The following is a 144179-nucleotide window of genomic DNA, read 5'->3' on the forward strand; positions in this document are numbered from 1 at the left end:
CAAATGGTGGAGGTTACCTCAGAGTTGTTGGTTCGTTTTCAAAACAAAAATCATATATATACTAATTCCAAAGCACTTACGTACGTACCGGCATAACAAACAAAAAATGAAGGAAAAGTAAGATGCAAAAACAAAGCAAGAATTTTTATAAATCAATATCATAACCAGGAAATAATTGGAAATAAATATTATGGCTTCCACAATAAATAAAAATAAATTTACTGATCGCATTTTTTACAAAATCAATATTCTGCCCGACCAAAACTGTCAGCACCCTCTTACCCTTACTCATTGTACCTTGTTTCAAATTAAAAAAAAATGCTTTTGCAGGAGCGGAAAGGAGTGGGGTCCAATAAAGAAACAAAGAATGGAAGTCCAGGTGGTAAAGGGAATCGGTTCTCGACAAAAAAGGGGGTGGTCGAAACCATCCATGTCCCATGTGCCTGTGACAAAATCTCTTATCCCCTTGTTATCATCTTACCTTTGTTATCACCGATCCTAATTCTTGTATAAGATATTGACCTCAGATAATATAAGGTCACTGTCTTCTAAGCATAAATTACGGTAAAAATTGATTGATTCCGTTAATCGCAATAATCACAATCATGATTAAGCATATAACGGTTGTTCACCCACATATGCCAAAAAGTAGAACATCGAGAATATTTAAATACACCTTTCAATAATGAGACGCTAAAAATGGAAGCAGATAGCTTTTGTGGCGGTGAGGATATATTGGTAAGCTTTTTAAAAAAATTTCTTACTTTTTTTCTTTGTATTCGTCTAAGTGCACTCATACAATTTTGCGTATAATATACATGCTCCAATTAACTGGTAGGTCGTTTTTAATTCTATCATTGCATAGGAAATTAAAGCAAGTCTGTTGTAATAAAGAAAATGAAGCAATATCTAGGTCGTATTTATTTATATATCGGATAAGTGGGAAGATTGTTTACATTTTCGAAGGCTTTTAATAACCGTAAAACTACTTTCTATTTATAAACCCATAGTCGACTTACTAAAGCAAAATTAAGTTAGACTGAAAAGTGGATTAATTGATCTACATGTTCACCCCGTCATTTATTTATAACATTTTATGTATAATATGTAGGTTTCTAGCTCAAACATTTAGATTACGCGAATATTTGAAAGTATGCATCTATTTTAGTATAGTTTAAAGGACAAAATACCAGAGTCGATATAGAGAAAAAAACATGACTGTCCCATTTTACTACGATTAATTCGGTTAGTTACTGTGGGATAAATGCAGATGGGTTAACTGGGGAGGGGGCATATATTAAGCTATACAAAAATAATAAAATATAGAACCATATTTAACTGCACTGAATACAATTAATCATAATGTATTGAAAACTAAGCTTCCTAAATAATGCCAAATGACAATGGAATATTCCTTGATGTAGCCGGTAGACTCTCATGCGAGTAGAAAGTCCACAGCCCAAAAAAATGTATGTTACTATACCAAGTCCAATCCCATACCATTGACAGGCTTTCTCTTATATACCCATGGTCAGATTTCCGACACCAGCACTCAGTAATATTAATGACCTGAACATATTATTATAATTTACAAAGCAGATCCAGTATTTCAGATTTGGTGGTGGGGGGGGCTTGATCGTATCAAATGCCGAAGCGAAGCAAACACAAATAGAGACAGAATTTATGAAACATCAAGATTTCATGCAAGTTTGTTTTCCCTATTTAAGGGGGCGTACGCCCGGCGCACACGTACTACCTATCACAATTTGAAAAAAACATACACCTAAAAATAAGTGCTCACGAAACCCCTATAGAGCTGCGAAATGACAAGTTCCTGGTGTTATGTATAAATAGTTTGTTTAACCTATATTATATACAGCTATAGTGGGACAGATGACTAATTTATTTGACAATATGCAAACATGCAATATGCATATTCATGATCATAAAGAGGCAGACAATTTTGGGTTAAACTTCTAGAATAGTGTCGGAGGTACGATAGCAAGGATATGAAAGTTTGAAATTTATAAATTTGGTTCAGATTGTTCGTTATTTATTGCAATTTGGGTCACTGGTTTCATCCACAATCATTTCCAAATATTCATTACTCCCATCCTACATGTATTTTAACATACGAGGTATGAAATTAATATCTTCGCCAAATCAGGGAGTGTCGATTGTGGACGGGCGGATACAGTACAGGAGATCAGCTAGGTTAGATTGCGTAAATTAAATTAAAGGCCGAACGAAGCGTGGCAAGATAATTTTTTGGGGGGTATAATTCGTGGAAAGTCATGAGTTCATGCAAAAAAAATATAGTTTTAGGAGCGACGTACGCCCAGGCCAGCTTTTCTTTCTTGGAGGCTTGCCTGGTGAAACTCATTCACAGGTTAAATGTCTCATGTATATTGTAGCATCAAAATTAAAACATATGGTTATGTTGTAGGACAAGCAGTTACTACTGAACAATACATTTCCAGAGTTTACTGAGTGTTTCCAGAACACTCTTTTGGTTTGGATACCATGTGGATTCCTGTGGATAACCGCTCCCGGTTATCTGTATCATCTCATCTCAAGTAAAGGATCTCCCAGACAACACTCATTTCTTAACATATCTAAAACGGTAAGTATGGAAAATTTGTGAATGTTAGATTAAAGATTCGCTTTGTTTCTGCTTTTGTTCATGTGGTTCGGTCGCCGTACTTGGACGAAAAGCGAAAAATTGTAATGGTTTCATCCCCCCTCATTTATTAACCCCTTTGTGAACAGTTTTGTAATACACGTACATGTACATCTTAGCTCTTCTGAATCGGGTGCAGTTTTATGGCACGAGTTGATACATTGTAGGTAAATGATATAAGCATGATGTATGTATATCTACTTATTGGTTTATTTCTTTCTAGATTTTGTCATTCTGTATTAGAAAATGAGATTGATTTTAAGTTAACATATCTTGTACATTTGTACAGTCCCTAAAAGTGATCCTCTCAAATCCTTGTAACCAGAGTCTAAACCAGAGATTCTCATAAGAGGGGCCTCTGACTGGTCTAAGAGGGGCCGGGTCTGTCATGGCTCAGTGATTTCCTGTATAGGTTTCTATTCAACTGTAGACTACATGTACTGCACTAACTACACTAGTCTGAATTTCCTGTGACCCTGCAACCCTCCTCCTTTTTATTTGGATATTGATATAAAAAAGAGGAGGGTTGAATGGTCAGAGGAAATTCGGACTATAACTACACAATGGTACTCTTCACCAATAGCATCTCCTGTAAGTTCTTGTCACTGTTGAAAAAAATGATCAGTTGATCTGTCATAAAGTTGGGTTGATCGGATCAGGCACTGAAGTACCTGTATTATCTGGCACATACATGTACATATAACAGAAACCTGAATAATCTGGCATTTTTCCAGTATTTAAAAAAATAAAAGTTATTTTGCCAATTTTTTTTTTAAAGTTGTAAATGATAAACAACATTTCAATAAGTTGACTTTAGAGATATCTGTTACTCAGTTAATAAATTATGATAGAATATCATGACATTTGCTGAGATAATTATTTTTCTTAAAATTTCCAACTTTTGATGATTAAGGAAAAGAAAATTAGCCACTCAAAATGATTTAAGTTTATTTGGACACAAAAAGATTGGGGGGGGGGGGGTGGGGTTGGCTAAACCAGGGGTCCCAAATCTTTGACCAGGAATTCTTTTTGTGACTATAAAATATTGCTAAGTAACATGCTTGTTTGATTGTTCTTGTTATTAAAGTGATTTCTTGTTATTTTTCAATGTTTTGATATGAAAAATATTTAATTTTTATATTTTAAAAATTTCATAGGGGAGCTCCCTTAGGTTTTTTTATGTTAATGCTTATTATACATGCATACATGTGAGCGAGTGTTTCTTTTGTTGAAATTCGTTGATATGAACTTGCAAACCTGTATTTATTTGGTACCAATTTGATAGTTTATGTAAATGCAGAGACTATATACATATTTTCTGTAATTTTAATTGATTTTCACACCTGATCTATGTGAGAAAAATAATTCTCTTCTCTAGAGAGATTCAAGTTCTCAGGTGCTGATTTGCCCAAATAGAAAGGGGCGAATGGTTGTTGTATAACTGTATTGCATTGTCTATAAAATCTTATTGGCCAAAAGCGACGCTGCGATGTTTCTAAAGTTGTTCTCCCATAACAACTCTTGACATCATGGACAGAAGCTATACATTTGTATGTACATGTAGCAGGAATTTCCACCATGACACAAATGCCGAATGACGCCAAATTAAGTTTTTGTTTTGAAAAATTAAAAGAAACAAAATCTACAACTTAACAGATATAATTTTCCACAGTTTCAATATCTCAACAAGCCTCGATATTTAAACTATGAAAATTTTCTCTCGATTTGAGATATTTCCATAATCAACTCCCTATTGTTGGAGATTCTATGTAAACACATACAATAGTCTTTGCAAGCATGAATATGACACTGACTGAAAAATAGGATATCCAATATTGTATTCACAATACAGTAATACAGCTTGTGTTATTAGGGATTTAAATAACCTTCTTTTTTTGAATGCCAAACAATTTTATACTTTATATGTATAATTCTTTAATATTTTTTTTCAAATGAAGTGAAGCAAATTATAATATTTGGAATATATACCTGTACATGACGTACTAGAAAATGACCTGGTTTATTTGCATTAAACATGAACCCCTTTTTTGATATGATTCAATTCAAATTAATAGAGGAGTGAAATGTTGGTAGCAAACAGTTGATTTTCATGAGTTGGGTATGAAATTTTATACCCCCTGCACACAAAATCTGAGATGAGTATACAGGAATAATGCTGGCTGTATATCTGTCTGTCTGTCCTTTCATCTGTCAGCCCATTTGTCAGTCCCTCTTTTCACTCATCTGTCCATTTATCATTTAAGCTCAGCTCCTTTAAAATGGTTCAACAGATTTAAGTAAAATTGTTATCAGAGATTAGGTATTTATATGTGTGTGTTTGGAAACCAATGGTCCACCTGAGGAGAACCAAAAGTCCTAAATAAGGTGTCAATAAACAGGGTTGAAGTTCCAGGACCTTTAGATAAATGCAATTTCAAAGGCTCTAGGTCAGATATTGAAGGCCCTGGACCTGGCACTGTTAACTGACTAGTAATGGGCCCACTCACAACACAAGTACAACAGCATATCTTTTACTGATAACACTAAACTACATCCACCAAGTGACAATGACCTGAAAGCTAATATACAAGCATAAGAAAACAACAAAACAGAAGTTAACATGGACCACCACTAATTAAAACCTCTGCAATAAATTTTGGTGCAATTTTGTAGTAGATTTGGAATCATATGTTTATATGCTTGAAGGAAGATGCTTGCAAAGGGCAATAAATACTTACAGATGAGTCTCATTTAACACAATTTCGGATCAAATGGCCACCAATCTGTCCAGCATCAAAAATGCACTTAACCTTGATCTATAAATTATAAGTGCATAATCTATGTGCATGTTGGTCAAAAGTAGTTAAAATAAAGCTGAGACTGTATAATTTAAAATCATATTCGTGATTTACTACATAAATGTATGAATATTGTTAATATGTGTGAGTAATGTGGATTTTCAGTATTATTTATTCAAGTCAATTTTGTTAAAAATGTCTAGAATCCCTTTGTACCATTAGTGTGATGATTTTGAAAGCCTTATTTTCCAAGCTTCACAATGGTAAACAACTTTAGGATGTCATTAAAATGTCCTGAGATTATAATTCATGATGAAACATTGAAAATTACTTTTTTAAGATGTGAAGTAATGGAAACATTACAAGTTGTTAGTGAGACCTAACATGATAAACACCTTGTAATCCCTTTTCCTAAACTACTCAATAGATTTTGATGAAATTGGCATCATATGTAGATGTGCATGTAGGAAGGGAATCGTTGCAGGTTAAAAAACTTAAGAGGATTAACAATATACATGTAACTTTTGTACATTTTTGTAAGTCAAACTAAGGAGGTAGACCTAGGGTAAGGGACACAACTCTTGCAAATCATTGGAATGTATTCAGCATTTTACATCAATCTCATGTAAGCATTAAAGTAACTTGGATTTATTTCATTCTGTGTCAACTGGAAGCTGGATAGGCTTCGGTGAAATTGAATATGATACAATCATACCACTCATTTCAAGAGTTCTGTCCCATATCCTATGTCTACCTCCTCCAAGTGGTTAGTGAGACCTTGGGGATATTCTTTTTGTGAGCTTGTCTACTTTCTTTCTAGTCAATCCTGAATTTTATTTTGTCATATTGTTTTGTTCCTGACCATTTATTTTTTACAGCATATTATTATAGTTATATGTTTTTGTTATGTAATAAAGTCAGGAGTTCAAATTAGTATTTGTCTGAGGTGCATGACCCTCAATTTCATGATGAAGGATCTTTAATGAAAACCTTTTACTTTCCTATAGGGGATGCAAAAAATCCAGGACCCTTAACAAATCATGTCGGAACTATCTTTTTTGTCTTGTAAGATAGGTTCCTTATATTAAATAAACGTATATGGATAGACAATCTCTTGACAGAGGATGGTGACCTTGATCTTTGACCTTGATGTCAAATTTATCATTTGTTAGCTTTTAATATTAGCAAATCTTGTCCAGATTGAAAATATTTTATCTTTCAGAAAGGGATGAAGTAGAGATGGATTCCAATTCATGACGTTGCCTTTCTTACATGAAGTTTTTGTACAATATTTTTAGTTCATGTATAATTATACGCTTACATATATTTGACTTTTCCAGTTTCTCAGTGGAGTTCTTTTTTTCCTGACCATTGTTGATGTGTTCAAAGCTGTCAGTGATCACCGAGAGACTCCAAACACAGTAGCGTTATATTTAGCTGTTGCTATCAAACTCTTATCATATGTAAGTGTATGATAGTTTTTAAAGTTAACTGGGAAGGAGTTAGTTGCTTTTTCAAATCTAGAATTTCAAAGTTGAAAACCTGTGATAATTGATGTTCTGTTCATTTTGTGTAATGCCAGCTTTTGATTATTATTATTTTAGCACGTTTCTACAGCCAGTCTGATTTTGCCCCCAAATTACCAGGATACATATTTTTTTTCTATGTTTTACTAATGTATAAATAGACTGAGAACTACATATTATTGTTCCCTACATCTGGTCTGTCATGTCTCCTACAATTTGTTTGAGACTCGCGCTTTTGGAAGCTGATTTGGCACCATTTTCCTATGATGTGTTGTTTTTTGCTGTTGGTCTTCTAAACTTTTGCCAAGTCTCAGGCATTTGCTTTTTGAAACCTTGGCATCCCTGCTAGATATAGTACCCTGTATACCCTTTGGCTGCGCCTCAGGATATACTTTGGTACTTTAGGTGTGCAAAATCTCCATATCTATCCAGATTTTAACGTAACTAATTTATAATATTTCTATTTCAGTTACTTACAGTATTTGAGATACAGCTAGAGAGACGCCGAGGGTTTGTCACTTCGGGTATCCTCTTTGTTTATTGGTTCCTTACTGTAGCAGCATCTATAATACCATTCTATAGTCTTATTATTAAAAAGGTATCACAATACTTCAATTAGAAAACCATCGTCTGTTGTATAAATAAAGAATAAAAACATGGCTGAGCTAATATCTTTTCAACAGGGTAATATTTGAATTTGGAATTATTTTGGTTTTAAGAAAATAAGTGAAAAAATTATTTATTAAACTTACCCTACCATTGGGGTAAGTCATGCTGTCACGAGTATGGGAGGTTAGTAAGTTTCCTTGACATTTATTATCCTACTTATCCTACCCCAAAGTATTACGGCACAACTAACCCCCCTGGTAAGGGTTAGTTTTACAAAATTATTTCAGGTCATTTTCTTAATTAATAAATAATTCCAAATTCAGACAATACTTTGATTTTCATAGATACATGTACAAAGTTTCATTCTGCAAATAATTATAAAACAAAAACAATAATTTGATAGTATGTTCTTTTATAAGTACAAACATCTCCTCTGCTTGTCCTATACCGGTAACTTTCAAATGATGGAATACAATTTCATTTTCAAAAGTAATCTGTGGAGCTGGTGGCTCAAGGCATTGGTACCCCGTTTTGTTAAAAAATTAAAATAAGGTAAATTTTGTGCAAAACTTCGGCAAAAATTGAGAAAATGATAGCTTAGAACCCCTTCCACCTTTTTAAAAAAATATCTAGATCAGACCCCCTTTTATATATTATGATATTTTGTCTTTACAGGTATACAATGAAGACCTATTTAGGTTCTGTTTGTTTTTCCTGTATTTTCTGGTCTTGGTTGTACAGTTTGTTCTGCATTGTATTGCTGAGGAGTTATCGGAAAGCACGTCAGGGAAATATAACATCGGTGTTGTAAGTAAAAACTTAAAATCACCTTAGAAGAAGAATTGACAAGTAGTACTGCAGTTGATTTCACAAAAGTCTGAAGAGGATGTCTGGGCAAAAACCTGTCAGGCAGATCCTATGATATGGTTGGCACATAGTAAATTTTATCCCACTGAATTTTTTGTTTTAATGTAATTGATATGTTTACATGTATGTATTTCAAATAGTAAACAGATTTTTTCAGTGCGGCAATGGATGGCTTAGAAAGTAACATCAAGTACAAAATGTAGAAGCAAGGAGACCATGATAATATAACAAGTTTACTAAGGCACAGACCATTTTCTTCCCATAGGGGGGTCTGGAATTCTATTTTGAGTTAGAAAAATTTTTTCAGCAGCAGCCATAGTTTAAGTTTTTTTTTCATTTAAAAATCTTTATTGTTAAGTAATGTGAGATATATTAAATCTTGATATATTTTTCTGTCCATGGCTGATTAAAAATATTAATTTTGCTTATATTTGGAAAAACTTCATTTTTTCTTTTTAAATCCCAGCCCCCCTCCCACACCCTCTGTATAAATATGATCATTGCCTGAAAGAATACTGGTTTACATGAAACTGAAGAATGAATGAGCAATAGAGTAATCAAGGGAACCAAGGTAATAGCGGTAATCAAAAGAATGTAATCCAGGGACAAAGACCAGACATGGAAAACAGACATTCACAACAAAGAACATAAAGTAACTAAAATCTTACATACAAAGTAACAAAAGTAAATGAGCAACTCGGACTCCACTAAAAACTGGGAGCATGGACCAGGTGCACCGGTAGGGTAAGCGTCCTCTGCTTTTCTAGAAACACCCATCGAGTTGCTCATAAAAAGTCAAGTCCGGGGTAGACAAACGAGGAAAGGAAAACTATGACCCGTTGAATACATCAGTTTACATGGTGCTGATGGATACACCATAATGATCCACGAGTTCATGATGACGACCATAAAACTTCTGTAGTTATGACTTCAATCTTGTAGCAACATAACACTGTTCCAGAAGCCAATTTGTTAGAGTTCTAGCGCGATACAAAAAGTCTGTGTAGTTTCGGCAAGCAATGTTAACCTAAACCCTCCTAATATATGGTGATATAAACCATGTGCACTTGTAGGGGAAGCATCCTCAGTATTTTCTAGAAACATCAGCTCAGTTGCTTATATGATGTAGAACAAGGTTAAAATAAAAGATGCATTTTTACAACATTATGAATAATCTGTTCTCATGGTAGAAATTGGCCTAAAAAAATCACAAAGGTCATATTGTCAGCCATAAAAACCTTTTACAGAAAGTGTCTCCAGCAATGCAATGAAACCAGTAGGGTGAGAGTACTCCTGATAATGCTTTCTGCTAAATTAAGTGCTGAAATTTGTAAAAATCAGGCAATATGGGAGAGTCTCCAACATGAACTGTTCCAAAGATTAATAGGTATGATGGTACGCAAGACTGTAAGACCATGGGGTTAAGTCATTAAAGTTTAGTGAAAAGAATAATATTGTTTAATACATGTACATTATTGTTATTCTTTTTATAGAAACCAAACCTTGAAGTCCAAGCATCTTTTCTCTCTAGAATTACATACTGGTGGATGACTGGGTAAGAAAACCCATGGTTTGCAATGGCAAAGATTTATTCACAATACAGTAACTTTCTACCTCTATGTATAAAAAGTATCTAGTACAGTGCATTTCATTTCTCTGCATCGTCTTCTGTTGTGACAGCCAATGATTCATTCGATAGCATTACCTAAAAATAATCCTTTTTGGGGATACTGTAAATATATTTTAATGATTTTTGTGGTGTACTAATTTTTGCTATTTTCGTGTTCCTATTCTACTATTGTATAACTGAATTCAGACTGATTAAGGCCTCAGTTATTAAATCATGTATTATTATACGGTCTATTTCAGACTTGTTATCACTGGATATAAGAAGGAATTAGAAGAAACTGACATCTTTGATCTACATCCTAGAGATAAGAGTGATGATATTGTGCCAAAGTTTGAAAAAGTTTGGAAAAAGGAACTCAATAAACATACTGTGACAGAGTTAGTTGACCTCAATGAACTGGAGCTTAGATAACCTGGAACCCTATTAGATTCCAGGATATTCTAACATAACTATTCATAAGATGAAAGAGATATCCTGTGGTTATTTAAATCCAAATAAAATATGGTAGAAATTACAGAAGAATCAATAAAAGTGTTTCCAGATTGTCATAATTAAAAAAAAAAGTCTACTTTGTTGGTGTCATTTAAATTAATGGATGCTGTTATATTTCAGAATTTACTGTCAATCATCAGACATGATTTGTTGGGCTTTAATTTTCAAATTTAATGTTCACAAATGATTAAATATCGTCGAATTCCGCTTCTTTGTTTGTTATGTAAGATAATGTCTAAATTATGCCAGGACTTGTTTAAACTTTCAGACCAAAAACAAGTCCTAGTGCCAAGCCATCAACATCAGAAAGGCGAGGTCTACAGCGACAAGACCAGATCCAAGAGGAGACACCATTTCTGGGAAAGGATGGAGAGACAGAAGTGATGATAAAGAAAGGATCCCCTTCCACTGATAAACCACTAAACAAAGCCTCCCTGGCAAAAACCTTATTTAAGGTTTATGGGGCTGACATGTTCAGGTCCTGGGGTTGTAAATTTGTCTATGACATGTTACAGTTTACATCTCCAATCCTGCTGAAGTAAGTTTGTTCCCTGCACCTATATGACTGGTACAAAATCTGCATGCAACATCTTTATTCTAAAGCTTCTATAGTAAAGCTGCTCTTGGTATATTGGTGTACAATACATTGCATGTCCTGATTTACAAAGGATGTTGTATGCAAATAATTAATAAATAGCTTTCAAGTAATGATTGTATGATTAGTAATGAACTTAACATTGTAATTTACTTGACAAATTGTAAAGAAATTAAAATTTGGCAAATTTGGTCAAGCAATTTATAAGGAAATGCAATTTTGTTGCGATTTTATATCCTGTCCTGTTGATTTGATAACAATCCTTTTAATTTTATCTTGTATTTGGAAGAATGTGCACTCCTTGAAACGTTCACCGTTTTATTGTTCGTTCATCCTTAAAATATTGTGTATTTACACATCGTTTTGCGTTTAAATGCACAATAAAAGCACACCGAGATCGTTGGTTTAGATGCACAATAGAAGCATTCGTTGATTTATATACATTCAATATTTCCTTTATTTAACTATTATTTTTACTTTTTGCTATTATTTTTTTGTATTTTCATTAATTCTATTCTCAACTTTTTCTTACTTCATTTATATTTGTTAATATTATTATATTTCATCGATCATCTATCATACATTTACATGCATGCGACTAGCATTTGTGTATCATGTGTTTAAATGTACACTAAGAGCGCTCACTTATCTGGTGTTAAAATGCAGGCTGAGAACATTTGTTTATCGTGCGTTTAAATGCACGATGGGCACATTTGTTTAAATGCACAATAGAAGCAATCGTTTATCGTGTGTTTAGTGAGTGTTTTGTGGGTGTTGAGGTATTATGGGTGCGGGAAACCTAAACCTCTCAAGGAGTGTACATAGGCTTAGCTTGCTAGCAAATCCTTTTGATTTTTAATCAATGAAGTTTTTTTAAATTAAAAATGTTATCAATGAAATAATACAAACTGTTTTCCCAAGAAAATTATCATAATATTATAATTATTCTTGACATTTAACCTCTTTAATTACAACTGCCCTATGGATATGGTCTGTATGATAAAGACATTAACTATTATGGCTGAGAGTGCAAGACTGAGAAATCTCAGACACTTAGGGGTAAGATTTAGACTTTTCCATAGGGTTCAAGAATATCGAATTCCCTGGAAGATGTCTGATAATTCCTAGTCTTGGATTTTCTGGCCATGCTCTGGTACTTAATTTCTCAGATTAATATCAGTTATCTTGGACCAATTCAGAAGGTCACATTTAAAACTTTTCCTTTGTTATAATAAGAAGTCATGAAGCTACAAACATGGCACATTTTATTTCACCCATGGATAAGATATAGAAATCTTGCAAGGCTAAAACTAGCAATACTGTCATCTCCAAATTGAAGAAATGTAAGCTTTGTACATTTTCTTCTTTTTAAACCATTTTCAGTGCACTGATTGGTTACACCAATGCCAGGTCATCAGGCATGCCTGTGAGAGAATGGATGGGCTATATACTTGCCTCCAGTTTTTTTGTCATTGCTATCTTCCAGTCAACTTTCTTCCATCAGAACTTTCACATCTCCATGACAACAGGAATGAGGGCAAGATCAGCTTTGATTGCAGCAGTATTTAAGAAGGTAGGTAAAGTAAAATAAAACACTAGTGGTGGTGAAATGGTGATGAGTTGGTTATGTCAGGTTATTAATTCAAATTACAGTGCATATAAAGATAATGTTCAGAGAACAGAGTTGGTCTTCTTGGTTGATTAAAGCCAAACACCTGATGAACTTCCTAAGGTGGTTAACTAGACAATTAATAGGGAGATTAACCTGTTGATTCAACTCATCTCCTGAACATCTTCATTGTATGTGCTATGATATTTTGCTGTATCCTACTTTCTCTTTGAATGCTGAACTTTGGTCTTGAGTCAGAAGTAAAAGTAGTATTATACACACTCAACTGATATTCAGATATGGTGCAAAAAGGATGAAGTGTGTCTTGGACTTTAAATTATATAGAATGCTTGACAAAAAGATCAGATCAATCAAAAAATTAAATAAATTTGGATAAAACAAAACATTTACTTGGGTACATGAGGAAATTTTTTTTTTATTTTAAAAGTTTTGTTTTCAAAGATAATAATGTTGTCAAGGACACAAACTCTTGCGTTGAACACACTATCAGAAGACCATGTTGGCAGTAAAACATTTTAGAGTTGAATCATGTAATTTTATGCTATAGTCGTTCCTAAAATTCATACCTTTATTTTTCAAACGTTGTATTCCCCAAAAAATGTTTTTATTCATGCACTGTTTTCTGGTCTTCAAGTAAATTTCAGTTTAGACAGCATTGTTGAGTGCTGTGGCATTAGGACGCTGTCCACATAAAAATCAGGAAGATTCTATGATATGGGTGGCACAAGGTATATTTTATCCCACTAATTTTTTTATTTCAGTGTAATATATATATATATATATGTGTTAATTCTATAGAAAGCTTGGAAAGTGTTAGTGTGAAATCTCTCGTGGAAATTAAATCACTGCCTGGTGGTTAAAAAGTCTTGTTCCTTTTTGATCACTGGCTTAGAATAGGCACAAAGATGTTCATTATATATTTGTGGAAGTTGATAAAATTTTGATGACAATATAGAACCAGGAGATGTGGTATGATTACTAGTGAGATAGTCGACCACCAAATACCAAGCAACGAACTCTAAACTTCTGCAAGTCACCACAACTGTCCACAAGGTCTTCAATGATGGGCAAAACCCATACCATAAAGCAATCTGTAAAAGACCCCAAAATGAATGTTGTGAAGTTATATTCATAAAAGACAAAAAATTACCTTATCTTTGCAAAAAATGTAAAAAGAATAACATTGAACATAAAAAACAAAAACAGCCACTGGATAACAGGTTCCTGGCTTGAGACAGGCATATAATGTATGTGGTGGGGTTAAACATGTTTGTGAACAATCACCCCTCCCACTTACATGGGACAGTGGTGTAAAATACAACAATATAATGAACTAAAAAATCTGTTGCATTCAGATTTAACTCTTGAGAACATTGCAGAATACATACACCTTAGCAAATTGGACAAAAGATAACAAGCTATTTCTACCTTGATAGAGTACTTGCTGTGACATCATTACCTCTATGCTTATTTTCATTCTCCAGTCTTTGACAATGAATAATGAAGCAAGAAAAACATCCACTGTTGGTGAAATTGTGAATCTGATGTCTGTTGACTGTCAGAGGTTACAGGATGTTGCCGGACAGTTGTGGATGATGTGGTCTGCTCCGTTACAGATTGTCATAGCAATAGTGTTGCTATGGCAACAACTTGGACCTTCTGTTTTAGCAGGTTAGAAATATAGATATAGAGATAAAAATTAAATATCTGTGTTTTCATGGTAATCTGGTGGATTCTGTTATAATTAGATTCAGTATACTCATTGTATAATAAACGTTTCTAATCTGTTACATTTTGCAAAGTTTTGAATTGATACTTCAGTTGTTTTGGACCTCTGTGTTCCAAAAATAAGTCATATATTCCAACCATTACCTTCTAGGTGTGTTTTTTTAAAAAAAGGAGCCGATCCTTATTTGGAAATTTTAAATTATTACTTAAGAAAGAAACCCCTTCTAAATACTGATAAAGGCACTGACATGGATGTCAATGCTAATATTGCTATGTGCATATTGTAAGCACTTTTATATTTTTTGTAATATAAATCTAGACTTAAGTGCTATTATAATTTATTTTAGGTTTGGCGGTAATGTTGTTATTGATCCCATTAAATGTTGTAATATCAATGAAACAGCGGAAACTTCAGACGGATTTGATGAGGTATAAAGACAGCCGTTTGAAACTGATGAATGAAATCCTCAATGGTATGAAGGTATGTATGTGATATATCTTGCTACAAACACTCATTTCAATCAATACACCAAGCATAATTTGCTAGAGAGGGTTTTTTTCCAACAGTTTTGAAAAATGATAAATGTTTCATATAAGTTACAGTACAAAAGCCGGAACACTGTTTAGTCTGAGTTATTTGATTTTATTCGTGTAAAAATGGAAGCTTGTAGTTTTTTTTTTGGGTAAATTTCTAAGTTCAAAGGGCATAACTCCCCCAAAAAATAGAGGATCCAAGTTTTCTGGTAATATGCACAACTACATATGGAAAACAGAACAGATATTGTGAAATGCAACAAATGCTCCAATGTATAACTTAAATTAAAATAAGTAAATACTTTTAGAGATCACCTAAAGGTCTTCAACAAGTGTAAGTTTAAACCTTCAGTAAGCTCCAAAATGCACCAAAAACAATTGTAACAGAATCCATGGCAGCAGAAAGATGACAATTTTTCAAAATCATACTGAATAGAAATATAACAACACAAAGACACTTTAATGACCATGGTGTCCTTGCTACATGTACCTGCCAAATTTCATGAGATTTTGTTCATAGTTTCTGAGGAGTTGATATGAAAAAGTAGGTGATTGACAGACAGACAGACTTAGTTGCTTAGTCTCTACTTGCCTCTGATATAATTAATTAATTGGTACATGTACCTCTCTCCTAGAAAGGTCACAGAGAAGTTTTATTCACCATGCTGCTATTGAATATTTCTGGGAGAACATTGAATGCAATTTACATGACTTAGCTTGTCAACACACTCATTTAAAGCCTACATTTCAATACTAATATGATATATAATCATTCTTATATGTGTGTGCTTTCATGTGGGATGTTTTATTTGTTTTCTTTTCTGGATTGTATAATTTAAACTTAGTTCATTACTTGGCTTGATTTAATCTTTTAAATACTGTGGTGGTCTTGTGTAATTGTGCTTCCCTGGAGTGGAGGAGGTCGTGGGCTTTGATCCCTGGGTGAGTCATTCAAGACTTCAAACATGATATTTACTGCGTTTTGATTAAGAACCTTGCTATAAATGTAGGAGATATAGTGACATCTAATTGGCTGGCAGTAAGAATAATGTGTCTTGACTAGGGTGATCTTCCTTTCTGAGGGCTGTCATTTCTGTGAACTAGCATGTGAAAAGTCTGGCTAAGGGTGTCAGAATATTACAAAAAGAATAGATCTGTTCTCATTATGAAATGTATGAAGTATCTGTTGTAGCATGTTATAAAAGCTACAAATAATCAGTTAAATTTCTTTTGCAGGTACTGAAGCTGTATGCATGGGAACCATCATTTCAGGAGAAAGTTGATGCCATCAGAAAGAATGAATTATCTGTATTGAGGAAGTTTGCTTATCTCAATGCTTTTAGTACATTCTCATTTCTTCTTGCACCATTCTTGGTAAGTAACATGAAAATTATACGATAAAATCTGTCTAACCAAACCCATATTAACTTTAGAATTGGTTTTTACAGCGAAACCTGTGTATACTGAACCCATTTTGAACTTAAAATTGGTTCAGTTTAGATAGGTGTTTGGTTTACCCAGGTTCAAAATACAGTTAAATTGATATAAGGGACTTTAAAAGTGTCTGGTTAAGACAGGTTTCACTTTTATATTCACGGGTTGGTTTAAACAGGTTACTTTGTATGTTTTATAGGACACTTGTATCAGAGAACAAGGGAGATAACTCAAAATTCACTATCTAGGTCTCACTAACCACTTCCTCATCAAATGGCTACCCCCTGTGTAGTACATGTACCAAAAACACACTGAACCTACATCTATGTATTGTAAGTGCATTATATGTGTGTATTCTGATCAAAAGTAATCAAAATAAAGCTGAGAATGTGTACTTTAAAATTACATTTGTAATTTACTACAAAAGTGTATGAATATCGTTTACATGTGTGAGTAATTTGCCTCCATGCTGTCAGTTAGCAGAAAAAGTAAAAAAATGTGGATTTTCAGTATTATTTATTTCAAGTAAATTTTGTGTACCATTAGCATAATGATTTTGAAAGCCTTATTTTCCAAGCTTCGCAATGGTATGCAATTTTAAGGCGTCATTTGTCCTGGGAATTCACAGTGAAACTTTGAAAACTACTTTTTTAACATGTAAAGTAATGGAATGGTTAGAAGTGGTTAGTGAGACCTTAACCACTTTAGCACTGAGCTGAATTTCATTTCAAAAAGATTATGAATACTATTCAAATAATGACCTCAACAAACAACTGTCCAAAGAAAAAAAATCCTGTTTTGTAAAAAGAAAATAGAGGACATTAATTGATGACGAACTATGGCAAAACATTTTATCAATGGTTAAAACAACTACTGCTACTTTGGCCTGAAATCATGAAATACGATGTTAAATCACAATCAATCAAAAATTAGAACTGACAACATAATGAAATTGTACATACAGAATGTGCTTATTATACAAGTTACGTGTATAATTTTTTCTCGGTAATATATATTACAGGTAACCTTGGCAACATTTGCTACGTACATTTTATCATCAGACGAGAACTACCTTGATGCTCAGAAGGCTTTCGTTTCCCTCTCTCTATTCAACATTCTCAGGTTCCCTATAAACCTGTTACCAATGATGATCTCATTTGTGATACAGGTAAACATAAGGGGTGATTGAAGTAAAGTAGGATATTTAGAAATATTGCTGTTGTTTATGTATTCTTTGTTTTTGAGTGTAGTATGGATGTTTTCTTTCCCATAGTGGATTTCTGCTTATTAAAATTCAAATTTTACTGTAATAATTAACTTTTCATTTTGCTAAGGGCTGTTCCACAATTAATGGTGTGTGCCATAGGGTTGGGGTGTGAGGGGGCACTTCTATGAAATATGTGATGAATGTTTAGTAATTGTGGAATATTTTTGCATTGAACATTAGAGAAAAACACCAATTTTAATTTGTGGGTGGTTGGGCAGAGTAAAAGTGCTTCGCGACCCCTCCCCCACCCTGGAATATCCCAAATTCCCCCTTCACTATTGTTCCTGAAATTGTAAATTTTTCAATTTATATGGCACCATTCTTGATATTTGTGGGTAGACATGAGAGGTGAATGAAACATAGTAGGATATAAAGCTTTTCTGTTTTGAAATTAAGTAGCTGTCTTTGTAAGAATCATGCAAAATCTGAAAAATGTGATACACCTCAAAAAAGGCTACATATTTTTATTTTTGTAATTAAGTTGTTTTATGGGTCTAAACTATGAAATGTGTAATTATTCATTCAAATCTGCCTGCTCTTAGGAGATAATCAACATTGAAAATCCAATAGATTCTATTGTATTTGAGTGTTATTTACAGAGTTATCTCCCATAATTTTGAATTCTACAGTGCATTCTATACAATTTTTATCTCCTATGAACACAGGTTATATGAAAAACCAAATGCCAATTTTTGTTTACTAAAGCATTTTAAACAAAATATCAAAAATAAAAATATGTAGGCTTTCCAACCATGTATTACATTCTGCATGATTCTTAGCTGGAGTGCTACTTTATTGTTTTTTTCTTCTTTTAGGGTTGTCTTGAACTTATTAAAGTAAGCTTTTCCTTTTGGCATATTTGTAGGAATGATTGGGATTAAGACTAATGATGATTAAATTTGTGTTTCTTGATAAAAAAATTTCCAATAGAATTTTTGTTACTATGGATAATTCAAGAAATTTTAATATGGGAAGTAATTTAATTTACTCACTTTTATTAATGTAGACATAAAGTTAGAGTCATAAGAAAAGATATCTTTAATAAATTGTGGTAACTTCAATGGTTATTTACATTTTACAGGCAAATGTGTCCATAAAACGATTATCAGCTTTTTTGAAGAATGGAGACTTAAACCCAGACAATGTTCAACATGATCATATACCAGGTATTTTTATATTTGTAAATGGTACAACAAATCAGCACTATTATTATTGTTTATAGATATTTTTAGATTTAACTCATATTGGTATTTTTTGTCATTAAGTTTTCAAGGTATTTAGAAAGTTAACAAAAATTTTAACATGTTGACTTTTCGTTAAACTGCACGATTCTTAGTCAAACCTGTACTTAAGTAGCACTCAAGATAAGAATCATGCAAAATATGATTCATGGTTGGAAAGCTTACATATTTTTGGGGAATTTTATTTAAAATGTTATAGTATACAGAAACTAGCATGTCACTTTTTATATAACCCTTGATCTTAGGAGATAAAAATTATATAGAATGTACTGTAGAATTCAAAATTAAGGGAGATAATTTTGTAAATAACACTAAAATACAATAGAAACTGTTGTATTGTCAATGTGGGTTATCTCCTAAGAGCAGACAAATTGGAATGAATAATTATATATTTCATCATATAGACCATGAAGAAACTTAATAACAAAAAAAAAATGTGTAACCTTTTTTAGGGTGTATCACATAATACAGAATTTACTTGATTATATTACAAAGACTAAAATGAAATAATGAGAACAGATCTATTCTTTTTGTAATATTCTGACACCCTTAGCCAGACTTTTTACTTAAATGTCAGTCACTATAATTAAATTTACATTGTATTTGACTGTAAACACCCAAATAAAGCTGAATTTTAAGAGATTTAATGACTGTAAATTTTTTTTATCTTTATTCAATCTGAAATTTTGATGGATCAAATTATAGATGTTTTAAAATTCCTTGAAAAGGTATTCTGTGTCAATAGAACTCTATACTTGGATTGAAAAAAATCTCTTAGTGTTAGGTTTATAAATAGTTTTATATCCCACCACAAGAAGTGGCAAGGTATTATATGATACCCTCCAAAAAGTTGCTTGTCTGTCTCAGTCTGTCCATCTGTTTGTCCCCTAACGGTTTCCAGGTAATAATTTTGGAACCATTTAATAATTTTTTTTATACCTTTTGACAGTTGTTTAGTACCATAAAATACAGGTTTTGCATAATTTACAGCAAAATTCAAAAAGTAGTTTAAATATTTTGCCATCCCCCTTTTTTCACCATGATGTGGCACAGTATCACTTTATGTTCCATTAATACAATTTTGCATTATTAAATTAATTTGTTTGGTTTAAAAAAATGTTTGCTTAAAATTGCCTTGATTGTATCAAATCAAGATTGTTTTCCACTTCAGGTATTTCAATTAAGATAGAAAATGGAACATTTACCTGGGACAGTGACACTCCTCCCGCACTTAAAAGGTATGTTAAAATCAAATGCATAACCAAATATTAAGTTGATTTTGAAAAGTTTTCTCATTCACAATTTCACCAGAATAGTACTGCTTATTTTTACGTTGTATCTCTGTTTGAAGTACTTGTAAATATGTGATTTCCGAGACCAATTGCTCTTTGTGATAGACAGGAAAAGATGTTTCTGGGAATGTTTTATTAGGCTTAGTTACAACAAAAAATGGTATATCTTTTTATGTTGGCTTTCTTCCTGCCATCTGCAGTGCAATCTGACACAGCACACCAAAACATTGAAGGGATATCAACATCTGTTTTTATTCATTTTAAAGATGCCATTTATAACATTTTTTTACGTTGACAAAATATTACTGGCATTAGCTGGGACATGCCATTTATATGCCTAACAAAAGTCAGAAGTCACATGATCGATAAATTAATTCCTTTCCGGATATGGTAATTCCAGACAATCTCAGAAATCTCGTAATTTTTTAGTATTGACATCGTTGCTTAAATATGTTAATATTTGTACCTGCCAGTTATGGTGTACCATTGTCTGTCTTTCTGTCCGTCTGTCCATTCATTTGTCAAACTGAAAATGACACAATAGTTCTTTTTGATATTTACGGAATGCAAGCCATTTTAGCAAGTTTTTAAAAGGAACATTTTTACCCACCAACACACAACAACCAGGTCTCATTGGGGAAAAGAATGACAGTAAAAATTTTCCTTTGAAACTTTAATTATTTTCTCATTAAGTACCTAAATGGTTTGAAATAAGTTACTTTAAGTATTCAAATACTCATGACAGCTTCAAAAAATCAAAATTTGGATTTGAAGTCTACTGCTGTCCATTGCTCCAATTGTTTACTGAAGCAATCTGTGGGTTGGAGAGTTACTTACCTTTACGTAAAATTAAAAAAAACAAAAAAACAAAAAAACTAAGTCGGTATTTGGAATTAATGAAAAAGTTAAGTGCATTGTTTTCATCCTTTTATTTATTCATAATTTTGTTTAATTTCTAATTTTGAATAGTTTCCGTCTACCAGTATTGATGTGAGCTATTTTTGAGTTTTATAAATTTCCAATTTCATGTTTTTGAGTTACAGGACTTTGAAATGTACGCAAAAAACTTTTGTGATTTTCTTATTGGTCTATTATCTTCCATCTATATTTTTCATATTATGAATTTGAATCATTACATAATTTGGAGGCATGTTTTTTGGTGAGGGGGTTCTTATGAACAGTGCTCCCAATCACCATTAGTCATTTATAATATTCATTTTTAAGTATAAAGACAAGTTTAAAGTGAATTGGCCTATCATGATACGATATATTGGTTGGTATGTTTGTATTTAATAATTACTGAGTAAATGCCACTGCTGAGGAACCAAATGTCCCTGAGGGTATTCACCAACCCACTAATCAGACTTTTTTTACTCTGAATCATGTCATCTATATTTATCATATTGTTGTACAAATTTCAAAATACCTAAAATGCTGAGGCTTCATTCCTTGTTTTGTACATGGTAGAACCTGTTGGTGATAGATTTGGTTTCTTATTTCAGTAGTTTTGGTTTTGAGTACTTCTTATATACAATTAATGTTTTGGATTTAGATCTTCCTGTATATTTGATTTTAGTGCTATTGATAAGAGGTTACTTCTTGAAAGACATGTACAGCATATCAAAATTTTCAATACAAAGTACCTGAACTGATCTGTGCAACAAAAATTGCAATCGGTGATCGATCTCCAATCAGTTTCGGATCAATGTTCCGTCAAACCGATCCATTTAACTGGTGATTGCGTCACATGACCACAGAGCGATCCATATATTTTACGGTTTCCGGTGTTTTCTTTGTCAATTTTACACATATTTACATTTACATAATGCAATAAATTTAAACATCAATTTATACTTTTATTTTACATTTTTTTTCATTTTTAACATATCATCTATCATTTTACATAGCAAAACTGTAATCAGATCATTCACAGGACATTGGTTTTTTGGATCCTTCAGCAATAAAATCAGTCAACGGTCATTGATCCGTCAAATTATTGCACAGATCGGTTCAAGGACTGTATATATGATTTGTATTTATGTATTTATTCTCCTGAACTTTCCATTACAGTATTGACATTGAGATAAAAGAGGGAGAACTTATTGCTGTAGTGGGCACTGTAGGGACAGGAAAGTCTTCATTAATTTCAGCCATACTTGGTGAGATGGACAAGTTGCAGGGAAAGGTCAATGTCAAGGTTAGTCAAATTATTGATCTGTGTGAATTTAGGTAATGGGTCATTGTTATGGGGACGTCTAGTGAAGGTCAAAGTTGTGGATCCAAAGTAATTTAAAACTTTCTGGCTATTACTGAACTTTTTTATCTGTATGTCTGTATGTCTGCTAAGTACGCATTTGTCCTAAATCTGAAATTGATGTGATGTCACTTAGTCAACCTTATACATGAATAATTGTAGCAGAAGTGGGTAACTTGCAATTCAAAAGATAAATAACTAAGTCCAGATTTTGTAGATTTATTTTTAAGTAGCAGTCTCTGTAAAATCAAATATGGGATGTTTCATGCGTATCGAAAACCCACCGATTTCATTTTTATTTCTAATTCAGAAACAGTTACACACCACATATTCAGTCTAACTTTTTCATTTTCAGATAAAAATTATATAGAAACTTTTTTGAAACTTTGAAACTTTTTTATTTCACTAAGAGGCTCCACATGGAGCATAGTAAAACAAGATTGTGTATGAAATTGGCACTTTGCAGGAGTTATTGTTCTTGATTTGGTTGGGTTTGATTTTAGTGGGATGTTAAAGTGTGATTTTCTCCAAAGTACAGATCTAAGTACAGAAAAGACTATTATCTTATATAAATATAGTATATATAGACCAAAAAACATTGTTTCGTGGATTTTTCTTCACCATTTATCAAGATGACATCCCCTATATGTTGTACAAGGGTACAGTACCAGTCCTGTCAGAAAAGCATTCTCATAGTCAAATATGTCTCAGTAAAGTTGATCATGAATTCCTGTTTGTATGAACTATGAAATATCCAATGTATGCACTTTTTTCTATGAATAGTGAAGTCAATGAGTGTCCTATCCTAATCATCAAAACAAATCGAATACCCAATTTAGGGCAAAAAATCTGGAAAGAAAAACTAGAGGAAAGACAGTGTAATAAAAATAACCACAAAGAACTGTAATGAATAAAAGATAGATTAACATAATACTCAAAAATATTTCTACACATGATGAAGGTGTGCAGGGCCAAAGGATTTTGATTTTTGTGAAATATTACTGAAATTGGTGATAGTTACACTTAGTCATTTTACTCGGAAATATACAGATCATGGCTTATCTGGCTATCTCCTAGTACAGTTTTTGAACTGCATCTAAAATGTTTTACAGGATATTTTTATGCATGATGAAGGTGTGCAGAGCCAAAGGATTTTGAATTTTTGTGAAGTGTTACGGAACTTGATGATAGTGACACTTAGTCATTTTACTCAGAAATAGGGCTATATGGCTTGTAGAAATAGGGCTATATGGCTTGTCTGGCTATTTCCTCCTGTAGTTTTTGAACTATACCTAAAATATTTTTTACAGGATGTTTCTACACATAATGATGGTGTGCAAGGTCAAAGGATCTTTATTTTTTTGAAATATTACAGAACTTGGTGATAGTTGGACTTTGGAATATTATGGAACTGGGTGATAGTTGGACTTTGTAATTTTTATCAGAGATATACCCCAAGCAACAAAGTTAGGGATTTGTTAGTTTGTCATTTTGTAGTTGCACTTGTTAGATAAAAATTATATAGATTGTGTATAAAATTAACACTTTCCAAGAGTTATGGTTCTTGATTTGCTTTGATTTGGTTGATTTAAGTGGAAGATGAATGTATGATTTTCTAAAAAATACAGATCAGAATACAGAATACAGAAATAACAATTGTGTTGTAAAAAGTATAGCATATGTAGACTATAAAAGCATTGTTTGCTTGGTGGGGCTTTCTATACCATGAATCACCTCTACCATAGGCACTGTCTGAACTTAATATGGATTGGTACTTAAGACAGAGGCAGTCTATAATAGGAAGCCTTGGATATTCTTGTTGATTAAGACATCACCCATAACAAAGTCATTATTTGAACACAGATACCTCTATCCTTCATTGGCAAAGCTTAAAATCATATTACATTGTATACGTAATTTTTTTCTTTAAGGGTAAGATAGCTTATGTCCCACAGCAGGCCTGGATGCAGAATGCGACAGTTAAGGACAATATACTGTTTGGACGAGAGATGAATCCTGGGAAATATGATCAGGTCATCGAGGGCTGTTCTCTTAAGAGGGATTTTGAGATTTTGACTGGAGGGGATATGACTGAGATTGGGGAGAAGGTATGTGTTTGGTCATTTGGTTGACAAATTATTTTTATATTTTAGAAGTTAGAAAGTTTCCTCTTAGTATTCAGATTTTATAACAGTATCAAATGCATTACTTAAAGTTTTGGAAGAACCAGAGAATGTGAAGAAAATCTATCACCAACTGAACTGCGATGCCCTGGAAAAGTTCCCTGCAGTCTAATAGCAACAGTTTAAAAACAATATTTGCTACATGGTGTATTGTAGATTAGATAAAGAGTTGCTCCAAAAATTTAACTCAGCGTTTAAGTTTTTTTTTTGTAACTGCAATATTTTTGTTATTACTGTGAAACCAAACCCTCTTTGGACATAGGGAGTTGTTTGGTTAAGGCAGATGTACCTGTTACTCTGGACCTAAATATAGTGAATCTGACTTGAATCAACACCAGGCCCCTAGCATCACCAAAATGTAAAAAATACTGAAGTTGGAGAATATTCTTGATTTCCATGGTAACTCCAATGAAAGTCTTTGAAAGTGACGATGTCACAAACACTAAAGAATTTTCTCAGATTTAAGTAATTTTTCAAGTTTTATGGCACTAGGGCCAGAATGTGTTTTAACAAGTTTCACAGGATTACTTCTAAGAGTAATCTCAGTCCATGCCAATTACATATCCATACAACAACATATTTACATCACATGTACAGTACCTGAACCGATCCGTGCAGCAAAAATTGTGATCGGTCATCGATCACCGATCAGTTTCCGGTCAGTCATCGATCCATCAAACCGATCCATTATACCGGTGATCGCATCATGTGACCAAAAACGGTCACTGTATTTTACGGTTTTGTTGTTTTCTTTGTCAATTTTACTCATATTTACATAATGTAATAGATTTAAACATCAATTTATACTTTTATTTAACAATTCTTTTATTTCAAATAGATCTTACGTCATTTTACATAACAAAACTGCAATCAGATCGGTCATTGGTCATCGATCCGTCAGCTATCAGTCAGTCAACGGTCATTGATCCGTCAGCTATCAATCAGTCAATGATCATCGATCTGTCAAATCCTTGTGTGGATCGGTTCAAGGACTGTAGAAAGTAGCAGTCTTCTTAAGAATCATGCAAATTCTGTAATATGTGATACACCCCAAAAAAGGCTTAGCATTTAGTTTTTGTTATCAAGTTGCTTTATAGGACTTTATGATGAAACATATAATTATTCATTCCAATCCAATCTTTCTGGTCTGAGAGCATAATTCACATCTAAAATCCAATAGTTTCTATTGTATTTTAGTGTCTTTTACACAATCATTTCCCTTAAATTTGAACTATGCAATACATTCTATATAATTTCCTAAGATGAAGGGTTATATGAAAAGTCAATTTCAGTTTACCATAACACTTTCAACAAAATATCAGAAATAAAAATATGTAGGCTTTCCAACCATGTGTTATATTTTGCATGATTCTTAGCTGGGGTGTTTCTTTAAATAGCTACAGAGCTAGGTATTTTATTTCTGTTGTAGAGATTCGGGAAAACGTCACACTTCTGTATGTTCACTGGCAAATTCTTGTTTTGTTTTGTAGGGTATTAATCTTAGTGGAGGTCAGAAACAGAGGATCAGCTTAGCGAGAGCTGTATATAACAATGCTGACATCTACCTCCTTGATGACCCTCTAAGTGCCGTAGATGCGCATGTTGGCAAACACATGTTTAAGAATGTCATTGGCAATAAAGGATTACTGCAAAATAAGGTAAAATAATATCATTCAAAAGAATGATTTCTAAATATTGTATGTACAAGTATATAGCTTAGTAATGACTTGTTGAATTGTATACATGTACATGTTTTTTTTTTCTGAGACTTACACAATGTAACAAGAATTCTTATTGCAATTTTCGAGAATTACGGAATAAATCTTTCATATCAAAGAGTTACAGAAACTTTGCAGGTCTGAATGACTCATAAAGATGGGGAAAACTACTAAATTGTATCAAACTGTATTTCTCTAATCTGCGACAATCCTTGTTTTCTGTTTAATACTGTAAACTGTTAGGATTACTGTAAATATATAAATTCTTTCATGGTTGCTAATATTTATGGATTCTGTTAAGTAAAGTTATTGACCATATCAATTTAAAAAAGTTAGTGTTTTATAGAGTGTGTAAATCAGTGTCACATGTACTATTTGTTGCACTTTTCTTTACCATGAAAATAGTGAAATTTGGTATACCACGAAAAATGAACATGGTTACAGTATTCAGGATAGTCAAGTTAGCGTTTATATTTTGTTTTTCTGCTTTGTTGTTAAAAGAAAAATTTGCATGGAAGTTCAGCATGATGCTCAATCATTGCCAGAAATTGACTAAGTTCAGGTGGTCCTGCTTGAAACTTTGGCTGGAATTGATGTCTTCTTGAAAAATGGTTTGTACAATGTCTGGGAAGGGCAAAATTTTTCCTCAAAATCAAAGTGTACCTGAAGAAAGTTGTATGATGCTTCTCAAAATCTTTAATGTATATTTCAGTCTTATTTTGGTTACTTTATGTTCTTTGTTGTGTTTGTCTGTTTCCCCTGTCTGGTCTTTGTCCCAGGATTAGATTTTTTCTATTTCTGTTAGAATCTTTGTTCTCTTGATTTTTCTTTCTAACCATGTAAATGTATTTAGATTTTGGAATGTGGACCCAATTGAGGTCCAAGGTTAAAAAATTAAACTTCATTCTATTTCAACTTTTGCCTTATTTCAGACAAGAATTTTGGTAACACATGGTGTCCAATGGTTACCGCAGGTAGATAGAGTAGTAGTATTAGTGGATGGTAAGATATCAGAGTGTGGGACTTACGAAGAGTTATTGAGTCATGAGGGAGCATTTGCTCAGTTTCTCAGCACTTATTTCACAGAGGAAGTCAAGGATGAGGAAGAGGAAGAGGAAAAAGAGAACGATCCTGAAGGTAAGATGCTTTTTATGCCCCGTCTCAAATAGTCTGGACATAAATCAAAGATTTTTGTCTGTGTGTTTGTATTGTTATATCTGTGAAGTACATTTGCTTTAGTTTTTATCTTATGATAAAAAATTGTTGTAGATATACCCACTGACTGACTAACAGTGATATGTACTATCAATAATAGTATTAACTATTACAGCAAGTCAAATTGTTAACTTGGTGGGATAGGGTATTTATTTATTTGAATGATCAACATTTGATAAACTCAAAAGTTTAGAAGGAAATTCAAACTTTCTGTCAGACATAGATTTAAGTACAATTCTGTGTAAGAATCAGGCAATGGGTGGCACATCTTTTTGCCTTAAATATATTCAGCACATCTAGAAAAAGCTATTTAAGTTTATTCTGAAGCATCTGTGACAGATATTTTTTTACTACTTATAAGAGTGTGGGAAAATTTTCCTGCCATTTTTCCGTAGTGCATTTCAACTAAATTTGACTTATTAATATCTTAAAAAGGCAAATTGTACAAACACTTCGATGGTTATCTCTGGTGGTTATCAGGTATAATTAATTGGTTAATGCAATAAAATCTCTGCGTTTTTTCCTTCATGTGCCACACCGTATATACATTTTGCCCAATTCTTAGACGGAGAAGTACTTAAATACCTTGTGAAATGTAGAAAATTTAAACTTTTTTCTCAATTGATCATTTAACTACCTATTGAGGTTTGTCAGGTGATTGTCTTTCAGTCAAGGTAAGATCAACTTTATTCCCTGAAGTTAACTATTTCACTTGCTATAAATGCCCATGTTTTAATTGCTGTACAAAGATAATGAAATGTATTACTGTATAAGTAGAAATTTTTCGCAATGTTTTAATATTTGCTATATTCGTTGTCGAAGTTGGAACATGAAAACTAAGTGATGCGAAATATTTATGAAGATAAACCAGAGATTTTCATCTTTGTCTTATTAATTGAACTGTTTGTCTGCTGTGAAAATTACTATACACAAAAAAACATACAAGTTTTTGAAGAAAAATGTGAAATTTTCCACACACAAAAAAAACTAGGAAGTTCTAGAAGAAGAAAGATTGAAATGATAATGTGATATATTAATTTGGCAATACACAAATTTTTGCTATTTTCCCAAACTTTTACAAAAAGAAGTACCTGTGAAAAAGTTTTTTTTACACTATAAAATGGTTATTATTTTTCAATACCTTAAAAATTGATACCAGTGAATATGTTCATTGGAAAACATTCACAAAAATTAATATGTTTACAATAGTCTCCTCAAACTATTTTTCACAGCTATTTGGCATGTTCTTAGACTTCAAGCTTTTGACAATTTGCATTTTTTTTTATTTCAGTAATCGAAGAGCAATGTAAAATCCTTGAACATCTCCAGTCAGTGTCTCATGAGAAATGTTTGCTAGACAAAGGAAAAAGCAGGTATAATGCTGTTTCATATGCACTTTTTTTACTCCTTCTAACAAAGACCTAATACCTGTTAATCTGTCAAACAGTTCACTTGGGAGATTCTCCCCCATTGACACTATCTCATGTGTGAGATTCTCCCCCTTTGACACTGTGTCATGTGTGTGATTCTCCCCATCAACACCATCTCATGTGTGATATCTCCCCCATTGACACTATCTCACTATCCCTCATCTTCCTTTAAAGGGAGATTACTCTTATTTTACCTACATATTTCAGTATAATTCCATCTCGAATATCTTTGACCTGATGGTTTCATATGGAAAAAAAGTTATAGGCAATTTCATCAATGAAATGTCTGAAGCTGATCGACTTAAAATAAAAACTGAAAAATGTATGACCAAACTATTCTGATTTCTACAATAATGAATTTTTACTTTGTGATTTTGGGTCGGATTTTTTTCATTTTTAGAAATCAGTTCTATTTGATAGAAAGAGGATTCTAACATAAATATTATTAAATATTAGAATGTCAATGTCACTTTTTCTACGACAGTGAGAAACATTGCTATAATTTTCTGAATTTACAGCATTTTAAGTTAATATATTTTGTAATTTCAGAAGGGCAGACAAAATTCAGAAGAAAGCCAAGCTAATTAGGTCAATATCTGTAATAGATAAGGATGCATTACCTCCGCCGGCAACAGCTAAACCTAAAACTGAGAAACAAGTCCAGAGACTTATTGAAAAGGAAAAACAAGGTCATGGCAAGGTAGAGTTGTTTTTATCATTGATGCTTAAAAATAATCAGCCAATTCAAAACTTAACTTGATAAATGGATGAAGGAGAAGCATCAGTAAGACCTGTTTCAGGCCTAATTGATAAATGGGTGAAGAAGAAGCATCAGTAAGACCTGTTTCAGGCCTAATTGATAAATGGATGAAGAAGAAGCATCAGTAAGACCTGTTTCAGGCCTAATTGATAAATGGATGAAGAAGAAGCATCAGTAAGACCTGTTTCAGGCCTAATTGATAAATGAATGAAGGAGAAGCATCAGTAAGACCTGTTTCAGGCCTAATTGATAAATGGATGAAGGAGAAGCATCATTAAGACCTGTTTCAGGCCTAATATTTTAGAAGAGTTTCAGAAATGATTATTCAAATTTTATTTCACACTGAAGTATTTTAGAATAGGTTATTTAATGGATCAAATCAAATTTTGTATTCTTATGACATCATACACTTTTATGTGCTTGTGTACTTGGGAGTGTATGGCGGACTTTTGGTATTGTTCAGGGTTGGTACATTTTTTCAGATTTATGGGGTTTTGTTTAGACAGCTTTCACTGTAACTTTCAAGAACATTCAAAATATTTACACAAACAGTGTAGAATAATCAAATACTACGATGTGCTATTTTTTTGCACTTTTAAAAAAGAAAAGGAACAGATATATTGAAATGCAAAAAAAAATGCACCATTGTATGACCTTTATAAAAATAGGAAATATTTACAGTATCCACCAAAAGTCCACAATAAGTGTAAAAATATCTTTAACTCTAGAAGGCTCTGACAACAAATATAATGAAGACCGTGGTAACAGAATGATGACACTTCTTCAAAATAAACTAAACAGTCAAATAGCAACACGATGACATATTAATGAACGAAGATTGGACAGAAAAGTAGTCCTGACTGTGGATGTTGAATTAGTCCTTGGTCGTCCCTTTTTTACAAACAGTCTTTAGTCTAAAATAATTTTGAAATTTTAGGATGTTTTCATCCTCTTATTGATGCTACGTCTTTTGCTAAACCAAAGAACTTTGTACCCAGTATTGCGATTACAATATGTTCCCTGTTTGAATGAAATATTTGAAATTTTAAATACTTTGTAAAGGTGGAGGAAGAATACAGATTGGATCTGTAAAAAAGCTATTGAACCTCCTTAAACAATGACAATGATAGTTTAAAATTTGTAGTATGGAATAATTACCTGTTAAATACTCTTAGAATTATAATGATATTACTTTCTTATATGTTTAGGTTGAATGGAGCGTCTTTATGTCATACTTTAGAGCAGTAGGTATCCCAGCAATGGTGCTGATTTTCGTCCTATTTATGGTTTTCCAAGGAACCAGTATAGCCTCTAATATATGGCTCAGCATGTGGAGTGATGACAAGTTCTTGGCCAACAGGTCTATTGCCAATACTACTGAGTATAAAGAAAAGAATTACTTGTACCTGGGAGTGTATGGGGCACTTGGTGTTGTTCAAGGTAGGTACAGGAAAAACCAACTTACATCCTACTTGTAGAATGGAGGTATCTTGTGATGGGGGTGTCCATCATTCAGCCTATACTTTGGTCTGCACTTACATCCATACTTCCTTCCCTCCATTACACAGTGGGATATTCTTAACCTGCTTATTTTTGTGGTTATTTATTATGTCATTTTATGGTGTCAGTTCAGTTTTGTGGCAAAATTTATTTTTGTGACTCACACACTGTCAAACATACATTCCATTGTAATGAGACTTTTTCACAGCAATTTATTTTCTGGCTTCTGTTTTTGCTCTCAAGATTAGGGAAAATAAAATGCTCACAGAAATAATTTGATTTATAAATACCCTCTTTTATTGATTACTTCTGATACAACTTGACTGTCCGTCAGTCTGTCATTTGGTCCATCTGAATTCCATCATAATTATCTCAGCTCCCAATATATGAATTCATTTCAAACTTGGACAATGTCCAATATCAGCTTTTTATTTCCTTTAACATAACAATTTTTCACTAACAGAATGACTGAGAATTTTTTGTCACTTAAATATTGGCTCCTAAAAATGGATGTAATGTTAAATTGGTGTGTGGGTTTATATAGATTGGCCATACATTGGGCAACTGTTTTGCTGTACCTGTGTATAATGTTGTTTTGGGGCCAGCTGCAGCCTGCCCTGTGGTGTGAGGGTTTCCTCACGTTTTTGGGCCAGCTGCAGCCTGCTCTGTGGTGTGAGGTTTCCTTGTCAAGCATTGAGGACTCATAGGTGGCCTTGACCTGACTTTTGTCATCCTGGTGGGTTGTTGTCTGACATATTCACAACATCGATTCTCATTTATTGTAAACCATTTTAGTTGCTGTTCAATATCAACTTCCTTTACAAGTGGGGGCATGCAACTTTATGTTTTTTTGCTCTTTTATTTTGTTGCTTAGAGTGAGTATACATGTAAAGTACTCTTTCATCTGTTACGCCAATACTACTTTGATAGGACGGGTGTCGCTGGAATTCTGTAACCCCACCCTATTCATATACTTTGCTTTTGAAAAAAATATAGACCTTTTCATATTTTTGGCAGAAAAAAAGAGACCTATTGCATTGGTGCCCCATCTACACAAATTATTACCCTGCTCTACAAGTGGGAGGTACATATTGGAACAATTTTGTTCAAATTTCTTTGCAATGGTTTAATCTATCGGTATTTCATTTCTTACGGGTGGATTGATTTCAAATTTTATGTGTGACTTTATATAGATTAAGATGGGGCATACGTTGTAAGCAGTTTTGGGTGTAGTGTGATGTCAACTTCCTATACAAGAATGGATATACCTAGTATACTGAAGCATGGAAATTCATGTATTCAATTTAATTTTTTTAACCACCTCTCTCGTTTCATGGTAGAGTACTGGCTTGGAGTATTGTTACTAGGTCATTTGAGTTTTATCCTGGGCTGAGTTGAAGCAAAGATGTTAAAGTTGGTAGTCACTGCTTGTCAGAAAAACACATTGCATATAGAAGATAGAGTAAAAACTGGTTGGCTGGGAATCAGAATAATGGGGGGGGGATTCAGTTATGCATATTTACAAAGAGTTGTTTCTGTAAGTTGGTACATTATAAAGTGTCTCAGTGTGTTGTACTAGTACAAAACAGGGTCTGTTCAAGTGTTCAAAAATATTCTAGTCATGAAATACAGGAAATGTCTGGTATGGGTCTAAAAACCATGATCAATCAATCAATTTAATCTGTTTACCTACAGGTATAATCATTCTCATTTATTCCCTGATTGGAACACTCCAGTATGTCAAGGCAGCAGCCAAACTCCACAAGAACATGCTCGACAATATAATGCGAGCTCCTATGGCATTCTTCGATACAACGCCATCCGGACGTATCGTAAACAGATTCTCAGGAGATGTCCAAATGATTGATGTGCTTCTGCCAATGACATTTAGGATGTGGATTAACATTTTCTTCAGTACGCTGAGCACCGTGATTGTTATATCTTACAGTACACCTATTTTTCTCAGTGTTATTGTTCCATTAGGCATTTTCTACTATTTCATTCAGGTATAGTATGTAAAAAAATTGTTTTTAAATGAAAACTCAGATACTTAGCGTGTTATGTAGAGAACTTGCAACTTCCTATAAGCACAACCTTTATAGGGGGTTAGCAGTCAGATATTTTATTAATGGCCATGAATACTTAGCAAGCAGTCACATTTTTACTTATGTCCATGATGATTATGTACGATAATAAAATACAAATACTGTGAAAGTACTATTGTTCATGGGGTACCAATTTTGTGGTTTTCATGGGTAGACCAAACCACAAAATTTGGTTCCCAATGAAAAGGAGATTTCCATTGATGTGTATACTAAAAACCTCAAAACCAAGAATTCAAGAATCCACAAACTTGTGTTTCTTCCCTAATTAACGAAAATTCGTATCCTTGAATTAAACTACTTTTACAGTAGACTAAAACAAGCCATTCTCAATTAAAAGATTGATTACAGAAATATTTTACTAATCTATTTTGAATTGGCTTTTTACTATTTAGTGTTTTGCTTTTGTTTCTGGTTGTTAGGCATATACATATATATTATTTTATAAGTTGTTTTTTTTTTTTATCGTCTAGAAGAGCAACCTCTTAATTATCTTTAACTTCTTCAGAACTCCTCATGTACAATTTTGCCAACCCCCAATTTTTCTCCATGGCACTAGCTTTAACTAACTGATATTATATGCAAGGGCACTAATTTAATCTATGAAATAATATACAAAAAAATGTCAGTTTTAAAGTTGAGTCAGTGCAAAATATGTATTTTAGTTACCTCTGTTTAACAGCGATGTCACAGATGAATTGATATGTCATTGGAAATTGCCGATATTTTTTTGTATCATACGAGAAGCTGAGATAGAAAATACCAAACTGTTAGAACAATAGAAAAAACAAAAAGTTACAGATAAACATATGTGATGAAATTTGTCTTTTACAGAGATTTTACATACCATCATCTCGTCAGCTTCAGAGAATGGAATCTACTTCAAAATCACCCATCTTTAACCACTTTAGCGAAACATTGAATGGAGCTACAAGTCTTAGAGCTTATAAAGCACAGAGCAGATTTATACAGGAGTCTCTCTACAGAGTAGACAAAAATACAAGTTTTTATTTCACCAAAATTGCTTCTCAGAGGTAACACATAATTATGAATAACATCATTTCAGAAGTAATTGGTATCCTCAAATTACTGGTAAAGTACTTTTACAGTATATATTTTCTTAATGTATTCTTTTGAAGTAATAGAAATACATGAATTGTGAATAATGTATGCTGTTGGTATCACTTGTAGTTGGATAGCATATTTTCATATAGGAAATTCATTAAAGTTCCATATCATGAGAGGCCTTCATGTAAAAAAAAACAAAATTTGTTTTCTTTCTGGACTAACAGTCATATTCAATTATAATAATGATGAAAAAGAAACTGTCCTTAAGGGCTATTCCATAAGATTTTCCATATCATGCTGGACCATTTAGTTATTATTTCAGTGAAATGCATTGAAAATGAACATTTCAAGGGCAGATAACTCTGTCAAAAACCTTATTTTTCTAAGATTTTATTGAAAAATTTTTGAGCAAATCAAATCAAAGTCAAATAATGGTCTTTTCAAATAGAGAAAGCATCCTTGAGTGATATTTTATTGTCAGATCAGTGAGGTTTTGACATGAATGTTTCTGATTTTTCCCGTTTTGCCGCATTCTTACAAACACTTACACTTAATTGTAGATGGCTAGGATGGCGGCTGGAGTTAGTAGGGAATCTGATTGTATTTGCTGCAGCACTTTTTGCTGTCTTAACACCTGATTTGGAAGGTGGAGTTGTTGGATTGTCAATTTCATATGCACTGCAGGTATTTTTTGATTAATTTTTTTTAATGATGAAGAAAAAGTGAGATATTTTGTAAGTATGTACAGTGAAACCCTTTGGACTGTGATATTTCTTTGGTTTAGACAGGTGTTTAGTTTACCATGGTTCAAAATACATTTGATTTGATGAAAATGGACATAACTGTTGAAGTCAGCAATATGTTTGCATCATATTCAATTTCTTTAAAGCCTATTAAGCATTCATTTGTAATAGAATGAAATAAATCCAAGTTATTTTGATGCTTAGATAGTATTGATGTAAAATGCTTTACACAAACGTTCCAATGATTTGTAAGTTATGTCCCTTACCCTAGGTTAACCTCCTTAAAGTTTCTGGTTTTGACATGTTTTTGGATTATTCAGGGTTTGGTTTTAGACAGATTTCACTGTGTGAAGTTACCTTTTTTGTTGATATCAATTTCCAGGTTTCCACAATTTTATTTTGGTCATGGAGTTTTAATGTCTTTATTTCAGTACATGTTCCAAATTTTTTTTATCAATTTTCACATTTGGTTTGAGAATTGATATGAATTTATGGTTTGTTCAAATTAACAAAATATATAAAGTACGGTTTCCCATGAAACATACATGTAGTTTTACAATGGGAATGCATCAGTAATGATACCCTAAACTGTTTTTTTTTTCATGGGTATTTATCTTTATGTTGCTTGGTTTAAATTCTTTGTTTCTAGATTCTAAAATTAACATCAAGATGTGTAGAATAATAAAAAATGATGCAAATGTGCACTTCCATATTTTTGTCATTGCAAGTGCAGCTAAAATTAACCACTGTAAAGATAGTCTTTCTTGGGTAATGGGATATATTACAGCTCATACAATGATGATTTTCAGGGGATAGAGTTGGTCTTTCATTGATAAAAATAACATTCACTGGAGGAAATGCCTATGGTAGTAGACTGAGCAGTTGAAAAGTAGATTTAAATCTGATGTAAAACAGTTCCATAAAAAATGATTGACAGTTTAAATCTTTTCAATTGTCCAGACAAATACCTTAAGAAATTCATGACATTATTGTTATATTATCAAAGAAGAACCAACTCTATCCCCTGAATGTTGTCATTTAATGTGCTGTAAATTTATAAAATGATATACATGTATTTACAATTTAGATCACAGGTGTTCTGAATATGTTGGTGAGGACTACAAGTGATTTAGAGACTAATGTTGTATCTGTAGAGAGAGTGAAGGAATATGCTGAGGTGGAAAGGGAGGTAACTAACAAATTTTAATGATAATTGTCTCCCTTGTCTAATGTGACTGTAGGTCTCAGTATCGTATTAATTTTCCCATAGACTTCTATAGTGAAGTGCATATTTTTAGGATTTTAAAAAAAATATGTAAATTGTTCAATAAAACTTTCACTTATGTAGTATTTCTAAGGACATGTGAAAAAATAATTTCCCGCAAAGAAAATAGGGTGAGTCCACGAAGATTGGACAGAAAAGTAGTCTTGAACTATAAATAGCCATTTTCCCTACTTTCACTTTCGTTTTGCGCTCACCAAACCAACCTTTTCAGTGGAACATTTTTATGATATTATGTTAGATTTTCTTTTAAAAAAGTTCTTCACCTTACAGTGTGATGTTTGCTCTATTTTTTAAGTCATTGTTCATATCTTTTGACAAAACATTAGTTTGTAGAGAGGCAAAACGAAAATGCACTATATTTTTATAGCATCCATGTTTTGACGTACACCCGCTCAGGGATATGCAATACGATACTGGGAATAGCCCGGTTATTTGCATAATTTTTACTGGCAAATAGGCTATGCAATTAAGCGGAATCCACTGTACCTGTAACTAAGTCCAATCTCTTATATACTGGCGGTTAATCAACTTTTAAATCTGTCCATCTGTTCCTACACTTTACAGCTTCTTTTGAAGCCGATAATTAGATACACATGTATTTGGTATTATGTTTTTGAATGATGACTCGTACTGTGTTCAATAATTGATTCCTGATAATCTTTTACAGGTATAGAAATTACACTTTATCTGGTGATAAATGACATTGCTACTCTCGAGATTTGGAGAATTTTAGATTAAAATGCAATATCTAAATATAAAAAAAGAGGTTTGGAGGCACAATATTTATGTACTAATTTCAGGCAGAATGGATAAATCCAAACAAGAGGCCCCCTGGTGACTGGCCATCTGTGGGAGAGTGTAGTTTTGAGAATTATATGACACGGTACAGAGCTGGCCTTGACTTGGTCTTGAAGGGAATTAATTGTAATATAGCTGGTGGAGAAAAGGTAATGGTTAATGTTTACAAAGCTGATAGTAAAGTTAAACTGTAGATTAATCTACTACAAGGAGTATCTTTTGTTGTGGGTATCTTACCTATTTGTACAGAAATAAATATTTCAATGGGCTATCAGTGTTTGATATACATATATACTGTAAGCAATTTATTTTGCTAATTTCATGAGCAGGAAAAAATCCTGAAAGAAAATTGCCATGTAATAAGTTCCTTCATTATAGAATACAACTAACATTGTGTGTTAGTCTCATAATAGTTACTGTAAAACCTATCCAAGCTGAACCCTGAATAAACCTAAACCTAATCCTATCTCAACCAGAGACTTCTGTAGATCCACTCTGAATAAACCTAAACTTAATCCTGTCTCAACCAGTGACTTCCGTAGATCCACCCTGAATAAACCTAAACCTAATCCTGTCTCAACCAGAGACTTCCGTAGATCCACCCTGAATAAACCTAACCCAAATCCTGTTTCAACCAGTGACTTCCGTAGATTCACCCTGAATAAACCTTATCCTAATCCTGTCTCAACCAGAGACTTCCGTACATCCACTCTGAATAAACCTAAACCTAATCCTGTCTCAACCAGATACTTTTGTAGATCCTTTCATATTGGTTTGAATGTATTATGAACCTGAGAAATCCAAACATCTGTCTAAACTGAACAAATTCTATAGGTGTTTGTATTTGACAGGTTTAAGTGTTCAAATTGATATAATGAAACACAAAAAATATCAATTACATGTATCTGCAAAAGTATTAGAAAATTTAATCCTTAGAACACTTAAAAAGTTTCACATGTAAGTGAAATTGGCAAAAGGGCTTTCAAGGGGGAATATGATGAGCACAAAGGGACTCTATTGATATACAGTATGTAAGGAGAATTGTAGTTCATGAAAGTAACATGAAAATATAAGTTTCAGGTGACCCCATATTTTCATTTAAGAATCTGATTGTATTCTAGATGAGTGTTCTTTTTAGCAATCTATAAAAGTATCTTCTTTAAATTGTTATTAATTTGTCAGGTTGGAATTGTGGGAAGGACAGGAGCAGGTAAATCATCACTGACAATGGCATTGTTCCGCTTGATTGAATCAGCTGGTGGTAAAATCTCTATTGATGGTCAGTGTATTGCTGATATGGGGCTTCATGATCTGAGACAGAAATTGACCATATTACCTCAGGTGAGTGTTGATTCTAAACTATGTGTCAGTCTTTCTGCTGTCTGTCTGTCTGTCTGTTGGTGCATTTGCAGATATGGAAGTTCATGATTTAAGGTTAAGACTGACAATATTTCTTCAGTCTGGTAAGTTATCATTTTAATTTTTAACCTTCCTTCTGAAAAGGGGGAATAGTATGGGGCAGATAGAAATCATTGTGCCATGCAGTTAATCTGTCAGTCCAAAACTACACAACATGTCTTTAACTGTTCAATAAAATTGTTACATCTTCTATAATGATTGAATATCAATTAGCATGTGTATGAAACCAAATTATTTTTTAGCTTTATATAGATCTTGCAAAAAATGCTATACCTCTTAAACTATATACAATGGATTTGAATTTTTAATCTTTCGGTGAATGTATGGAGTTGTGTATTGATAAAAGTTTGTTGTTGTTTGGTGTTTGTTAGGGGAGATAATCAAGGGTTTGGAAGTGGATGCAGGGTATATCTATTTTATAAGCAACCTTACAGTTCTTCCAGTTACACTGTCAACAAGTTTTGAGTATATATGATTTTCATGTAATGTCCAAATGTTTGTCATTCTTCAAGTTTTGTTTGACCCTGAATGTTTTTTACTTTGAAGATGGAATGATTAATAATTTCCTATAAATAACAAAATAATGTACCATATAGTCTGAAATTTTCACCAGGTTCATCTATGGATATGAAAATAAAAAGCAGCAAAAATTTAATTCCTGTATTCACACAGTCCCTGAACCAATCCTCGCAACTATTTGACGGATCAATGACCACTGACTGATAGATTGGTGATGGATCAATAACCGATGACCAGTGACCAATCTGACGGCTGTTTTGTTATGTAAAATGATCGGTTCATGTAAATTTAAGAATTTCCATTGGAACAAATCCAATGTAATACCATATTGAATTTACCTTAAATTTAAGATAGTAAATCCACATATTGTATTTTGTTAAACAATAAACCAAATGTAGAATAATAATGAAAATAATTAAATAATGTTTAAATCTATTGAATTATGTAAATATGTGTAAAAATGTACACACAAAGCAATGGATCTATTAAATACATTGACTGCTCTGTAGTCACATGATGTAATCACCTGTTTAATGGATCGGTTCGATGGATCGATGACTGATTGGAAGCTGATTAGTGATCAATGACCTATCACAATTTTAGTTGCTTGGATCATTTCAGGTGCTGTAGAGCAAATCACAAAATTTTGCCCCCACTAAAACTACCCACTATACTGCATATGTATTATAAAGAAAGATGTCAAATTTATAAAGAAAATGAATCTCTCTTTCAGGATCCTGTTTTATTTTCTGGGTCATTAAGGATGAACCTTGACCCCATTGATCAGTACAATGATGACCAAATATGGAAGGCATTGGAGCATGCTCATTTAAAAACATATGTGAATGGGTTGGCTGAAAAATTAAGTTACGAATGTGGAGAAGGTGGTCAAAACTTGAGGTGAGAAAATTTATCAACTGTATAAACTTGGGATCTTCAAAGGGATAATAAGACAATGCCCTCTTCAAATTGTTTTAGTGTTGTTTTTAAGTATTTCATTTCTGCTAAAGCTCACATCATCAAATATGCACATCATTTGTGACATTACACATCTGGCAAACATTATGTAATAAAATATTATTTTTCTTGAATATTTATCACATTCTCATTTGAAAAGTGGTTGACTTCCAACATAATTATGATTCATACTTTTTTAGCTCACCTGGCCTTAGGCCATGTGAGGTATTCCCATTTCTTGGTGTCTGTAATTGTCATCATCATCGTTAACAATTTCTTCAAACATCTTCTTCTCTTTTTGCATGAAACTTATAGCAACTGTTCCTTAGAGTATCCTGCACAAAATGAACATTTAGATTTTTGATCGGTTGAAAAACAAGGCCGCCATTTCTAAAAATAGAACATAGGTGTCAGACAGCAGATTTTGCATATATTTCCAAAACCATTAGGTTTAGCCAAATTCTGATGTAGGGTTAAAGTATTCAGCATGATGAAATATATTTGTGGTCAAATTTTAGTGAAAATCTGTTGATCCATGTCGGAGTTATGACTTTTTTTGGATGTTTTTTGCTGTTTTTGATGTTATTACTTTCCAAAATTTCCTCTTCAGAAACTACTCTAGAGAATTCAATGAAAGTTGGTATTTTCGGTTTTTAGGGTATCCATAACAAAATGACCGTTTGGATTTTTGATGGGTTATACAACATTGCTGCCATTAATAAATATAGAACATAGGGGTTGTACAGTAGTTTTTTGCATATATCTCCAAAACCGTTAGGTTTGGCCAATATCTTTCAATTGCTGAAATATCCTTATTATAAGGCCTACAAAGTCTCCCAGAGATCAAAGTTGTCAGACGACTCCATGTAAGGGTTATTGCCCTTGAGAGGTGAAAAATGACTTTTTTTTTTTTTTTTTTTTTTTTTTTTTATAGTTTTCAGCCAATATCTGTGATAGATAGAATGAAATTTTCAATTGCTGAAATGATTCTTATTATAAAGCCTACAAAAGTCTCTAGGGATCAAAGTTGTCAGAAGACTCCATGTGAGAGTTATTGTCCTTGAAAGGTAAAAAAAATATGTTTTTTGCAGTTTTCAGTCAGTATCTTGAAAACTATAATAGAAAGAATGAAACTTTCAATTGATGAATTCATCCTTGCGATAAGTCCTACCAAAGTCTTCATGGATTCAAAATTGTCGGACAACTTCTTGTTAGCGTTATTGCCCTTGAAAGGCAAAAATTTAACCAGGTGAGCAGTTCAGGCTCCTGGGAACCTCTTGTTTGTACTACACTTTAATGAAAAATAACCAATACATTTCCTGATCTGCTTTCATATTCCCAAGTCTACTACTGGGATATGGTCTCATATCACCTATTAAGCTGACCAGTCAGGTTGCAGGATTATTTTGCATATTTCACTCCATTAGAGAATATGTATATTGTTACACATTTATGCTTGGGTTGTCATGCTATAATACGGAAAACCTGACCACAAACCATAGTGGTGCACCTTGTTGGAAAAGATGTCATGCTCCTTGCAGGTTAAAGAACCTTGCTGTAGTATTCGATAGGAGTAGGAACCTTTGCACTCTGCCACAGGAGGCTAAGTTGCTCGACCTTACCCATCCCTCCCATTTTCTAGTGGCAATCAAAATTTTTCTACCCTATTATCCTTGTATCCCATCCCTTTTTTTTCATTTCATCGTCTGAATATAGCTGAAATATTGCTGCTCGGACATTAAACCTCAACAATCAATCAACAATCAATAGAACCATGCGAAAGCAGGAAGTAGGTAATTGGTGCATACATGTACCTTTTAGAATGCCTAATAAACTACATTTTCAACGATGGCTTGTGATAGTTGGGTTTAGTACACATACTTGCCAAGTGACCTTGATCCTGCGTGTTGCACCGGCATCACTCTAATGACCCACTGGGTTACTGAAATAAAATACAATGACCGACAACGATCTGCATATGAAAAATCATAAAAACTTTGGTGAATTGTTTATAAATACATATTTTAATTTAAGCTCCCTTTTAATTTTTTGAAAACTTCTGATTACATTGCAGTGTTGGTCAGAGACAGCTGGTGTGTCTTGGAAGATCCCTATTACACAAAACTAAGATTCTGATTCTGGATGAAGCTACAGCAGCTGTAGACATGGAGACAGATGAACTGATCCAGAAAACGATCCGATCTGAGTTCAATGATTGTACAATACTTACCATTGCTCACAGACTTAACACTATCATGGATTATGACAAGTAAGCTTTTAATGTACTGTGAAACATTTCTATGAATCCCTTTGTTTGTAAATTAAGTTTGTTTTAATGCTTATATTAGGAAAAGGGTCTAAATGGATATAATCACATTTTTACAATGCAGTAGAGTTGCCGTAATGATTACTTATTGTATTCAGATTGAAATAACACCTCAAACAAATGTAATATTTCACTTCTAATTTTTTTTTGTAGAATAATGGTACTTGATGCTGGGACAGTTGCAGAATTTGACTCCCCAACCAAATTGTTGGAAGATAAATCGTCCATCTTTCATGGAATGGCAAAGGCTGCAAATCTTGTTTCCTGATTCGTAGATTATGTAAAGCTTGTGTTTTGACTCTTTTCCTTATGAAGCTGGTATCAGGGTCTATGGTCTGTGGTCTATGGCAGAGATTTTTGTACCCTCATTTATTTTTATAGAAGCATAATGGTTCACGATTACAAACAATTTTCAATTTGTTGAAGGAATTAGAGACATAGGGTTCTTATTTTTTGTCTCACCTAAGGCAATTTTTAATTTTGGTTTGGAAAAGTTATTTATTATGTTCATCTTTCCCTTTAGTAGTTAGAAAACTGAATTATCCATGGTTAATTTTTGAAAGCTGGCTTTGATTATGGGAAAGTTATTTTTTGTTTGGAACTTTACCAAAGAAAAAAAATCCTAGAATATTGTGTAGTTGTTTTTATAGCAAATGCAATAGTTTTCTTCAGGAAAAAGTAAATCTTTCCTTGAAAGAGTGATCATGACCTAATAAATTGTCTTATGTAATTAATTGGGCATAGACATGCAGATTTAGACTTACTATCTTGAAAAATTTCAAATACCCATGAAATGATGAAAAAAAGTTAAAAGTCCTTGTTAATTTATCTGACATTTTCTCAGGTCATTCAATCAAGGTAACACCAAATCAATTTCCAGAAGTTAACTATTTTACTGCCTTACTCTTAAAAGGAATGCAAAGCTGCTTTAAAACTTAAAGTATAACCAGCATTTTATCACAAAGTATTCCATTACAAAGGGGAATGCCCTGCTAGTTTATGACAAAACCAGCATTTACTTCTTCTTAGATCTTCTAGGATCTGACAAAATAAAAGGGGAGTCTCTAACTGTCTAATCAAACAATTCAGAAATAGCATTCCACATGAGAGTCATGCAAAATGTGATGCATGGTTGGATTTTATTTTTGATATTTTGTTAAAAATTTCATTGTAAACAGAAAGTAATATGTCATTTTTCATTTAATTCTTGTTCATAGAAGATGAAAATCGCATAAAATGTACTTTAGAATTCAAAATTAAGGGAGGTAACTCTGTATATGATACCAAAATACAATAGAAACTGTTAGATTTTCAATGCGGATTATGTCCTTAAAGCAGACAGATTGGAATGAATAATTATACATTTCATCATACAGATCTATAAAGCAACTTAATAACAAAAATAAAAATATGTTGCCTTTTTTGAGGTGTATCACATTTTACAGAATTTGCATGATTCTTACAAAGACTACTACTTAAACATTATGAACAGTTCAGTGAAACTGGTCTTAGCTGCACCATGGATACCCTGAAACATCTCATTATACAGACTCTTTTAAATGTCATTTCATATCAGTTTTTGTTTATTTTGATTTTTGATAAACAAAACACCTGTCTAAACCAAACCAATCCTTAAGGAGGTAGACCTAGGATAAGGGATACAACGCTTAAACAATCATTTAAACGTTTGTATTCAGACTTTTTTTTATCAATCTCATGTAAGCATCAAAGCAACTTGGATTGATTTCACTCTGTTTCAAATGAAAGCTTGAAAGGTTTTGGTGAAATTGAATATGTCCCTTACCCTAGGTCTACCCTCTTTAGTCCATTAGGAGTTTGGTTTAGGTAGATTTCACTGTATATTTTATGTATGATTATGAGATAAATATAATTATATTAATTACCTGTCATTGCATTAGTGTTCCTCAGCATTTCTACCTCTAGTATTATATATGCAGCTATTTTGACATAAACTTTTTTTTCTAATTTTTCTATCTTTTTCTGCCCTTTCAACAGTATAGATTTTTATTATGTTTTGTGTGTCTTGCTTCAGTTTCATTTAAAAATCTCAAGTTGAAAATTTCCTCAAGTCCTGTGTTTTTCCTCAAACCTTCAATTTCAAGTGATCTGATTGGTTGAAATTTGAGTAGAGGAAAGATTTGAGGAAAATCTCAATTTGATATGTTTTTGAAACTGGACCATGTTTGTATACCACTTTTAACTTTTAAGTCTGTGTTGTTAAGTTACGGAGGTATATAGAATCATCATTGTTAGCTTGATTAGGAGCACAGGAATCAAATTATATTGGCAGCTTTACATACATTACACTCCATGTAAGTTTTGCTTTTCGTTGTCCATGATCAGTTGTACCTGTACGATTGTAATTCGCTAAAGATGGTCTTGCTTTGTCTTTTAAGGAAGTTTAAATTAAAGAATTAATCTATTTATTTAAATAACATATGTTGATCATCAGAGACCATTGAAGATGCTTGTCTTAATGTGCCAACAGCGATTTTTTTTTGATAGTGAAAATATATTATCATTTTCGATTGTTCTTACTGCCTGATTTTTGTTACTGCCATGTTACACACACTAAACAAATCAGCTATTTTCAATGACATCACATCAATGGATCGTGACATCAACAATAAACAGAATATGCCAGTTTTGAATGTCTTTACAGATCATCACACCTCGGCCTAATGGGGCTCACTGTGATATTTTCTGTCTCCACTTCAAATATCTGTATAGAATGTCATGAAATACAGTGAAACCTGTCTAAACTCAACCCTGAATTAACCAAAAACCTGTCTAAACTCAACCCTGAATTAACCAAAAACCTGTCTAAACCAAATCCTGAATTAACCAAAAACTTGTCTACACTGAACCCTGAATTAACCAAAAATCTGTTTAAACCAAACCCTGAATTAACCAAAAACCTGTCTAAACCAGACAAGTTTTGAAGTCCCATTGTGTCAGTTTAAATGAATTTTGAACCTGGATAAATTGCACATCTGTCCAAACCAACCAAATTCTACAGTCCGAAAGGGGTTCAGTATAGAGAGGTTCTACTGTATGTCATGAAATGAGCCTTAAGCTTTGGTGCAGTGCAGAAAAAGGGTAGTACAGATTAGCTTATTTATTATTATATGGTGTTGGTATATCAGTAATAGATTGAAAGGTAAGGGGTACCTGTTCTAGACTTAGGCATACCAATCTCACACTACTGCTTAACAGCCTGATGCATCACTGGGGGGCGGGGGTGCTCCAGCGATTTCCATTTGTGTTCTCTCTCTTATCAACTAAACTTTTCTAGCATAAATGGGGCCCAGGGCCCTCCTTTAATTGAACCAGCCCTATGAGCACAGTAAAACTTATAAACAAATAAACTTTGTTTTCATCCTTTCTGAAAGTTTTTTTTTTAATTTTATCTAAAGGTGCTATATAAATGGTATACTGAAGAAAAAAGAACTGTTTGAAAGGTACCAATTTTTGTGGTATTTGTTGATCAGTTTGATTTATCATTTTGATAAAATAATTCAGTCCACAAAATACAAAAACCATGAAAAATTGATACCAAAAGACAAAAAATGTGTATGCAATAAGAATGTAAACAAGCAATATATTTCTTACTATATTTTATCTGTTATCTATATCAGCATGGCTACAAAAAGAATTACCTCTTCTGAAAAACTACAGGTGCCTAGTATGATAAACGTTTTATATTTTTTATTAAATATGTACGGCTTATATTTGTTGTTATTTTTTTATTAGTTGAGTTATGATACAAGATTTCAATTGTGCTGTAAATTTTTAATGGATATTGACTTTTTGTAGTGTGGCATATATACATGTACTAGTAGTTGTATTTTATTATAATTTTTTTTTTTTCATAGTAATAAAAAATTTGAGATAAATATTATTTGCTTTTTATTATATGTAGTGTACTGTATGTTATTTTAGAACAGTTATTTTGTTTAAGAAGCCGTTTTTATGAAAATCAGACAAGAGTTGATTCATATAACAAAAAATGGATACAGGGAAAGATGTCAAAGAGATGACACTCTCACTGGGATGAAAAATGTCAGCATGCAAGTCAAAAACCCATCCGATTCACTTCTTTTTCCAACTCAGTAGCAGTAACCAGTCTTAATTTGTCATTTGGCTGTTGCACTTTTGAGTACAAATGGATTGTGTATGAAACAGGCACTTTGCAAGAGTAATTATTCTTGATTTGCACTTTGCAAGCGTTACTGTTCTTGATCTGGTAGATTTAAGTAAGAAATAAATGTTTAGTTTTTATTATGGTGTCAAACTCTGTTTTAAAAAAATTGTTCATCTATTTTACATCGCAAATGCATTCTTTCTCAAAATTGAATGTTAAACCAACAGTTAAAGAGAAATAAATTGTGCAAAATTTTGTTGCTTTTATGGAAACTGTAAAATCATTTTCTGAGCCATCCATTGCCATTTTTAGAAAAAAAACTTTGTACTATTGGACATATATATATGATGTAAACATTACAATGGAACAAAAAAATAAGTGGGATAAAAATTTACCTTGTGCCACCTATATCATAGAATCTGCCCGAGTTTTTCATGGTCATCCTCTTAAAAAGATAAAGATCTGTATACTTTCTTTTAATCATGGATGCTGACCAAAATTCAGCGTTTGTTAAGTGGGTTTTTCTGCACCTTGAATCACATCTACATAGCACTGGCAGTGTCTGAATATTATGTGGATCAAGTGACACTTAACTCTAAGTGATGGGGAGAAAAAGAGCTTTCAATGGATTAATGCTAGTCCTATAAATATATTATGGTTATCAACCTGGTCTATCTTGAGAATTTCATCAGCACCTGACCAACATACGAGAGGTCACAGAAATAAATTGGTTTCTAAGTAAAAATCTTTTCACCACCGAGTCAAAATACAAAATAGCAATATCATCATACTGTATTGAAAAAAAAAAAAACAGCATCATATATACATTTTGTCTTGAGGAAATATGTTTCTTCCATTGAAAAGTACAGGTTCATTAGAGGATGTCTCATTTTAACCTTTGACACCTGACCCAAAGACAAATTTCTGGCTTAAGATCGGAGACTTTGGAATGGATTCAAAGAGAACAAAAATTTGAAATGTTTGTAAGAAATTAGAATGAGAGATTGATACATTTTATTGCAGCATTTAAGGTGTCTTTCATTTTTGAATGTACTTGAAGGTCTCACATTTCATGAATTCTGCAGTCCTATATTGGTCTGGTATACTCCAGCAATGCTAAAGGTTGTCTGGCAAGCTATTTTCTGACTTGGTTGGGGTATGGAAGAACGGAATTCCAACCTCTTAAGTTGTAGGAGTAGGTCTGGTACAGAGCCAGTCAGTAAAATTGTGATACAGGGCTGCCAAGCTATGCATAAAATTTGGCAAAAATTGGAAAGAACAATGACAAAAAACAATAGATCGAAGAAATATGCTGCTTTAAAACGTGCATGGTAATAAATGGTGAATGTGCAAATTCCGATGACTATCCAGTATAAATTAGAATTAGGACCAATGTAAAGGCATATCCCCATTCAGACAGATTTCAGAGAGCACCCAAAACTGCTTCTGTTTGCCCTAACTATATAAAGCCACACACTATATTTAAAATAAACCCATCTGTTGGGAGCAGAGATTTTTGTGACAAAAATTACACACCAAATTTAAAATTAATCCATCTATTGTGAGCCAAGATAGTTTCGATGTAATTCAGATGGAGATACAAGGTGCTTCTATTATACCACCCAATTCCCTAATCCTTGAGTTAAAATATATTATGTTTAAGAACAAAAGAAATGAGTAATATAGTTAACTTCAAGGGATAAAATTGGTCTTGATTAAGTGATAAAATTTCTTAGACAGTAAAATGGAACATTTAATACAGAAATTTAAACTTTCTAACATTTTGATAGCTATTTAAACCTTTGATAGAAAGATAATAAATCTTCTTAATTTTCCAGTTCACTACCTAAGAAAGTTCATCTGGTAATGGTAATCAAATCAAGGGGATATCACCTTAATTCCTGAAATTGCTGCACATGGTTTGTAGGCATGAGAGTTTGTAAAATTAATGTGAATCAGAAACATTTAAAAATTTATTTCAACAAACTGTGTGATGTGGATGTATGTGAAAATAAATATTCTGACATACACAGCTAAATTTAACCAACAAAACTGATTTCTGCAAAGGTGTTGGTATTACAAGTACTATATTTCTTGCTTCATAGCTATCATTAATATTAAAAAGCACATAAGCAAGTAACGTTACGAAATTTTAGTATTAGGTATGTCACAAAAGATAAATGACTCAAACGAAACTATCATTACCATACAAAAACAGCACAAAATCAAACAAAAAAAATTAAATACAGACAAGTATTTTCACCTCCATTTTGGTAGGATTTCATTTTGACTCATTGAAAAATTAGCAAGCAACAGCCTGGAACCCTATAAAATTCTGAATCAAATCCCCACTTTTAAAATTGTTTACATGATCTGCCCCATTTTTTGTATTTCAATGTTTGGACCTCTTAGACAACCCTCATACACAATACCAAAATATAATTGTAATTTGAACAACAAACATTTTCCAAAAAACATATTTACCAAGAAACCATATATCTATGCAAAAAAAGAGACTTGAATGGAAAAAAATCTAATTCAACCATAAATTAAAACATAATTTATTTTCAAATCTATAGAGTCTGAGATTTTACATCAATATTTAGATGATTCTGCTTCGGTAGCAGCCTGTACACATTTAGCCATAGTTTGTGAGGCTCGACTAATTGAATCGGTCATATAAAAGTCTTTTAACGATGTCTGGTTTACTGTTATAGGTGAAGCATCAAAGGATGATTTCACAAGCTGAAAAAAAAAAGAAAACCAGCTTATTATACAGATAGCAGTGTTTTATCCAATGATCCCAGTTTTGTTAATTCACACTGTGAAATAAATTTGGTAATTGACTCTTGCACTTTCACCAGCCAAAAATTCATGTTGAAAATATTGATCAATTTTGAAAAAAAATCTATATAATAACTAGGATAATCAATTGGTTACCATGAATAACCAAAATATAATCACTCGTGCCAAGAACACTTCAGAATTTAACTCATGTGTGGAACAAGTTCCGCACACTCGTTAAATCTAAGCGTTCTTCGTCACTTGTGATAATATTTTGGTTCTTAACTCTTTCCATTTAATTATCCTATTAATATTAGTATACCTAAATCTTCAACTTTCCATAATTCACCTAAGCCCATGATGATCTTGAACTTCGTAATTCTCAAGACTTCATACGTGGAGGATCAAAATCCCTATTGAAGAATTTGCAATGTACATGTATTTGTAAGATACATGTATAAAACTCACAGTTTAGTGTGAGTAACCATCTGTCTTGTTATTACAGATTATAGACAAACAGTGTAATACAAATGTAGTCACTATCAATTTTGATACTGACAATATTGTGGAAAATCTCAATGAGTGTGTTAAGTCAAGATATCCCACATGATATTGTCAGTATCAATATTAAAAGAAGCTATTATTCTACATATATGTCTCTTATTTAAAACATGACATCCTACAAAGATTTTGAGACCACTGCCATATTTGAAAAAACGATTAGGACTTGTTGATCAAGTTATGAAATATAACTCTCCCATAAAATCAATAAAAAATTTAGAATCTCCCATACAGAAATTAATGTAAGATCTGTTTAAGGTTTTGTTTTAAAATAATTATCTTTCCATGAAAAATACTAAATAATTGAATGTTTACACAAAAAATTTGTTTTATGTTAAAAACTACCACATAAGATAGTGACAATGAGGGGAGAATCACCCACATGAGCTGTTCCAAAGGTTAAAAGGCATGCTTAATGAACCATGAAGCAGTTTATAAACAAGGATTTTGTTATGCAAGCATACGTTGTAACTTGGCCAAAAATTAAAAACAATCCATCTAGTAAACAAGAGGCTCCTAGGAGCCTGAATCACTCACCTGGTTAAATTTTGTCTTTCAATGGCAAGAAATTTAACAAGAAGTTGTTTAACAATTTCGACTCAAAAAGACTTTGGTAGGACTTATCATTAGGCCCATTACATGGCTTAACAGATCAAAATGAAAATATGATAGATAGATCTCACCATACTGAACACTTTAACCCCGTCAGAATTTGGCTAAACCTAATGGTTTTGGAGATATATGCGATAAACTGCAGTCTGACCCCTATGTTCTATTTTTAGTAACAACGGCCATATTTTTTGAAGGATAAAAAAAATAAACAAAAGTTTGAAGCAAGATACCCCAAGGAACATTCCTATCAAGTTTGGTTCAAATTGAACAAGTAGTGTCAGAGTAGAAGATTTTTGAAAGAAATAACATTAAAAGTAGCAAAAAAATGCTGAAAAAGGACAATAACTCCTAAATGGCTTGACAGATTAAAATGAAAATTTGACCACAGATAGATCTCATCATGCTGAACACTTTTACCTAGTCAGAATATGGCTAAACCTTATGATTTTGGATATATGTGAAAAACTGCAGTCTGCCCCTATGTTCCATTTTTATTAATGGCAGCCATGTTTTTTGACAGATCAAATATCTAAACACAATTTTTGTGCAAGATACTTTAGGAACATATGTTCAAAGTTTCATATAATTCCACTCAGTAGTTTCAGAGGAGAAGATTTTTGAAAAATTGTTAACAGACGAAGACGACAACGACGGACGCCAAGTGATGGCAATGGCTCACATGGCCTTGGGCCAGGTGAGCTAAAAATTTGATCCTTCATCAAACTGTCATTTAGTTTGGGATTGTTTGAATCCTGGAATGTAGACAAATTGACATTCATGAAGTCACAATACCAAGTTAGTTAATAAAATAACCAGAGCCTGGTTGTTCAAAAGATTTATCCCTTGACAAAAGTCATCTACTGGATAAGTCTGGTCCAATCTAAACAAGTTATCCACTGTATAGGTTGAGTGCAATCTATACAAGTTATCCACTGTACAGGTCTAGTGCAATCTAAACAAGTTATCCACTGGATAAGTCTAATACAAGCTATACAAGTTATCTACTGGATAAGTCTAGTGGAATCTACACGAGTTATCCACTGGATAAGTCTAGTTCTATCTATATAAGTTTTGAACAACTTGGCCCTATCGTCCAAAGAAAATCAACCAATCAGAATGCTTTTAACAATTCATATTAAATAATAAAAGACCAATGTCATAAAACTCCAGACTATCAAAAAACATCTTATATAGGTTTTTATCATGATTCAAAGATGTAGAAGAGATATTTTGCAATGTAGTTATGACTTTAATGAACAGTATATAGCTTGAAAATTTTCGAAAACTTCAAATAGTAGTCATTTGAAACTGAAACAATTCACATGAACTTCATCTCATAATTTGGTTAACCACAAGCTGGCAGTTTACGTGTATTTAATTACTTTAGCCTTTACTGTATTCCTTTGCGATGCATGAATTGTGGATGCAAACAGAATATGAATCTTCCACACACAAAAAAAAAAAAAAAAAAATTAATCGACTAATTGTAATTTAGAGCCATTACAAATCAACCATCTATATACTTTACCTTTGAGAGTTCTTGAGCCTGTGTGAAGTAATTAGCATCCTCTACCTCGTCATATTGTGTAAGATTTGGAGCTATTTCTGTCATTCTATTTCTGATATCCTCTACTTTGTCGTAGGGAAGAGTTACACCAATAACCTGTAGCAGACAAATACAATAATTAAACAATAGATGAAAAGAAACTGCTTTGGAATTTGTCAAAAATGATCCCAGGATCAATTTAAAATTCAAAATACCAGTCCATATAACTTTTAACTCCTGGAGTTTCCATGGTCAATAAATCACTTGGTCAAAATGTTGTATGACACCAGGCCTGGGTTTATGTTTTCCTAAAATCTTTTGTTTTCTTCCCAAATTTCAAATTTCAAGCTACCTGATTGGTTGAAATTTGAGTCATAGAAGGATATCAAACTGCCACTTTTTATGAAACAGGGCTCAGATGCTTTAACAATTGAATGATTACTAAAATCTAAAGAATTGATTAGTTTATCATGATGTTCAATTTTGTTCTAAAAGTTCTGTGGCATTGGAGTCTCTTTTCTAAACCTTATAAGAAACTCAGCACAAAAAGGATGGCCATTAAGTAGTAATACATTCTAACTTCATTTAATCTATGCAAGAAAATAGGGTCTAGATTTTATCCAAATCTGTATGCATGAAAGGGCTTCCAATTTTTTTAAAGAACTTCAGTTCCAAAGGGAGATAATTCAAATCAATTAAGAGAGTAGGAATCAGATTGCTTACAAGGTGCCACTGACACTAGCCTTAATATGTCCCTCAAGTTCATGCAGGGGACAAAAATATTGCAATTGGCCAATAACATGAGAAGAGATATAATAATGTTAATTCTTGAAGTTAAATTAAATATTTTTGTTATGTACTCTTTTTAAATAAAACAACCTCCATTCAGGAGTTATTGTACTGAATCATTACCTCTGATAAAGCCCTGATGATTTTCCAGTCTGTCCTAGCCAGTCCAGGGGGAGTTACTGCTACACGAGTTTGTTGTGCCCGTCCCTCAGTGTTTACATATGTTCCATCTTTTTCTGTGAATGCCGCACCAGGAAGTATAACATCCGCAAATTGTGCTCCCTTATCACCATGGTGACCTGAAAACAGTTAACAAATTTAAAATATCAGCTGGATTCAACAATATGCTATGCCTGTTTCCACTCTTCATGGAGTTCCATGCTCATAGCTTTAGTGGAACATATTATCTTGGTTTATTTCATGTCATTAATTGTGTGTGTGTTTTCCCAGGTAGTCGTTATCTGTGAATAACATTTTTTTATAACTGTTCAAATCTTGGTACCACTGAATTCCCTTTCAGATAACACTGCAACTAGAATTCTGGAAAAAAATGAAAAACAAAAAGTCAGACAAACATTCTATAAGAAATTTCACCATGATGTTCGTTATCAAGTAGCTCAATGTATTACTTCAGGTAACAAATGAGCTCTTTAAACTAGGTAATATGTGTTGCTCCAGTGACATTCTAAAGAGTCTAATTGTTAGATCAGCCTGCAAGAAAAGTAAAGGGTTCTAAGGTATCTTGAATATTTAGAAAAATTTTCACAGGTATGTAGTCCATCTATAATAAAGTAACCTTGCCATTCTGTGTTTTTATACAACAATTTCACCTCTAACAGATTGTAACTGGAGCAATAATGGGATAAATAATTCGAAAGAGTTAAGAACCAAAATATGATAATGAGTACCAAAGAATGCCTAAATCTAGCGAGCATACAGAACTTGTTCATCACACAAGTTTAACCTTAATGCGTTCTTAGCACAAGTGCATTAAAACTTGTTCTACACTCTCTTAAATCTATGTATTCTTCCATACTTTTGATCATATTTTGATTATTCACTCTTTCCAATTAATTATCATATTTATTTTCAACAAAAATTTCAAATTTTGGAGGATTAGTATTTGTGATGTGACAAGACAGTCCAAGAGTGAAATCACAGAATTTATTTCATAGTGTGAATTATTGTCATTTTTTACACATGGAACATTTGATAACTGACATCTATAAGATAATACTTATTTGCCAATCAAAATGACTCAAATGTATAAAAGCTACTGGTAGACCAAAAACTGCCATGGTAAACTCTGAGTAAAATCTCTCAACACATTTTGGAGTCATTCTACACCATGTTGAAAGACATATAGATGAACAAAATTTACTTACAGTGTTTTCCGGACTATAAGTCAATGTGGAGTATAAGTCAAATAGCCTAATTTTGACCAAAATTGACAAAAAAAACATAGATAAGTCAAATTCAACAGATAAGTCGAGGGTCAGATGTGTGCATTTTTATTGTACATGTCAGTGCAGTTCCGAGTTGAGCGGTTTGTTTTCAACAGCATATTATTCCTGCAATGTTGCTTAGTGTAAGATTTCTGAATTAAATTAATATCTGTGTTTTTGTTAAAGTGTACTTTGTCCGTGAGTTCAATTATTTTTATTGAATGGCATGTCAATGGCTCTCTGAAGCCATAGATCATCAGTAGTACAAAATCGTAAACATGTCTAACGTGGGCAGCCATGTGTGAAACAAACAGGAAATTTGTTTGATTAATTGGTCATAATTACGAACGGTAATTAGTAAACAATACTACCTGGTATTATGAAATACAATTAAAAATAATCATTACCTGCAAATTTGGTTGCAATTAGCCATTTAGATAACACCTTAACTAATTATAATTTTAGCCACGTGCGAATTTGTTACGACATACTGTAAATGGGTATAAATTTGCCTACAAAACACTCAATAATGTTTTCCAAGTTAAAAAAAAAAGAGTTTTGTTAATGTACCTTCTAGAGTTTATATATATATTTTAATGGTTTCGAAGTTTCAGAGTTTTTATAAACATCATCGCTATCAGGATAGAGGCAATGATCAATAATATTTGAATTCAAACACCGATTTGTGACTGTTTGAGTGACGGCTTTCGTTGATTGCAGTTTACCAAAAATTTTAAATCAAAGCAATCAAAAGTGAACTAAACAAATCTAATGAAATGCATTGTTGATGATCATTTTTCTTGAAAAATCCTTAGATAAGTCCAAGTGGACGATAAGTCAAGGCTGACACTTTGCTGAAAAAAAAATATCAACTTATAGTCCGGAAAATACGGTATAAATGATTTACCTTGATAAATTACAAAGCAGTCAGATGGAATATCATTCTTAGTGATAGCTCCTGCATCAGCTCCCAGTAAGAACAGAACTTTAGGAGGATTCTCTCTGATGTATTCCACACCTGCTTTATAACCAAGGTCTAATGCAGCTACCTGGCTGGCAACCTAAAAATAAATAAATTGACACTTTAATATGACATGTAACACAAGTACATGTATCTGATTTCAAACATGATTTAACTAAGCCAACAAAAAATCGGAAAATTCAGAAATTGGATGTAAATATACAGTAAGCTTAGTACCAAAAAATGGGTTATTTCAAATAAATTAATGGGCCAATAAAATGAAAAAAAAAAACATTAATTTTACACACATACACAACAAATGGGCCATTGACCCATGCCCTCCTATCTTTTAGGACCATTTTTGCATTTTAAGGCCAATGGACTAGTCCATGACCCCCTCCCAAGTGTTAAATAAATAAAAAATATCAATATATGTCTTTGATAGCTTACCCTATGTAAAACATTAAGGACTTTCCAGTCATCACCACATCCACTGTTAATTCTGGCATTCTGGGAAATTTCAGCGACAGCACTGTGTATGGCGGGACCATCTTTTCTCTGCAGGACGGAACTGCCTACTACAACCATGGGGTTCTTAGCACTATTTAGTTTCTGTTAAAAAAAATTACCAATAAATTATTATTATAGTTCTCATTTGTTCTCAGATGCAAGTTAAACTAGAAAAACTCTTATAAATGCATACCATTGCTGTTATTCTCACAGCTTTGTATGGTTGTTGTCTCTTTGACACATACATCATTTCCACTTTTGTTTCCCATATGTTCAGTTTTTTATTTGGTTCGCTACATTGTGTATGTCAATCTTCTCTGTTTCATGTGTTCATGTTTAGGCCATGTTTTAATAATTTTAACATATTTGAATCATCCCACTGCTGATGCTTTGATATTTTTTTGCCCATATTCTATTTATGATACAAGCAAGCATACTGAAGAGGCTTTATAGAATTGAATTTTATAATTGCCATGAAAACATATTTTAAGCAGTTTCAAAGAAAGTGGGGATGGACAAACAGATGGACTGACTCCATGATAACTATAAATACATGTACCAACTGCTTTTAAAACGTGGGTCATAACAAAATAAATGCAAAGTCATACCTTACTGAAGGGATGTTTACCACTGGCTATTTCTTGTAGAACTTGTGTACTGTCACCTAAATGCTGAAAAATATCACACAGAGATTATACAACTACACTGTACATGTATCAAATGGGCTAAACAATCCAATTTTATTAAATTTCAAATTCTGGACAGAAAAGACAAGAAATCTGGAAGTGATGGCTCACTAGTGATACCCCCAATTTCATTCACTATATAAGGAACTAGAACGAAGTTTTCCGTAAAACAGGAAAATGTTGTCAAATTTTTCCAAAAATTTATTCTACCATATGGCATACCTACAGGAAAACTGTGATGGAAAAAGTGTTATAGAAACACAGAACCACAGACACACAGACCAGGGTTAAACAGTATACCCCTACCCTTCAGAGCAGGGATATAGTTAGATCAAAGAAGTTAGAATCATGATAAAACCTGCTTTTTTAGTCATGTTTTATCGAAGAGACAAGATGAGAAAATTGTTTATATTAACACTTAGATTACTGTTGTAGTAATATACATTTTCTACATGTACTTGAAAGACTATAGGATAGTAAAACTGTTAAGTTCATGGGAATAGACAATTTTTAATGAACATCCTTGTGTAGTTTCATGTAACCCTATAATTGGCACATCTTTTTTCTTAATTTATTCTTTTTTGCCTCAAATATATTCAATATATCTAGAAAACAACTGAAAAGCTATTTAATTTTATCCTGAAGCATCTGTGACCTAGATATCTTTTGACTGTTTATACTGAGAAAAACTGAGAGAAAATTTTCCCACCATTTTTCAGTAGTATATTTTAAGTAAATTTGACCCATCAGTATTGTGAAAAGGCAAACCTTACAAACACTTTGATGGATATTTCTGGAGGATATGAGGTATATTTACATGGATAACGCAAAAAAAAAATGTTTTCTCTCTTCGTGTGCCACATCTTGCACACATTTTGCCTGATTTTTAGACAAAGTAGTAATAACTTCTGTCAGACATACATGTAAATCAGGGAAGATTTTGACGAAGTCATAAAAAAGCAGAAATTGGTATAAACAGAAATAAATAAACAGAAAGAAAAAAAGGATCGTAACGGTAAAATCTGGATTTCAATCAGCGGAATTCCACTAAAAAGTGGAAAAAAATTCATCCCTGATCAATTCAAATACCTATAGAATATTTGAAAGTTTAAATCTTCTTGTCAACTGTCCATTCAACTACTTGTTAAAGAGAACTGTCCATCATTGAATGATGAAATTATGAAAAAGAAATTGCACTTAGACAGAAAACATAGATGCAAACCCCTTTTTGATACAACCAGTAAAACAGAATTGAGAAGTCTATAATTTGGCACTTTCGTCAGTAATCATTATAAAAATTTACACTGACATCTCAAATTTCTCTTGAATGAAAGCATGTTGTGTTTACTATACAGAAACAATAAGATTTATCTGAACCAAGATGGATTACATTCGTGAAGCCTGATTATACTTCATGATCCGAATCCCTATAGGGCTTAATTCAAGTCTATACAAAGCATCTCAATGATCAGAATATGTTTTCTAAACCAGGAAATGATTGGAAATCTGTAAATAATATACTGTTGACAGTAAAACTGTATATTCTATCTGATTTTTTTTTTAAAAATTATGGACAAATTGTAAAAGGGTGTATCTATGCATAAAATAATAACAAACCTCATAGTCAAAGGTAATGTCAATTTGAGGTCCAACCACGGCAACTTCTAGGTCATTGTGAATCCAGCTATAATATATTAAAATGCATATGTGAAGGACTAGGTCTGTCTAGGTCTTTTTTATGCCCCAATATATCAGCAAAGAAATACAGAACATCAAACAGGACAATTCAGAGTCAATAAGTGTATGTTTTTTTTTTAAATCAGAAACATGTCAAAAACCTAGTGATCTGACAATATAATTTCACCAAGAGACCACTTATTATGCATCCCTGAATTTGCTCAGAAATTTTCAAAAGAATGTTAAAAATTATGTTTTTGACAGATATCTACCCTTGAAATGTTCATTTTCACAGTATTTCAATGAAATTGTATCTCATTTTACCAAAATGATATAGAAAATCTTATCTTTTTTCCTTAATTCTGACGGTGCAAATAGTCAAATTAAATTTTCAAACTGGTGGGTCTTTTTCATGTCATGTTTCAACCACTGCCTGATTCTTACAAAGAGTGACACTTAAAATCCAAGTATCTGGCCAAAACAAGAATCGGGAAACAGAGACCATCCACATACACAATGTAGACAACAGAATAAAATACAATTACACAAAAAAACTAATTAAGAAAACAAAACTACATACATAAAACTAAAGCATTTAAAATAGTGCAAAATATCTTCAAATGTAGTCTCTATTTACTAAGGATACCATTAAACATTTAATTCCATAAAATGTGGTTTAAGTTGACTTTCTAAAAAGAGTATCATGGCTAAACATTGTATAAAAAAATGAAGAAAAAAAAACATCCACTGCCCTTAAAAATTACAGAATATTTCAATATCACATAATCAGACTTCCTATCAACCCATACAAGGAACACCCTAAATTTTGTCTTGACATACCTCTTCCTCATTCTGGCATTAAATAAAGGAGCCTCAAATCTGGGATTGGAACCAATTATCAAAATAAGATCAGCTTCTTCTACTCCTGTGATCCTATTGTTTAGCAAATAGTTTGATCGTAAATCAGTTCTGTAAAAGAAAACAAAAAACCTTAATGTTTTATTTGGTATTTTAAGTATGACCAATTCTTGAATAATGTCAAAGTTCATCTGAAGGTGCTTATAAAGTGCAAGTATGAAGTCATTTAAAAAGTATTATTGTATTTCATGCCAACCCACTCTCCATGCTTTGTCAATTGTATAGATGAGATATCAGGATCAACAAGGAAGTAAAAATTTGCAAAATCAGAAATAAATTCATGCATTACAAGGTCTGTTTAGGGTCTTTTTTTTTGCCCCCAAAAACATCAGCAAACATGTCTGGATTTGTAAAAGTGAAAATCCATGAATCTACAGAAAATCAAATTCCTGCTATTGTGGAAAACCATGAGACATGTGAATCCTGAAATGCTTCTCTTGGTTCTAAATTGCATCTACATACGCAAGTATACGCAAATGAACCTGCCATGATGCTATTTTTTTAAGCTCTTGAATATCTGAATATGAAGACACAAACTGGATATTGATGCCCTTTCTGGCCTGGAGTCTACAGAATCCAGTTGATAATATAACCATTAAAGCTCCCTTCAGGAGCGTATAAGAGCTCAGATAATGATATTGTGCTTCAACATATTTTTGGGAGGTTTCATTATCACTGAAAAGATGTTAAACAGAGAAAGTCATGGAAATACTTGTAAATAGCACAGATTCAAAAAATTTAAAACATTGTCCTGCAATGTGAAATAATTATCTGTGAAAAGTAGTTGAATTACAGAATATGTAATGGTCCTTTTTATTTTTTTTTTGGCAACCTAGCCCTGTGCTTTTAATTTCCCCAAAGTGATGAAATGCTTTTTGTATAGTGCGTAACCTAAAACTTTAAGAGTGTCATTCTATTTTCTATTACATCCTAAAGGGGTAATGAGGTACCATATAAAGATGAGGGAAGATCTGTACATGAAGAAATCTGTTTTATATGGCCTAATACATACCCTGCTCCATCCATTGGGAAAATTTCTTCTGTACACAGACCTTCACTGCCAAGTTTGTTCAGGAAATCTTTGAGAACAACTAATGCCTCAGCATCAGCAAAACCCCCAACTACTGCAGCGATTTTATCTCCTGAGGTCGTTCCAAGCTACAACAATATCAAATCATATTTACATGTATTTAACTTGTTGTACCAAAAAAATAGACAACAATGGTAAATCATATTTCTAACTCTACAGGTGTTTCTAGAAAAGCAGAAGATGCTTACCCTACCGATGCACCTGGTCCATGCTCCCAGTTTTCAGTGGAGTCTGAGTTGCTCATTTACTTCTGTTATTTTGTAAGTGTTATTTTAGTTACTTTACATTCTTTGTTGTGTATGTTTTCCATGTCTGGTCTTTGTCGCTGGATTACATTCTTTTGATTTCCCCTAGAATCTGGGTTACTTTGATCACTGTTTCTATTGAACTTTGGTAAATGATGATCCATTGTAGTATTATAGTGCAACTTTGAATTCCCTTTTTAGGATATACACAACTTCCATAAACCATAATAAAAAATTCCTAGATCCTCATCCAATTTTTCTGAATAATTGAAGAGGGGGGCTAATTTTATTATTTATATTTCTAACAGTAACTGTCACTTGTGCCAGAAACCTAGCATTGCTGTTATCATCATCCATGTGTGTTTGGTGATTGATGTTACCAGTGCAGCTAGATTAAAACAGCTTTAACGAAGTATGTGTGTCTTGACTGCTACACCTATTCAGGTTTTCTTCAATATGGAATTATTTTTGAAAGAAAGAGCAGCAAAAACTAACCGGAACTTACTAAAATATGACAATTATTGTAAATCAGGTCTGGAGAAGATGCAAAAATTTCTCAAAATACATGTATGAATCTGGGATTATTTTTTTAAAACACATAAAATTAAAACATCGGGTCGGGCATGAAAAATCCAGTCGGGCAGGGATGAGAATCAGAAATTTTTTTATTTTGGCCTAAGTTAATAGTAGACAAGGTCTTATAGGTCTGATTAGTTTTACATAAAACTTGATATGAATGTAAAAAATAACACCAAAGTCAAATAGATCTAAAGTAATAGAGAATGAAGTAATCGTCATCAATACAAATTTAACCTTTTGACCCTACAAGCACTAAGAGGCCGTAATATCTTTACTGGTTTTGTAACTTTAACATAAACAAAGTGTTTATCTGTTTAAAGCTCACATCTTAAGGTTTTGTTAAATTTTGAAGAAAAATAAATTCTAGCTGATGTTAAACTGTCAATGGAATTATTATTTTCAAATATATCAATATTTGAATTCATCCTCTTATGTAGATTACATCTGACTAATATTAAGAATGCAGGTAAAAAAGATAATAATTGTAACATAAGGTTGCACAACAACATACATAACCCCACTTCTACAGGGAGTTCATATCGGAAAGCACCAAAATTGCTTACAATATAAGCCTCATCTATATGAAGCTACGCACCAAATTTGAAATTGGGAGCAGATATAATTTACAAAAAAAATTTGGAACAACAGATGGCCAGACAAGGTGATTCAAATATAATACCCACACATTTAGTGGGTATAAGATATTACTACTTTTATTTATTTTAAATAGTGGTTCAAGTTTAACAAAAACTACATATAGTTATTCCAAATTTGTTCTGTTCTTTCTGTCATTCTTCTGTCGGTTCTGATGACTGGAGCAACAATGTCATACATCTATTTTGCATTTTTTTCTTCTCAGATTCTCTGACATCAAAGTTCATATGTTGTCAGGGTTTATCTTTTTAAAATCCGATAAAAAGTGTTCAGAAAACAATCAACAATTATTGTGGCTATGTGATTTGCTTACCACTAAAAAAAGGATCATTCATGAAGACTTCATAATTGTTCAGAATATCAAATATTTGTTGACTGTTCATTTGGGGAACAGTAAATTTATTACCCCAGGAGATACAAACTACTTCCTTTGACGTTGCCTCAGGAAATGGTCAATACCATAGGGTAATAAACATCTCTCATTCAACAAATGTGTACTCAATGAACATGTATTTAACTTAGTAACCTTTTCAGCAGCTGATACAAAAGCTGACTCCCAATCAGCCTGTTTAAGCTCGCCATTATTGTTTCTAACAAATGGTGTTGTCAATCTCTGTCGTTTTAGTCCATCGTAGGCAAACCTGGTCTTGTCAGAGATCCACTCTTCATTGATGTCCTGTGAAAAAATAAAACATGAAATTTACTTATTTACAATCATGTATTTTTTCTTTATTTTGACTATATAAAGTTATTCATTGGTTTACATTCATTTCAGAAATTAAAATGTAACGTATCTTTATATACAATTCATGCTTCTTTTTTATATTTCCTCAAATGTGGATTTTCTTTTTTTCCCCCTCTTTCATTTACCGCAGACTTGTCTTTTTATGAGCAGCTCGGCAGGTGTTTCTCCAAAAGAAGAGGACACTTTTGTTACTTTGTACGTATTATTTTAGTTATTCAATGTTCTTTGTTGTGTTTGTCTGTTTTCCATGTCTGGTCTTTGTTCCTTCTTTTGGTTTCTGCTAGAATCTTGGAAACCTTCATTACTCTTTAATCAAACCGGAACATTTTACTTATCTACAGTCATGTACATATGTTTGTTAAATTCGATCATTTAACTGATTTACAAATTCATTCCCTTACTGTAAATCACAGATCTAGCAGATTAACCATTATGCCACAAAGTCATCCCCAAAAAAAGATAAAAGATAGCTCAGTGAATCAGTGACAGTATGGCAGACAATGCAGGAAAATGAGATGAACAGTGCTAGATACTTGTTATACAAGGAATTCTCGCTATAAATTAGCAATGCATGACATTTATTCAAATTTACAGTAAATATAATGATGCGTAAAGTTATTAGGTTGGAACTCATTCTTTATGGCACCACCTGCATCTCTGCCAAAAATAAATTGCTAATTTATAGTAAAATATAAAACTCCACTAATAACAACCATCATTTAAAAATATTTTCAGGTTTCTTATAAATTTCATATGCATGTGTGTTAGGGTATATTATTATATGTGAAATTTTTTCAATTGTGTCTTTTTCACCTACTCACAACACTATGTCAGAATGATTTTAGGAAACCCTCAAAAAGTGGAATTTAGGGAAAGCAGAAGTATACATGTGGTAAACAAATACCATCTTTAATAAAAAGATAGCCAACGCTGTAAAATTTTGTTCTTTTTACTTAAAATTTTTTACATTTCCTTCAAGAAAATATTACATGGTTCGCAATTGAGATACAGTTTTCACTAAGTTATCAGTTTTTGGCCAATCAGGAAACAGAACTGCAATCAGGTGACTTGCATTTCCATAAAGGAGCATTTATAAGGTCAGAAGATAAAAAGCGAGAAACTATACCAACTGTGTCGAAAAAAATAAAAAAAACAAATGCTACATTCTGGATTTGATAAAAGCTATAGAAAATCATGTCAGCTATATGGACTAGAAATATGCTGAATTTAGTTTAAAGTCAGTGTTCTAGGATTCCTATATCCCATTACCCGGGGCAAGTGAAATTTGGGTCAGGGAAAGTTAGGTGCTTAGTTACACTTTCCCGTGGCAAGTTGAAAACTTCCTATGCTGTAAGGATTTGTTTTGTTAGGAAAGGAGTCATTGACTGTGGGAAAGTTGATTTTACATGGATTTTTCCCAAGGAAACCTCAATTTCTGAAAAATCCTAGAACACTGACAGTAATTTTACAAGCTTTATATCTGTACAAAGTTTTAATAGCAGGAATGGATTTTATCATTAGTTTGTATAAAAGCCTCTTTCTTTATACATGGCAGCAGCTATAAATATCTTCTTGCAAGATTTAAGCATTGATTGATTGTACTTTAACATCCTATAGCAGATATTTCATGCATTTCAGGACGAGAAATTTTACTAATCCAAGAGGTCCACTTTTTACTAGCTTGATAAGTATAGCAGATTCTTTATTGTGCTAGCTCACTCCACCTGGACACCTTATTCTGACTACTAGCCTACCCGTTGTTACTTCATCCCCTAAATACTGTGTGCTGGTGGAGAAGCAGTGACTACCTCTTTTTAAGTCTTTGGAGTGACTTGGCCAGGGAAGAAGCCTATGCCTTTCAACACACAGGTAAACATGCTACCCAGAGACTACATAAAAGGTTATTTTTAAAAGCATTCATAATTTATCATTTGAGTAAAGAATGTCTAAGAGAGGGTCCTAGACTTCAAATTTCTTTTTTTTTTTTTTTTATAAAACTTGACCTTTGCACAAATTCTTTTGAGGTTGAAATGAACCATCTTATACACAGATGTACAGACATACCTCATTCATTCTAGGAAGAATTCTCATGACTTCATTAGTCCTGGTGCTGACAACAATGTTACTTCCAAGAGCATCCATAACATCTACGCTTTCTGTTTTCCTGTTGTACAAAGAAAATGAAAAGGTGCTGTTATGGTTCATGAATTTCATCTGGTGATTGTCTTTTAACCAAGAAATGACAAGACTCTATCATTGTATTTGCTATAAATCATCTGAGTAAATATACACATATATGATATACTCATTTTATTATACCAATGTACATTTGCAAATAGTGTTAATTATTTCCTGATGATTTTTTGTAAAATTTGAATTAGTTCCTGTTTTATTAAATTATTAAACATCTATACTTTCATCAACATAAGTTTTAATTTCACCACTGTACAAAGGGGAGGTGGAGTGTGGGTTATAGTGTCTCCATCCAACACAGTGGAGTCATCATTTAAAAATAAATCTTTCCATATCTTCTATTGCAAACATAACATTTTAATTTAGTAATTCAGATAGTTAAACAAGATGTCCAGATGAAATAATTAAATTTTATCCAGCTTTATTTTTGGTTGGTACAAAAGAAAAGAGTCTCAGTGAAGCCACAATTTTCCTCACCTTGTCACATGGATAAATTATGATTCATGCTGACGGAAGTATATGTAATCTAATTGTAGTCATGCAAATGAAATAAATAAGAAACAATATTTTCATATAATGCAGCAAAATACCTAGTCTCCCAAGGTCTTGCAGTAAAGGCATATGGCTTTGAAGTTAAAGCTCCTACAGGACAAAGATCAATAACATTTCCAGACAATTCAGATTTAAACAGTTTTTCTACATAGGTTCCCACTTGCATGTCGCCACCTCTTCCTGTTGTGCCAAGGTCATCTACACCAGCTACCTCACTGGCAAATCTGTGTTAAAATACAAGACAGGTTAATATACAAAATTACTACAATATACGACCTGTAGGTGTATCTAAAATTGCTTCTGAAGAATAGAAGTTTCCAATAATACCAAAATCAGAAATGGTTGGGGTCAGTCTTTGGCATAATCAATCTTTACTTTTACTTATAGCCTACTGAAATTTATCTTTTGTACAACAACAGGTTTTGTGAATGGCAGGTTCCAATCTTTTTTATATGTTTATCCATATTTTTTTTTAAATGTATTCATATTTTATATTCAGGTGTGTTATACTACAAAAATTACAATGTTTGCTTTTAAAGAACATTTTGAAGAGGAATATGCTCAATTATGAATATCAGAAAGCCAGACTTAAATGAGATTAAATGTGATACCACAGTATGGTCGTTAGAAAAAGCATATTTCCTTCCACTAACACACAGATTCTTAAAATATTTTAAATCTCTCATTAACAATGAAAGAGGAATTATAGGGTCCTTAGGTCACACCCCAAGGACCACAACAACAAGCATGGCATTTCATATTAAATCATTTAAAAATGGTCTACCTGATACATCTAGTACAGTGAATACATCTAGTCATTATTGTCTTTACCAATGGACCAACATTCTTGTCTTCTACAGCTCTGTAAAATATACATTTCAAATAGGATTTTTGAACAAATACTTCTTAGTATATCACCATGCATAATTGGCAAGCTTGAAAAATTATAAGCCACAAATTAACAAGTTGATGAACTGGGAATTTGGAAAGGGAAGATATCTGAAAGAGGAGGTATTATTTTTCTTCAAAGAATTAGATAGCTTCCACAATGTCTATAGTATTGATTTGAGCAATAACAATTATTTGAGTTGATGATTCAATACTTATTCTACACTTGGCAAAATTGTTCATCTTTATTCAAATTCTTTTTTTCAAATTTCAGAGTTTTTAATGTCAAAGCAAAAATTGGCTCTAACAAAATATTAAAGTACTTTTCTGTATAAGGTGTTGCAGATTAAGAAAAAGAACATAGAAATTTAATTGCATTATCCAAGCTTCAGAAATAACAATACAAATGTTAGCAAAGTTTGCCTTTTTAATATAATGACAAGTGAAATTTAATTGAAACTCACAATGGAAAAATTGCTGGAAAATTTTCATTCACTTTTACCCTATGTAAGCAGTCATAAAATATCTACATAACATATGTTTCAGGATAAATTTAAATAGTTTTTTCTTGATGTATTGAATATATTTGAGGCATAAAGACCAAATTGGGATTAATAATGTGCCCCTCAATGCCTGATTCTTACACAGAATGGTACTTAATAACTAAATGCTCATGATTAAGAATTTCTCTTCACATTTTTTTCAAACTTCTTTAGATATTGTATCTGATATATTTTAGAAGACAACAATCCAATCTTGATCACATTAGTTTGCCAGAAAGCTCTATTTGCCAAGTATTGCCTACCTCTTGCCAGAAAACTCTATATCTGTGAATCTACTTCTATCACTACCAAAATTCATTGACTGATCCTGAAACACACACAAAAAACCTATCAAACACATTCTGTTGTTTATCTTTGTGGTGGAATTAATATTTTTTATATCCTTTAAGATCTAAATGAAGCTCATGTGCATTTCATGATAATCTGTGTATTAAGAAAAATCCCAAAACTATTTGTCGTATCATTTTTATGAAATAAAAGTCTGGTAAAAGGTACTATGGTCTAAAGAAAACAAGAAATAAACTTTCAGCAAGAGTTAGCTATAAGGAACATTTGTACATGGACGGACAGAAAGGCGAGTCCGACGTGACAATACCCTACAAATATTGTATGCTAGGTGTTACTATGGTTACCTGGAGATCACATTCTCCTCCTTGATCACAGATAGGACAATCTAATGGATGGTTCATCAGTAAAAATTCCATCACACCTTCCCTGAAAAAAAAAAATCAATTTTTTTTATTGCATAAATTTTTTTAAAGATTTACTCGAAAATGTACCTAAATGGATAAAACAACAATACATCATTAGTGAAATACCTAAGTTCTCTTCAGATCTTCGTTTTCACAACAATATTTTCTCTTTTTTTGACTAATTAAAAATGATAAAAGAATATGTCCCACTTCAACATTCAAAATATTAGGTATTTCCACTTGACATGGTAAGTTCTGTTACTTGCATTATTTCGTCTGACAAATAGGCTATGCATTTAACAAGAATCCACTGTATATTCCTCCATGCACATCTGCATATGTTGCCAAAACTTCCCACAAATTTCATTAAAATCCCTTGAGCAGTTTAAGAGGAGTTTCAATCAGGGTTTTTAACATGTAAAATGTTTTACTTAGATTATCTCCCTTTAGAGTCCTATTACAGTAATCATATTTCTTCATGCACATCTAAATATGATGCAAAACCTTCCTATAAAAATCATCAAAATCCTGTAGGGTGTACTATACAGATACATTTAGCCGCACTGTGTCACACACCAAGTTGACCCTATCTAATTTTGTAAAACTTAAAATTATAAGTTGAAATTTGGAAGATATATTGTTTAAATGTAAATAAGCGTTTATACATAGATAGATGTAATATATGTATAGTCAACGGGTGTAATTTGATTAAAGAATGGTAACTGAAATGCCTCAGTCCCCTACTGTATAAGGTTCTCTCCTCAGCATCAGCTAGCTGATTTTCAAAATACCTTATTTTGAAAAACTTTAGGAACTAAAATTGAGAAAATGAATCGAAAAAGGTGTTATATTTTTACCCTTTTTCCACCTCCTCCATGCATGTTTTCATCCTGTGTTAGTGTCTAAGTGGCTGATATTTAATAAAACATAGTATTTGGCTATAATTTTTGGAAAGGCACCCTGATTTGTACTAAAACTCATTAATTTTTTTTTTCAGTATGTTACCATGGCTACTTGATTTATAACAATAATCAACAAATTACATATAAATTACTTGAACCTCCACACAACAAGGATTAGAAAACTGTGTACTTCTTTTTGACAAAACACTTGAAATTTCTGTGTGGACTGCCTCAAAACAGGTTCATTTCCACAAAATGAGACCAAGTTTTCAGAATTGACCTAACTGTATAGAGTAATCAAGGGAACCAAGGTTATAGCGGTATAGTACTACATGTGTTAGCAGTATAGGGGGAGTTGCGCTTACAAAGAATGCAGAAAGACTGACAAACGGAGGGTTTAAAAAAATCGTCTGTTAAATGAACTTATACCTGGCTTTCCTTGTGGCTGGTGAATCAGTCTTTACCCTCATTCCTTTCATTACAGGCATAGCACAGGAGGCCACAGGCTGGAAAAGAACAAGACATTTTATACACATGGTCTATAAAGGTTCATTATTCATTGAGGATGTCTGGTGAAGACATGTTTCTAGTTGATTTGCGGTTTCGTTTAGATAGTTTTCGCTGAAGAAAATGCACTTTGAAACTGAGTTTTATAAACAATTCAACAAAAGGAGGCAAATACAATATCATTTTTTATATTTTGAATTCACAAAAATAAGTAGCTACCCGGGAATGAGTGTGGCAACACTTGCCTACCATGGTTTGGTAACATCATCTAATCTTACCTTAGCTGATTTCTCCACCTCTACCAGACACATTCTACAGTTTCCAGCTATAGACAGCCGATCATGGTAACAGAACCTTGGGATCTCTACACCAGCTTCTGCACAAGCCTGCAAGTATACATAATGCATTGTTTTTTGTGTTTAAAGTGTCTCCAAGGCTTTAGAAGCTCATTAAAATATGAAGTTACTCAAAAGTAGAAATTGGAGTTCTTAATTGAACATTTTAGTGCATTTTGAAAAAAAAAATGGGTAAGCCAGATGGATATAAGCATACATGTTCACCATCCCACATTAGGGGGGAAGACTCCCACAAAATCAATACAAAAATAAGAATCTTCCATGTAAAAAAATTATGATTTGTGGGAGGTTTTTGGTTGAAATTACTATATATTCTATGAAAAATACTAAAATATTGGATCTTTACATGATAAAAAATGCTTTTATGTAAAAAATCTCCCACATTAACTGTTCCAAAGAGATGACTTGGCAGGACATAATGATTTTCTAATGCATATTGATCGTGCACTATTATATAGACTCATGTGCAATGTGTTCATGTACATTATCAACTGGTGGTATCTTAACATGCTTAATTTTACAGCCAAAGTTCTTCACAAGTTGTCTAAGAAGTATTATGGCGGTATGATGTTTTCCACACTAAGGGTTGGACATTTAAGGCTCAAAAACTTGCCAAAAAGACAACCAAATTTTATATATAATGTATTTTTTTCAATATGCATTAACTTTCATCAACTTGCCTCATAAGACAAGATTTACCACATGTTAAGGTCCAACACTGACATTTACAAATGGGTTCATAGGTTAGGTATTAATCTGGTGATTTTATTACTTGAGTTAGCAAAGCAAGGTATGTAAATGAATATAACAGCATACCATACAATGTACATACATGTACATAACTAAAATTACATATTGCATGTAATTCTATTTTAATGTGACATTTAAAAGACTATTTCTGAATTGCTCAGTGGTAAAAATACACTGGGTAATTTGATGTTTATATGACGTCATTCTAGAATATAAGTTGTAATGTATTTCTCCCACTCATAAGCTTCATTCATATCGCACAAGCGAGTGATTAAAATTTTGTAATTTCCCACCACATGCCATGAAATTAAAATGTTGTGTGAAGACTCCCATGCTTACCATGTTTACAATTGTTCATCATGTTATTGATCAATTAAATACTTGTTGATTTACTAATGTTATTCATAGTTTAAAAGATTGGATGGTAGTCAGAGTTAGAAATAGTAGCCTGCCTGCCAGCCCTAGACAGGCTATTTTTTGGCAGGACTGGCTAATTTTAGCAAAAATCTATGTAGCCATATAGTAAATATATTGAAAAATTGTATTCAGGACTGACTAGAATTTGAGTGCGCTTCCTACCCTGATAAGAACAGTAAGTTTCCTAAACATAAGGCAGAGAGCAATTTGACAGAAAAACAATACATGTATATCTACCAACCTACATGTAAATGAGGGCATAAATTTACCTGTAAAACCGTTGTTCCTGGTGGTACATAGACAGCTTTATCATCAACAAAAACTTCTACTTTGTCTTGTGCTGATGCATTGCCACGAGCTTCAATATACATAATAAATATTTTATCAAAGGGTCAACTGTCCATCTTTACAATAAAATCATAAAAATACTACTTTCAAGGTAATATATTCAACGTACCTTTGTAAAATGTTGTTTTGGGACCAGCTGCAGCCTGCCTTGTGGTGGAAGGGTTTTCTCATCGTTCAATAAAGACTTGAGTTGTCATTTTTTATCCCAGTGGGGTTGTAGTCTCTTTGACATATTCACCACATCCATTCTCATTGTATAGTGTTTCAAAAAATATCCCAGATTTTAAAATTTGAAGTTAAGTGTCAGTATCTGTAAGAATCAGGCAGTGGGTGAAACATGGTAAGAAAAAAAACACCATTTTGATTTAATTTGACTATTTTCAAATCAAGGAAAACAGACAAGATTTTCCATATCATGCTGGACCATTGAGTTACAATTTCATTGAAAAGCACTGAAAATGAACACTTCAAGAGCACATAATTCTTGTCAAACACCTAATTTTTCTAAGATTCTATTGAAAAATTTCTGAGCAAACCCAATGATGCAGAGATCAAATAATAGTCTTTTCAAATAGAGAAAGCATCCTTGAGTGATATTTTATTGTCAGATCAGGGGGATTTTGACATGCATGGTTCTGATTCTTCCCATTTTGCCTGATTCTTTCAAACACTTACACTAAAAATACTCTAATTTTTTTTTCCTTTCTCAGACTTAAAAAAGTATAATTAACTGCTTTTAATCTTTTTTTGAGATGAGCAGTAAATAGATCAACACATGCTAAAACTAGTCATACTTTAAACTACGAAATTTTCATGGCACAGTTATTTTTTTTATTTTGACAGTAAGACCCATGACTCTACAAACAGTCGTGAGTATTAAATGACATTTTGATATAACTTGCTAGAATAATTGCAAATTCAAAAGTGCATGATCCAAGAAATCTATTAAAACAATATTTGCACAAAAAATTCATAGTTAAAAATGATAGAAACTAACAATTAAATATATATAATATACAAATAGCTAGTGTCCAGGTTTTAAAAATATTAAACAAACTGCAGTATGAAATACTTGATGAAGAACACTATTTCTAGCACTTATTAGAAATAGAACAAAAATGGGTTTTCCCATTCTTAAATTATCTATCGAAAGGCCACTTAAATATAACTTCTTAGTTCTTAAAGTCTTCCTTCTCTCTTTTCAAGGTGCTTCATTTCACACATTAAAATACATGTACATGTATAATAAAAAAAGTAACAAAGCAACTCCTCATCCCTTTTTTGTGGCTGTTAACAATGTGAACAGCAGCAACTTTATTTTGAAGGCGAATAAATTTTAATGTAAAAAGAAATTTAAATGTGTCATTCCTTGAAATTTGTTTTCATTCAAAATGGCCAATGATCTAAATCAAAAGCCTTACAAATTTTTAGTTGGAGTACATGTAGATGGAATTTATTGTTTAAGTACAATCTATCATTGTACAATGTACAAAATTATATTTTACAATGAAACTTACCAAAGAGGGTCCCAGTTGTTCTGGGTGCTAAGACCCTACTCAGGGGCCAGAGCCTCAACATGTTTGCCTAAAAAATAAATTGCGGTTATATTTACTTGTAGTTTTTCACTTACATTTTTAAATCAGTTATGGATCTGAAAATATTGTTTAAAATTAGTAATATATCAGTTACAATGTACATTTGTATATTGTGTGAATATTTCTATCATACATAAACCAATCTGTGCCACAGTACAGGAGTCTAATAAACCTTCACAAATGCATAAATGCTACAGAACTTAGTTGCATTTTAAATATTTCTTATGACTCAAGCTACTACTTAAAAAGTTATTGAGAACCTATATAAAATGTCATTGGACTTAAGCCAGGAGTAAATATACAATGTATATACATGTACATGTACATGTATATATTTTATTGAACAAATTAATTGAATAATGAAAAATTACATGTATTATTCCACAAAAACAATCCTCCCCTGATATAGTGAACATGTATAAAAAGTTAATTTTTGCAGAAATATTGTTTTAGAATTAATTAATTTACATAAGCATGTATATATTGATTATCTGGAGAAAACATTTGTTGTTTATATCATAAGCATGAAAACTCAATTGTTCAATTGCAAGGGTTCAAATTCACTTTCAAGGGTGAAAGTTCCTGAACTTTTCTTAATCATAAATGAAAGGTGAGGATAAAAAAGTGGAAGGTCCCCAAAAAGAGTTAACATAAATATGGAAGGTCCAGGACCTAGGCATATATTTCAAAGCCAAAGGTCATGCATAAAAAACTGAGGGCCCTGGACCTCAGACCAGTGCCAATTGGATTCTTGGAACTCCTGACTAACTTGATTTAGAAATTGATCTCATTCTGCTACTCAATTTACTCTTATTCCTGATTGGTTGCCATTCTGTATCATTGCAATGACTGTTCTCTGCAGCTTTTGAAACAAGCAGAATAGTTCATGTCAAAAAGGGAAATCTACACTTGTAGCGTGTTTGAGGGACAATTAAGGCAAAACATATTTTTTTATTACATGTACATCTATTTGAGGAAAACTGACAAAAAAAGAGCAGGGCACCAGTGGCCTAATTTCAATGACATCACTGGCATGTTAAACATCAGATTCATTTAATCTGATTTGATATGACCAAGCAGCTCCATGTTGAATATGGGGTACAAACTTATTATGAAGCCTGAGGAGAGCATTCCACAAAATGTACATGTATTGATACTGCGTCATATTAAAATCCAAAAAATTAGATAAAATTTGAAAAAAAAAGATCTAAAAGATCAAAGAAAGTTTGTTGAAGTTTGGCAAATATGCCACTGTCTCATGTACATGAGGTGTAGGGATGAGACACTCCATAGGTGCCTTTAGTTAACATACATGTATGTAGGACCCTGAGAGCTATTTCAATCTATAGCAGCAGGGCTCTCCTTAAGGCACGTACATGTGTCCTGGACACAAGAAAAACTTGCTGGACGCGCAAAGTTGAAATATAATGCGTCCACAGGATGTGTCTTCACAATATCAGCTGCATCCTAACATAATTTATTTAAAAATCATTAAAACTATCCTAAAATCGTTAAAAAACTCTGGTTTTTTCTATAACCCGTACAACAGGACGTTTACAAAGTATATAATAAAAAATTGTGACAAATAATTTCAATCTCATTTCTTCAACTGAAGTCATAAATCTGACAAAATGTGTTAACTGCGGTCTAAACAGGTAATGGTATGCTTTATGACAGGTAAATTATCTCAGAGGAGCAATCAGCTGACTAGGGTTTGAAAATTAGAAAATAAATCCAGATTGGATATATCACTGCAAACATCCAATCATTTACTAAAGATTAATTTCTATAGCAGCTTTCTATAGCATGCCAACCCTCTTTAACACCTTATTCTGATTCTGAGCCAACTAGTCGTTACTCTATCTCCTAATATACCCCATGCTTAGCAGAAGCAGTGACTACCAATTTTCAAGTCTTTGGTATAACTGGGTAGGGGATCAAACCCATGACCTCGTACACTATTGGCGAGCATGCTACCCTGAGACCGCCAAGGTGGCGGTGCAGAAAATGAGACTTTACATGCCTGATATATTACTCAGACCATTTAAACCATCTTTACCATGTATTCTAAGACGGGGTCTATGCATTTGGCAACAGTTAGCACTGTGTTGTGATGTTAGTCTGTTTCAAAAAGGGGATGCAAAACGACATCAGCCGTGCTCTGTATTACTGTAAGTGTAATGGCTGTATGTGTTGTTTCGTAACATCAAACGAGAACCAAAAGGATATTAAAGAGAGAGAAATACAATGCATGTCGCATATGGTTATCAAAGATTTATAACGGATACGTTCAACAGTCAAAGTAAAGGCATTACTTCTAAGGTAAGATTTATCAAATAAAACTATCTGAATTTTGTCACCTTGAGTTTTTCTTTTTCCGGAAGTTGGCAACAAATTTGTGTAATGTGATGACCTAGGGTAAAATAACTATATTGATCGTGTAGAAATTAATACATAATTTTTATCATAGTAAAAACAATGAACAACTACATTTTCTTTATAGTACATTTAATAAAGACCTAAAAACTGTTTATTTTAATTTCTCTTAATTAATTTTTACGTGTATTTTCTAACTTCCGGTCTTTTTTCAACTGACAGGCACCGGCGACCACGTTGTGACAAAAGCTCCGATATAAAATGGGTTTTGGAGACTTAAAAGCTAAAGCTGGACAACAGGCCCTGAATGACTACCTTGCAGACAAAAGTTACATTGAAGGGTACACTTTTAAGATGACTCTTGGGATGTCTAAGTTATTTATAGAACTATACAGGACCCCCCTTCGACGTCACTTGCATTGAACTGTTGAACTTCAAAATGTTAAGTTTCATCATAATCTTTCGACAAATATGGCCTCAATTTCACCACTAATTTCCCTTTGACTACAGATATAATCACTAAGTTATAAAAAGTGATGAGGATAGCCTTGAAGTTGAAATGAGAACAGAACTCTTGTAGTCTTGAGAAATTTACTGGTTTTGACAGACCTTTTTTTTATTATTTTGTTTTGTTTTTGATCTATGTCTTCTTTTTACACAAATATATGTAATATTGAACGTTTTAATTTAATGTACCCTATTGGTACATATATGATTTCGATACAAGTCGTCTCGGCCACAGTATATTTTGTCAACACGTTTAAAAATATTGTCCTCTGTTTTAAATATTACACCAATTTGCATATATTAACTCATATACGTAAAATAAAGATGGATATAAAATAGAAAATGATTAAATAATTTTATGTTAAAATAAAAACAGTTATAGTAATAGATATTGAGGAGATTGATTATCACTAATTATCATTTATGTCTTTGATGAACATTAATAATTAATGAATTTTTATAAACTAATGAGGAAACACCAATTATATTAATGAAACAACACAGAAAACTTATGGAACAATAAATACCCAAGCTGATATCTAGATAAAAAAAAGGAGGCAAGATGAGAAGCTCTTTTCCTGTACCACAAGGATTTGCAATTGGTACTAGAGAATGGTACATGGTAAAAGAATACTCCTTTTGGAATTCACGAACAATTCCAAAATGTAGTGGAGGCTAAAAGAAAAAGACTACCCTGCTCTAAAAAATGCTAAAAAGAAGGGTAACAAGGCATACTTGGTAAGGGATTGACTCTTCATAAATGGATCAATCCACTCTAAGAACCCAATGATTTCAGCAATTAAAGAAAATGGAAATGGATACCGTGATGCACTACTATTGACTTTGCTGAAGGAACAAGATAGACCATACAAAAGACAAAGCAACAAAAGCAATGTATAAAGTACTTAAAATGGGAAGGAAATATGAAATAAATATAAAGCTACAAATAGATTTATTTAATAAAATGGTGAAACCAATTTTATTATATGGTTGCGAGATCTGGGGCTTTCGAAAAACCAATATTTTGGAAAAGGTTCGTCTAAACTTTTGTAAAATACTTTTAAACTTAAAAATGTCTACTCCAAATTATATGATATATGGTGAACCCAGTAGACTTCCGATTTAAATTGCATTAAAGTACGACTCATATCATATTGGACAAAACTTGTGGTCGGTAAGCATTCCTAAATTGTGAGAAGTCTTATCTAAATCATTGCAATACTTTCAAGTTTTCGAACTTGATGTCAACTAAAAAGTCACATCTACTTCTTAAACTTTGTAGTTAAATAAAAGATATCTAAGTTGGGACCAAGCATCATAAAAAGGAGCCCAACATGCTAATCCCTTTCATTATTCACCATAGCATTTCCTTGTGTGCTATACAACCAACATGTCTGACCACTGCAACATGCTCCACATAACATTACTTACAAAGATTTGCCTTTTGTATATCAGCGATTCCGTGTCAGACACTTTTTAACTCTTATAAAACTACTTTTTCATAAAAAAAAATGACAATGATAAATATATTACCAGGGTTTTAGCTGGGATTTTGGAGGCTTTAGTCACTTTTGCATTAAGCACGAATGATATATTATATAAGAAAACTTGTGTGTTACGTAATAAAATAAAATAGTTACTATTAGAAAAATAGATTTTTACATCATGACAAAGCTTAGATGCATTCAGTCTATTTAACTAAAGCTACTATTATGGTATGACCGTACACTCAACTAATAAGAGAAAATCCTCCTGTCTTTTGTGTAATAATTAAACAATTCAACCAATTAAATGTTGATTATTTAATTGAATACATATTGAAAACCATGGCCAAGATGGACTATGGCCAAAAAGTACTGTGGCCGAAACGTTCTACACGTATGGTGGAGATGACTACGAAGCATTTCAATTGATATGTTTCTTCTTTCGTTGGGGTCCTTAATTGGTTATAAAGCATTTTTGTACTTCGTGGGTCACTGTCAATCTATTAGCTAGAAATTCATTGTACATTGTATGAACTTTCCATGTAAATTTTTAAGCTGACTGCTACTGCAGTGTTAACTAACTTATTAACTGCCTAATTGCTTTATTTTAAGGACTGTATTATATTGCATGTTTCAATGTGATAATACAGTCAACTCCACTTAATCGCATATCGCTTTATTGCATATTTCGGTTATTAGCATAATTTTCTACTGCACAAAATCATTTCCTATTATTCTGTTAGGGAAAAAATTGCTTATTTGCATAGGCTTTCCAGGTGCATTTCGGTTTATTGCATAGAGAATTTTGCCTCATCCAGGTAAAGACAGGTTTTCCCAAATTCTATTTTAAGCCTTTGGGTCATAAATATGTCAGTCATATTTATTGTTGTAAAAACTAGACTAGCATCAGTCAGGTGTTAATGATGGATTAAAAACATAATGGACATAAAAGACAATTTAAATTATTTCTAATTACATTAAAATAAACAAGCACCTAGGTGAACAATGACTTCTGACGACATGCCAACCATCACCTTATGATGCGGCTTGGGGTATTTTTTGTTCCTATTTAAATTCTTCTGACTACAAATGATTATCAATGTAAATTTAATTTTCTTTCATGAGCTGAACAGTTTTTAGTCAGCTTGGGTTACTAGGCATAAATATCAACCGAAAATTAAAAGTCATTATTCATTCAGTACAATGTCTAATGAAATTCAACTACCCTAAGTGCCCCATACTATTCACACTTCATAGGAATATATCGAGGTCAATAACATGTATAATACACAACTATCAGTGTACAATGGTGATTGAACAGAGGAATAAAAACACACAGACCATTTCAAAAGCCCACAAACTGCAAACATTGATGAATATTACACTGAATTCTGGTTGAAATATGAAATAATTGATTTTCTTTCATAGAAAGGTCAGGAAATTACTTGACTATTTATAGATGAGAAACATTTGGTTTTACTTATAAATACACACAACGTAAAGAAGGTCAATAAACAAGACAAACACAATATATTTTATTATTTATTGATAAAAGAACAATACAATGAAAAGGTCTATAACAAATAAATACCAGATCAGAAATGTTGAACAGTGATATCCCTGGTTGATTCACAGTATCATCATCTTACCTGAACTCTCACTTCCGGTAAAATCGTAATTTCGGTTATAAGAATAGCCTGGTTGTTTGCATAATTTTTATTGGCAAATAGGCTATGCAATTAAGCGGAATCCACTGTATCTGAAACTTTTTGCCTTCTTTTTCAGATATGTACCATCACAAGCTGATGCTGTAGTCTTTGCAGCTCTTACAGGTGCCCCATCCAAAGATTTAGTCAATGCCCTCCGCTGGTACAACCAGATCAACTCATACAACCCGGGAGATAGATCAAAGTATGAAAATGTGTTGTTTTGTGTTTTTAAAAAAAGGAATGTAAAAATTGACGGTACATTTTTTAATTTTGGTTAACTGATGAAAATATCCTTACTCGGCAAAAATGAATGGCATGAACATGATGTACCTGTATTGTGCCCCTCATGTTGGTTTTTTATTAAAAGAAATACGGTTTTCATATAATTTTTATAGAAATGCTCGACCAAATTTGTCCATCTTGAACATAATGCTATGGACTATAAATAGTAGCTCAAGTGTGTATTTTACTAGATCAGACCTGGCAAAATCATTTTTCAACGTGCCAGACATTTGGTCGGGCAACCTTACAAAATTCTGCTGGATCAAACAATTATCTGCCGGACTGAAAAAAATCCAATTTAAATTTGCCTTGATTCAGATGCCATCTTTAAAGCGGAAGTTCCGGTTGAGGCATATCTAATAAAGAAAAACATACCAGACATCTGGTCCGGAAACCAAGCAAATTTTAACTGGACCGGCAGCTAAAAGTACCGGTCATGTCTGACGAATTTCGCCATGACTGCTAGATAATTTGCTTTTAAGTACAGTTTCAGGCCAAACTATTAAATGCTAATGGCCCATTCTTCGAAATTCTGACCTCTTTTGAATTGGAATTCATATGGATTAAGATAGATACCTCAGTTCCTTCAGTGTATTGCTTAGGTGAAAATGTAAATTTTAATGACCTCAGAAGTACAGTTCCATTGCTACAAATAGATGACTTTACCCAGTAGCACTAAAATAAGTGGAATTTTCTATTGTCCCCGACTATTCTTTTGGATCTGTCGTAGATGGGATCTGCAGCATTTTGGATATTCCAGTTTATACTGTAAATACTAAGATTAAAAGAAAGGGTAATGGATTTATTAAAGGTTTCCAGGCCAGAAGAAAGATGTCAACTCCTACGGTGGTAGTGCTCCCACTGCTGCATCCAATGGAGGAGACGATGATGATGATTTTGACCTTTTTGGTGATGATGATGATGATGAAGAGGCAGCAAAAATCAAAGAACAAAGATTAAAGGATTATGCTGAAAGGAAAGCTAAAAGTATGATATTATGCAGTTATCATCCTTATTTTAGAGTATTCTGAGGGTTGTCTACCATATAAAGTGAAGTTACACAGGGGCTTTCCCATGTGAAACGAAAAATTTAGAGAAGTCAGTTGGTTTCACTTCCAGTAAGGGTTGTAAATAGTATATTACAAGTATTTAAAATATTTTGTTTGAAAGGATACATTTCTTTTTGTAATTAACTAATCAGATTTCAGCTGTAGTTACTTAATTATATAAGAAATGAGAAGTTCACAAGGGATTTCCTCACAATTTGCAGACCTTACCATGGTACCTTCCAATTAGTGGTTGAATATGCTAACGTAACCTGAGTTTTTTTTTATCTTCAAATAAGTGATATTGATATGTATTATTCATTTACATACTTACGATTTTGCTCATATCAGTTGAAAAGTGTTCGTTGACCTTTGAATTAATGCCAACCAGCTGATGAACTTCTCTGGTTAACTGGACAATTGATTGACATAAAAACTTTCTGTCGGACACATTTTAAATTCATGGAATGATTTTGAAATTTACATACATTCTTCCTGTAGGTATGTTGTATGTTGTGATCCATTTTTTGGACAATTTGACAACAGCTTCTATTTACTGAGGACTTTGTTTTTTTTCCTTATGTCGTGACTGAAAGCGTGGGTATCACAATACAGCCATCACTCTGTAAATGCAATCAACAGATGGTTGTCAGTTTAATCAGCTTAGTCAATCTAAGGCAGTTAATATAGAAAGTATCATTTAATCAAAGGAAGACACAACTCTGAACCCTGAAGGCTGACCATTATCGTTTGCACTATAAGATTTTTTACCACCACTTTACAGGAATGATAATTAACTATACTGTAGACTGGAAGAAACATTTCATCTGAAGTATTGAAAATGTCTTGCTTATTTTAATATGTTATTGTTTATTTAACTTTCAGAACCAGCCCTTATTGCAAAAAGTAATATCATCTTAGATGTAAAACCTTGGGATGATGAAACAGACATGAAAGAAATGGAAAGATTAGTGAGAACAATTGCCACAGATGGTTTACTTTGGGGCTCATGTAAGTACTCAGACGATATACATGTATATTAAGATGATATTTCCCCAAACACAGCATGTAAGTGATAGAGTTACAACTAATAGGCTTCTAGTCTGAATAAAGTGTAGGTGGCATGCTTACCTTGTGTATCCGCAAGCTGCCACTTCTGGGAGCTACTCGGCTAGTACATTAAAAATTTGACTTGCCATGTCAAACTAGTAAAAAGTAGGTTTTTTTTGTTTGATTAAACATTCTTGTCCGGAAATGAATGAAACTACTCAGGGGTCAAGATTAACTTTTTGAGGCCGGTAGCCACCCGGGCTACTAAACTATAAAATCAATTAGCCCAGAAAAAAAGTTGGTGATTTGTTGTCACACACACATTCACTCTTTCACTCCATAGCCTTCCTATTTATATGCATCGTGGAACACCCTAAAATGTGCAGGTGAAGTTAAAAATGTGCTTCGAGAAATATATCTCTTTCAATGGTAAAAAATTATGCAACCAGTTCATATAATTTCAAAACTTTAATACATGAAACAGTAGACTGTTTGAATAGTCTAGAGATCAATTTTGTTCAGATTATGAACGAATTAATCTCTAGACTATTCAAACAGTCCTACAAAAAAACAGAAATAAAATTCCACATTTTACGGAATACCGGATGCGGAAATTAATAAGCATTTCTAGATAAGAAACCAACATCAGTTATGAAGGATTTCCGTATTACTAGAACTGGTTACCGATTAAATTTAACTAGGGACGCTGTATTTCTGATTAAATGGTAACCTGTTAAAACTCTGACCACAACTTTTGTTCACAATAATTATTTTTTTGCAATTCGCCAGTTGGGCTACTAAAGTAGGACCTCAGCTACGCTTCAACCAGATGACCCTTAACATCATGAATTATTTGCTAATTAAATTGTTGACGTTCTGCATGTTTTTATCTGGTTCTATTTGTGTAGTTAAATAACAGATTTATTTTCTTTGCAGCTAAATTAGTGCCTGTTGGATACGGAATTAAAAAATTACAGATTGCATGCGTTGTAGAAGACGACAAAGTAAGAATTAATTGTTCAAACATGCCAAATACCTAGAACTATCTTTAAATGAAAAAAAAATGTGACATTTTCATAGGATGGATCTGAAAAGGATGATCTCATGTTAAAAGTACAGTCATTGTATGTCATACTATTCAATAGCATTACCTATTGTATCGGTATAATCAGAAGTTTAGGGTAATATCTGTCAGTAATGTTATAAAGATTTGTTGGGTTGGTGGTAGGGGTGTAACGATTCCACTCCGCCACGATTCAATACATATGAGGATTCTTGGCTGATGATATGATCTGCCGTGATTCAATACATATCACGATTCTTATCACGATTTTAGCAGACATATCTTGTTAGTGTTGTTTCATTTACATTTCAACAAATTATGAAAAAAATTATACATTGTCACATCCATAATGACTAGCCTTATCCCATACACTTTAAGCAAATCTTAAGTGCTCAAAACAACAGATAAATCTTTTTGTAATTGAGAAACAAAGCTGTCAATACTCTGTTTTTGACCTCTGGTTAAGCCAAATGAGGAATCTGATTGGATTTGTTAAAACGGTCCTGGGATTGATTTCCACAACTTAAAAGATTTGTAATGCTCCAGTAGATCTTCACCCCTTTAGTTGATGGACTAGAGCAAGAACTTCAAGGAGTGGATTTTACTCATTTTCCATGCTCCCTGTTTTTAGTATAGTCCGAGTTGCTCATTCATTTTTGTGACATTGTATGTACTATTTTGGTTGTGTTCTTTGTTGTGTTTGTTTTCCATGTCTTGTCTTTGTCCCTGGATTACATTCTTTTGACTTCAACTAGAATCTTGGTTCGCTTTCACAGACACACTGTAACTTGAAAACAGGAGTCGCTGTATTGTAAGGGTAAACTTCAGCATAACATATGATATGTGCAATCTAATTAAATTGTTCCATTCAGTCACTGCATTCAGGATCTAACAACACTCCATTGTACTTTCTGTTCAGATGACCTTTCTGATCAGCCAATCAGATTTCATCTTTCATGATTTTAAAAGCATTATTCAAAGGGAAAATCACAATAACTCTGGAAAGGTCATCTGAACAAAAAGTAGAATGGAATGTTGTTAGATCTTGCTTGCAAAAACTGAAGTGACTGGATGGAACAATTGATAGTTCCAAAATTAATTGAATTGATGATATGTGATATAAAGTACGTCCGTCATGGGGACAGTTGTATCATGTGCTCATGGCACAGCTATTTATTATGAAATGTTATGGGAATATTAGGCTTCATATGTAGATTAGCATGAAGAAAGAAAATTATTATCTGATGCTGGCAAATAAAAATAATCCAACTAAAGGATTTTTTCATGTAAGAACTTGGGTTTTCTGCTACCTACCTAACTCTTCTTAATACACTGCTCTTTTAATTTTGATGGAAATTTATAGGAAGAGTAGGTATCATATGAAGATGTGGATGAATGAAAAGGAAGTATCAATCCAATACAAGGGGAGATAATCAATCTTTAATGTTTAACATGAATTAAATCCAATTTAAATTTTTTATGCGTGCTTTCACAGTATTTTAGTTAATCATGGATACTGTACAACAAAACAAAAACCTACTCAAGACCAAACATACATAAATCACTCCAATAAGTGCAAAAATAAAGATCAAAGTTGTTCTTTCAGAGAAAATGTAGCAATATTGACACTTGCATGTTAAAAAATGGTATGTCATTTCTTTCTTTTTTTTTTGTTTTTTTGTTTTGTTTTTTTTTTTTTTTTAAATTTTCACATATTTTTCTCTTATTTTAGGTTGGAACAGATTTCTTGGAAGAAGAAATCACAGCTTTTGAAGACTTTGTACAATCTGTTGACGTTGCTGCCTTCCAAAAGATCTAACTGTTTGAATGACTATAAATAAAAAAATAGAAAATATAAAAAAAATGTTCGCATTCTTCCAAGAGGTTTACCTACTAACCAAGGTAGTTTCTTGGAAATAGGATGCTTCATGTGGGGGAGGTTGTTGGTTCTATCACCAGCTGAGTCGCATTGAACACTTTAAAATTGGTAATCACTACTTTTACACCAAATGTAGTATATAGGAGAATTGAGTAACAACTGGTTGACTTTTAGTTTATAGAATAATGTGTCTACAGTGGGATGACATGATTATTTGGGCTAGCACAATGAAATCTGGCTCAGCATGTCAAACTTGAACAAAGCAAGGTATTTGTGTTTGAACATATGTTCTCAGCGTGATATACAAGAAATATTTACCATAGGACGTGAAACCATAATTAAATGGTCAATCATTGGAGACTACACGGTATTTACATGTTCAGCAAACACACAGAAAAAAGGTTTTACACTACAATCAAGCAAAATATAACTTCTCTTTTCTTCACAGTTCAGTCGTTCATGTCCTCCACTGATTCCACGAATGTAGAAACAAGAATAAAATTATTCCATTTCTTTACTGTTCAATAATTTTTTTCTGTCCATAACTGAAATGTTATTAAACTGCTAGAACCATTAAATATACCTTGGTATAAAGACAGGATTAGTAAAACTAGAACAACTTTTGAAATGGTGACTCCACTGCAGAGAGTGGAGATATTAAAATTTGTGTTGACATCACTGTACATATAGTTCTATCTAAAGGGAGAAATGAGCAAAAGCTTCTCTTTGTAGTCACTTCTAAGGGAGGTTTTGGAATTGCTAGAATAGACAAATATGTCAATATTGTTATTTTTTCAAACAGAATTTACTAAAACTTATAGTCAGCGATGTTTTAGCTAGGCCCTTTATTTACCCAGCTCCTACTAACAAGGTTGATGTAGTCCAGTTTCATTTTAATATGCACTTTTTAATTGTTTCCACGGACCATTTTTTTTTCTGCTTTAAATCCAGATTTAACCATAGATAATACTTTTCATATGATTGCGCTGGTATAATTGAATGATGCTGTCATCGTCTTCATCCGTAGACACTTGGGTTTCATCTTTATGAAGGGTCTAAAAAAGGAAGGTGGCATTGAATTTGGGTATTATGGCCCCAACCATTTTAGAATTAGAGGCCAAAAACAGACGTTGATATATGAGATCCTTGAAATAGACCGTTAAAGGACTGCAGCAGTTAAGAAGAAGCTTTTGCTCTCTACCACAATACTGCATACCATTACGCCTTACTTGAAGAAAAAGAAGCAATCAAGACCCCGTCATCTTGTCAGGGTCGATTTCAGAATACAGATGTCTTTCAAACCCAAGTATGACAACAGGTATTGATAGAAGAAAATTGAAAAATTCCCTTAATTGTCAAGAGAAAGGCAAAGGTAATGACAGCACATATAAAACCGATGTTGAGAAGTTCATTGAAAGGTCAGAAAATAGCACAGTATTGCCAGGAAAAAAAGATACAAAAACAGTTCAAAAAGAAGTGAGATAGAAACATAATTATTTAGAATGATTACATGTTAAACCACTATCAAAAGTACACGCTTGAAAATCCCAAAATCAAAATGTCAAGAACCTGTTTTTACAAGTAAAGACCATCCCATATAATTTTGGCAGATTTTGCCAATAGACGCACTTGGGTGTGCAGTAGACACCAGAATATTTTTTTCAAAGATATAAAGGACTTAACAACTAAGGACTGATAATTTCAAACAACCCGGGTGTTATGATAAAGGCTTATGATACAAATGATCATATACTGAAAATGATAGATCTAGAAGTTACGGCGATCAATTTTTTAAACTGGAAAAGTGTACAAGATGGACACAAGTTACGCTATAACGAAATAAGGAAAATGTAGAGAAAGAAGCTTTTTGCCCAATCTTATTTAAGTAGTGCATATGAATTTAGAAAATGTATTAAATGGGGTAACAATATTTCCAGACAATGTATTAGTTAATTAATTCTATACATATCTGTCCTTCAGAATATAAAATATCTCGATCAAATCTAAACTACTTTTTGAGATACAGACCTTCAAAGACAGGGACTCTTTCTCCTTTTTTTTGGTCCCCTGATTCCTTCATAACAAACATCCACTCTAATTGGAGGCTTAATATATTAGCCATTGTAACTATAAAGTGCTAAAAATGTTTCAATACCTAATCTCAAATATATTGTCAAGAAGGAAAAGGGTTTAAATGTATGTTTACAGTGAAAATGTAGGTGTATTTCACATCTCAAAGTACCTCACATTCGCATTAACCTGTCCTAATATGAATTTTTAAATCAGAGTTATGTGAAATTAACTCCAATTAACCATTCTAGCAAGTTAAAATGAAGCCAAAGTCATTTTTCAGCACTTTCATAAATGTTGATCGTACACAAATTTACATTACCTGTGTAACACTTGAAGTTTACTTAAAAATTCAGCAGGAATTGAGAGTAAGAATTGTTACGGAGGAATCAAGAAATACCAAAAATAAAAAAAGATAGAAAAATGAACAATTACTGTTTAATTTTGTTATGATATTTTGAAAATGCAATAAAACAATGTAAACTCTAGTTTTGAACACATAATTCTAAAAAAAAAAAATAAACGTTTTCATGTAGTCTCGTTTTTTAAGGGAGGAATCGTCTTGTTCACATCAAACGTTTTTATCACTTAAATGCATTGGATTCTCCAAAAAACGACAGCAAGAGTTCCAGTAAATATCAGTTTGTAAGGAGCAAAACGTTTATAGTCCTCACTATCAACAACATAATTGGTTCTCCAAATCTTGATTAGGCACTGTTACGGAGGAATTTTCGACGTGGAGCCTTTCAATATCCTTGATCATTTCCTTCCGAAGGGAATACGATCGCCTACTCTTTCTTTTTTTTCCTTTGTGACGTACTAAGCTCGTTTGATGGAACTTTCTTCTTCCTGTCTCTTTCCTTCTGAAGATATTCCTTTAATTATTAGCTTTTTGTCTATCTCTGTATTGTTTTTGCCTTATAACATTTGTAAGTGCCATCGTTTCCTGAAAGAAGACAAGAATAATTATATTATCTTTCTACACTTCAGTGTCGATGACTCATCTAATTTAGATACGTGTATATCGTATTATTTTAATAGAAATATGATTCTAATTACAAAGACAACGCAAGAAAATAACAGCCATTTCGAAGTACAAAGTATTCGAGTCTCAAGAGTCTTAAACGAACAACAAAACAAAAATGTAGAGGCATCACAGATATCGAGGTTAATATAATTACATAAACAAAAATACCACATGATGCACATCTCTAACATGCCCCAACCAACCAACCAACATGGCTTTTATGAATTCATAACTTTTTAAATTCATCAACATGATTGGTTAGACCTTAGATTAACGTGTCGTCTTAACAACATTTTTTTCAGGAATTTCAAAAAAAAAAATATGAAAAAAAGGTTTATATTTATCCTTCTAATTCAATTTCTGAAACAAAAACAAAACATCGATAATAGATGTTTTCTTAATGTGAAATTATGTAACGGAGGAATCACGATTCCTCCGTTACAATGTAGGCTCTTTTTCATTTGCATTTTTTCCATATACACCGATACATTGTGATTCCCAATTTTTCTATGCCTGTGAGTGTGTCAAAATGAAAATAGCCACCAAAAAGTTATTTTTTCTCAGTATTAGTAATTAATGTACTTTGTACCAGCTTTTGTTGTGATACAACATCAAATGTTTTTCTTCAATTCACTCCATTTTTCATGATGGAAGGCATGTAATTTTCAAAACAATCCCGCCTGTAAACTTTTGAGATCACGTGATAAATGTGTCAACTGTGTAATAGAGAAAATATGCTCGTTATAAAAATTTCACGTAACGGAGGAATCGTTACGGAGGAATTCCCATTTAAAAAAATAAAATTTATTCAAAAGAATGTATACAATAAAAATTGTTTATATAGTTTGATTTTATAAGCAAACATAGTGTTATTGTTGTAAAAGCAATATTTTTATTTTCTATCATTAATAACAAAATTTGTTTACTGTAACGGAGGAATCAATTGATCAGCGGTATTTTTAAAAATAAATAATTTTTGATAAATTATTTTACTCTGGCATATATTCCTAACATATTTTTTAAATATTTATTTTAAGATACCTTCTCCAAAGTATCGTAACTTGTGTTAAAGGTTTTTAACACCGTTATATGCTATTTTTCAATGCACTCAAATCTTCGTAACGGAGGAATCAGGAAATCGACGACACTCCAACATTTCTAAATTTATTTCCTATTTATGTTGTTTGGTTTCTTTTAATCATATTATTTTATAGTTCGGATACTATTTGGTGCAAATTGACCAGAAAAGTCCATATATAAGAAACGATTTACGGCATTCGTGACCTTAAATTGTGAAATTTTAGTATTGCGACATCCGGTTTTAGCATATTCCGGAGGCTTGAGTATGATTTTTTTATTCAAAAGGTAATGGACAATTGCTTTGTTAGACTTATTACTAGTTTAAGCTGTTCAGACCATGATGTGAAACATACAAACATACTTTATTCGGAAGTTTTCCGACAGTAGATGTTTTCAAAGACCTTAGACCCTATTTGCACGACTTAATTGAGATTGGGCGTTTTGTCAGATAGTTTGACAAAGAGCTACGTAGATAGAGTAACCATTCAATACAATGAATTACGTCGACTAAAAGAAAACCTTCCCGAGAATGAGATAGTGTGTCTGGATGGACTTTGCCGAAAATTACGAATGTGTGTCATTGGAGGAAATACGAAGTGCGTATTGGAACGCAACCACTATATCACTTCACACAAACTCCTACCGCGACAGGAACAGCACCATTGCTCATTGAAAGTTTCGTTGCTTTTTCCGATGTTATTTTAAAAATAGTGTCAATGCAGTCTACACTATCTTGAAAAAGTTGATACATATATTGCTAACCAAAAAAAACGAACATGCGTGTTATCTTGTACCTCCTCAACTCAATAACCAGTAAGTACAGAAATAAGACAATGTTTCAATTTGTCTTAATACGCGGGGAAGCGTTTGGTATCAGTAGTAGTGCACGTTGGAATTTTCTTGAAAGTGGTCACGACAATGGGTCCTGTGACGGCCTCGGGGCTAGCGTCAAAATATCGGCGGATAACGCAGTCAAACAAGAAGATGTTTCGATCCAATCTGTTACAGATTTCTTGAAATGGGCTGAAACTGCAATGACGCCTGGGAGAAAGGTAAGATTTTTTGGTTACACACAAGAGAAATACATTGTAGCATCCGAAACAACATTGAAGGAAAAGCCAACTCCATCTTCCATAAAAGGAACCATTAAAATCTACTATAATAGGTGCGGGTACAAACAAAATTTGCAGTAGAAAAATCACCTGCTATTGCTAAAATTGCAAATTGAATATAACAAACACAACACGTGCATGAAGAATATGTATTTCACTCTTTGGTTAAAAACATCAACAGTGATTCAGTCGTAGAGGAGATTCATCAAGATGTTCTTGAATGGGTTGCCGTAAATTAATCACGAAAATGGTATGTCGGAAAGATCAAAGAACGCAATGAAACTGAAATGGAAGCTTGAAGGTAAATAATCAACAACACATTGCAACATGTGATAAATAAGACTTGCTCGCCGAACACTCTAAAAGGGTCTGGCTATATGACCATGTAGATATAGCTTACACATATCAAACTTATCTTAAATCTGTATATATACTGATTGATATTGGTCATATTTTTGGTGAAAAAGACGTTTCAATGTTCTTTTCAACAAAAGTTGTGGAATCCAAGATGGCGGCAGGCTACAAAAATGCGGTCCTGGAATTATGTTTAATTTTCACATTACTAGCGGTTAACCTTAGCCTTCTTGGAGTTAGGTTTGCCCGGAGGGATCTATATCCAGCCCTTATAGAGTCCCACAACATCTTGAGAGAACGGGGACCACGAACGAACGATAAACAGAGGTTTGATAATTCGCCGCATACAACATCGAAAAAAACCACATTGAAAGCGTCAGCCATCTCGACCACCAAATACTATGAATTAGAACTTTCACGAACATTCATGCAATTAACCATCATGAGATGCGGGGATATTCACCCACAACCCGGACCAGAGACAAGTAAAAACATCAGAAGGCCCAGATACCCCTGCACAGTATATCAGAGGGGCTTAATCAAGTCCAGCAAAGCAGTGTCATGCGACCTATGCAATGAATGGACGCATGTGATAACAAGAACAATTGATATAAAACAGTATGATCAATGGGTCAAGGACAACACTCAGTTTAATTTCATATGCAACCCATGTACTCTCCGAAATCTGCCATTCAATGACTGTCATACTGCAGAATTTGACCGTGATGTAGAAGGCTAGAAACCACTAATTACACTTCCCATAGGCTTCTATGCAAATTTCACAATATTCAATGGCTTCTATGGACTTTACCTTAACTTTAACCTGCAGAGGACTATATATCAGCATTATTCTACATATGTCAGCTCACAATCCTTAGAATGGCATGTGGGGTTAGCAGACTTGCAGTGTAGTACTGGTCACCGGAAGTGAATTGTCTATAAATAGCATGGGAAATCAGTTTTTTTCACAAGATAGGGGTATATTTAGAAATCATTATGGAGATTAGGCTTCATTTTTCTAAGATTCCATTGAAAATTTTCTGAGCAAATACAATGATGCAGAGATCAAATAATGGTCTTTTCAAATAGAGAAAGCATCCTTGAGTGATATTCTATTTTTAGAACGGTGGGGTTTTGACATGCACATTTCTGATTTTTCCCATTTTGCCTGATTCTTACGAACACTTACACTTAAAAGAAAAAAAATCGGGCAGTAATTGAATGTTCCATCACCAGAAACCTTGACTACAGTCCCACAAAAGTAGTCCACGCTTCTCTTTTGAGTATCATTCAGAAAAAATAATGGTCTAATGGTCTAATAACCAGATACCTACGGGGTAAATGTGATCTTTTATTCAAGATCTATACAATTATTGTGTATTAAAAAAAAACCAATATCAATTGAAATACTTATATATTTCATAATTTCTATTTGATTTAATTTATTAATTTTCATTTTTTTTTCATCCATCGACACCAGAAATTTAATTCAATTTTATCAATTATTTCATTGATAATCGATGTCGCTGAATTTATATGCGATATTTACTACATGCAGTTGAATAGGATAGACGTTGAAGGATATACCTAGCTAATTGCTCAAAAAAGGTCGATGAAATGATAGTCGCTGAATCGATGATGTCACTAAATTTATTCGCCCTTTAATTGACTATAAAATTCTAATTCAGCCTAAAAACATCGTAAGAAATGCACGAAAAATATTTGTACAATTTTATGGAAATTCATAATCTCCGTTACAAATAAGTTCTTTCGAGTCTTGCCGAAAATTTCTTACAACAGGTTTCGAGAAACCTTACTAAAAAGTAAGAATATCAAAGAGCAGATTCTTTGAGGAGAAAAGTGACCTGTGTTCGAAAATTACATTACACAATTATAAAAAAATTGTTTTTAAAAAAAATATTTTAAGCCACATTCCTGTCGTAATGTGTAAATTGGTGCAGATTTTAAAATCGGGTTTCAAGCAAAATCTAGTCCACGTTTATTAGTTGTCTGAAGATATTTGTCCTGAAAATATCACTGACATTGTTTTGTTAGATAGAAACATATTTTGTGACAGACGTATACTGACAAAAGATAATTTCCGTAACGACGTTGTGACCATTTGAATTTCAAATCGTAATAAAATGGCCATCTTTGTTTTTTTTACGTTTGAAAATTTGAAATTATAGTGGTAACAAATAGGTGTGTGTCATGGTATTATTTCATGGGTTAAATTCGTGAAAAATCAAGATTTCGTGCAACAAAATTTTGTTCTCACAATTATAAGCGGGAGGAATACGCCCGCACGCCTGTCCTAAAGAAATAATCCCTACCCTGCACTAAAGAAGGTTTGTGTTACAATTTCATAGCAAACTGACATAATTGCAGGTCTCCGCTCCAAGTATGACCTTGGAGTCTTCCTTTACCCATATTTTTACCCAGGACTAAATATTAAAATCAAACACTGAATTCATTTTTGTACGAAGAGTAAGTTTTGTAAATAAAAAAACCTAATATGATCAATAAGTTTGAACAATTATATCAAGCCAAATGAAACAATATAAATAACGTGAAACGAATGAACATCAAGACCAATCGCATCTTCTGCTGCAGTGGTCAGCCGTAAACATTTACTGTAACGTGTCTGCAGTATACGTGCATGAATATCGAAGAAGTTAAACTATAAATTTTCATGCAAAAAGTATTGGATTGGGTATAACTGTTTGTAATTGTTTAAGAACAAACATTTTCTGGTGTCTGCAAAAGAACGAGTGAATGAGTTAAAGTTTGTAGATCTAGATACTACAATGTCATAAAGATATAAAGTTCCATAAAATAGTCAAAACCAGGATCGATTTCTGTGGTTATGATCTTTCCCGTTTTTTTTTTTAAAATAAGATATCATAACGGCTAAATACAAATATAGTTCTGGTTTCTGCAAAATGAATTAAGTTCGAAATGGCTTTAACAAATTGGCTTCCTTCCAAAATATATGCTTGCAAAAAATTTGTAAGATATGTTGACCGAACAAGATCTCAAAAATAGACTTGTATGAAATTACATCTCATAGAGATATCAGAGTGGAAATAAAAACCAGGAAGCGGAAGTGGATAGGGCATGTCTTAAGAAAGGAGCTAAACAACACTCACTAGAGTGTCACTTAGATGGACTCCAACTGGCAAAAAGGAAACAAAGGAGACATAAAGAAACATGGCGACGAACAGTGTGGGAGGGTGAAATGAAAGAATTGTGGATGTCATGGCCAGAATAAGAGAAGAAGACAAAACAGGAAGTTATGGTGACAGCTGGTGGTGGCCTTACGTGCATCTATAGGCACGAATAGGACTAAATAAGTGCAAAAATGCAAAAATTTCTATGAAATTGCAAAAGGTTCCGCACCGCAGAAATCAGAGTGGGCTGTATTTTATGGGTCGTGTCCTTTTTCTGAAATAAAGGGTTTAAACAAATTAAAGCAATCTAGCTAAAAATACCATCCCGCATGGAAGCTAGCCGTCAAAAACTCAGCCGTCAATTATATTCATGAGCGATGCGTTCAAAATTTAAATTAAGTTATTCAAATAATAAAAACGTTAAATAGGAATAAAAATAAGTAGATTTTTCTATATATTGTTATATTTTATAACATCAATATTACTATCAAGGGCTGGACCGGGTCCAGAAATTTTGAAAAAATGGATTCTAGATGGTTTCTCAAAAAAGGAGGGTTTCGGGCTATTTGGTAATTTTTTGGCCAAATTTTGCACAAGAAGAATGAACAAATTTGTTCTGTTTTTTACACAATGACTTGAGTCAAACTGTATTGATCTATGAGGTGTTACCATAAGGTGCCATACCAAAATATCGAGATTTGGATTTATTTTGGGGGTTACGACCGTAAGGATTTTAAACCAGACCTTTTATGGTTTCTGCTCAATGAATTTGAAACACACTGTTCCATACCATAAGGGAAGATTTATTAAACGTTAAGTGTATTTGTAAGAATCAAGCAAAATGGGAAAAATCAGAAACACGCATCTTAAAAACCCACCAACCTGACAATAATATGTCACTTGAGGGTAATTTCCCCATTCGAAAAGACCATTAATTGACCTCTGCGTCAATGGCTTTGCTAAAAAATTTTTCAATAGAACGTTAGAAAAATTAGGTTTTTGACAGAGTTATCTGCCCATGAAATATTCATTTTTCAGTGCATTTCAACGAAATAATAATTAGATGGCCCAGCATGATATAAGACTCAACAAAAATCAAATAGCACGTACATATATAGATGTCTGAGGTGCCTAATTGCTTTGGCCACTATCGTTACGGTCAGAATGTTATGCGGTGTCAATCCAAATATAGAGCTGTATCAAGCTTGAATGTAGTGCCCATATTTAACTCTTCTAGGTTCGACTTCTATATATATAGGTTCTTCGATATGTGCACGGCAGGACATTTAATAGTGTAACAGAAATGACCGAATATTTCCGATGAGACTATAGTTGTAGATCGGAACAAAAGCGTTCATTGTATCCACAAATCGGTGTAAGAAAATAAACCAAAAATTTCCATGGACAAAGAATTAGGGGAGGGGTCAAACAAGAGCAATCGCGGAACAGCACACAGAACAAAATGAAAACCCTACAGAAAATTAAATAGAAATGTGAAGTAAACGGATATAGCGAAACGCAACAAATACACCAACGTAATTTAACCTAAAAATAAAGATATTACCAAACGGTCTTCAACAAGCGTACACACCTTTAAGTAATTATCTCTGAAAGGCCCGACAAAAAGTAATAAAATCCATGGTAACGGAACGACTTCAAAATAAAACTAAAAGTTAAAATAACCACAAAAAAGACATTTTAACCACAAACATCTCCGAACTGTGCACTAGCTTTATAGAGCATTAACCACCCCCTTTATTGTCAGGTAAAAAATGAACTGAAACAACATATTTCTACATACACACCATAAAATTCACTCTATTGTACATCCAATTCTCTCGATGGATTACCTAAACATAATATATATAGACACAAAATGGCATATTCACTTAAAGAACGTTAACAGTTACTGAAATCTGTCTCAGAACAAATCAAAGAGAACGGTTGGATATTCTTTCAAAGCATATAACAAAAAAAAAAACAAAAACAAAAAAACAAAACAAAACAAAACAAAAAACAAAAACAAAAAAAATACAAAAAAGAAGCAAAAAACAACAATAAAAATATTAATAAACAAAAAACAAAAACAAACATTTAGCTGATCCGAACAAAAAATGGACGATAGCCTCAGCAAAAAGGTCAATTTAAATAATAGTATGATCGTTCATACACGTCCAGCCAGTCATGAACGAATTTACTTAATGACACCTATAGCGTTTTATTTACTAACTGACGTAGTTCCCAGGTATTGTTTTCTCACCTGAAACTTACTAATATGTATCTATTAATCTGAGACATCATCTATCATATAGTGTCTTCAAATAGCTTAGATCTGCGACACTCCAATAAGCATCAGTTTCCCGAGTATCCATCTGCTTATGTTAAAACTTTCCTTAGATGAGTGTAGAGCTGTTGAAAGGCATTAAGGCATTTGGTAAGATGATTTTTATTAATTTGTATTTTGTCTTTTTATATTTGTCATTGTTTCATTTATTGATTGATCTAGATATCATCTACTGTGTCATTATTTAGCATATTGTTTGTGTTGAATATCACAGAATTTGTGTAAATTCTATCTTAGCCCTACTCATAATTGCATTTCTAAATTACTAACTTAATATGGTTGTGGAGATCTGACTGGCCTAAGAAAAGAACGCTCCGGTAACCAACAGTGATGTTCTATAAATGAACCAAAATGTTCGTGCATATAAAGGAGGCTTTAATCCGCTTATGTATTGTTATATTATTGAAAAAAATACCCAGACAGCATGCCTCCGTTGAGCTTACATTGGCCTATGATTTGTTAACATCAGCGGACAAACGTAGCAGTGGAATGGTTCATGTCCTCTAAGTCATATTTATACGAATGGCTTTTATATGATTAACACCGACTCCAAACAGAGGCTCTTGTGTACAGAGACAATTAGAAGATCATTGGAAATTGCAAATCCCGCTGTACTTTTTCTGGCAATTGCCATTGCCCGACGACCTTTCAATTGTCTCTCTACACCAGAGCCTGACCACGTGTTTGAAACATGAAATCATTACTTGATGCTCACCAAAAACTATATACAGTAGTCTTCCATAACATTTCCTTGGTGAATAGTCCCAGAATAACACAACATTATTTTTTAAAATACTGCAATGCCTTAAAAACATGTCTTTCACTTTTTTTAATAGATTTCTGAAAACAATGTTTCCAGAAGAAACAAACGAGACCTCAACAACGCTTCAGATGACAACAAATCACACACGGGATTTGTATAGCAATCTTACAGAAAATCCTGAAAAAAGCGTGACCTTTGAACTTGTGATATTTCTACTATTACAGCAAATAATATTTGTTATAGCTACTTCCGGTAATCTTTTCGTAATTTTTATCATTTTAAGAGCGCTCGGGTTAAAGGACAACTCGAATATATTTATTCTAAATTTAGCAATAGCAGATCTTTTCACTGGTCTGGCTACGGGAAGTCAAATATTATATATTTTCATTCCAGACATAGGATCAAATGTGACAGCATGTCTGTTCCGGTTTCAAATCATATCCGCAATGACAATGTCGTCACAAATTACGGTTTTCCTGTTATCATTCGATCGATATTTTTCAATTTGCCACTCTGCAGTCTACGAGAAAATGGTGATGACGAAACCGTTTTCTGTTCTATTTGCTTTATTGCCATGGTTAATTTCGTCGATTCTACTCGTCCCGCCGTTTTTCGGATGGAACAAATGGAACGATGGTATTCCATGTAGTTTCAGCCTTATTTTACCGTCTGAATATTTTTGGACAACGGCCGTATTAGTTTGTGCATTTAGCCTAGGCTCGTTTGCAATTTACGTCAGGATATTTGTTTCAGTTCGCAAGTTCTACAATAGGCTGTGTGCCATGAATGAGATCACGAATGCAGACTACACCCTTAAGAAGAGAATAAAAGGTGCAAATTTAACGCTTTTGATAACTATGGTTTATACAATTTGTTGGCTACCTTATGTGATCTTCCCATTCGCATATGCAACTGGGTACAAGAAAAACACAACCTTCAAAGAAGCTTCGCACTGGTTAGTTTTCCTTGGTGTATCCAATAGCCTTATCAACCCCTTCATATACGCATGGTATAAAAACGATTTCAGGAGGGCAAGTAAAAAGTTCTGTGTTTGTTGTAGAAGGGCAGAAATGTACAGTATCTAAGCCACTTGTTTGTTGTGTTTGAAATTATAAATATCATTAGCTCATTTTTAGCCCACCTGGCCACTTGGCGTCCGTCGTCGTCGTCTAGATCTGTTGTCGTTCACAATTATTTCAAACATCTTTTTCTCTGAAACTACTGAATGGATTTGGATGAAACTTAAGATGGTTGTTCCATAGAGTATCCTGCTCAAAATGACTATTTGGATTTTTGATCTGTTAAAAAACGTGACCGCCGTTACTAATAGAACATATTTTTTTCTTGTTCATATATCTCCAAAAGTGTTAGGTTTAACCAAATTCTCACTGGGATAAAAGTGTTCACCATTATGTAATTTTGGTGAATATCTGTTGACCCATATTGGAGTTATTGCCCTTTTTTGACGTTTTTTTTGCTGTTTTTGGTGTTATTACTTTAAAAAAATCTTCTCAAAAAAATTGGTATTACTGTTTTTAGGGTATCCAGAACAAAACGACAGTTTGGATTTTTGATTGATGAAAAAACGCCATCAGAACTTGGACCTTTGCCAGAATTTTCAAAATGATTTGTAGCCTGTTGTAGGATTTATGGCCCCTGAAACATATTTTTTTTTCGTTTTAATATGTACAACTCTCTTTAACCAATTGAACAAAATTTAATGAAAGTTGGCGTAATTCTTTTCAGATTTTCATCCACAAACTAATCATTTATAATTTTTCATCATTCAAAAATACATTGCCGTTCTTACTAAAATAATAGAACATAGAGGTCAAAATGCTTTGTTTGCTAATTTTTCATCAACTATAGAAGAATAATGAAAATGAAAGCTACCTTTAAGATTTACTTAATATTTTGAGTTGACGGGCAGTATTAAAATTATTTTTTAGGCTGCCATTTTACAACCATTTTCACCAGTTGCTCAGAATCCATCTTAAGGGAACTAGGTGTTTTAGGTTGAATGGACGAAAGATTGTCCTGGGCGGCCCATTTCGCGCTAATTTTTAAACTTGTTTTGATTTCAACGGTAAATGGTTGATATAGTAAGTGTGGTTTCCTGATATGAATGATGATGATGAAACTTTTTGATAGCCATGGTTCAACTTCATTTTATGTTCGTTTTCAGCAAATCTATACTAGGCAAATGCTCCCTTAAACCTGGTGGAACAAGAGGGCACGGGGGACCCCGGCAAAAAAATTTTCCAGAGTTTCTAAAAACACTTTGAAGGCATTACCAACATTTTACAGTGCCTTAGGTGCTCTTTTGAACTTACAGCATTCATCAATTTATGCTCTTTTTCAGCAATTTTTATGTCAAACATTGTAACAAAGCATGATACCTTTAGTTAATGGGGTATGGTTTGTCAGGTGAACTATTCATGCTTTTCGAGAGCCTCTTGTATATTTTGATATAGAATAGAAATCGAAGTCGTAAAAATATATTTTTTTTAAATGTTGTGCCAATACTGAATGCCTGTTACATAGTTTTGCAAATTGAAAATTTCGTTGGTCAGTCATTTGCTCTTACTAAGCTTGGACAGGAAACAGGATAAATTACGAAGCAGGTACAAGACTTACCTTTGCAGTGTTGATTTGAATTGTATTTTTGTGAAATAACCAAACTGCTTTCTTTATGTTCGAGTTCTAATAAAGTTAGATTGGTTCAAGTATATCTATAAAAAAGCAATCTTTATGTTTGTTGTTGTTCAAGTATATTTATCAATAAAAAAAACACTGTATGTTTGTTGTTAAAAAAAAACGTAGAAAGTTCATACTTAATTGAAAATAGGTACCTTTATGTGCTATCGACTGGCCATAATTCCAGATAAAAAAGAAATAAAAAAATAGAAATAAGATCACGGGGGCGTACCAACTGAATTTTAATGCTCTTGTGATAATGGGGAAAACTCTAATCTTATAATACTCAATGATTAATTTTCAGCTGTATAATTTAAGGAGCTAAGTAGACCTAGGGTAAGAGATATAACTCTTACAAATCAGTGGAACGTTTGTGTAAAGCATTTTTACATCAATCCCATCTAAGCATCAAAGTAGTTCGGATTGATTTCATTCTATTTCAAATGAAAGCTTGAAGGGCTTTGGTGAAATTAAATATGATGCAAACATATCACTGATTTCAAGAGTTATGTCCCCTAACCTATGGCTACCTCCTTAAGGCCAGTATTTCAAAGAGCTCGTAACGTCCCCTTGCTTTAGATATCAAAGGTCCAAGGAGTGCATTTTGTTTTGTCGAAGTAAATATGTACTTGCGATTAACATCGAATGAGAGACTTATATTTAACCCTTACTATGCCAAAGAGCCTATAAATAGGCTTTTCATACTCCCGTATTTTGAAAAGAGCCTATATATAGGCTTAGCAACTGTTGTCTACACATTCAGCAAGTCGATTGTTCAGCAATAATGTCATTGACGTCACAATTCTCAATGTGATGATGCGTGGGGTGCTCCACAGGGTAGACTGTACATATTAAAACAACGCAAAAAAAAAATGCTTGCAAATTTTGTTCTTATTTCTACTCGTCGTTATCTATTGATCAAATATTGACATTTCATTTGCTCATATAAAGCTATATTTATATATAGCCTAGCTGGCCTAGTGGTCTAGGGCGCTGGACTTTGTGCAGGCGGTGTTGCCATAGATGTCACAGCGGTACAAGTTCGAATCCCGCGGGAACGACCAAAAATTTGCATCGCAAATTTGACAGTTCTAACATCGTTGGGAATTTTTCAGACCTTTCTATATATATATATATATATCGCAAATTTGACAGTTGTAACATCGTTTGGAATATATATATAGAAAGGTCTGAAAAATTCCCAACGATGTTAGAACTGTCAAATCTGCTTCTTAACTACACCCTGGTATGATGCCCTTTTGAAAAAATTATGATATTTAGTAACCTTTTCTTCTTTAGAAATTAGATTCAAATAAAATAAACCTACTCAGAATTTTTTCATACGCTCCCGAAGGGAGCGGTTATGGTTGTATGATCAACTTGGTTCTGTATACTCATGGCAAGAAAAAGCATCAATATTCGGTTTGTACATTCATTTTCAGGAGCTGAAAAACAGTATAATGGCGGCTTCATTTGCATGTACTTTTATATATGCGATTGAGAGCCAAACCAGTCTCGGAAAATATTCGCTAGTTTCGATAATTAAATACAAAATGAATCATAGCTTTTCCAAGATAGGGTTGGTCATAATAGTCTGCAGTATGGCGCCCAGATGTTTTCGAAAATTACGTAATCAATATTACCCATAATTATCGGGGCATAAAAATTGCGAAACAAAAACGAAATGAAAATCTTCGATAAAGGAAAGAATCGAAACTAAACAATTCGATGAAATGAATCAAATCGCAATCAAAAACATAATTAAACGATGCAAATCGAAAAAGAATGAATCGAAAGTAAACTGAATAAAAGAAATCTTTTAAGGCGTTTCGCAAATTATAAGAACCATAATGTTTACCAGTGCCGCACAATTCGGACCATGACACCCAGTAATTCTTTATGAATGCCAGACATTTCAGCCAATAAACATATCAGACCTTGACAACTAGTATAATGCTTTAGAACATATATCATTAAAAAATTTACCATATTTGAAGGTTGTAAGTATAATATATCAAATCAAAGCTGACAAAAATATCAAAGTTGTTTTTAAGTAATGTTTCTTCGGGAGCGTTAAAAGGTTTCACCTTCATCAAATTAGACAAATACATCCACAAAGCGTACGTGTTGGTAAGCCTAAAACACGAAATATATATGAATCCGATAACAAAGATTGAGGAATGTAGAAAATCAAGTATCTTGTTAACTGTAAATATCTTACTTTACAGTGGATGGCGATGAAGTGCTAAATAAATCCCTACTGGTGTTGTTTGCTGCTACGTCAATTTTGGATGAAGGGCGTAAATTTAACGCTTCTATTATAAGACAAAATTAACTTTTATTGTTCAGAAACAGTTACAGACCACATAACAAGTTTTAGTTTTTCATTTGGTTGTTGCACTTTTGAGATAAAATTATATAGATTGTACATGAAATTTGCACTTTGCGAGAGTCATCGTTCATGTTTATGTTTGATTTGGTTGATTTTAGTGGACGATAAATGTATGGTTCTCTCAAATTGTAGATCTGCATGCAGAATAGATTATCTTTATGTGATAGTATCGCATATGTAGACTGAATAAGCATTGTTTGTGTGGTGGGTTTTTCTGCACCATGAATCACTTTACCATTGGCAGAGTCTGAATTTTATGTGGACTGGTACTTAACTATAATTTCAGACATAAGCAAAAGAACAAAACACACACATACAAGCAAAGAAAGAAACAAAAATATTATAATTTACCGAAAAATTACACACATTGTTGAACACACCAATCTGTCAAGGAATAGAATTGAGTATTCAATTTGACTGAAACAATGCAAGGCTTAGCGATCATTTATTATGACATCATATATTTATAAGGTCTTTGTCTTTCAAACCATTTTGCTACTTACCAATTTGAAAGTGTAAATAGTTCAAGTGTCAAAGAAAAGTATATGTTTACCGTCCCCTCCCATTGAGACCGCCAACAGGGTTGTCGTGTGTTGGTGGGTTACGTCCATTAAAGAAGTTTGAAAAAAATGCTACAATGGTTGGCATGCCTTAAACATGAAAAAAAGGACTATCAACGTTTTAAATGCAGTTCGGAACTTTGGGTGTACTGTACGGGTATATGTCCATGGATATTGTCACGTATTTTATAACACTGTATAAGAATGCTAATAGTTTTATAAAGTAGAAGCAAAGTTCATATACACAATATAAAGAAAATTCCCGTGGAGGGATATTATACTCGTTATTTTCCAGTACAGATCGAGGGTAAATTCACTAGTTCAAAGCCTTGACAGCATGAACAGTACTATTTCATATCAGACATGACGGGGTCAATGCTTCTAGAAAAACAAGAAAATCTTACCCGTTTTTATTTTTGTTTTCTTTGTCCTTTGATAATTTGATTTTTGTCCGTGATAAAAAGTAGATCATAATACTGTAGTATCTACGTTTTAATCAGTTCCCTATAAATTTAATCAACACACACACATACACACACACACACACGTTTACTGTAAGGATTTTGCTCTGTTGAAACTTGCAATTTTTTTATTGGTTATAAGGAAAATATTTCCCGTACTATTAACTGTAGAATTCAATTAAAATAAAAATATAGTCTGTTGCTGGTATATACATAATGATTCTACAGGAGTGAATATATCACGGACGTCACCAGACACACAATAATTACCATGACAACAAGCCTCAGATTTCATTTATATATCTCTTTATTTGTCAGGAAAAAGTGCATTGGTTACGTAGTATTAAATTACAAGACAAGTTTTTTTTACACGTTTCAATACACGAGAGCTGTATTAATGACAAGCTTGATCATGCAGACGATATCATGAAGTTAATTAAAAAATCACTATGTTGTTTACTCTATTCTTTCCTTCCTCACTTCCTGTCTTCCTTCCTCCGTCATTCATTAGTCAGAAAAATATTTCAAAGAAATTTTAAGTTTTGTGTAGCTTTTTTTTAAATTAATGAAGCATACTAGATTTAATTTTGATTGATTAATTGCTGGGGTTTAACGCCCGAGCAGCAATATTTCAGATAAGTTGAATATATAGATGTATTCAAAAACCTTAATGTCACCATTTTTCACTTCTTAAGGGAATACGATACAATAGTAAGGCAGACAATAATTTTATCAAGTAATGCCCGTTGTTTTCATAGGCGACAATTTACTCATATATTGTGCATATCTATCGTTGGTGACCTGAGTCTATATTTTTGCCATCATAAGATCGCTTATGATATTGGCCAGGGAACCAGATTACGAGATACCTGAATATGTCATTACTGCTTGTCTCGCTTTTTAAGCACATTTTCAATTGATTTCTACGCCTAATAACTTTCTTTTCCTTCTTTTTGACATAAAATATTTGAAGTGTTAAATAGTGTTGTATTACCATGAACCGTCTGATCGCCAGAACATTATTTACTTGATAGGCGAGTAACTTTAAAAAAAAAGACACTTAGTTTTCGACTTTACTTTACCAACATAACATAGCTGATTTTTTTAATATGTAACCTTCAATTTGTGGTCGGAGGTAAAAAAATCGTATGGTAACTGTTTTGTAAAATCGACGTGTTATGAGGATCGTGAGTGTGTTCGAAAATTACAGTACAGGCGAATAAGCTTTTGTTAATATGAACTCAATTATTTTTTCAAGACATTTAAGTGGTTCCTGTCATTTACTTCCTGTCGCTAATTAGAGAACTGGTATTATTCAGTGTTACTGGCAAAATCCAGAAAGGCCCACGCTTATGACATGTCGGTAACGAAAAGGTATCTGAAGTGTAGGAAGCAAAACTTGTCATATATTTCAGTGAGTTTAGTGAATAGCACATGATAATTATTAACAATGTTTCTTTCTAATATGCGCAGATGTTATTAAGTCCTATATAATATGTCCCGGTATTTCGGGTCAATGTTTGTTTCTTCATGTTAAGTGAAACTTTTAACTAGTTATAAGACACATCTGAACACATGAAATACGCAAATATCATTGGTCGATATCAGTTTCCGGTCAAGAAGTCAAAGAGTAATCAAGGGAACTAAGATTCTAGCGGAAATCAAAAGAATGTAATCCAGGGACGAAGACCAGACATGAAAAACAGACATACACAACAAAGAACATAAAGTAACTAAAATCATACATACAAAGTCACAAAAGCGAATGAGCAACTAGGACTCTAAAAACTGGGAGCATGGACCAGGTTCACCGGTAGGGTAAGCATCCTCTGCTTTCCTAGAAACACCGGACGAGTTGCTCATAAAAAGTAAAGTCCGTGGTAGACGAAAGAGGAAAGGACAACTATGACACGTTGAACAAATCAATTTTCATGGCGCAGATGGATCCATCGTAACGATCCACGAGTTCATGATGACGATCATAAAACTTCTGTAGTGATGACTTCAATCTTGTAGCAACATAACCCTATTCCAGAAGCCTATTCGTTAGAATTCTAGCGCGCTACAAAAAGACTGCGTCGTTTCGGCAAGCTCTGGCATAACTTATGAGTTGTGATATGAACACTCCATACGCAGGTACTGAAGGGATGTTGCCACAGATGAAAGGAAAGTTGACAATTCTGAATGAAAAGTCATGACGTTTGTCGTAAAGTTTGGTCAATAGTTTTCCTTTACCATCGATTTCTAAGTGTAGTGCAAGATATGATGCTGACCTCACAGTGTCTGAAGTATCCTTTATCTCAAGTTCTTTGGGGTAGATGCGATGTATCAAATCCCCAAAATTAGGATTGTTTAAAGATAATACATCATCTATACAGCGGAAACTGAGATTAAAGGATCTAGATAAACAATATTCTTTCTTCAGATCTCCTATAAAGTCAGCCTAATAAGAGTGAAGGAAACGGTCAGCAAGTAGAGTAGCACAATTTGTTCCCATCGGAATGCCTACCGTTTGTTGAAAACCGCGTCCACCACATTGAACAAATATGTTGTCCCGACCTAAAAACTTAATACATCGTTGGATTTTGAATTATTTCTTACAAAGTATGAGGAATCTCTTCCAGGAACTATATATTTGTATCTAGGTGTACCATCTTTTTTGGAAAAAATAACGATGTATAATGTTTTGGAGTCAGGATTTTAACTGAGTATGGGGAATAGAAGTATACCGTGTTGAAAAATCATAGGTTTTAATGCTATTATATTCTGATAATAGTCTTGAACTGATTGTCTCCAAAAGATCTTTCGAATTTTTAGGGATCCACATTGAATTAATACCACTACGGTAGTAACAAGTGTTGTGGTAGGACTGCAGACCCTCTATGACAGCTGTGAGTATAGAAGTTAAAAGTTTTGAAAGATAATCTGACAGTAATCTTAGAATACCAGCGGAATTGGAGATTACAACTTTTTGGATGTGGAGATTGGATATTGCCAAACCATGCAAATTTTAAAAAAAATCTGTTCACCCTTTTTAGAGTTATGACCCTTTAAAGTGTCGTTTTTGACGTTTTTATCAGTTTTTGCCTAATATTCAGAATCATAAGCAGGTTGATGATATTATAACGGTAGAAAAAGGAACAAATATGGTGATACAAACGCACCATCGAATAACCCCATTAAAATAGTAAATACTTACAGAGATCACCAAAAGGTATTCCTCTAATGCAAACAAACTTTCAAGTTATCTCTGAATGGCCCTGACAACAAAAGTAATAAAATCCATGGTAACAGAATGATGACACTTCGTCAAAATAAACTTAATTGTCAAAAAACAACACAAAGACACTTAATTAGGGCGTAATCATTCATTTCTAACGAAGTATCATGGTGCAAGCGCAGCACATAACTTCGAAATAGTGGACGAACATTCGAAATCGACAAAATTAAATTGAGGCAACGAAAAATCAGCAAAAACGTGCTTCATTCATTAATAATTACAGCTACACTGCCTAGTTCATTAAAACATGCAAACCTTTGACTGACTTTTAAAGTTTGACTGATGTGAAAATACGAAAGATATTACATGTACATGTATAACCTATATCAATATAAACAAGACATATATATGACAAAATATGTATACATATGAGTATAGCAAACACAATAACATTGGCGGGCAACATAAAATTTTGAAATATCCGACACAGGTATCCCAACAATTGTGGGAGAGGAAAATTTAATGAACAGATGAATGAAAACAACTAAATATTGATAAACAGTTGATTTATTCCCGGGGTTGGGTGGTTGGGGGGTTTGGGAGATGGTAGGGAAATTAAAAATCTTATCGAACTACTAGTATGATATGTCAACCGCCAGTGGAAATAAGTTATGTTGTAAGACAATTAACTTCACACAGAAATATCAAAGAAGCAATTTAAGTCTATAAATGGATTTCAGTACACATGATATGTCCCTGTATTTTCAGACAACGAATTACATTACTCCGTCAAAATGAACCCTGTGTCTGCACCAGCGGTACAAATACACCATACATGCACGGGCCATGACCATTGGGTAACCTCAATTCTAACTAACCAAGCTGTGTTTTTATTGATAGCAGAAACCCGCATCGCACTATTTCGATATCCACACAAATTCCACTAAAACAATCTATCTTCCAGGTCAACGCAATATAGACGTCAACTTTCCAACTGTTCAAGAGCAAACTAATAATACCGACTGTGGATTTTTCGCGATTGCGTTTAGGCTAAAAACCACTAATTCCACTTTCCATAGGCTTCTATGCTAATTTCACAATATTCAATTCAGTGAAAACACTGGGATTTCCCATGCTATTTATAGACCCTTCACTTCCGGTGACCAGTACTGCACTGCAAGTCTGCTAACCCCACATGACATTCTGAGGATTGTGAGCTGACATATGTAGAATCATGCTGATATATAGTCCTCTGCAGGTTAAGGTAAAGTCCAGAGAAGCCACAGAATATTGTTTTAACTACTATACTGGAGGACATTCTGTAGTATTTGATATAGACAAGATGAGAAAACAACTTTACGACTGTTTTATGAATAAACAAATGATGCCATTTCCGAAGTTAGAAGTTGCTAGAAAACGTTTAGAACTTATAAAAATCAAAGCTTTACAATTGAAATAGAAAAAGACTGTGTCTCTGGCTGTAACTTGCCAAACATATATGAGGATTTAGTCTCTTGTGACCTTTGTGAAAACTGGTACCACTTCAGATGTGTTGAAGAGAGTCTTCGAAACAGCTTTTCTGCAGCACATTCACCCGTTCAAAGTGCAGATAAGTGGTTTAAATTACAAAAGGGGAACATACTATTTCATAAACTTTAAAACAAAAGAAAAAAAAACCCACAAAATTATAATGAAGACAAAAAATCAATCTTAAATCAAATAGTAGAAGTTCAATGCCTTCCCGTACACAGCAGTTAAAGAATTTATTTATCTCTGTTGTTAATATTATTTATCTTTATATTTTATTATTATTATTGGCACTGAGAATGAAATGAGGGGGTCTTCCTTCTGATGTTTCGATAACAAGCTAATTCAAAACGGAAAATATTCTGCCTTAGGATACAACACGGTGAATTTTCCGTTAATGTCAAGAAGATGTAATTGGATTACTGATCACTGTGCAAACAAATTATCTGGTACGGGTTACACAAAATACCGAGTTAGAAATTTTGTTCACAAATATCTTATGTTTTTCTGTATCAATTTTGTTGGTTATATTTATAAAAAACGACTCTCTCTTTAGTTATATTTTAATTTTAGTACGCCAAACACTTTAGACAATCAGTTTATTCAACTCGTGGTAAATTCCGGTTCGGGTTCGGACTAAACAAAATACCCACACCCCATTTTTCCTTTGAAGTACTATATTCTTTAAATCAAATATTTTGTGCCTTAGCATATAAGAAATATGGGTATGAGGTTAAGAAACGGGGGATTCGAGAGGCTTTGACGAGCGATTTACCCCCGTTTCGCGCCGATTAATCCGTACTTATAAATAATTATAAATATTTATTGAATTATGAACATTTATAATTCATTTATAAATATTTTTAAGGATTACTTTATTTTTAAATATTTATAATTCATTTATTAATATTTATAATTATTTATAAATATTTATAAATAGGAATTTTTGTTCACTTTGGCTTGCCATACAGAACATCAGCAATGGCCTATATATGTAGAATGTACAGAACTTTGAATGGCTAAAAAAGATGCATTCTTGTGATTTTAATTAGTTTTGGAGGAATTGATCTATAAATTTTAAAAGGATAAATAATTCATTTGTCAGATTGGTGGAAGTTGTTTTAAAATGTGAAGGTAAACACAATTTTTTTTTAAACTAATGGAAAAAGTAAATCTGTTATATTTAGAAATTGATGATATTCGTGTGTTGGAATTAAGTAATATGGCGATAATGTCATACGGAATGCGTATTAGATTTTATTAGTGTATTATATATATAAATATAATATGTAGATTTTTTGCATATTATTTTTTTGTTTTACTCTTTTTAATTCGAAAAACTATATTCTACCTCAGAGTATGATGCTCATGTGCTCCTCGTAATCCAAAGTGGACGGTGTTGTTAAACCCCAGGTTTTTTTAGGGACTCTGGAGTAGATTCTCCAAGGAGATTCTTGCTGTATAGCGATTCAATTTCCTGGTCTGTCAATGGCTGTGAGCGTTTAGGCTTGTTGCCTTTTCCCTGTTCTTAAAGTATTTCTGTTTCGCAACAATGGCATCACGGGCCAATTGAAATGCATCATTGTGTTTTACTACCCTCTACGAGAATTACGTAACCATATTTTATACGTTTCAGTTTCCTCTCTACACTGCTGATTATTGATCCCTGCGAATACGGTTCATATTCACCCCCATCCTTTTTTCGAAAATACAAAATTGGCTAAACTTTATCAGATCTGATGGTGTGCAGCTCACGATGTTCATTTTTAACTTTTAGGGATTAAGTAATAGTCTTTGTAAGAATCATGCAAAATCTGAAATATGTGATACACCTAAAAAAGGCTACATATTTTTATTTTTGTAATTAAGTTGTTTTATGGGTCTATACTATGAAATGTGTAATTATTCATTCCAATCTGCCTGCTCTTAGGAGATAATCAACATTGAAAATCCAATTCCCTACTTGCGGAGCTCGGGATACAGCCATATTTTGTCCTGTTTTTGCAGAGTTTCCTCCCGTAAGAGCAGGTATAATTTCGAAGTCTCTCTAATCGATGTTCGGATTCTGGTGCAGAAAAAAGAGGTTACTCGAATGAAAATGGAATCCCCAGCAGACAAACACAACGGTGTTGCTAAAATTTACAGGGTGTTTCATTTTGTTGGTAGGTTACATAAGGATGATTTTCATTTGTATCCCGGGTAAAGAAAATTGATGGCAGGGTTAGTAGAACGAGAAATTCCCTTTTGACTTTCGAGATTTTCTAAACTATCGTCGATATCGGATGGAAAACCTTACGTGTTCCGAATAGACACCTGCTTCAAAGGGAGATAAATGTTGACAAAATGTTGGTCCGCAAGTCGGGAATAGATTCTATTGTATTTGAGTGTTATTTACAGAGTTATCTCCCTTAATTTTGAAATATACAGTGCATTCTATATAATTTTTATCTCCAAAGAGCACGGGTTACATGAAAAACCACATGTTAATTTCTGTTTACTATGACATTTCAAACGAAATATCAAAAACAAAAATATGTAGGCTTTTCACATATGAATCACACTTTGCATGATCCTTAGCTGGAGTACTACTTTAGTTGCCATAGCAATACCCCGAACAGTTTTTTTGCAAAGTGTTTTTATTTTGCTGGACATTTATGTAATCTTTCATCTCTTCTTCGGTCATATTAAGAAATTCGTTGTTGAATTCTAGGGGGATAGGTTCATTTTCATTGTTTTCAGATACAATGACGTCTTGATTGTCTTCATTTTGAATATTAATATCTGTAGAATGGGGAACAAGAGGGATAGACCAGCATAGGTTTACAAAATAACACAAAAAGTACTCAGACACCATTTATTTATATACATCACATAAAAAACAATTAACGATTTCAGTATTCAAATAATTTATATCCAATGAGGAAACATATTACATGCAGAAAACGTACAAAATGATGACTGATTTTCTCAGCGACATCGACACGGAGGCCGCCTTATTATTTACGGTTTCCAAGGCAAAAAGTAGTTCCTACATGGGCGGAGCTTAATGCGTCATTTGCAGGATAAATATTCAATAATTTAAGGGGCGGAACACTTATGTGTGAACAGTTGTGGCGTCATTAAAAATCCATTTCAGAATGCTTCATAGTTCAAAGGAGTAATGAACTAACAATTCCACACATTATTATATAGATAGCAGTGATTAACCGATTGTTCCCAGTTTTTTTCATAATTCACACTGTGAAATAGTAATCAAGGGAACCAAGTTTATAGCGGTAATCAAAAGAATGTAATCCAGGGACAAAGACCATAAAGTAACTAAAATCATACAAAGTAACAAAAGCAAATGAGCAACTCGGACTCCACTAATAAATAAATTTGGCAATTTCACTCTCGTGCTTTCTCCCGCCAATACGACAACACGAATATCAATCCGCCGTTCACAAAATTTTAAATTTGTGTTGAAAATAACAAAGTAGCCGAAGTCCAATATTTTTTGCCGAGGACCAATAACTGAGCCAATATGGAAAATTACGCTATTATACCTTTATTGGCTAACTAGTCTAATACACTAGGCCAATATGGATTTTAACCAGTCCAATATGACGTATTGGACGGCTATATATCCTGTATTGGCGCACTTTTGTATTTTGTATTGTATTGGCAGATTTGATCATATTTAGGTCAATATTCGAACGTTAGTCAATAGTGCAGTTTATTAGCCGATCAATCATACACTCTGTATATACATGTATATGTGCCTAACCCTGAAGATGCTGGAAATTGTTTTTGCCAATGATTGTTCTCAGCGGAAGTTTACGTGATCGACTAATATTCCTGTATCTTCTGTCTATGAGGTGTTTATATATCGAACTGCTAATGACACTTTAAAAAGGTACGTATACATATAAAAAATGAAAACGCACCTGTTGATATAAGAGACTATTATTTCACTAATAATATAAAACTGTGAGGCTCTCCATTATATGGTTCGTACCATTTGAGCACAACAATCCGGCATTGATCTGTTTGAACAAATTGCTTAATAATCAAGACAGTATATCCTGCAGTCTGCAGGATTACATTGTAACACTTTCATAGATTTAATGAAATAGTTGTCTTAAGGAGGTAGACCTATGGTAAGGAACACAACTCTAAAAAAATCATTGGAACGTTAATATTCAGAATTTCACATAAATCCCATGTAAGCATCATAGTAACTTAGATTGATTTCATTCCGTTTCAAATGAAAGCTTGATAACCTTTGTTAAATTTGAATGTGATACAAACATATCACTGATTAAAGAGGTATGTCCTTTACCCTATGTCTAACTCCTCGAATTAGATAAATCTCGTCTTATTTATCTATATATACAAATATAATGTGTGAAAATAAAATACCGCTTCGATTGAAATTTGAGAAATGTTTACGAAGTTGTTAGATTCTATTTTTCAGTCATAAGGATTTCATATTGGGCCTGTTATAGGCTTGAGGTCATATATTGATCGAAGCAGTCGTATTGGTCCCGAGGCATCGCCGAGGGCCAATACGGCTGTCGAAGTCAATATGATTGACTGAAACCAATAACAGGGCTAATATAATACATATATTGACATAAATAATCCGGCAGGATAATGAAGTGAGAATGCATGTGATAAAGCTCCTGTTACTTGGAATAGGAACAACACGCTACTGACAGATACATGTATTCATCAAAATATTCTACAGACAATTTCAAAAAGCTTTAACAACAGTCAATATACAAGATACCTTTTGTTGTTTGTTGTGGTTTAACGTCCGAGCAGCAATATTTCAGCTATATGCAGACGATGCAAGATACCTAAAGATGAAATTCACAATGTATTCCATGGTACCACCATACTTAGAAAATACATAGAAAATTTGATACTGAAAACTGTTTAAGATGATGAGCGGGAAAACTCATATTCCGTGATACTGGAAACGGAATTCTATTAATATGTCAACTGTGGTCTTGACACAAACGTATATCAATATACTAAAATTCTACATACTAAATTTAAAGGGGATGTAATGTATTGTGGGTAAAAATCGTGTAATTACTAATATGTTATGAATACTCAGGCAAGGGTAAATCATAATAATCATTAAAATAACGGTGTCAAACGACCGGAAGTTGTTATATCGTATTGGCCCTGGTTTGACCCATGTTGGCCCCGTATTGATGCCCGGTTTGAATTCATATCAATTGGTCAGTTTTTGGCATATTTTAACGTATTTTGGGTAGTTGGTTAATAATGCAGGTTAATTAATACCACCTGTAAAGTTCATCCTATTGAAATTACTGATTTTTTTACTGATAAGAAATAATCCTAATTACTATATTTGTGTCGAGATTCAGTAAATATATATTCAGAACTTATTGCCGGCATTTGTTACTTTGATATTTTTGTCACATGTCAGTCACTTTGTCACTGTTTGTTCACCGTTTCATTATTTTCATTCCAACTTTCGTTTGCTCCGGACTTTTTATGAGCCAGCACTCCACAGTTTAGTTTAGTTTCGCACTTTTGGCTAGGGATGAAAAATGACATAAATGGAAACCGGTAGTTGCTATAGTGATTAAAAATGAAGAATCTATTGTTGATAAAACATTTTCTGAAAAAAGGGGACTTTTAAAAGTATTTTGCAATGTTTTATATATTTTCAATGTTGAAGGGGCTTTTTTTCAATGACAATTTGACTTCATTGTGAAAGTGAAAGTAAGTCAATTTTTTACCATGCTAAATTTAATAAGTGGATTACAAAGTGAAATAGCTCAAAATCTAACCGGCGATGCCCATATGAGGAAGGGGTTTTTGAAGGGAAAAGTTTGAACAGTTCCAGGGATTGAAATAAAAATTTCAGATATTTTGCGGGAAATTTGATATTTTTAAACCTGATTTTATGAACTTTTTTGCAAATTTTCGCATATTTTTGCATGGTTTCTATGGTAACCCTATATGCTGTGGGTAATTTTTTTCCAGAAAATTTTTACTGCACCCTGATGGCCTTGGCTTGAGCTATTTCTAGATATATAGATTTACAGATGCTTGACAATTTTTTAAAGTGTTAAATGTTGCAAAGCATCAGATTACAAGACCAAAATTAGGCAGTTCTACAATACTGTGGAGTGCTGGCTGAGAAATTCGGCGGATGTTTCTAAAAAAAAGCAGAAGATGCCTACTCTACCGGCGCAGTTAGTCGGTGCCCCCAATTTTTAGTGAAGTGCGATTTGCTAATTGACTTTCGTTGAACGTGTTAGGTTGGATACATTATGTACTTTCATTGTTGTGTGTGTGTGTTTTCCTGTCTAGTCTTTATCTCTGGATTGCATGCTTTTGATTTCCGTTAGAAACTTAGTTTTTTATTACTATTTCAGATATGAACTTTTTAGCACGAAAATAGACTGGTTAATAGATCTGCGAAAAATAAAGATGACACGATAATTTACGATTTGTATACCGTATTTTTCACTAGTACTTGTGCACTTTCAGCATGGAACAGATTTGGAATTATTTAGTATAATATTACCGTATTGCTGCACAAACAGTTTCGTTTGAAGCATAATGGTTAAACAGACCACTAGACAAACTTGGATGTATTGTAGACTATTAATGCTTTTAGGTTTATTTACATTACGTTTGATGTAGGTTGCTTTATCATCGTAAATTACATTTCTACTGTCGACAGCTTTCAATTTTACATTTAGCAGATATACTTTATAAAAAACAAATGTCTCAATGGAAACAAGAGTTGAAATTGTCATATTGTAATTATCAAATTATTATTTTTCTTAAAAATAATTTAACGGAATGACACACTAGAATTTTGTTTTCGTGTTATTAAGGGTCAAAAGTAATGGTACCTTACCGCTTCTCATAATGATATTTCCGACACTTTATAACATATACTTAGTTAAAATGAATGATTTCGCCATAATGTTAATAGTGTTTGGCACATGTTGTGGAACTGCATTATTGTTTCTAGATTATTACAGGAATATACTCACTTGCAATATGGCGGTCGCCGCTGGAGGAGCAAGACATACTTACCCTTCTGGAGCATCTGATGTCACTCCTGTTTTTTTTGTCGGATTTCATATTGTTTTGTATCCTTGTCTTCAGTTTTATATGTAATCTTTTAATTCGGTTCACTACATTGTGTAAGTAGATCGTCTATTTCTTGTGTTCGCGTTCAGGCCTTGATATTAAATGTTGACTTATTTTGATCATCCCACACCTGTCGTTTCGGTATCTTTTGTCAATATTTTGTATCTAAATTCTAGATAGAATAGTAAACTAATTGGGCAGTGTTCAACGAATGTCATCAAGGCAATTATTAGAACAGGTATTCGTGTCTTTATTTGTGACATATAAAATATAATACGTTTTATATCATTATCGTTTACTTACTTAAAGCACATTATTAAATGAATAACACACCAAAACAATTAAATTTGTAACTGACAAGGATTTTGGTAACAAGGTCGGTTGAGCTTTTTCAAAACCATATCATATCATTATCTTTAGCCCAACAACTCAAATTTCTTCCTGTGGAGATGATTTTTTCTATATACAGTATATGATCAGACATTTATTCATCGATATCTTGACAATTAATTGGTTAGGAATGTTTTTTTTTGCCAAGAATGCGTCTGTCTAGATCAGACACTTTGTAAAATTTCATTATTTTCAATTTACCTGTATGTTGATCCTTGCTAAACCAAACACATTCCTAAAGGGGTTCGGTTTAAACAAGTAGTTTACTGTAGTTCAATTAAAATATCGAAGTTAAATATGTCATAAGAGCAAGTTACGATTCAACAATATTTTCCCTATTTTGACAGCACCACATATAAAAAAAACCCATATGTACGAGAAAGATTTCTTCATTTTTCATCTTGAGGGTAATTAACGAAGATATAACCTCACCTGTAGGAAAAAAAATGTTTTGCTAATTGTCGAGTTGAAAGAAAATTCCATCAAAGTCAAATGCAGCGGATTTTTATTCTCATATCTTTTGCAAACATACAGATTGAAAGAGTAGAGTTAAGAAACAATAAAGTTGAAAGAGTAATCAATTGAACCAAGATTCTAGCGGAAATCAAAAGAATGTAATCTAGGGACAAAGACTAGACATGGAAAACAGACATACACAACAAAGAACATTAAATAATGAAAATAATACATACGAAGTAACAAAAGTAAATGAGCAACTGAAATAGAAAGTGGTAATACTGTTTTATCCATTGAGTCAAAATTATTTAATTCTAGGTGGATGATTTATTGGTTGAAATTTATCTTATATTGATAAAACAATTGTGAATTTCAGAATATTTAATCTATTGAACTATACCTTCTTTAAACCAAACGCTCAATTGAGTTTAATTTAAATATTGTATCGACTCAGGAAAGCCAGTTTCGTGCGTTATAACCACACTACCGATTTGATAATTGGAGTCCTCTTCGCAGCCTTTGTGGAAGGAAGCCTCGGTAAATTCTGTTCGCGTAGGGTGTTTTCAGATATTTGGAGGTTAAACTATAAAAGTCTTTCCCTTTTCTATTTCATTCATATTCGGCGACAAAGCAGGTTAATTAAATGATGTGGCAAAACCGGTGTGGATATTATTTTTCAATAAATACTAATTGGAACTCGTTAAAAGTGCCTCACAATAATTTTTTATTTCTGTTTATAAAATTGTTGCACATTATTTTCACTTAAAATGTGTAAATAAGACAATTGTCAGTAACAAGAAATACAAGTTTATTTGATAAATTTTAAGTAACAAATAGGATTAAAAGTGTTCCCTCAGCTAAAATATTATGGGTATTTAATTGCATGCCAATGCGTACTGCTTATTTCCGCGAATACATATTGTAAGTTTAAGTGACAATCCGATTTTACCACTATTTAATTACACAGGAAAAATTGCAACATATGTTTTCATATGTTTAAAACATACAGAAACATATGTTTAGGACCAATATGGAAATTTGTGTTTTTTTCTGAATTATATGAAAACCGTACATTTCTCTTCCATTAAATCCCAATGAAGGCATATAATTACCATTTATTTTCATCTACCTTTTTTCTTGAATTAATTTGTTAGTCCGTAACGTATTTTTAGTTCACTTGGCTTCCGTCGTCGTCGTCGACAAATTTTCAAAAATCTTCTCCTCTGAAACTACTAAACCGACACGTTTTAAACTTGGCATCATTGTTCCTTAGTGTGTCCCAAACAATATGACCGTTGGGATTTTTGATTCATGAAAAACATGGCCGCGGTTACTAAAAATAGAACATAGGGGTCAGAAGGCAGTGTTTTCCAAATAACTCAAAAAACCATTGCCTTTAGCAAATTTCTGGCATGATATTGTTTACCATCATGAGACAGTTTGTTTGTTTGTTTGTTGGGGTTTAACGTCCGAGCAGCAATATTTCAGCTATATTCAGACAATGAACATGAAATGGATGATAAAATGAACATGAAATGAAAAAAAAAAGGATGGGTCACAAGGATAATAGGGTCGACAAATTTTGATTGCCACTGGAAAAAGGGGGGATGGGTAAGGTAGGGAAATTTAGCCTCCTGTGGCGGAGCGCAAAGGTTCCTACTCCTATCGAATACCACAGCAGGGTTCTTTAACGTGCGAGGAACGTGGCATCTTTCCCAACACGGTGCACCACTATGGTTTGCGGTCAGGTTTTCCGTATTATAGCCTGACAACCCCAGCATGTAACACGCCAGGGGTACCCCATTACACCACCTGGGGCACACATCCCAGTTGCTCTGTGGGCAGAGCGCCCTAGCCCCCGGCTAGGGTTCTGATTACTAGCCTTTTTATTATCGCCTTTTACGACAAGCTTAGCGCTGCTGCAGGCCTATTCTTTTAACACCTGGACCTGCACGGGGCTGTACAAATTTGAAAATCTTCCCTAAAAGTATTTAAGATAATTTAATTAAAATAAGCATATTAGTTCTTCTGTGAATAGATATGACTGCCTATACTAAAAATGGAGCATAGGGGTCAGAAGACAGTTTTTTGAAAATAATTAAAAAAATTGTCGCCTTAAGCAAAATTCTGCTTTAGGTCATGAAAATGCGATTAGAAACCATTTCCTGCATTTGACACACGTGACGACACAACGATTTCTTTTTCACGTGATAAACGTTATATCTTGATGCCTCCTCAGCCTTAAGCTTCAGTGCTTAATGTATGCGCAGACATTGACGCTGCATAAAACATTTCTCTCGCTGTTTCTAGAATGCAAGACCATAAACCATCAACATTATAATATGGTCATATACATCCTATCACCTGTATAATGATTTGTTTTCAGGTGTCCACTCATTTTAATTATAAAACACGACAAATCCACAGTAAACAGAAGAGACAAAATATACTTAGCTCGCGTCTCTGACCAGGTTCTTTAAACAATCTTGTTGAGTAGGAACCTTTGCGCTCCTCCACAGAAGGCTAAATTGCCCGACCCTACCCATCCCTCCCCTTTTCTAGTGGCAATCAAAATTTGTCGAGCCTATTATCCTTCTCTCCCATCCTTTTTTTCATTTCATCATCATTTCATGTTCATTTTATCATCCATTTCATGTTCATCGTCTGAATATAGCTGAAATATTGCTGCTCGGACGTTAAACCCCTTCAATCAATCAGTCAATCAATCAATCAATCTTGTTTACTGTTTTTTTTCTTATTCTATTCATACTAATTGAATTACTTTGTTTATTTCTTTTGTAAACGCAAATTAATTTCATTCTCTGTTTTCGTTAAATATAATGATGAAAAAAGATGTTTTAATAAAAAAGAAATACAAATGTTTAAGTTAATTAATGAATAAAATTTCATTTCTCAAATGGGCGCTACAGAGCCCCTTTAATAAAAAACGAAAGGAGTCAAGAGGGAACAAATCGAAGCCTTGAATGAATAGATAGAAACCCCAAAATACCATGCAATTAAAAACAAACCAAAAGGAATTGGCAAAACAAAGGATGAATAGGTAAAAATAAATCCATTATGTTTCCACAGAGAGCGTATACATCGCATTTACATGTATCCTTCGTCAATAGGTCGATGTTTGGAAATCGAGAGTGGACCCCAAAGTTAAATGGATCAACATGTGAAACTTCGGCAACCATAAGAGAAGGGGTGATAAAGGATCTTACTGGCCTAAAATACAACTGAAATTTCACCATAAAGTGCTGAAGGATTTAATTTGGATTTAGAGACTAGAATCCATCACAAATGAAAAAAAAAACAAAAAAAAAACACAAAGATTTCTGATAATTCATGCATTACAGGACAGACATTTGGCTTGAAGATTACATATTCTGTCAATTTTTTTTTTTAACATTTATGGTCATTTTCATAGGTTTTCTTATGTATTTAGTTGTTCTTGGATGTGTGCATATAGATTTCTGGGTATAAATATGCAAAACAAAATTAAAAACAAAAACAAAAACAAACAAACAAAACCAAAAAAAAAAAAAAAACAACAAAAAAAACAAAAAAAACAAAAAAAAACTCTAGGTCTACCTTCTCAATTATACAATACAAAATATCATATAATCTACTGATTTCATATATTTTATGTCCTAAACAGATTGACGCTTTACATTACATTTCACCCATGAAAGGGATGAAATTGAAGTTATCGCATTCATAAAAATTGCATGTTATATAAGTAACTTGATGAAGCACATAATTAAAAAAAAACAAATAGTTAATTGTTTGTTGGGGTTTAACGTCCGAGCAGCAATATTTCAGCTATATTCAGACAATGAACATGAAATGAATAATAAAATGAACATGCAATGAAAAAAAAAAGGAAGGGTCACAAGGATAATAGGGTCGACAAATTTTGATTGCCACTTGAAAAAGGGGGGTGGGTAAGGTCGGGCAACTTAGCCTCCTGTGGCGGAGCGCAAAGGTTCCTACTCCTATCGAATACCACAGCAGGGTTCTTTAACGTGCGAGGAACGTGGCATCTTTCCCAACACGGTGCACCACTATGGTTTGCGGTCAGGTTTTCCGTATTATAGCCTGACAACCCCAGCATGTAACACGCCAGGGGTACCCCATTCCACCACCTGGGGCACACATCCCAGTTGTTCTGTGGGCAGAGCGCCTAGCCCCCGGCTAGGTTTCTGAGCACTATTTAGTCGCCTTATACGACAAGCTTAGCGCTGCTGCAGGCCTATTCTTTTAACACCCGGACCTGCACGGGGCACAAATAGTTAAAAAAGATATCCCAATATTGTAGTACAACTTGTTAATCATTCATTTTATTGTAGTTTAGCGTGTAAAGTGTCACATTGAAAGATAATGAAAAGATAATGATAGATTTGCGAGAGAGAAAAAAGAAACCAACATCGAACAAATTGATTCTAACAAAAAGTACTCTGAGTCGGATGTTTGTTTGTTTGTTGGGGTTTAACGTCCGAGCAGCAATATTTCAGCTATATTCAGACGATGAACATGAAATTGATGATAAAATGAACATGACATGATGATGAAAAGAAAAAGGGATGGGACAAAAGGACAATGGGTTTGACAAATTTTGACTGCCATTGGAAATAGAGAGAGGTGGGTAGGGTCGGGCAATTTAGCTTCCTGTGGCGGAGCCCTATGGATCCTACACCGGGAGAATACCACAGCAGGGTTCTTTAACGTGCGAGGAACGTAGCATCTTTCCCAACACGGTGCATCCCTATGGTTTGCGGTCAGGTTTTTCGTATTATAGCCTGACAACCCCAGCATGTAAGACGCCAGGGGTACCCCATTCAACCACCTGGGGCACACATCCCAGTTGCTCTGTGGGCAAAGCGCCCTAGCCCCCGGCTAGGGTTCTGAGCACTATTTAGTCGCCTTTTACGACAAACTTAGCGCTGCTGCAGGCCTATTCTTTTAACACCCGGACATGCACGGGGCTCGTAATGAGTGAAAGTTGTTATCAGATATATACTTTATCTTATTAGAGAGATACGAGGGATTCTCATTGCTAATACTGTTAAAAATTAGAACACATCTGTGTTATATCATGGTTTCATGGTGAGGATGCTTAATTAATCAACTTTACAGTCACCTCCATTCATTTAAAGTTTGCTATTAATTTTTTTATTTAAAGTTCAGTTTTTTGGCCGGTGTTGACAGTAGCATTAGCACATTAGCATTAGTATCAAGAAGTTTATACAATTGAACAAGTTCTATATTTTGACCTTCTCGAGGACTACATTGTGTTTTCCTTTGAGAAATAAAGTGTTCACTACCATTCTGTGTAAGAATCAGGGAATGGGTGGCATCATTTCCCCCCAAATTAGTCACTTATGCCTAAAATACATTCAGTACATCTGGAAAACAACTAAAAAACTATTAACTTTATCCTGAAACATCTATGGCGTAATTATTTTTGACTGCTCGTATAGGGAAGGAGTGCAGGAAAATTTTTCCGCCATTTCCCATCATGCATTCCAACTGAATTTGACCTATCAATATCTTAAAACGACAAACACTTTAATGGCTATTTCTGGTGGTTATCAAGTATAATTGATTGGTTAATGCAATACAAATTTTTGCATTTTTTTTCCTTCATGTGCCACACCTTATGCTGATTCGATTCATAAACGGAGAAGTAGTTAATAGCTCATGTGTCAGCCTCTTAAAATATGTTTTTTTATTTTTTTTATAATATCTTTTTCGTGAATTTTGAGAATGAAGCCACAATGTACACGTATCACAGAGTTTAAGTTTAATTAACCAGTTTATAACCCATATAAATTCGAAACTATAATCATTTACCATCAATCCGAAACTTTGAAAGAGTCAAAACACTTATTTTCCCATGAAACGAACGACAAAAGACGGAGACGAATGTGCTATACAGAGTGCGTGCATGTCCGGGTGTTAAAAGAATAGGCATGCAGCAGCGCTAAGCTTGTCGTAAAAGGCGACTAAATAGTGCTCAGAACCTTAGCCGGGGCTTGGGCGCTCTGCCCACAGAGCAACTGGGATGTGTGCCCCAGGTGGTGGAATGGGGTACCCCTGGTGTGCTACATGCTAGGGTTGTCAGGCTATAATACGGAAAACCTGACCGCAAACCATAGTGGTGCACCGTGTTGGGAAAGATGCCACGTTCCTCGCACGTTCAAAAACCCTACTGTGGTATTCTCACGGAGTAGGAACCATAGGACTCCGCCACAGGAGGCTAAATTGCCCGACCCTACCCAACTCTCTCTATTTCCAGTGGCAATCAAAATTTGTCGATCCCATTGCCCTTGTGTCCCATTCCTTTTTCATTTCATCATCATTTCATGTTCATTTTGTCATAAATTTCACGTTCATCGTCTGAATATAGCTGAAATATTGCTGCTCGGACGTTAAACCCCAACAAACAAACAAACAAACAAGCTATACAGAGTTATAAATTATTTTGACTTGAGAGAAAATAAACGGAATTCTAATAAAACCTTGGTTAACTGATTCTGAGTAAAGTTTGTCGTCTCTACCATGCTGAAAAAATATTCAAAGGTATGAAAAGGACTGTAAAAAATGCATTGAAACCTTTCTACATACACGGAAGTCATTATCAAGTACGTTTTTAGAAGAAAATGAATGCCTATAGCAATTAATAAACTAGTAGCCTAAGCCAACAACGTTTAATCGGAAATATAGAGATGAATGTCGCCATTTATCATGCTTTTATAAACGACCAATCAGAATGACAATAGCATATATGTAATCTGCGATAAAAGGGTAAATATATCAAATTGTCACAGGACTCGGCATAAGTAGAAAATATTTCTAACATCATCTTAGGTAAGTATCTATTAAATTCTAATTAATAATTTTATCAATGATCGAATAAAATCAACAATGAAATGATTTAATAGCAGGAATACTTGCATGATAATACTATTCTACCGTTACCTTAATTGTGAACGGTAATATTTTACTTTTAACATTATTTGCTTTTTTGGAGATATTGTTTCAAGGATCCTCACAAGGGATATGGGTTATTTTTTTTTGCGTCAGTATCATATATTGCCTCAATCGAAGATAGCATAAACCAATTTCAGATATTATAACACATTACCATCTAAAGTGTCTAGAAATGAGCAATGGATACTTTGTTTTGTATTTAAGTAGCATTCCAGGTACGAATCATGCAGAATGTGATACATATTTTATTTTTTTTTAATATTTTGATTAAAATGCTGATGCTAACAGAAAATATTATGTGGCTTTTCATAGACCCCTTGTTCATAAGAGATGAAAAATATATAGAATGAACTGTAGAATTCTGTAAATAACAAAACTGTTTAAATGATGATTTAATTATCAGCCTGTCAAAAATGTTTTAGTTCGATGTAAAAATACTTCTTTGTATGTTTTTTTACAATTAAAAAATAATGATTTAATTATAAGCCTAAAAAAACAAGAACATTTTAGGCGTCAATACCAGGTGTAACCCGTAAGGAAAATGTATTGCTGAAGTAATTCAGAGCTCATCTTGCCTCTTTCTACCATGCTGGAAAACCGTTCAAAGATATGAAAAGGACAAAATTTACACCACGCTGAGAACAGTGTCTGACATTTGACATTCACTGTAGACGCTACCGCCAGTCCTCCTCTCAGAAAATGCAAGAATCTTAGAAAGTCGGGAAATAGTGAATGATTTTACGCGACGTTTTCCGATTGTCAAACAATGTATGATTTGAACAACGCCCGAGAAACGAACGTCTGTCGCTAAGTGGAACATGAATCTACACGTATTGAAACCTTTGTACATAATTTGTAATAAGACGTCATTATCAAATACGAATTTATCAGAAAATGAATGCACCTATGTAAATTAATGAAAAGTCTCACCCAACGACGAATAATCTGTAGTATCGGCTTTGAAGTTGGCAATTATAATGCTTTGATAAATGACCAATCATAGCATTAAATACCAGGTGTAGCGCTAACGAAAATTGTATTCACACGAAAGTATGTAACATTCAAAGCTAAAAATTACCATTAAGAGAAACCTGGAATCAAATTGCAAGTAGGAACGCAAGAATACCAACAAGCCATATTCGGTATTAAACGCAGACACAAATTTGAAAAGGTTAATGGAAGTTTAACAAAATTGCAATATGTAAACACAAGAAAATCCAACAAATACAGCAGCACATATTTAAAAAAAAAATAATAATAAAAAAATAATAATAATAATAACCGGGGTGAGGGGCAGGGAACTTTAAAAGGTTATACATGTTTTGAACTATTCTGACTACTTTTTTTGTGTTTTTCTTCATGTCAAAGTCTAAGGGTACCTTATTTGTATGGATTCCAAACTTCATAAATGTCCATACAAGCAATAATCAAGATCATCTACTTGTTCAACTGATTAACTACTGGTTTACCAGTTTTGACTGGTGACAATTTAAGGAGGTAAACCTAGGGTAAGGAACACAACTGTACAACTCATTGGAAAGTTTGTTTCCAGCATTTTACATCAATCTCATTTAAGCATCAAAGTAACTTGGACTGATTTCATACTTTTTTTTAAAATGAAAGCTGCATAAGCTTTGGTGAAATTGAATATGAAACAAACATATCACTGATTTCAAGAGTAATGTCACCCACCTTAGGTCTATCTCATTAATGCTGCCTTTTGTGCTGAAATATACCGAATATTATCAACTGTAATGAGAGCAGGAGGCGGGGGTTTAACGTGCTTGTTTTGTTTGCACTTTCAGTTTTGTTTTGTTTTCGGAGTCTATAGGAGCAACTATTTCGCTGTATCTGTATATAATGTTGATTTAGGGACAGTTGCAGCAGCTACCCTGGGGTATTAGGGTTTCTTTGTAGTTCATTGTAGACAAATTTGTGGCTGACATTTTCATCCCATGGGGCTTGTTGTCTTTTTTACATACTCACCATATTCATTTTCTGTTGTAATTATCCTCGTTTACCAAATTTGCCCTATACAAACTTTATGCTGCCCTGTGGTATTGCAGTGTACCTGACACAGCGTGACGTAAAACCTGATTTAACCCAAAATTTTTTTTGAAATGTCTGAACCAGTAAAGACCATTGTGGTTATTTTGCAATTTTCGAGTTTTTGTCTTGATTACCGTTTTGTAAAAGAATTTTCCTTTTGTATTATTCCTTTTGACTCTAGTCAAAAGTTCATCAGTTTGGTAATATTATTAATACCCTTCATTTCAATTTTCCTGCATTACAGAAGTTCATATTCATGCAAGATCATTTATTTTGTATTTCTTTGAATTACTATTTGTAGTAGATTTATCATACGGTCGAATGATTTGTTTTTTTTCTTAATTTCGTTTCGTGTTATGGTGAGAGGAAACTTTACCAATGCTCTTGGTCATGCTCACGGTTTTTAGTCTAGTCCGAGTTGCTCATTTACTTCTATTTCTATTTTGATTTTTTCATATTGTCGTTTTATAAAACGGCAATAAAAAACTAACATGTCCTTTGTTTTGTGTTTCTGTTTTCCATGTCTAGTCTTTATCCTAGGAAAATGTTTGTTTGATTTCTGCTCGAATCTTGGTTCCCTTGATAATACTTGACCAAAATTAACGTGCATTTCAGTGCAGTTAGCTTGAATGATATTTTTCGATATCTAAGAACTTCGAAACCAACATTTCTATTACAAGAGAGCAGAGTTATCCAATTCTATATCGCGTGTGCGACTGCGACAGATAACGCATTCAATAAACAATGATGTCGAAGACATCTTTGGACGTCATTATGAAGTTTGTATCAATAAATGTGAAGTTTTCATCTCCACCCTTGGGGCACATTTATTCAATTCTTCTCAATTGTGACTGGAAACACAGTGAAATAAACATCGTTTTTCTTTATTTCATTTGAGCTGATCAGCTGATTTTATTTCGATCATTTTACGCATGAGATAATTAAAATGTAAATTGTTTTACACGATAACAAAGTTCAATATAACGAATGATTTTGAAAAAAAAACATATTATTGTCTTCTGTTTTTTTTTTTTAATGTTATTTATAGTTTGTTTTGGCCTCCGTTATGAACCCAAAACAGTTTTCATAAAAGGTTTACGAGTAAAAAAAAACAAAAAAAAACTTCAATTTTAAAACATAACCTGGACATGATATCGTTGAAGTACATGTTTGCAACATTAGAAAGAAATCTGAGGCTGAAAATCAACCCATTCACGGTCACCACAAAATTTATCAACTGTTAACTTAAATATTTATAATGTAATGGAAACAATAATATTTAACGGTATCAATGGAGGATTAAACCAGAAACCGTCAACTGCCTTGTCGCGAATTTTGATATTGCGATAGGTTGTTAAATACAAGAAAAAATGATCCACAAGATGTTGTCTTGGTTACGGAAAGAAAAAGTATATAGAGATATATTTTGTCCAAAATGCCGTTACCATTTAAGTACTTCTCTGTTTAAGAATCATGCAAAATATAGTCCATCATGCATACAAACCGGTACTGTAGGAAAAAAATAACTATACATTTATATCGCACTTAAATCAAACATGATTGATTAATTGTTTGGGTTTAACGCCCGAGCAACAATATTTCAGCTATATCCAGGCAATGAACATGAACTGATGATGAAATGAAAAATGGGAAGGGACACAGGGATAATGGCGTCCACAAATTTTGATTGACACTGGAAATAGGGAGAGGTGGGTAGGATCGGGAAATTTAGCCTCCTGTAGCGGAGCCCAAAGGTCCCTACTCCGAAAGAATACTACAGAAGGGTTCTTTAACGTGCGGAGAATGTTGCATCTTTCCCAACCGTTCAACCACTATGGTTTGTGGTCAGATTTTCTGTATAATAGCCTGACGACCCAAGCATGTAACATAGATATTCCACCACCTGGTGTACATAACCCAGTTGCTCTGTGGGTAGAGCGCCTTAGCCCCCGGCCAGGATTCTAATCACCGTTTAATTGCCTTTTTTTTTCGAGAAGCTTAGTGCTGATGCAGGTCTATTCTTTTGACACCCGGACCCAATAAAGAACGTGCAAAGTGTTTTATGCACTAACTATACAAATGTTATCTCGCAGGTACATCAACCGAATGAAAACCTAAGGTTTGAAACTCTTCCTGGATAAGAAATGCAAATTAATTTGATGTTTTTTTTACATGCATGAATCACCTACTGACCGATTTGTATAAAAAAAACCTAGACCGCTACATAATTTTTGACAGTATAAACCTTCTTTCCATTGTTTTGATAAAGAAAGTAAAGCAATAAAGGAATAGTTGAAACACAAGACTGAAACATTTAATATACCAATGCTGACATTGTTGACGCTTTATCAATGGGTAAGCTAATTTGGTTAGGAGTTTCTCGCGTACGTATGAAAAACATTGTTCAATCAAAATTGTAACCAAATTCGCTTACCCATTGATAAAGCGTCATTAAAAAACAAAACAAAACAGAACACACATACACCAAATCAAAACACACACACAACAAAAACAAACACAAAAAAACAAACTAAAAAAACACAACAAACAATACCACAAATGTCCATACCATTTATATTTTCAAGGAAAATGTCAAGCCTTCTTTATGCAAAATCGTCTTACGAAGGAAATGAATCATATGTGAACCCTTAATTAAAAAGTCATTCAAAGATATTTTGTTCTAAGTTAAAAATAATTTTCTTAAACATTATATTCTTTTTACAAACGTATCGTCAAATATTAAAAAAATTATCCAATAGTATCAATATTGCATTTTCGGTATGCTGTATCTGTATCTTTAGGAAGACCATCTTGGATCGTCAAATCGGGCACCGTAAAGTTCTACCAAGAGAAATAGTCCTATTCCATATTTACGGAATTCAAACCAATTCAGCAAGTTTTTTTTCAAAGGGACGTAACTCACCAACATACGGAATTCTGATTGACAGTCTCATTCGGATGAACAGTAAACACGTTTCTTTGAACCTAAAACAATTTTCACTTCACTTTGTCGACCCCATTGTCCTTGTGTCCCATCCCTTTTTCATTTCATCATTGTTTCATGTTCATTTTATTATCAATTTCATGTTCATCGTCTGAATATAGCTGAAATATTGCTGCTCGGACGTTAAACCCCAACAAACAAACATCGATAATATATTTTATTTTATAAGTCAATTTTATAGTTAATAGACTGAATTTGGTCACGTAGAAATGATCTTCAAACTAGAATATCCACGGATACAAAATTTGATACATATCTAGGGTATATCTACTTTTAATAGCTTTGTCCCTTCTTTTCATATTAATCAAGAACCAAGTAGCGGATATTGGGGGTATTATTAGTAAAACGCGGAGATTTGTGCATATTTTATAGCCTACATACTCATGTCGCCTTTAAAGCACACTAACGGAAAAAGAAAAAGAATGAAGTAAAAAGTAACGAAAAAAGAATTAGTAACGAATAAGGAATTAGTATCAAGTAAGTAACGAAAAAAGAATACGAAATGAATAAAGAAATAGTAACAAATACGTAAATAACGAATGTGCACCACACAAGTAAAAATAACTAGGCGAATCCAATGCTCAACTAAAATTAACTCCCAATCAATCAGCGATTTTCTTATGTTCACCATACTCCATGGCTAAGATATACGTATGGACTTCAGAATTCAAAATATCACAAAATAGATTTTTGGTCGATTTAAGGACGATTATGCATGGATGATGATTGATAATATGCATTCATGTTCATTTAATTTCTATTTCCTATCTTTTGACATCGTATATTTGCACATTACTAGCAAAATAAGTGTATTCCTTTTTCGTAAATGTACTTGAAATTTTAGAATGTAACGCAACAGTTCGTCAATCGGCTAAGATAGGTAAACTTCGAGTGAGTCCGAAATTGTACGAACTTAAAATCGGATGACTTCCTAACCGTGATTGTCCGAATACAGCTGGTAATCGAATACTATGCATTTCTCATCTATATAACAAAGTTCAATGGTAACCAATCATTTTATCTTTTAACGTAAACATCCAGCTCTCATACAAGTAAAAACACGTAGAACACATGTGAATGGTAATTAAGGGGTACTTTTGATCTCGTATTAAGCAAGAAATGACCGTTCTATGGCACATATCAGCAATATAAGGTGATGTAGTAATATATATAAATATGCAAATCATATACGAATGTACAGTTCTGAAATTACGAGTGCAAGAAATCACTAATAATATTAGCAACTTACAAAGAAATAAGTAACCAATAAGGAATGAGTTACAAATTAGCAACGAATGAGGCCATAAGTAATGAAAAAAGGAGGGAGAGTAAGTAACAAAAAGGGAATGAAAAACCAACATAAAATTGTAGATATCAATTTTAGTTAGGGTTAGCGTTAGGTTTTTTTTTGTGGGTTCTAAATTTCGCTACATAAAATTAAGGCTTTGCGAGGGACATTTGAACGGCAAAATGGGCGTTTTAGCAGTAAATAAAGGATATGCCAAAATGCCAATCACATATATATTTAAAATTGCGATATACTGTACACATGTTTTCAGGAGAATTCTCTCATGAGCATCAAATAGTAAGAAAAAACTGAAAAAAGAACCTAAACTGTCGAAATGGGAAGCCGAATCCACCAATCAGTGATTTTATAATACAAAACAATACAAGGAATGCAGTTCTATTGTTTCTATTTATAGTGTTGACAATAATTTGATTTTTTTCAGTCATTAGGTAATTTTTTTAAGGAGGTAGACCTAGGGTAAGGGAAATAACTTTCACTAAAGCCTATCAAGCTTTCATTTGAAAAAGAATATAATAAATCCAAGTTACTTTGATGCTTACATGAGATTGATGTAAAATGCTGAATACAAACTTTTCAACGATTTATAAGAGTTGTGTCCCTTACCCTAGTTCTACCTCCTTAAATGAATATTGAAATTATATTTTTTTCTTTTCAGGAACCCACACATGCATACCACAGAATCTACAGAAATGAATACAACAATATGGAATGATTCTATTTTTAGAATAGATCTCACAAATTTGATTGTCAACAAAAATGAGTACAGTGACAACTCGGACAACTCAACGGCAATGGCTCCAAGATCCCTCCCAGAAATACTACTGGCATTCTTGTCTCTCCAGCAGTTTATTTTTGCCACGGCATGTACAGAAAATGCCTTTGTTATATATGTCTTTCTGAGATTCATTAACCTCAAACGAATTTCGAATGCTTTAGTTTTCAACTTGGCAATAACGGATTTTTTTACCGGAATTGGTTCTGGGATTCAGATCTTTTATGTGTTTTATCCAAAGCTCAACAACATGATGACAACATGTATGATGCGTTCCCAGATTATCAGTGCCATGACCCTTGTGTCTCAGGTTACAGTTTTCCTCTTATCTTTTGATCGATACCTATCTATTTGTCACCAGGAAGTATGGGTACGAATAACCGGAAGTTCGTTGACGTCAGCGATTACAATTTTGCCGTGGTTGATATGCATATCTATCACCATTCCTCTTTTTGTTGGATGGAATAATTGGAATGAGAATGCGATTGGGTGTAGCTATACCAGAATATTTCCAGGTGAATATTTTTGGATAACGTCGATTGTCATAGTTATTCTTAGTTTTCTCTCATGCCTTGCACATTTCCGCATATTCTTTGCCATACGAAAATTTTATACTCGAGTAAAACCACTGACCGAGTTGAAAAAAGAAGATGTTCAGCTTCAGAAGAACATAAAAGGTGCTAAAGTTATGCTTTCAATCACGATTGCTTTCACGGTCTGCTGGTTACCATACACCTCTTTTATGTTGGCTTTTGCAAGCGGCTACAAGGAAAGCTGGAGTTTGAATAGTGTATCCCCATGGCTAGTTTTTCTTGGCATTATGAATTCTGTCTTAAATCCTGTAATATATGCATGGTACAAAGGCGATTTTCGAAAGGCGAGTCGTAAGGCATGTTCATGTTGTTATGTTCAATTCATTCCATCGGACTGATTTAATGTGAAAATACTCTGCGATTTGTTTGAAAATAAAATCGCACATCTGCACTGTTAAATGTTCGACAATGTGAGTTTATATTGTAGCAATTTACCGTCGGTCACATTTTTTCGAAATAATAAAAAATCGCTTATGGGCAAAAATTGTGCACCACCCTTGTATAATCGTATAAGACTATAGCCCATCCCTTTAGTTGAAGATTCCGTTTTGTAGAAATATGTCTGAATGGGCCTTATTGCAAGGATAACTTAAATTTGAGCTACCAAAATAAACATGAAATCTAAGATTCAAACGATATACCTTCTACTGTATACCTACACATTAATGTATGCATAGATGATACAGGGCGTGTGGAATCGAAATTTTATGGAAAGCGTCATGGTTTTAACTCTCAAATTCGATTCTTACAGACAAAATATCTCCAGCCTATGATGTATACTTTTCACAATAATCCTCGTGCATGTGATTCCCATAGTCACTTTTTCTACAAAACGGATAGAATCTGCTTATGGAGCAGGATATACTCACCCTTCAATGCACAGGACGACACCTCTTGTTTTTGTTGGAAATCATATTGCTGGTGATACAGTTTTTCATTAACTGTCTTGTATTCTTTATCTTCAGTTTATATTTGTTATCGTTATTTATTCTTTCAAATACCTTGTGTGTGTAGATCACCTGTTTCCTGTTTTTATGTTTTAATCATGCATTCGGATTTTGATGTGTCTGGACTCTCCCTATTAATGCATTTTGATGCTTCGGTATTTTGCCGATAAAACGTGAATGTTATGTTATTATTTAGTGTACGTTTTTGAAAGAATCAGACAAAATGGAAAAAATAAATCGCAAACATGTATGCCAAAACTCCACCAATCTGACGACATAATGTCACTCAATGATGGTTTTTCTATTTGAAATGACCCTTATTTTATCTTTGCATCACTCGATGTGCTCAATAGAATGTTGGAAGCATGAGGTTTTAGTTATATGTCCTTGAAATATTCATTTTAAGTGAAATGCAATGAAATAATAACTCAAATTATATAGTGATACATGTATGGGAAATCTTGTCCTTTTCCTTGATCCTTTAGTGTAAATATTTTAACTAAACTTTTAAAATGGTGAGTTTATACCATGTTCCCCCCACTGCTTGATTCTTACTTATGTCGTAACCGCATATTAATGTACAGTTGTTGTCATATACCGGTTTACCTGCAGGATTAATTTGGTTTTGGAAGCCATTAATAAATTTTGAAGAACTGATTTATCTTAGTCAGTTATTGTAAATTAATTAGAGTAACAAAACATTTAATGAAGTGAACAAACAGGGTTTCCTCGTCTTTCATTGAAGACCAATTCAAGCCGACATTTTCCATCCTGTTAAAGTTGTTTTGTCTTTGACATATTTCCATTGGCGTTATATTGAAATACTTTACGGGTTTAATGGAGTTTCCTATTAATATTTGTTAAATCAAAAGAATGTAATCAAGGGACAAACAGACACACACAACAAAGAACATAAAGTACCTAAATTCATACATACAAAGTAACAAAAGCAAATGAGCAATTCGGACTCCACCAAAATGGGAGCATGGACCAGGTGCACCGGTAGGGTGAGCGTCCTCTGCTTTTCTAGAAACACCCGCCGAGTTGCATCGGTAACGTAAAAAAAATATGCACACAGCTAAAACTTTATATATAGAAGTCTACTTTTTCTTCATGAAACACTGACAGTATAAATACGGGATAGTGAACGTAGAACCGGGACATTTCCTGAAAATTATAGTCGCTAAAAATTATAGGCTGGTTCATTTGAAAGTGTAACTTACCAAAATATTAATACGAGTGCCGAAGAAAACCAAGAATTAACGAGCAAGTTCCGTGTACAAGTGATCATGTCTTGGTTACTTCAAAAAGATTTTCTCAATAATTTATTATTATTTTCAAATAAAGTGTTTCTTTTATGATGGATGGAATGATATTCCGAATCATCGGTAACGTAAAAAATTGTCATTACATGAAAATAATGCTTTGACGTTTTGGCGTGGAATAATCTGACAGTGAATTACCAAATTTACTCTACATGTTGTTTATCGTATTTATCTAATTGTCTTTAACAGAGAACATTCTATGATTTATCCTCTGTCTATATAGTTAAACAAAAGAGAATAAAATCAATTACTATTTTTATGCATCTTTATAGCATTACTAACTCGAAGTGTGATTTTTTTCTGAAATTGATTAGATATTTGCTGGATATAAAAATAGAAACAAAGACATAAATAAATAATTTAAATTGAAATATTAAGTAAATGAAGTCATCTTCAGTATGATTTCGATCATATTTATACGTTTTGTGATACAACAAAACCTTCTAAACCGAATTCTCAAAATCCCGAAAACTATCTTAACAAAATAAAGTCCGTTTATATCGATTATGGCGTATTCTAAACCTTGGAAAACCAAACACCTGTCTACACCGAACTAAAACGAGTGCAAAAAGAGTATGGTTAAGTCACTATTTACATTACATATACAACTACGATTATTTTACGCTAAATCCTTGGTAAACCGGAACCTGAATAAACCAAAAATCTGTCAATACCAGTCCCCTCGTATTAGGTTTAATGTATTATGCACCACCATAGTAAACACTCCAGCTTCATGCAAAATGTGATATATGATAGAAAAGCCTACATACTTTATTTTTTGATATTTTGTTTAAAATGCTTAAATAAACAGAAAATTACCTGTTGTTTTGCATAGAACCCATGTTCATAAGATAGATCCCCGTGCAGGTCCGGGTGTAAAAGAATAGGCCTGTAGCAGCGCTAAGCTTGTCGTAAAAGGCGACTAAATAGTGCTCAGAACCCTAGCCGGGGGCTAGGCGCTCTGCCCACAGAGCAACTGGGATGTGTGCCCCAGGTGGTGGAATGGAGTACCCCTGGCGTGTTACAATGCTGGGATTGTCAGGCTATAATACGGAAAACCTGACCGCAAACCATAGTGGTGCACCGTGTTGGGAAAGTTGCCACATTCGTCGCACGTTAAAGAACCCTACTGTGGTAGGAACCATAGGGCTCCGCCACAGGAGGCTAAATTGCCCGACCCTACCCATCTCTCCCTATTACCAGTGGCAATCAAAATTTGTCGACCCCATTGTCCTTGTGTCCCATCCCTTTTTCATTTCATCATCATTTCATGTTCATTTTACCATCAATTTCATGTTAATCGTCTGAATATAGCTGAAATATTGCTACTCGGACGTTAAACCCCAACAAACAAACAAACAAACATAAGATAGAAATTATATAGAATGCACTGCAAAAGTTAAAATTAAGTGAGATAATTCCGTAAATGACACTACATTATTGGAAAATATTGTATGTTCAAAGTGAATTAACTCCTAAGAGCAGACAAATTGTGATTAATAATTATACATTTCATCACAAAAACATGTAAAGCAACCTAATAACATTAAGAAAAATGTGTAGTCTTTTTAAGGTGTATCACATTTTATAGAACTTGATTCTTACAAACGCTGCTAGATAATATTTTAAACGATATTTCCAAATTATATGATATCTCCAAATGATCGTCTAGCAGTTTTAATTCGCCATGACATCAATGGCATTAAAAGGTAAACAAAGAGTCAACTTATATTTGTATTATAATCACGTTAAAGAAACTTGAATAAGTTTGAAATTCAATCCCCTTGCAATGTCATGAAATAAGTGCTAGTCCTCTCAGTAATTGAACTATTTGATCGCAGAAAAATAATATTTGTGTTCAAAGAAGTAGTTTCGTCATATGAAAAATCAATAAAATGAGAACACATATTAAGGCCATCTAAAATTAATTAGCAGATTCTCTTCCAACCGTCACAGAAAATATGGGGCGGGTGGGAGGATTTTATTTTATATTTTCTATCAGATATATGCAGACATTGCTTGAAGACCCAAAGTGACTGTAAAGATGACGATCAGGATTACAAAACCTATTATTTTGGGTATTAAAAGGATTTAGTATTAAATATTATTGATTTTTTTCACACATTCATTTTCACTCTGCATTGTATAGCCATTTATTTGAATTTATTCCGTTGGTTTTTTTGTTTGTTTTTGTTTGTGTTTTTTTTTCAAATGTTCTAAATTCACGGCCACACCTGAGTTCCAGGCAAGTATTTGACATGGGAAAGGCTTAATTCATTTAAAATAGTCACTATGAAGAACAGCAGCGTGTATTGTCTGGTACCTGGCTGCTTCTGTTTGATTGACTGTAGATGGGTTCAAGTATTCACACCTGAAATGTAAATTGTGCATAGTGCATGTAAAGAATATTGTGATTGTGCAAGGCTTGAAGGGTATTAGTTGATTGATTGATTTAATGGGACTCAAGGCCACTTTCAGCAATATTTCAGCTATTTTGGCCGTCAGTTTTAGTGACAGAGGAAGCCGCAGTGTCCAGAGAGAGCGGCCGACCTTGGGCAGGTAACTGACAAACTTGTCACTTTCGACCTTCTATAAGTTGACGAGAAAAAATTTGTAGGTTTGTTTTACATGGCTGCACTACAGAAAACCAGCAAAATATCATAGATTTTACTGAAAATTGAACTTAAGGCAAAGACTCCTGAAATTTTTTTGCTGGATTTTTTTTTCATTAAAATAGCAGTACTAAAAATATTTATTTGGAATGTCTACATTGTATACTGCATATCATTTACCACTTTTTTTAAGAATTTAAATTTAATCATTACCTTTCTTTGTCACCCTGGAATACTTTTTTTGAACTGCTACACTCAGAATGATATTTCCTGGATACAAGATAATTTGCATATTTCAATAAGTTGGTACCAAACTGACTACATCCCTGACAGCTCCTCACTGCTCTCTCTTCAAAAATCCATTTTCACTTAACAACAACAGTGCGGTAGAATGGGACCTGAGGACACTCTTTTAGCATCAATCTTTTTTCCGAGTTCTAGTTTATAGTAGCCTTGAAGATGTGAAAGTGCATCAGGCACATTACATGCCCTGTTTTCCAGGGTTCTATGGTTGCCATCTACAAACCATAACCCATCACATATGGTATTCACAAAAGTGTTTCCAAGTGCATCTCTGTTTGTGCTTAGAAATCCTACATTTGCTGATTGAAGCCATGCAATAATGTCATTGTATAATTCTTTTTTTGCATTAAGTTCGTGTTTAAGATTTGGCAAATTGGTTGCCTTCTTTGCCCCATCCATCAGTATTTTTAAAGCATCAACTTTCGTTATTTCAACTCATCAACGTTCAACCTGTACTCAATGTACGGCCCTAGGCAAGTTATGGCATCACTATGGTTCACACTTGGGTCAATTTCGGTGCCCAACTCTTGCTTGTTATGTCTGATATGAGCTGTAATTCTAGCAGTTTGTAAGTCCGGTATTGGAGAACTTCAATTTTACCCCCAAAAAGTCATTGTACACGTCCACTATTGTTTTTTGGTCGCTTATGTTGAATGCATACCATCCTTTTCTTTCATCGAGGCCTTGCACAACTCTTGATATAATAAACACGATGTTGTTTTACCACGGGAAGTTTTTAACCGGTATGTAATACTACTGCAATAAACGGACACGATAAAAATCCGGGTTTGGATTGTTTGTTTGTTTGTTGGGGTTTAACGTCCGAGGAGCAATATTTAAGCTATATTCAGACGATGAACTTGAAATGGATGATAAAATGAACATGAAATGAAAAAAAAAGGATGGGACATAAGGATAATAGGGTCGACAAATTTTGATTGCCACTGGAAAAAGGGGGATGGGTAAGGTCGGGAAATTTAGCCTCCTGTGGCGGAGCGCAAAGGTTCCTACTCTTATCGAATACCACAGCAGGGTTCTTTAACGTGCGAGGAACGTGGCATCTTTCCCAACACGGTGCACCACTATGGTTTGCGGTCAGGTTTCCGTATTATAGCCTGACAACCCCAGCATGTAACACGCCAGGGGTACCCCATTCCACCACCTGGGGCACACATCCCAGTTGCTCTGTGGGCAGAGCGCCTAGCCCCCAGCTAGGTTTCTGAGCACTATTTAGTTGCCTTATACGCCAAGCTTAGCGCTGCTGCAGTCCTATTCTTTTAACACCCGGACCTGCACGGGGCTAAGAAAAATGGCCTGAGCAAATTTCGAGGTGCGGGCAGGGATGAGAATCTACTAATTAATCTTAGATGACCTAACAGTTAACCTTTATATTTTGAAAAATACATATGAAAGGAATGATCGAATTTAGATGCTTTACTTACTTAAAGTGTGCAAATTCAGATTTATGCATATGCATTATGACCACACCCAAAACACTTGGTATAAACTTTTTCTCTACTCCCTCGCCTACCAGTTGTAAATCACTTTTACCGTTTAACATATTAGAAAAGACGCAATACTTTACTGGAATGGGATACACCATCAGCTTTGTAGAATATTGGAGATGGTGATTTTGAATGGGGAGCATTGGAAAATCATTTTTTTTTCTACAAAACCTATATTATTGGCAATTGGAATAATGATTCAAAAGTGCATTTGTAGGTAAATATTGCAGAAACCGGTATGTTGTATACTTTATTTTCAAGCAAAAACATCTAAAAACACCAAAAAACTTCAGAACTAAATTTAAAAGAAGATGGCGGTTCGACTACAAAATTTAGGTCGATAATGTGAAATATAGTTATGAAAAGTCCAACAGAGATTATATAGGAAACCAAATTTGTGAATAAAACTTAGAAACGGTGATTATTTATGGTGAAAATTGCACGTTTACAATAGTTATACATTCATAATTCAGATATATATTTATATTACAGATATATTTATGAATAAGAGAGGTCCTTAAATGGCAGTTAAACATTCAATAATAAAATGTGGATATTTTCGAGTTACATTGCATTAACAGATCTAGGAAATCCTTTTTAACGTAGATATAGGATTAGAAGAAAGATTAGTTGGTTGACTGAATGAAGGATATCAGGTTAAACGACAAAAACAAAAACATAACCCCCCCCCCCAAAAAAAAAACAACAAAACAAAACAAAAAAAAAAAAAAAATAAAAAAATAGTTAAAAATAGGAATCACGAACCCCGACCACACAACAACAGGGGTTAGAACACTTACTATCTGAAGGTTAACAGTTCAACAATGCCCCTTTATTGGAGCTAAAATGTCTTTCAAGTCGCACTCTGGGTCCAAACGAACGGTACCACTTTATTTTTTTTTGATAGAGCAAGTCCTCAAGTATGGTCGCCTCGAGCAGGTCCGGGTGTTAAAAAGAATAAGCCTGCAGCAGCGCTAAGCTTGTCGAAAGAGGCGACTAAATAGTGCTCAGAACCTTAGCTGGGGACTAGGGCGCTCTGCCAACAGAGCAACTGGGATGTGTGGCCCCAGGCGGTGGAATGGGGTACCCCTAGTGTGTTACATGCTGGGGTTGTCAGGCTATAATACGGAAAACCTGACCGCAAACCATAGTGGTGCACCGTGTTGGGAAAGATGCCACGTTCCTCGCACGTTAAAAAATCCTACTGTGGTATTCTCCCGGAGTAGGAACCATAGGACTCCGCCACAGGAGGCTAAATTGCCCGACCCTACCCATCTCTCCCTATTTCCAGTGGCAATCAAAATTTGTCGACCCCATTATCCTTGTGTCTCATCCCATTTTTCATTTCATCATCATTTCATGTTCATTTTATCATCCACCTCATGTTCACCTTCTGGATACAGCTGAAATATTGCTGCTCGGGCGTTAAACCCCAACAAACATCAAGTAAGGTCTATGCCTTTGTTTTTACGTCTTCGTGGTAATTTTTATTGGTATTTAACTACATTTTATTTTCAAATTAGAGACATAAATTAAGTTTTCATCATTTTATTCAACCGAAGATACGTGTTGCAATAACCTAAAAAAAAAATGGTAATAGTTATGGCATCATTTTAATCTATATTTAACGTTCACACGTAACGAATTTTGATCATGTTTTATAGAATATTCAACGTTTAAAATTATTCAGAATCAAAGAATAAGAACAAAAAGTTTCATATCATTTTGGTAAAACTAGTAAAACAAATTTCAATGAAATTAACAGTCGATGAACATTTCAAGGGCAGACACCTTTTGTCTGCAAAAATAAGTGCATACATTAACTAGAATATGTATGGCCCTAAGCAATCATGTTTATTATTTGTTTTATATGGTGGTATATTCAAAATCCTATATTTATTAGTATACATTCAAATTGATATATTATCATAATACCTTATTTAATCATTTTATTTTGTTTTGTTTTTTTTTGTTTTTTTTTATCACATTTGAAATTCCTTAAATAATTTTCAATAGTTGTCAAATAGACGAAAAGTAATAACACTGTTTACATGCATACTTTGGCCAATCGAAATGCTTTGTAACAAATTGCCTTAATAAATATATGGCTATATACCTTAATGAGAGTGGCAGTGGCATTTATTGTTGATGCAGTCTCCAATATGAGGAGAGCAATGAGCCTTGCAGTCAGAACTGTTTTGGCATTGATCAGTTTGACGTTTTCTGCAATATTATTACATGAAAAGAAATAAACCTGAAATAGGGTATGTAAGTCTCTTCAGGTAACTACTTGGCTTCACAAAAATTGGACCCAATCTTTCATTTAAAGGTTTGGTGAATTTGTCATTTACAGAATGTTTTATTCAATATTAAAATATGACATCTTCCTGTGCAAAAATACTGATGAAAATGACAAACAGCTATTTTTACATGAAAAACACGTAATAATTATGAAAAGCAATATACAGAAGGCCTTTCTTTGTAATGCAACTTTTCGAAATCCCGGAAGTAAACAATAAAATGCAGATCGGTCTTCAGATTTTAACAGAAAGGAAACGTAAATTCTACAGAGCAAATGAAACTAGAACACGACTTATCAGCCCTTCATTATGATGGCAATTTTATTAGGGTATCACGTGTGAAAGTATTTTTATTTCTTGGATTTTATTTAACTTTCAAGATTTCATCAGACTATTGTGGTTTTCAGTTGAAACATTAGATTTCGTACAAAATCTATATTCGTGGTTTGAATGAACCACGGAAACCACAAAACGGGTTTCATATGAACAATTATGTTATTAGAGACGTGAACAACCACAGACACTTCCAAAAAGTTGTCATCATTACGAATGAAATATTGGAATATCGAAGGAATATATAGCGTGTCGTTGTAATGGAAAGTTGAAGAAACTTGTATTGATATACCCTGATAAGGGAGCAGCATTCTATGTTTATTGGCGGGGTGCTAACAAATGGTAGTACCCTAAAATCTAGAGCCTTTTCCGTATATTTCAAATTCGTTATGAATATATCTTGTTTTGATCAACAAAATACAGATACTCATACGCTTACCCTACTGGATTTCCGTTGTCATGGAGACACTGACATTGATGGTTATCACACTTAGGGATTTTTCCGTGATCACAGGTGCAGTCACTGTCTGATTGACACCTGTCAAACAAATCAATGTATGAAACACATCTCTAATTAAAACATCCATATGAAAATATGATAGTAGGCTAGTAAGGTTATATCTATTTCACATTATCGATCAGAACCCATGGTTCAAAATAATTAAACAGATTTTGTTTTATACAATGTTGACACGTATCACACAGACATATAACATTTAAGGACGTAGACCTAGGGTAAGGGACATAACTCTTGTAATCAGTGATATGTTTGTATCATATTCAATTTCACAAAAGCCGTTCAGGCTTCCCTTTGAAATAGAATGAAATCAGTCCAACTTTCTTTGATGCATGGGATTGATGTAAAATGGTGAATACAAATGTTCCAATTATTTGTTGTGTCTCTTACCCTTGTTTTATCTCCTTACAGCCAGCATTCTTAGTTCATAAAATTTCTTGTTAAAATTATGAAATACTAGTTATGAAATTGTATATGTTAAACAGATAAGACGTTGTCGTATTTTACTTATCTATTTGTTTTCTCCTAAAATATTGGTTTACATGCTAAGATTTTATGTTTAGACAAGCATATTCCTATTTGTAGCCATGTGATATCTTAAAATGGACGTACTAATCACAGAATTAGCCTTATATGTGAGAAAAAAAAACCAAAAAACAAAACAAAACAAAACAAAAAAGAAAAAAAGCAACACCAGGAAATCTCAGACACCCTCGAGTAAATATTCTCCACCTCGACATATATTTGATATCTCTGTTAGAGAAATTGATATATTACCATCGGGTTTCTGCGATTTCTTTGACTTGTACTCATTGCGGTTTTATATTAATAATGTCTATCTTGTTTCAGCACACATCTAATTTCTTTTCGTTATAATACATGTACATATATTAAGGCGGCAGGTTATAGCGAGTGATATAACTCCAGGGAATATAGTCGGTCTTCCTGTGATTAAATGGCCTTTACTTGATGAAATGTTTCAGCTAGATTTTAAAAATGAGATTAAACATTCTATCATTTCATTTATATTTGACTCTGTGTAATATGAAGTATACATTTTCTTGTTAATTGCGCAATTATCTACCTAAGGAAGTTCATCAGGTGGTGATGGTCATTGAATAAAGGAAAGACCATTTCTATTCCCTGATGTTATTATAACTATACTACTCATTAAAATACGACACTAGAAAGGCTGAAAAGATGTCTAAGAGTATTTCTATAAAAAAACAAAAATAAGGCAAAACAAAGAAAAAAAAACGAAAACAAAACAACAAACAAAGAAGTAACACGAAAAAAAAATCCTTGTATTAAATGTATTTGATAACAAATAATCCAAGCATTGGTTTGATATCAAACGTTATCATAATTCAATATGAATACTCACCCGTGTTGTGCATAAGCAATTACAACTGAAAAAATATTAACAAGATATATTATAAGTTTATTAATCGATGTATTTCTATTTTTATATTTTCAACAATGGAAAATAACAAAAAAGACACTAAAATTGTACGGTTCTTGGTAATGATTATCAATTCTTTTTTTATATAAATAATTCCTTGATTAACTTCGTTATCATTTTTGTTCATTTTGTAAAACCACATCGATGTGGTCACATTTTATTGCAAGTAATAGATAACAAATTAAGTATCAGTCTCTGTAAGAATTAGGCAGTATGAACATATTATGCAATAACTCAAAATTTTGACAGTGTATTCAGAATCAAAGAATAAGAACAAAATGTTTCATATCATTTTGGTAAAACTAGTAAAACAAATTTCAATGAAATTAACAGTCGATGAACATTTCAAGGGCAGACACCTTTGCTAAGGAAACTCACTTTGCTGACATTCGAAAAAAAAATCCCAAATCATCCAGTGAAGCAGACCTTAAAATGATTATTTCAAGCAGAGAAGACTTCCATATTTACCATTTATATGGTTTTAAATTCGAAGGTTTGGTAAGGCTATCACAATTTGTTATGGAAATTGAACCATTCATTCGTGGTTTCACTATATCTAACAAAACTAAATATATATGAATATGAACCCGGAGAAAAAAATTGCTCCTTCACAGTATACAATAAAAACTTACCAAAACAAAGGAAAACAAGAACGAGTTTCATATTTGCTGACCGGCCTCTCACTAAATTGAAAGATGACGAAATATTTGTAATTCTCAATTTATATAATTGAGATAAAATCGAACTTTGTCCTCACGACAAACTTTAGTCGAAAAAAAACTACTGGGCCCAAGACCTCATCGAAAGTAGTTCAAGGTTTTCTGGACTTGAACACTATAAGTATTTCAAATTTATAAACCTGTTTTTAGACATTGACACGGATATAAATGTAACATGAAAAAATCGGACCAAATGTCAAATAACTAACTGTTAAGTTATTTTAAGGAATAATTAAGGAAAAGCAATGCTATTGAAGGTAATCTATTTTAGGTTATACTTGATTTTTTTTCCATTTGTGTGTGTATGTGTGTGTGCGGTATTGGTAAAATAATATACTCAATAAAATTAGTAAGCTAAATTCATAATAGACTGTGTTTAAAAATCTTAAGCTTTAGCACACCTAGTATATCATAAATGCACATACATAACCAATTTTTGTATGTTGAAGCGTATAAAGAAAAGAAAACCAGCTATACCAAACAATTAAATAAATCTTTGTGAATTTTCTTTGTTTTTTTTTCGCATCCGAGTCATATGGCACATTACACACAGACAAAAGGTACTGTAAAAGTACTTTAATTCGTGGGTACCAATCTTTATGGTTTGGGGAAAAATGCTAGTTTTGCATATTCTTGAATTCGAAGATTTCACTATTCTATCCACATTTCGATTTTATGAGGAACCAAATTTCGTCGTTTACAAAATCCACGAAAACCATGAAATGTGATACATCACGAACCAAAATACTTTCACGGTATTGTGCTGTAATTAAGTTAATCTTTTTCAATTATTTATTTACTGCTCTTTTTGATAAGTTAATGTTATTTTATATTTTATTTTATGTTGAAAAAGAGAAGGCAAAAACGCTCCGACGAAAATTTAGCCAGGCAAAGGATGCTATAAGAGTATTTCCAGATCACGATATCGATAAAACTATGGGCTGCCTAAGGGCTTACTAGCAACGGTAATCTTACATTAGGTAACCTGTGTAAAACTGTTTACAAGATTTATCCGGTGACAAAAGTTATCCAATAGATTAGTCTAATGCCATCCATCCAAAGTATCCAGTAAATAAATATCTATCCAGTGGACATGGACTTGAACAAATAGGCCCTTGTTTTTAGTTAGCCCAAGCCAGTTAGTGTCCGTTGAATATGATTGATTGATTATTGGGGTTTAACGCCCGAGCAGCAATATTTCAGATTGATTGATTGATTGTTGGGGTTTAACGCCCAAGCAGCAATATTTCAATAAAATTTACACTGCCACTAAAAAGGAAGGGATGGGTAGGGTCGAGCTATATTCAGGCGATGAACATGAAGAGATGATAAAATGAACATGAAATGATGATGAAATGAAAAAAGGGATGGGACACAAGGATAATAGGGTCGACAAATTTTGATTGCCACAAGATAACAGAGAGGGATAGGTAGAGCCGGGCAATTTAGCCTTCTGTTGCGGAGCGCAAAGGTTCCTAATCCAATACCACATCAGGTTTCTTTAACGTGCCAGGAACGTGGCATTTTTCCCAACACGGCGCACCACTATGGTTTGCGGTCAGGTTTTCCGTATTATAACCTGATAACCCCAGCATGTAACACACCAGGGGTACCCCATTCCACCACCTGGGGCACACATCCCAGTTGCTTTGTGGGCAGAGCGCTTAGCCCCCGGCTAGGTTCCTGAGCACTATTTAGTCGCCTTTTACGACAAGCTTAGCGCTGCTGCAGGCCTATTCTTTTGACACCGGGACCTGCACGGGGCAGATTTTATTGAATACTACACAATAATGTTAATGATGTGTTTGTAACAGATAACGTGATTTAATATGAACAAAGGTGCTCTTCCGTGACGTTTTGCCTGCCTCAGTCTCATGAATTATGTGTCCATGGTATGCAAGAGTGTTTGGCCACAAAAGCTGTTGCCTTTAGTAAATAAATTGATTCCTATGTTTATCTTTTCATTGTTGTGGTTTTTTGTGATGCAAGTTATAACGTTCGCATCACACAAGAGCAGACATAGTTCAGTAATTGTAACGGGAACGTGCAGGTTTGGGTGTCAAAAGAATAAGCCTGCAGTAGCGCTAAGCTTGTCGTAAAAGGCGACTAAATAGTGCTCAGGAACCAAGCCGAGGGTTAGGCGCTCTGCCCACAGAGCAACTGGGATGTGTGCCCCAGGTGGTGGAATGGGGTATCCCTGGCGTGTTACATGCTGTGATTGTCAGGCTATAATACGGAAAACCTGACGGCAACCATAGTGGTGCACCGTGTTGGGAAAGATGCCACGTTCCTCGCACGTTAAAGAACCGTGCTGTGGTATTCGATAGGAGTAGGAACCTTTGCGCTTCGCCACAGGAGGCTAAATTGCCCGACCCTACCATCCCCCTTTTTCTAGTGGCAATCAAAATTTCTGCACCCAATTATCCTTGTGCCCCATCTTTTGTTTCCATTTTATAATCATTTCATATTCATTTTATCATCCATTTGATGTTCATCGTCTGAATATAGCTGAAATATTGCTGCTCGGACGTATCAATCATCGGAATGTTTTGACGGAAAGTATTTCTTATTTTCACTGTTTTTTTCCCATCCGCCCATGCAGCCATAACTTGCAAAGCATGTTCATAATCCATATGTTCACCTCAGTTAAACAATTTTAAATTAATTCTAAAGAAATAAGACTACATTTTCTATGGTAGAAATTAAAGTACTTCTCTGTTTAAGAATTAGAGAATCAGGCAAAATGTGTGCAAGGCCGAAAAAAAAAACGCAGTGATCTCATTGTATTATCCAAGTTTTTATGCCTTATAATCTCTAAAAATAACCACCAAAGTGTTTGGTGATATTGAAAGGTCAAATTTACTTGAAATGCATCAAGGCAAAGATGTTTCAACATAAATGTAGGTAGTTTGTTGCTTGATTTTTTTTTTACATTTATTGGATATATACA

General features: G+C 33.3%; 4 protein-coding genes across 4 annotated transcripts; 2 read left to right on the forward strand and 2 right to left on the reverse strand.

Moving 5' to 3' along the window:
- Positions 1 to 660: 660 nt before the first annotated feature.
- On the forward strand, positions 661 to 46517 carry LOC148603039 (multidrug resistance-associated protein 1-like). The gene is made up of 31 exons (XM_088553361.1): positions 661 to 738; positions 2447 to 2623; positions 6819 to 6941; positions 7474 to 7602; positions 8289 to 8420; positions 9974 to 10035; positions 10350 to 10487; positions 10871 to 11140; positions 12581 to 12770; positions 14312 to 14498; positions 14903 to 15036; positions 16326 to 16463; positions 17545 to 17691; positions 18872 to 18956; positions 20203 to 20269; positions 22394 to 22520; positions 24509 to 24685; positions 26251 to 26418; positions 27411 to 27615; positions 28985 to 29066; positions 29673 to 29823; positions 31092 to 31323; positions 33079 to 33389; positions 34320 to 34519; positions 35114 to 35237; positions 36384 to 36485; positions 37382 to 37528; positions 38562 to 38720; positions 40051 to 40217; positions 42349 to 42543; positions 42754 to 46517. Exons 1-31 carry the CDS (start codon positions 700 to 702, stop codon positions 42866 to 42868), a joined length of 4680 nt encoding a protein of 1559 aa, XP_088409487.1. The 5' UTR covers positions 661 to 699; the 3' UTR covers positions 42869 to 46517.
- Positions 46518 to 49310: 2793 nt separating this feature from the next.
- LOC148603040 (NADH-ubiquinone oxidoreductase 75 kDa subunit, mitochondrial-like) lies at positions 49311 to 74722 on the reverse strand. The gene is made up of 20 exons (XM_088553362.1): positions 74691 to 74722; positions 72253 to 72319; positions 70657 to 70745; positions 69143 to 69250; positions 68787 to 68863; positions 67396 to 67477; positions 67006 to 67070; positions 66097 to 66174; positions 65351 to 65536; positions 64632 to 64731; positions 62349 to 62498; positions 60267 to 60412; positions 59177 to 59305; positions 58277 to 58343; positions 56582 to 56644; positions 55914 to 56075; positions 55410 to 55563; positions 53181 to 53356; positions 52251 to 52385; positions 49311 to 49510 (listed from the first exon to the last, which is right to left on the reverse strand). The coding sequence occupies exons 2-20, from the start codon at positions 72311 to 72313 to the stop codon at positions 49361 to 49363; spliced, it is 2178 nt and encodes a 725-aa protein (XP_088409488.1). The 5' UTR covers positions 72314 to 72319; positions 74691 to 74722; the 3' UTR covers positions 49311 to 49360.
- Positions 74723 to 74890: 168 nt separating this feature from the next.
- LOC148603041 (elongation factor 1-beta-like) lies at positions 74891 to 83711 on the forward strand. The gene is made up of 6 exons (XM_088553363.1): positions 74891 to 75047; positions 78483 to 78608; positions 79500 to 79675; positions 80620 to 80745; positions 81721 to 81788; positions 83580 to 83711. Exons 1-6 carry the CDS (start codon positions 74968 to 74970, stop codon positions 83664 to 83666), a joined length of 663 nt encoding a protein of 220 aa, XP_088409489.1. The 5' UTR covers positions 74891 to 74967; the 3' UTR covers positions 83667 to 83711.
- A 53719-nt stretch (positions 83712 to 137430) lies between these two features.
- Positions 137431 to 141252, reverse strand: LOC148603042 (uncharacterized). Its single transcript, XM_088553481.1, has 5 exons — positions 141143 to 141252; positions 140433 to 140457; positions 138971 to 139069; positions 138015 to 138121; positions 137431 to 137477 (listed from the first exon to the last, which is right to left on the reverse strand). The coding sequence occupies exons 1-4, from the start codon at positions 141171 to 141173 to the stop codon at positions 138016 to 138018; spliced, it is 261 nt and encodes an 86-aa protein (XP_088409607.1). The 5' UTR covers positions 141174 to 141252; the 3' UTR covers positions 137431 to 137477; position 138015.
- Between the last annotated feature and the right edge of the window lie 2927 nt (positions 141253 to 144179).

Source organism: Perna viridis, chromosome 11, assembly GCF_037379345.1.
Source record: "Perna viridis isolate PV_CMFRI_1.1 ecotype Kerala chromosome 11, ASM3737934v1, whole genome shotgun sequence".
Classification (NCBI taxonomy): Eukaryota; Metazoa; Mollusca; class Bivalvia; order Mytilida; family Mytilidae; genus Perna; species Perna viridis.

Excerpts from the sequence above, each read along its gene's own strand:
- LOC148603039 (XM_088553361.1), top strand. The coding sequence starts at position 700 with ATGGAAGCAGATAGCTTTTGTGGCGGTGAGGATATATTG. Across the intron at positions 12,771-14,311 it reads TTGCAGCAGTATTTAAGAAG|TCTTTGACAATGAATAATGA; the intron begins GTAGGTAAAGTA and ends TTCATTCTCCAG. Across the intron at positions 14,499-14,902 it reads TGGACCTTCTGTTTTAGCAG|GTTTGGCGGTAATGTTGTTA; the intron begins GTTAGAAATATA and ends AATTTATTTTAG.
- LOC148603040 (XM_088553362.1), bottom strand. The coding sequence starts at position 72,313 with ATGTTGAGGCTCTGGCCCCTGAGTAGGGTCTTAGCACCCAGAACAACT. Across the intron at positions 64,732-65,350 it reads GCAAGACCTTGGGAGACTAG|GAAAACAGAAAGCGTAGATG; the intron begins GTATTTTGCTGC and ends TTTGTACAACAG. Across the intron at positions 56,645-58,276 it reads ACATTACCTTTGACTATGAG|CATTTAGGTGACAGTACACA; the intron begins GTTTGTTATTAT and ends GATATTTTTCAG.
- LOC148603041 (XM_088553363.1), top strand. The coding sequence starts at position 74,968 with ATGGGTTTTGGAGACTTAAAAGCTAAAGCTGGACAACAGGCCCTGAAT. Across the intron at positions 75,048-78,482 it reads GACAAAAGTTACATTGAAGG|ATATGTACCATCACAAGCTG; the intron begins GTACACTTTTAA and ends CTTCTTTTTCAG. Across the intron at positions 78,609-79,499 it reads AACCCGGGAGATAGATCAAA|GTTTCCAGGCCAGAAGAAAG; the intron begins GTATGAAAATGT and ends GATTTATTAAAG.
- LOC148603042 (XM_088553481.1), bottom strand. The coding sequence starts at position 141,173 with ATGAAACTCGTTCTTGTTTTCCTTTGTTTTG. Across the intron at positions 139,070-140,432 it reads ATTGCTTATGCACAACACGG|GTGTCAATCAGACAGTGACT; the intron begins GTGAGTATTCAT and ends TTTGTTTGACAG. Across the intron at positions 138,122-138,970 it reads GACAACGGAAATCCAGTAGG|AAAACGTCAAACTGATCAAT; the intron begins GTAAGCGTATGA and ends ATAATATTGCAG.